Source organism: Balaenoptera ricei, chromosome 13 (assembly GCF_028023285.1).
Source record: "Balaenoptera ricei isolate mBalRic1 chromosome 13, mBalRic1.hap2, whole genome shotgun sequence".
NCBI classification, from domain to species: Eukaryota; Metazoa; Chordata; class Mammalia; order Artiodactyla; family Balaenopteridae; genus Balaenoptera; species Balaenoptera ricei.
Window position 1 is genome coordinate 12,610,671 of NC_082651.1, and position 120,384 is coordinate 12,731,054.

At 43.9% G+C, this 120,384-nt stretch overlaps 1 protein-coding gene and 1 non-coding gene across 3 annotated transcripts; one reads left to right on the forward strand and one right to left on the reverse strand.

Moving 5' to 3' along the window:
• Positions 1–5,164: 5,164 nt before the first annotated feature.
• Positions 5,165–120,097, forward strand: MERTK (MER proto-oncogene, tyrosine kinase). Of its 2 annotated transcripts, XM_059942216.1 has the most exons (19): positions 5,165–5,367; positions 28,867–29,287; positions 38,940–39,040; positions 42,132–42,305; positions 57,879–57,965; positions 61,354–61,469; positions 67,139–67,322; positions 74,732–74,883; positions 88,770–88,923; positions 92,509–92,662; positions 95,695–95,780; positions 97,513–97,608; positions 98,330–98,410; positions 103,027–103,119; positions 104,648–104,766; positions 109,154–109,263; positions 111,417–111,576; positions 112,252–112,388; positions 119,188–120,097. In XM_059942216.1, exons 1-19 carry the CDS (start codon positions 5,307–5,309, stop codon positions 119,699–119,701), a joined length of 3,000 nt encoding a protein of 999 aa, XP_059798199.1. In that variant the 5' UTR covers positions 5,165–5,306; the 3' UTR covers positions 119,702–120,097. The 2 variants fall into 2 exon arrangements, with proteins under 2 accessions (XP_059798199.1, XP_059798200.1); XM_059942217.1 differs by lacking the exons at positions 92,509–92,662; positions 95,695–95,780.
• On the reverse strand, positions 15,156–15,290 carry LOC132347180 (small nucleolar RNA SNORA70). Its single transcript, XR_009497133.1, has one exon. It is a non-coding gene; the product is annotated as a small nucleolar RNA SNORA70 (small nucleolar RNA).
• Positions 120,098–120,384: the final 287 nt, after the last annotated feature.

The following is a 120,384-nucleotide window of genomic DNA, read 5'->3' on the forward strand; positions in this document are numbered from 1 at the left end:
TCAAACTGTAGAATTTGGATCCCGTGAGTCTTCATTAGCAGTGGATTCCTGTTTAACTGCCCATTAGTTATACAAGTACAGCTGTTCACTTGTATTCAATTCAATATTCCTAATGGATTACCTTACCTGCAGCATGGTCCCCCAAGAGCTGTACACCTGTACTCCGAGCATCTTGTTCAGCACACTGAATGGAGAGTCTTCTGTGCACCACCTACAAGAAACTACAAGAGGCTTGTGCTTCCCTTAAGATTTGGGGTGTTCTGAGTTGACTCTCTTACAGGGCACCATCCCAGTTCCCCAGCAAACTTCAAGAACTTGGTACTTACATGGATTTCCAACACGTTGCTCAGCACACAACATGGGTGACAAGAGGTCAAGGGACTTGGACTCTGTGGTGTTGGCATGTCATTTATACAGGACTGAAACCACCAAGAATTATGACAGGGATTTTGTGAAAGGAGTAACAGTGATGCAAGTACTGAAATCTTCAAGGAATGAGAGGGAGAGACCGAGGGGTCTGTAGTGACCGCAGCAAACAGGTCTGATGATATGAGATTCAAAGTTGGAGACTTTGGAGAGAGGGACAGAGAATGATCTTTCAGGCAGCAAGGAGAACACCACCTCCGGGCGCAGGGGAAGGAGGGAATGTGGGTGCAGGAGGCATGGTTCAGCGAAGGGAAACCAGGGTGACACGGTGGGAGGACCATGGAATGGCTGCTGGGCGGGTGAGAACCAAAGTGGTCCTTGACTGGCATTTGGCCCATGAGATAGCAGCTCCCTGATGGAGGTGCTGTGCATTGGCTCAGTGACACATTCCAGGGGTTGGTCTTACACCTGGAATTGAGCACATGCTGTCAATTTCTGTGGAATCATAAATGAATGAATGGCTCTCTGGCACTGAAACCAGGATGAGATTGTTTGTTGGCAATCTGTCATTCATAGAATACCATGAGGCTAAGCCCGATCACTAAATTTTAGTCAGTCTGCACTATGTTAAAATGGATGGGAGGAGGCCAGCTCTGAATTGGGGGTCCACGTGCTGGACTGGATGCAGGAGAGGAAGTCAAGTACAGGCCCCCGCTGTAGACAAGGCTGAAAGGGGCGAGGGGAATGTGTATGTGGGTGGGTAGGACAACAAAGGGAGAGGATATGGGTTTAGAATAGGGTCATTGATCCAGCAATCCCACTCCTGGGCATATATCCAGACAAAACTGTAATTCATAATGATACATGCAGCCCTACGTTCATAGCAACACTATTCACAATAGCCAAGGCACAGAAACAAACTAAATGTCCATTGACAGATGCATGGATAAAGAAGATGTGGCATATATACAATGGAATATTACTCAGCCATTTAAAAGAATGAAATAATGCCATTTGCAGGAACAAGGAGGAATCTAGAGATTATCATACTAAGCGAAGTACGTCAGAAAGAGAAGGACAAATACCATATGATATCACTTATATGTGAAATCTAAACTATGACACAAATGAACATATCTATGAAACATAGAGAACAGACTTGTGGTTGCCAAGGGGGGATGGGGGGGGTGGGAGAGGGAAGGATTGGGAGTTTGGGATTAACAGATGCAAACTATTATATATAGGATGGATAAACAATAAGGTCCTACTGTATAGCACAGGGAACTATATTCAACATCCTGTGATAAACCATAATGGAAAAGAATATATATGTATGTATAACTGAGTCACTTTGCTGTACAGCAGAAATTAACACAACATTGTAAATCAACTATATTTTAATAAAATTAAAAAAAAATAGAATAGGGCCATTGAGAACTAACGCTTTACATCTCTCATGTGTAGTCTGGCATGCTCCTCTGGGGACTTCCGTTGTTAGTCTTAAATCCCGTCACTGATATGTTGAACATGCTTGAGGCATGGATTGTTACCACAATACCACTTGATTTGGGACACAGCCCTTCTACACTTGAGTCAGTGGGGGTCGACTTTCCCAGCCCCTGGATGAACACTGCTATAGCCCCTTGACTTTCCCTCTTTCTCTTACGTAATAAAAGTAGGGGCTCCCCCTTGCAACATGTGGCGTCTTAGCAGATATAGGAGACAGCGTGGGCACCGAAGTATGGGTTCTGGGTTGGTGTCGCCCTGCTAAAGTTGCACAAATGTAGCCTTTTGGGGCAGACATCCTATAAGGATGGAAATAGTTGTGTAATATGGGGTCTGATTTTTCTTTTAAACTCACATTTCCTGTCACATGTCTTGATGACTTGAATAATTAGGACATTAACTTGCAGTAACATTTAGATGCATGGCAAGTATGAAATTAATACAGTAGAGTTGATATCCCACATTTTAGCTAAGCTTTGTTCTTCCTGAAAGTTTTAAAATGATGCTGCAAATCCTTTGACCCTTCCATCATCAGGAGGTGGGAGCTACGGCTCTTCCCCATGAGAGTGGGGTTGTGACTGCGTCCACCAAGAGAGTCCGGTGTAGTGGAGTGGGGTGACCTCTGGGCTAGGTCATGAAAGGCCATGCAGCTTCTACCTTGTTCACTGGAACGAATGTTCACTCTTGGAGCCCTGAGCCTCCATGTAAGACTTCCAACTACACCAAGGCCACCATGGAGAAGCCTTGTTTAGGTGCTCTGGTCTGCAGCCCTGGGCTTTTGAGTCATCCCAGTGTTAAGTCCTAGCTATGTGAGGAAACAGGCCTTTAGATCAGGGGTTGGCCAACCTCTGCAAAGGGCCAGATCGTGTGGCTTCGTGGGCCCTCTGATCTCTGTCACAACTACTCAACTGCTATTACAGCACAGAAGCAGCCATAGACAACACACAGTGAATGGCTGTGTTCCAATAATGCTTATTTGCAAACACAGACGATAGGCCCACACGCTATAGTTTGCTGACCCCTGTTTCCAATCATTCTAGTCCCCAGTCATTGAGCCTAACATCCCAGCAGAGATGGAAGAGGAAAGACAAACCATCTTCCTTGTGCCCCATCTAAATCTCTGACCCACAGAATCTGTGAATCTAATACAGTGGCTGCTGTTTACCCCCACTGGGTTTGGGGTTGTAGATCACACAGGAATAAATAATTAGACAGTTTTATACTAGGTGGGCCTCATCAGGAACGTGAGACTTAGCAAAGACCTGAAGGAGGAGAATTAACCAAGAGGGGGCGAGCCTGGGGGAAGAGCATTCCAGGCAGAGGGAACAGTCGATGCAAAACCCCGCGGTGGGGGCTTCCCTGGTGGCGCAGTGGTTGAGAATCTGCCTGCTAATGCAGGGAACATGGGTTCGAGCCCTGGTCTGGGAAGATCCCACATGCCGCGGAGCAACTAGGCCCGTGAGCCACAATTACTGAGCCTGCGCGTCTGGAGCCTGTGCTCCGCAACAAGAGAGGCCGCGGTAGTGAGAGGCCCGCGCACCGCGATGAAGAGTGGCCCCCGCTTGCCGCAACTGGAGAAAGCCCTCGCGCAGAAACGAAGACCCAACACAGCCATAAATAATAAATAAATTAAAAAAAAAAAAAAAACCCGCGGTGGAAGAGAGCCTGGTGTATACGAGCAGCAGCAAGGACACTGCAGGAGAACAAGGGCTCTGCTGAGATGGCCTGGGGACCTTGCACATCTCCACATAGGCGTGCAGGCGAGCCTTGACTGCAGTCTTACCCAGGTCTTGCGGGACTGTCCCGTGATCCCTCCTGCCGCAGGGGGAGGTGAGCTTGGTGAGCAGCTGCTGCAGGCAGTTTCATATCTCGCTCTCAAGGCGTGCCTGTTTCTCTTCCTTCTCCAGGCTTTCAGTTGAGCAAGGTGTTTCCACGCCTTCCCTCCATGCCTCTCCCTGCCCCCAAGGACACAGCAGCAGCCACCTGTGAAAGTCCATGAAACTGCTCAGCTGTACTTTAGAGTCGGCTTCTCAGCAGCAAAGCCACCCACTCCTCACGTCTGTTCATCTGGCCCCTCGGGCTTGGTGTCATCCTATGGGACTAGGGACGCCAGGAGCTGACATCGTGCTGACTGCTTTTGCTGTCAGTGCAAGTGACAACTTAAATCCATGTGGGCTGGTTGCCTCCTTACAGCCAAATCTAGCCCAAATGACCAGCCTAGGGGTCAGGGACTGCTGGACCACAAAGCAGCATAAATGGAGGTGGAGTAAGGAGATGAGGTCAGAGAAGAAAAGGGACCAGGTCGTGTAGGACCTTGAAGGCCACAAGGCAGGACTGTGGGTCTTATGCAGAGAGAAAGCGGGAACCACTGTCGGGTTTTAAGCAGAGGAATGGCTCATGTTGTCAAAGGATCACATTAAAACACATAAATTATAAAAATGTTTCCTTAAAGAAAGTATATATATACATGTATATGTAAGTTATTGTTGCGATTATTAGTAAAAGTGGCTGACATTTCTTTCACGGTTAACTTTCTCTGCGTCTGCCTTCCTGGCTCCTCCACACTTTGTCGTTTGGGGGCTGCCTCTTTCCATTCACGCTCTGCACTTTTTTCGTTGACGTTCGTCTCCCTCCGTGAGCATCACCTCTCTTGGACTCGGGGGCACAGCGAAGAGTTCTTCCCCAGGAGGCGGTGAGCTCCTCGACGCCGAGGCTGGTCTCACCCCTTTGGCCGGGTACCCAGGGGGCGCTCGGCCGGGAGCGGATGGATGCGGCGCTCAGCAGGGAGCGCCGCCACGGTGGCCTTGGTCTCTGGGAGCGTTGCGGCCTGGGTTTTGTGTCCGCAGAGCCGAGACTGCGGGACCACCGCAGTCCCCAGGCTGCAGGCGCCTTGTCTTACGTCTGGTGGCCGCCTCGGGCGCCCGCCGCTCACCCCGCCCAACCCAATCTCCTCCCTCTGTCCCTCCCACCTGCACGTGTTGGACGTCGAGACAGCCCAGAGCCAGGGCCCCTTTCTCCTCCCCACCTCCGGCCGCCCCTCCCCTTTATGGTCCCCACCTCCCTCCCCTCTGTTCAGCCCCCGCCCCCCCATCCCGGTCTGCCCAGGCTCGACCCGAGGCCCGCCTCGGCCCGCCTCTCCCCGCCCCTCCGGTCCAGCCCCGTCCCTTCCTCCCCCTCCGCGGCTCTCCTCTCCCGGCCTCCTTCCCGCCCCCTCCCCTCCCCGACTGGCTCGGTCCGCTCGGACTCGGCCCGCGTCCCGCCCCCTCCAGCCCTCGGCGCCACCCGCAGCGGCTCGGCTCCGCCACTTCGGCGCTGGCTCCCGGGGCCGCCGGGACTGGGCTGCTTCGCGGGCGCGCTTGGCCGGCGACGCTGCAGGTTCTGGACGTCCATCTGTCCGTCGGTCCGCAGAGAATTTCCAGTTCCGCGGCCCCGGGATGGGGCGGGCCCTGCTGCCGCTCCTGCCGTGGCTCTTCCTCCCCGCGCTGTGGAGGGGAGGTGAGTGCAAGGGGCCGGGGGCCGGGGGCCGGGGGCCGGGCGCGGGGGGCCGGGAGCTCGCCGACTCGGGCGCACCCAGCAGCTGGCAAGTTTGCAGACACCTCCTCCCACCCGGCCGGGTGCTGAGGCGCAGGGGCTCCCACCCACGCACTGTCCCGGCACCCAGGCTGGGTCGTGGGCGCGCGTCGCAGGGGAGCCGGGGAGGGGTGGGCACCGAGGGCTCCCCTTAACCTCCAGGAGGGAAACAGAGCTCGGCCGGGCGCGCTGCAAGTCCTGAAATTTTCGGCAGAGGGGAATGCGCCGAAAACTCTTCCCTGGACATGGTTGCGTGGTTGGACTCTGGCTCTGGCGGGAGTTCTGGGAGCCGCAGACCCCATCACCCCACGAGTGACCGGAGACCAGCAGGCTGCGGGAGCTGGGGTCGCAGTCCCGGTGCTAAGATCCACCAAGGCCAGAGTGCGACCGGGAGGGACTGTCGTCCGGCTGCTCCCCCCGGGCCCTCATGGGCAACATTAGCAGGGACACCCTGGGAGCGTGGGGACCCCGGGAAAAGGGGGAGCATTCTTTTCACCCCTGTTACTGCTGAACAGAATCTGACGTGCTTGGTCAGCGTCTAGGTTTATCTCGACTCTGCCAGTCATTCCAGTGTAAGTACTTTTACCCATGCAGTACTGGATGGGTAAGTGGTGGCAAGGGAGGGCAGGTCCCATTCTGCATCAGCAGCTTGTTTGGAGGGTAAGTGATTAACGGGTTAGAAGTTTAGTCGCTGATGCATTGCTTAAGGAAGCTGGAAGAAATTTAACCAGGCTTTATACTGAATAAACACATCTCAGGCATGTTTCCTTAACTAAAAGGTTTAGCTTTCACCTATTATAGTCAAAGATGTTTTTTAAGAGTACCTGGAAAGTTCAATTTATAGTTAAACAGTTTACTTCAGATTTTTTCTCTGTGAAGTTTTCATTGGAAAGCTCAGTTGCTCAAATAAGAAATTCTTAAGCAGTGCACACATTAAATAACATACGCAATTTATAATTTGGGGCAACGTAGCAATTTGAAGCAAACATCCGAAACCTAAACCAAGCAAAGAATTAAAGCAACTCTGTTCTTTACCCCCAGCCCTCCACCAAACCCTCAAAAATTCCTCAGCATTTCTGCCAGATCCATTTTTCATAATCTGCTGCAAATCTGTTATATTTTGCTACTAGGGAAGGCTGGCCATTAACAGTAGTCTTGGACGTAGTGAATGTGGTGAAAATTATGGGAAAAGTAATAGAAACAGTAGTTCTGGTGGAAGACATTTTTTAAATGGAGTGTTTTTCTGATTTTTTTTAAAAAGCTGTAATAAAAAACCTTTTGTAGCCAGTAATCAGTTTAGGCAGATAATCATAAAAGGTCTGTTAAAATCCACCCAGCTGGAAGAATGAAAAGTTTCTCCAGTGTTTCTTTTCCTACCTTTTGCTTTTCATCTTGAATTTACCTGTGAGATGTCTGACAGTGTTACATTTTACTTTGTGAAAAGCTGGAAGAATGGGATTCTCCCTGGCCAAATTAGAGCAGAAGTAAGAGTGCTGTAGGAAGAGATTAGAAATGGAAATTGGACCCCTTGTCTAGTTTTACAATTTTTTAAAAAAATATTTTCTAATTTATTTATTTATGGCTGTGTTGGGTCTTTGTTTCTGTGCGAGGGCTTTCTCTAGTTGCGGCAAGTGGGGGCCACTCTTCATCGCGGTGCGCGGGCCTCTCACTATCACGGTCTCTCTTGTTGTGGAGCACAGGCTCCAGACGCGCAGGCTCAGTAGTTGTGGCTCACGGGCCTAGTTGCTCCGCGGCATGTGGGATCTTCCCAGACCAGGGCTCGAACCCGTGTCCCCTGCATTAGCAGGCAGATTCTCAACCACTGCACCACCAGGGAAGCCCTAGTTTTACGATTTTCATATTGCATGTTGTGGTTTCAAGTGGTTTGCTCACCAGGCAGCAGAGGGGAGAGAGAGACAGGGTGTGAATGTGTGTTTAGACTCTACACTGTAGAGGAATGGATAATTACGCATCACTTTAACCCTGGAATCCTCCCTACCCCTCACCCCCACCCCATACACACAAACACCCTCCCACAAAGACAAACACACACAGAACTGAAACTGCTGAACCAGGGGCGTTTCTGGGCTCACCAATCCTTCCTTTCTGTTCCATCTCTGATGGGGGTGCCAGTGAGCAACGAATCAGGCAAAGGGTAGCTCTAGAGGGCCCAGGAGAAGCTAGAGGTCAAGAAATACAGAAGTGGATAAAAGCGAAGGCATTGCAAGGACCTAGCCGTTGATGAAGCCATGCTTGCCCCTAAACTCAGCCCTTAGAACTAATTGGGCTTTTAAAACTCTTCAGTGTTAGCGTTTCTCTCCCAAACTGAAGCTGTCACCACATTACAATATATTGTCAACATTTTCCCAGAAAGAACTTTAAGATGTCTAGTTGCTTATGGGCTTTGTATCAATGGACTCAAATGCTTTGTGGAAGTAAGCAGGGCACATTTCAAAAATAAGTAATTTTTCAAAACTTACTCTGATCCACTTCCTTAAAGTTAGGGTTAGGGTTTTTCAAATTGAGAATAATTATTTTTTCAGTCTTATTTTTAGAAATAATTTCCAGGTTATTCTAGGAGCAGGGCCAGTGGGTTGCCAGTCAGAGCTGGTTACCAACAGGTTGCATCTTTAGGTGCCGGTGAATTGGGAACATGCCGCCAGGTAGAGAGGCTGAGGCCGGACCTTGGTTTAAATGGGTTCCCCGGCCTGGAAATGAACACATGCAGACCCTCCGCTTCCCACATAATGGCCAGAATGAGACTTTGAAGATGGATCGGGCTGGGTTGTCCCCTTGTCTGACATCCTCCAGTGGCCTCCCTTCTTTACCAGAGTTGGCAAGGACTCAGGGGCCTCCCTCTCCCTTTTTGACTCATTTCCAGTTACTCCCCCCTTGTGGCTGGAGCGGCACGTCTCCGGCGCTTTTGCTGTGGATGTTCCCTTTGGCTGGAATCTTTTCCCCAAGATCTCTGCACACTGGCTCTTTCTAGCCGTTTGGGTCTCAGCTCAGATGTTCTCCCAGAGAGGCCTTCCTTCACTGCCACTGCTGCCAAAGTTATACACACGCACTCCATGAAGTAACACTACTGCCACCTGATGGGTTCCTCTTTACTTTCCGAGCATGATGTTCATTTCAGGTGCTCAGTATCTGCGGATGGTATCAAAGACCCAGGCCTCTGCAGGTCTCACCGTGTGTTCCTCCCGCTTCTCTCTTCCTACTGGCTTTTCCAGAAACAAGTGCTGCAGCTCCCATGACCTTGTGCTTGGGGCTTGGTTGCTAGAAAACAATCTTTCATTTCACTGTGATGCCAAAGTGATTTCCTTACTAGAAATGTTAGGGTAGATTTTTGGACTATATTAAGGCCAATAGAGCAAGATTAAAGTGTTTTATAGTCTCTTAAGGATCCCAACTTTAAAAAAAAGTCAAAAGCTAATTTTTCATGTTAAAGACACAGTTTTAACAGCTCCTTGCCCAGGGCAAATTGCCCGATTCCCAGGTCATTGGGGTCCCGAGTGCCTTGACTCTGGCCTGTTGTTACTAGTTTAATCTTAAACCAAAGCACATGGCTCTGGTTGGGATGCATCTCAGCAGGAAGTTAATCATTATAAAACCTGAAAAAAGCGGGTTCACCCTGTGTGTTTCTAGGGCTTGGACTGAAAATTAACAGGGGCTGCAGCTCACGGGCTGAGTGGCCAGCGGGCTGGGCTTCCTGTCCTGCCTAGCTGGCCTCTGGGGAGCCCTGGGGCAGTGACTAACTCTCAGGACCTCAGTTTCCTCACCGGTCCTGTGGGACTCTTTGTTATTTATGGAAGGATGAATGAGCCAATGTCACATGGTAAATGCTTCAAAACTGTTAGCCATTATCACCCATGCTTCCTTTCCCTTCTCAACTCAAATTTTGCGGTAATTGTTTTTCTTAAACAAAAGGTATTGGGGGAAAAGTTTCTTCTTCTCTCACTGAAATATGCCCTAAATTGCAACTTGAAATATGAGGGCGGACCTGTGGGCCATCCCCCACTGTTCAGAGCACTCTGGTGGAGGGGCTGAGGGTGTCCATCCCGGAACGCTGAAGTCCTTGCTCTGTGGGACTGTCTCCTAGTAGTTCTGCTAGCAAAACCCACGCTTGTCGCCTCAGATGAGGCAGGGCCTGTCCTGACCACTCCCCTCCTCACCCCCCCATCACCCTCACTTGTTGAATTCAGACTTAACTTAGTCCAGGAATCGCTTCCTGTCATGTGCCTCTCAGGAAGGTATAAAAATGAAGTCCAATTCCCGCTCAGCTTTTCCCACATCACTCTACGCTAAAGTGGGTGTGGTTTTGTTTTGGTTTCGTAATTTTTTGGGGGGTTGTTTGAGTGTAAACATCCAGATAATTCCTTTCCTTTTTTCCAGCTAAAACTAGGTTCGCCAAATGCAGTCTTCCAGCTGCAATGGCTAGAGAATGAGGCTTTGTTTCTTCCATGACGTTCTGTGTCTGCGTGGGTGTGTGCAGGTAGTCTTGTAGCAGATAGACCAGACAGGGAGGCCCAGGTGCACTCCTGGCTTCCAGATGCTTCCTGTTTGGTAACAGGTGTAAGCGAGCCCCCAGGTACCCTGGGAAAGGCCCAGACTCCTCTGCATCCCACATTCTGGGCATTTGCTAACCCCTGACCCAGAGGTAACTTGTTCCCTATCTTGTTCCTTGTTCCAGCCCTGCTGCCTCCAGCTAAAATGCTGAAAATGCAGCCTGGCAGGAGGATCCTGCAGCCCGTCTTTGGAGAGCAAGAATACCGAGAGTACCTACCAACCCAGCACTTTCTCCTTCCTGGGCCTTGCTTTTCTTTGTCTGAAGCGTGGCTATTGAAGTGTATGGAAGATTTTTAACCACAGTGAGGGCCCAGGTCGTCCCCAGTTTTGTGAGGCCTGGAAGCCTGGCCCCTCCAGCACCTGGAGCAGCTGGGCAACCCTCCCTTCTTGGTTGCCTTGCCGTTCCCACTCTGTCTGGGCCTCTGCCAGCCAGCAGGATCCAGTAGGCCTGGCCTAGCTGCCACATCCAGGTCACCTCCTTAGGTCCTGGTGGTTTAAAGTGAGGGAAAGATAGTATGTCTTCAAGAGTTTGTTGAGAAACCTGCACTCCATTCTAAACCATTTTGTTTCATCCTTTTGTCCATTTCATCCACTGTTAGTGCTTCTCTCACTTAATGATAAAATGGATTTTCCACGAGTCTTGGGGGTGGCAGGGGTGGGGGAAGGAGCAGGGCAGAGGGGAGAGGGAGAAAAAGAGAGAGAGGAGACAGATGTTGACTTTATGTTTGGACCAATATCATATATGAGAAGTTTTACACCGAAAGCTAAGCATGTTTGAGAGACTTACGCTTGGAGAAAAACCATTGCATTTCATAATAGCAATGCATAGATATTTGTGGCACCAAATTTTATGCTTGTATGTTTCTGCTTGTCTGCAGTCATTAACTGTGTCTTCTGGATTTTTCCCAGTCGATCCCTTCGAAGGTGTTGTCTAGCTTATGGGAGCCAGCCAAGGGCCCAGCGGGATCTGATCATCATGGGGTTAGAGCTCTGCCCCAGCTCACTCGGGGAGGGGGCCCATCCTCACAATTTAGGTCTCAGGCTGGCGCTCGACAATCAGGCAAACACTGTCTGACAGATCCCTTTTCTTTGTAGTCTGCTTTTTGGGGCACGGGGTGGGGTTGGGTGCTCTAGCTACCACGGCATTCAGGGCCAGTAGACGCCTGAGCTCTGGTCCTGCCTCTCCTTGGACATACAAAGGAAAGCCTTGTTTACTTTGGAGACGAGATTGTTTTACTATTGTTAAGCCGTGGGGCTTTTTAAAGCTACTAATAGAAGACCGACTTCATTATCGTTTTAGAAAATGATCTTTTTACCAGTAAGGACAGGCTGTCTTCATGGAGGATATTAGAACATAGACTCAAACTTGCTGAAAGTACTTTTCTGTCCCTGCGCTACTTAGTGAATGCACAGCGAAGTGATGAATATTCATGGGCTCCCAAGGGTGGCCTCTCTTTGGAGGCCCGTTTTCCACTCGCCGCAGTTCAGGGCAGGCTGCCTCCACGCAGGAAGTGAAAGCAGCCTGTAAGCCTTTTTCCAACTCTGGCACGCGATTCGAAGATTGGTGGATGAAAACAACGTTCTTTGAAAGTTTGGGGACAAAGAAAAAAAGAAGCTCTTAGATTTAGCATGAGATCTAAAGCATTAGGTTAAAAAAAAAAATAACCACTTTGAGAGTCTGAAGATGTTAAGTCCTCATCCCAGTTTCAACGTGCAGGGGCAGCTGGGGTGTGATGCTTCGCCTTTCTGAAACTCCACATCTCCGTTGATTAAACCCGCGTGGGGGGCGGGTTGCAAATAGGTGCTTCTGGGGCCCCTGGTGGGCAAAAAATGGATTGCATCTGAAGGAGACAAGTGGGCTGGGATGTTTTCTCATCGTGAGGTTCAGACATGGTGCCTTCCATGAGTGTGACGCCACCAGACCCCAGCCCTGCGCCTGACGCTGGCAAAAGGAGTGCAGGCATCAGCCCAGAAGTGGGGCCAGTGGCAGCGCGGGGTATCTCTTAAAAATGAGTCATACCAGTGGCTTCTTTACTGTGGGAAGTTGCCCTTCCCTGCTGCCTGGGCTGTGTCCCCATGAAGGACCCCCTCCAGCTCTATCTGGAGCAATAGAATAGTCTGGAAACACTGAGGTGTATTTCTGAGGATACTGGACCTGCCCAAACAAATGACAATATGTTAGGTCACAAATTAAGTCTCAATACATTTAAAAGGACTTAAATCATATAAAGTGTGTTTTCTGAACACGTGGAATGAAGTTAAAAATTAACAATGGAAGAAATTTAAGAAATCACAAACGTAGAAATTGAACAACACTACTAAATAATGAATGGGTCAAAGAAGAAATCACAAAGAAAGTTAGAAAATATTCTGAGGTGAATGAAAATGAAAACACAGCAAAACTTATGGACTTATGGGATGCATCTAATGCAGTGCTAAGAGGGAAATTTATAGCTGTAAACACTGATATTGAAAAAGAAGATAGCTCTCAAATCAATAACCTAAACTTCCACCATAAGAAACTAGAAAAAGAAGAATCAACTAAACCCAAAGCAAGCAGAAGGAAGTAAATAATAAAAACTAGAGAGGAAATAAGTGAGATATCACTTTATACACATTAGGATGGGAATAACAACAACAACAACAGCAACAAAAGGCCAATAACATGTTGGCAAGGATTTGGAGAAATTGAAACGTTCATATACTGTCGTTGGGAATGTAAAAGGGAGCGGCCTCTTTGGAAACAGTTTGGCAGTTTCTTAAAAGGTTAAACATGAAGTTACTATATGGCCCAGCAATTCCACTCTTAGGTGGATATCCAAGACAAATAAAAAATGTATATTCACACATACAAAAACAAACAACAAAAAAAGTCTAATTATTCAATATTATGATATAATTTAATATTTAGTAATTTAGAACTATTTTATAAAATAAATTGTAGAATGTAAAGCTCCAAAGCATTTTGGCTGCAAGGACAAGGAGAAAGTCAACTAGGAAGCATTTTCAAAATACAGAAGCCCAGGTCCCACCCAGGACCTATGGACTCAATCTTTGGGGTGTGACCCTGTCCTGCGTGGGTCCAGGCCGTTGTGTGCCACATCTCTTGTTACACTCCATGGATCCAGTGTGTCTGATTCTTGAGGAGGGGTGCAGAGCCTCACACCACTCCCTGGACCCGTCCCCCCAGGGGCATGTATCAGAACCTGGCCACTGAGGGTAAGAATAAAATAGTTATGTTTATCCAGGGAAGACAGCAAGTCTTGGACTAGGGTGAGAACTGTGAGGCTGGATGATTCCTCAAGCCAAGTGCTCTTACTGAGACAGGAAGCGGGCAGGGCACACAACCTTTAAAAGAATGACATAGCCCTGGAGGACATGACATAAACTGGTTAGAACCAACCAGGTCCAAGATGGCAGGCAAGTCGACTTCCACTAGACTTTGAGCCTCATTATACACTCATGGTAATACATCAGCCAAATGACACACCCACAGGAACCATGACAGTTCCCAGGTCAACCATAAAAGGTCAAAAAATGGGCAGTGACCCAATTCCTGGAAATCTGCACCTTCCCCAAAATAGTTGCAATAATCCTCCCACTCATTAGCCTATGAAATTACCCACCCCTGTAAAAACCAGCAACCCCCATACCCTAGCACCTCTTGCCTTCTGAGATGGCCCACACTCTGTCTATGGAGTGCATTTCTCCCCGAATAAACCTTCTTTCACTTTACTATCGCTCACTCTTGAATTCTTTCCTGCGTGAAGCCAAGAACCCACACTTGGCGGCCCATCCCAGGGACTCGCCTGAGACCATCCTCTTGTGCCCCACTCTTTTTCCTGCAACATTATGATTTTGGGACCTACGGGTGGAAGAAGGATTCAGTGAGGGATCCCATCATTCTTATCAGGTGAAGAAAGGCCTATCTTTCTCTTTTTACCATTACATTTTTTTTTTCTTACCTACTCTTTTATTTACATACTCAAATCTTGTGATGAAATATTTAGGATACACAAAAGAATATACAGGAATAAAACTCACCTCTGTACTCACCACTCAGCATCAGAAATCAGACATGAGCAGTACAGTTGAAGCCCCCCACTGCTCCCCTCTCTAGTCTCATCCCCTTGCTCCCCTCCCCCTGGACAAAAGCACTACCCCCTCCCCGCCATTCGGTGTTTTAATTCCCACTCATCTCTCTATCCTTTGATCACGCATAATTATATTGGTAACACTGTAGTGTTACCATGTCCTTGGGGTTTACATTTGTTTGCACGTTACAGAAAACCTCGCTTCAGCAGCTCCACCAAAGGGGACATCAACTGGGAGTCCTACCATTCAGTTCAGTTTTGACACGAACTACCTAGAGTGAGCAGAGACTCCACAGGTTAAGGGCTCAATCCCGTAAGACTGCCTGCCCCCCCAGCGCCCACTTCAGACACCAGCTCAAATGGAGAGTCCAGGCTGCCCACACTTCTGCCCAGCTGGCTATAAATTCAGAATTCTCATGGCCTCCTCTCCCCCTCAGCTTTGATACTTCGCTAGAATGATTCACAGCACTTAGAAAAACGCTATACTTACGATTACTGTTTCATTATAAATGATACAACTCAGGAACAGCCAAATGGAAGAGACACATAGGGCAAGATAATGTGGGAAGGGGCTCAGGGCTTCCATGCCCCCTCCGGTGTACCGCCCTCCCAGCTCATCACCAACTCAGAAGCTCCTCAAACCTTGTTGTTTAAGCCTTTTATGTGGGATTTTATTACACAAGCATGATTGTTTAAATCATTAGCCATTGGTGATTAAACTCGATTTCCACTATTAGAGACGTATTTGACCCCACAGGCATCCGGGATGAGCCACTTTTCTGTCACCGTATTTTGAAATTCATCCTCATTAAACTTAATAAATCCCCACTTCTTGGGGATGTGGATTTTCTGGTGGCCAGGGAACTTGAACTTGGCCCTGCGCAGGGCATCAATCACGTGCTCCTTGTTCTGCAACTTGATGTGGATGGACATTATGACCTGGCCAGTGTGGACACTGGCCACTGTGCCCTGGGGCTTTCCAAAGGCACCGTGCATACCTGTCTGGAGCCTAGATTGGGTTTAGCATGCCAAACATGAATGTCCACAGCAAAGGGCTGTCTCCAGGGTCCCTTAGAGCAGCCCATACAGGCAACAGGCTGCATGTACTTCCGAGGAGGCTGCTGTTTGCAGCCACTGCACACTGGGCTCCCGTGGGGAAGAGAGCATGGTGGGCTTAGTTGGCTGCAAACATAGTATTTAATTATTATACTTTTGATGTCTTCAGAGTCTATAGTGATATTCCCTGTTTCATTCCTGATATTAGTAATTTTTGTCTTCTTTTTTTCTTTGTCAGTCTTGCTAGAGATTTATCAATTTTATTGATCTTTTCAAACAACCAGCTCTTTGTTTCATTGATTTGCTCTGTTGCTTTTCTTTTTTCAGTGCATTTCCTATATTTATTTTCTTCCTTCTGCTTGTTTTGGGTTTGCTTTGCTCTTCTTTCTCTATGTTATGAGATTAGACTACTAAATAAAATTTCCCCTCAAAACTGTGTCAACTGTGTGCCATATATTTTGATACATTGTAATTTCATTTTCATTCAGTTCAATGTATTTTTTTTTAAATTTCCCTTGAGACTTCACCTTTGATCCATAGATTATTTAGACATTTAGTTTGCAAGTATTTGGAAAATTTCTTGTTACCTTCTGTTATTAATTTATAATTATTTCCATTGTAATCAGAGAGTATAAACTGTATGATTTTTAGTTCTTTTAAATTCGTTGAGATTTGCTTTATGGCTCAAGATAATGGTTTTTCTTGGTTTATATCGTCATTTGGAAAGAATGTGTATTCTGCTGTTGTTGGGTGGAATGTTCTATAAATGTAGTCTAGATTCTTTTCATTGGCAATCTCATCAAGTTCTTCTTTATCCTTGCTTATTTTGTGCCTAGTCCTTTGATTGATTGTTGAAAGAGAGTTGTTGGAAGTCTCCAATTATAACTGTTGATTTGTTTATGTCTCCTTTCAGTTCTGTCGGTTTTTGCTTCACATATTTTGAAGCTCTTTGCTTTAGTGCATACTCATTTAAGACTGCTATGTCTTCTTGATAGATTGACTCTTATCATTACATAATGTGTCTTACTGTCTCTGATAATTTTCTTTGTTTCGAAATCTACTTTATCTGATGTTAATGTAGGCATCCTGGTTTTCTTTTGGTTAATGGTTGCATGATGTCTTTTTTCTTTTTGTTCAACTTGCCTATATCATTATATTTGGAGTGAATTTTTTATAAATGGCAGATAGTTGGGTCATGTTTTCTAATCTACTCTGCCATTATCTGTCTTTTAATGGAAATATTTATGTCATTTACATTTAATGTAATTTGTGGTCTATTAGGTGTTGATGTTTTACCAGTTCAAGTGAATTATAGAATCTCTACCTTCTTCTAAGTCCCTTTACCTCCCCCATTTAAAGCATAATTATCTTAAATATTTCCTCTTTATATATAAAGTCACATCAGACCATGTTACAGTTTTTCTTCAACCATCAGACATAGTTTAGAAAAATCAAGAGGAGAAAGAAATTCTATTGTATTGGCCAGTATTTTTGCTTTCTGTGTTTTTTCCTCCCTCCTGATGATTTAGGTTTTCTTTTTTTATTGTTTCCTTTCTGTTTAGAGAATTTCCTTTAGCTATTCTTTTAGAGTAGGTCTGCTGATGACAAAGTCTCTTAGTTTTCCTTAATATGAGAATATTTTGATTTCCCCTTCATTTCAGAAGAATTCTGAGTTCACATTCCTTTTCTCTCATCACCTAGGAAAATGGCCACTTCCTTCTATCCTCCATGGTTTTTAATGAGAAATTCACTGTCATATGAATTGGTTTCTCCCTATAGGTAAGGTGTCATCTCTCTCTCTCAGTGCTTTCAAAATGTTTTCTTTGTCTTTAGTATTCAGAAGTTTGATTATAATGTACCTTGCTGTGGATATTTTTTGGGTTTATCTTATTTTGGGTTCATTCAGATGTTTAATTTTGTAGATTTATATCTTTTGTCATATTTGGGGAGTTTTCAGCCATTATTTCTTCAAGTGCTTTTTCAGCCTTGCCATCTTTGTCTGCTCCTTCCAGGACTCTGATGACACAAATGTTAGCTCTTTAGTAATATAGTCCTACAGGTTGCAGAGGCTCTGTTCAGTTTTTTCTGTTGTTCAGATTGGATAATTTTCTATTGTTCTATCTTCTGGTTCACTGATTCTTTCCTCTGCCCCTTCATTCTGCTGTTGAGCACATCCACTGAGTTTTTTATTTTGGTTATTGTATTTTTTAGTTCAGAAATTCCCATTTGTTTCTCTTCTCAATCTTCTCTTTCTTTACTGAGACTTTGTATTTATTTGCTAAGGCTTCCTATTTTATTCATGTGTTTAATATTCGTAATTGCTCATTGAAGTATTTTTATGATTCCTTCTTTAAAAGCTTTTTCAGATAATTCTCTGTCATCTTGGTGTTTGTATTTCGTTCAGTTTCAGACAGAATTTTTTAATTGAAACCTAGACATTTGGGGTACTATGAGACTGACTTATTTGTCTTTTGTTTTACTTGGTTTTCTCTGAAACGCTGTGGTAGGGGGCCTCACTGCCTGGTGGGGGTAGAATCCTAGGTTCCCCACTCAGCCTCCATTGACATCGAAGTGTGGGATGGTCCTCGTCCTCATTACTGCTGGTCAGGGGTGGGGTGAGAGTTCTGGCTGAGGGAGGGGTAGGAGTGCCTGATTACCTTGCAGCTGTTCCCCACCTGACCTCCACTGACGCTAGGGAGTAGTGAAAGCCCTGAATCTCTACTAGGCTTCCTCTGATACCACCCTGCTGGGGATGAGGAGGGATGCCTTGTTAATGCCATGTGGGAATAAAAGTCGAGGCTCCCCACGTGGGCTTTACTAACACCAGCCAGTAGGGATGAAAGTGCCAGTTCCCTCCTTGGCCCTCTCTGATACCACCCAGTGGAACATTTGTGGCACCTCTTTACAGCCTGGTAAGGGTCCAAGTCTAGGCTCCCCACTTGACCTTTGCTGGCATGGGTGAGGATGGGGCCATGGTTTTTCCTGGGCTGTTCGCCTGGAGGAGAGCAGTTTACTGTTTAAAAGCCTTCTGTCTTGCTGAGGTGCCCTTTCCTAGTCCTTTGACTAGAGATAGCAGGCTTTTGTTGTTGTTTTTTGTCTTTGCCTGTTAGCATTTCCAAATCTGGGACACACAGGACAAAAGGAGACCCAGGGAATTCATCACCATGTTGTTCCTGGGTCCTGAGGTCCCTAGTCGGTTTACCATCTGTCCACTCTTCAGGGTTTTAAAAAATGTTCGTTTTATTTATCAATATAATGCCCAGTGTTTTTAGGTGTACTTAGTGGAAGAAATAGGGGAAAGTCCATCTACTCTGTTTTTGGAGGGAATTCTGTGCCCTCTGTCACTTAGGAAAGACTTGGACAAACTGTGCTTGCTAAGGTGTTTGGTCTTTAGCGATGGTCACGTTTTAAAAGGAAATATTTTTTCCTGAAAAGAAAGGCTAAAATTAATAGGATTTCAGGTAGTGGTGGGCTGGAGGATGTGTGTCAGGGGTGGCAGGACAGAGGAGTTAAACTTGGGGACAGAGTATCTCTCCTGGGTCTCGTGAAAACCATAGCTGTTTCTTGTGGAGAAGCAGCCCCAGACGACACGGGGACCAGGGGGGCAGCTGCTTCACAACCCTGGCCGGAAAGTGTCCCCTCAGCCTTTCTGTGACACTTGGCATGCTGCCAAAGGGGAAAGAGAAGGAAAGCCACCCTTGGTTGGGTAAACATATATTCCTGTTTCACTGCAAGAGGCTGAATGATCTAAGTCAGCATAATCGGTTCCATGTGTTGGCCTTTGATAGTCCAGACGTGACTAGTTGCACCTTTGAAACAAGGCAGATCAGATGTTTCATGTTATGAAAGCCATAACTGGCATAGATTGTGTGCCTGCGCAGTGTTCCGTGCGCAGTGTTCTGCTCTGATCTCTGAGAGAAGGAGGTGTTACCTGTCTTCCTTCACAGATGAGGAGACTGAGTCTCAGAAGGACAAGGGACTGGCATCTGGCCTCTGAGTGGCAGAGCTGGGACTGAACTCAGGCACCAGAGTTCTTGTTCTTCCCACGCTCCCAAGCCACATGGATTCTAAGCATCAGGGCTAAACCTTCAGGGGCCCCCCCACCCCCAAGATGATTTGAGCCACCGGATGGATCCATTCCCTAATTCTCTAGGAATTAGGTCTGACCCTAATTCCTCTAGAATCACTAGAGGAGATTTTTTAAAATCCCAATGCCTAAGCTGCAGTGCTGGCCAGTTAATTCAAGCTCTGGGTGAAACCTAGGCATCAGAACTTTAAAAGCTCCCCTAGAGATCCTGTTGTTCTGCTGGTTTTGAAAGCACGGTGGAGAGTTAGAAAATGATGGGGAAGAGTCAGTCAGTCGCAGTCTGCTGGGGAAGCTTCTTTTGCAAAGCACTTCTATCAAGAAACAGTCAAATGCTCAAGTCAGAAAGGGGGGTGCAGGCTGAAGGGGGTTATGGGGAGCTGCCTAAAGCCCTTGGAGTTCCTTGGAGCTTCTACTGCTAAAGTGTGTGCACAAGGCCAAGCAAGGGGGAGAGGCACCTGTGGGGCTCCAGTGTTTTTTTTGGGAGCCAATGCATTAGGGGGCCAGGGGAAGTGAGGAGTCACCCTGATAATCATGGGTTTGGCTTAGAGCCCCGAACCCCCACACATCCTCCAGGTGAGGGCACAGAGAGGTTGGGCAGCTTGCTTGGTGTGTTGGGGTCCCTGTTTGCCCCTCTACACCCCTCCCTCATCCTGCTCTACGCCCCAGGAGGCCAGCCTAGGGGGAGGGCGGCAATGAACTCCCTGGGCTCTGGCTCCAGCTGGTTTGTGCTAAAGGATACTAAGTTGCATTTACTTAACTAAGTATAACCCATGTAGGCATTGTTTATCTGAAATCCAAGTGTAACTGGGGCATCCCATTTTTTATCTGGCAACCCCGTGCCTGCCCCCCGGAACCTGTGTAGAAAATCTGACTCACCAACACCATGTTTTATACCAACCCCACTTTTTACCCTGTGCAGGCATCTCAGTGGTTCACTGTCACCTCTGCTTTTTTCTGCTGAGGTTGTGACCCCTCCAGGCACAAGCAACCCACCAATTACTCCCCCTTCTTTCCGGTAAAGCCCCTGCTGGGGCCCCTTCCCTCAGGTCAGCTCTCAGTTTCTGCCTGCACTTTTCCTGCACTAGGTGCATTTACCCCATGAATGGCCCTTCTTCTTTTTAATTCTCTCCAAGTGGCGGAGTGCTGTGCACTCAAGTTAATTTTTACCATTTACAATTTGGGGACAATCAGGTCAGGTGATTTCAGGTGGAAGGTTTTTTTTTAAATGTCCTCTCATTCAGTGTTGCTACGCTTTATCAACTGAGAATCCTTTGCATTTGCATAAAGTGAAATGATTCTAAGTAGACAGTTTCTGCTTGTTCTGGGTTTGGCCTCAGCCATCTTCGGGGGTGAGAGGAGGAGTGTTTAACCAAGTGACAGCGAAGCGCCCACGGACACGATTCAAACATCGGCCTGGGGGGCACACATGGAATTGGGAGGGGGGCTCTGGTCCACATAACAGCCCTTTCTCCTGGGGGGGCCGACACAGGGTGTGACAAGGGGGAGGGACGGGGAGTGGGCACAAACAGGATTCCAGATGCCAAAAAGCCTTTTCTGTAAACTGCAAACCCACCCCAGAATGGGGCCTTTCTCCTCCCAACTGCTAGGGCCTGCTCGATAGCAGATCCCACTGTGGGCAGCGCGGCTGAGGAACCCTTAGCGCCTGGGCAAAAGTGCATCCTCCTGCCCCGCGGTGGGGAGCAAAGAACCCCTAGGAGTTCAAGGATAAGTCCTTTCTCTTGCAGCCTCCTCTGGGTCTCCGGATTTTGAGGCTGAACTTCAGAGAGCTCGGCTCATGTCCCCACCTGTTCTGTTGTCTGAGAAGGAGTAGGAAGAGCCCGGGTGTGGGTCCCACTGGCTGGCACTTCAGCCCTGCCGTTATTTGACCCATCCGGCCAAGGTGCTTCCGGTCCCTTCCCAGGTCTTCGGGGTAGTAAAGCAGGCTGACGGCACATAACACCAGCCTGCGCTCCCTCCCGCGCAGCTGCCGCCCTGCCCAACCCTCCTCTTGCAGCTTGGAGGGACTCCAGGGTCAGGGAGGCGGCGTAAGGTTGCCACTCCACCTACTACCCCGGGACCTGCGATTTCAGCAGCCGCTGCCTCCTTTATCCACCTTGGGCTGTGATCCTGAAGCTTCAATAAAAATCTAAAGGAGCTCACGCTGGGAAAGAGTGGTGAAGACCAGCCCTGGAGAGATTCCTTAGAGCTCTCTTTTCTGATTGCATCAATGCCCACTTAACAGAAAGGACTGGGGGGTCGCAGTCTGCTGGTGAAGCTTCTTTTGCAAAGCACTTCTACCAAGAAAAACTCAAATGCTCAGGTCAAAAAGTGGGGTGCAGGCTGAAGGGGGTTACTTCACAGACCTGAAGTATGCTTTTTGCTCTCATTCATGGGTGGCAATTACGTTGCTCCAGCGTTGCCATTCTCTATGCATTGTCTAAGGCAGACCTTACCCATTAGTCCCAGCACCCATTCCCACAGGGCCCAGCAATTCCTCCTTCGTGTGGTCAACAGGCCGGGTTCAGATGCAGGCAAGTCACAGCAGCAGCTGGTGTCTGTGGAGGCGCTGATCATCTGATCTCGTCTTCTCCCACCCCGCCGGGTACTCCTATCCTTGCAGGGGGTCAGAGCGTGACGGAGCTTTCCTGAGGTCATGGGTCAGGCATCCAGGGACTGGGTGGGCCTTGGCTCTCTAACCACAGAGTTGCTGGCCAACCCCCAAGCATCACTGCCCACCAACCCGCCTGCCATCATGCACGCTCAGCAAGCGCTCAGCAAATATTCATGGATTTAAGGGTGGGATGCGCTACTTGATCACACAGAAAATAGCTTACTTTTAAAAATTTATTTTATTGAAGTATCGTTGATTTACAATGTTGTATTAATTTCTGCTGTACAGCAAAGTGACTCAGTTATACATATATATATACATTGTTCATATTCTTTTCCATTATGGTTTATCACAGGATATTGAATATAGTTCCCTGGGCTATACAGTAGGACCTTGTTGCTTATCCATTCTATATATAATAGTTTGCATCTGCTAATCCCAAACTCCCTCCCAATCCTTCCTCCCCCCACCCCCCGCCCCGTGGCAACCACAAGTCTGTTCTCTATGTCCTTGAGTCTGTTTCTGTTTTATAGATATGTTCATTTGTGTCATATTTTAGATTCCACATATAAGTGATATCATATATTTGTCTTTCTCTGACCTACTTCGCTTAGTATGATCATCTCCAGGTCCATCCATGTTGCTGCAAATAGCATTATTTCATTCTTTTTTATGGCTGAGTAATATTCCATTGTATATATGTACCACATCTTCTTTACCCATCGATCAGTCAGTGGACACTAAGGTTGCTTCCATGTCTTGGCTATCGTGAATAGTGCTGCTGTGAACATAGGGGTGCGTGTATCTTTTTGAATTAGAGTATTCTCCGGATATATGCCCAGGAGTGGGATCGTATGGGAACTCTGTTTTTAGTTTAGAAAATAGCTCCTTCCCTAGCATCCCCTCACTGACCAGTTTTGAGTCTAAGAGGCTGTGGTCCTCAGTATCTGCCCCACGGCAGCTGCAGGTGGTCGGGGGAGGAGATGCTGCTGCAGAGGCCTGGCTACAGTCCCACCGCAGTCCCACTCCCAGCCACAGCACTGTCCCTGCCTGGACCACCTCTCTTCCCTGCTCACCCTTCAGAATCCTCCCTGCCCGCATCACACCCATTTATTCTGTAGGTGTTCGCTGCATATCAGCTCCGTGCCGGGCATCAGGCTGGGCTCAGAGGATACCGCCTCCAGCCCTCAAGGAAGCTGTAGGCAAATTTGTTCAGAAAAACAAGGCAAACCTCAAACAATGGACAATAGGTCTAATCACTTTATTCGTTGGCTGAAGAAACATTTGCTAATCGTTTCCCATGGGCCTGTCCCCGTGCTGAGCACTGGAGGAAGATGATGGTAACACAGTCCTTGTCTTTATGAAGCTGGCCTTGGAATCTGGTCAAGGCCTGGGGGATCATTGGAAACACAGGGGCACACAGCAGGGGCGCTCCACAACCACCTCCAGGACTGGATGGGTGTGGCCCCCTGGGGTGGGCAAATGAACTGCTGGAACATGTAGACAGCTACCCTTGGACCTGAGTGGGAGGCCATTTATCCAAGTTGTTCAGCTGCATTTGCTTGTGAGGCCAAACTTCCCACTTTAGCTGCTGTCCCGTCCGCATGAGAAAATAACCGTGAAAGAAGATGGGAGTGGGGAAGGGAAGGGGAAGATTTCTCATGAATTCCAGTGGCAGCCTGCTTTTCCACGTGTGCCATGGAGAGAGGACCAAATTCTCATTAAGACTCTGGCTGTGGGCTTTTAATACACCTCTGACTCTGGCTAAAAACATTGTCTCTTGGGCTTCCCTGGTGGTGCGGTGGTTGAGAATCTGCCTGCCAATGCAGGGGACACGGGTTCGAGCCCTGGTCTGGGAAGATCCCACATGCCGCGGAGCAACTAGGCCCGTGAGCCACAATTACTGAGCCTGCGCGTCTGGAGCCTGTGCTCCGCAACAAGAGAGGCCGCGATGGTGAGAGGCCCGCGCACCGCGACGAAGAGTGGCCCCCGCTTGCCGCAACTAGAGAAAGCCCTCGCACAGAAACGAAGACCCAACACAGTCAAAAATAAATAAATAAACAAGTAAATTAAAAAAATAAAAAATAAATAAATAAAAACATTGTCTCCACAATGGGGATCATCAAACAGGCCCACCACGTTTGCTTTTGTCATCTTGAAAATGAATTGACAAGAACACGTTAATAAAAAGTAAAAGTTTAAAAAAGTTTTGGTCTGATTGCATCCTCCTACCGTCACTACCTCCCCCCGCCAACAAAATAATTTTAAAGTCTTCCCCTTCTGTGAGGAAAAACGGGGGGAGGGACATTATACAACTGAAGTAGTCAGAACGTTGAAAAATCAGCAGCTTAAAATGTAATTTCTAACTGATCATTGCCCTGACTTTGGGGTCCAAAACCTTGGAATGGTTTTCATCTTGCCTTTTTCCACATTATCCGTATTCAGTCAACGCCCCCATATACGGCTGGCGAGGTTATGCACTGCACAGCACATACTGTAAAGCACCGTTTACACTGAAGACTCTGCGGATGGCAGCACCCCATCCCAGCCCCACTCCTTGCCAAAGCTGTGCAGTGAGAACCTCACCAAGTGTGCGTTGTTGTTCAGCCCTCAGCGTCAACCCCTGTAGATCAGCAGTTCTCAAGTACTTGGGCCATGGCAGGTTTTACTGATACAAAGAGAAAGTAATGGAAGTAATAATAGCTGACGTTTACTGAGCGCTTACTATGAGCCAAACATAGTAATGACTCCTTTATTCCTAACTGCAACGCTGTGGGACACCATTATTACCATCCCCATTTTCCCTATGGGGGCCACAGTATCCAAGCAATGGCCAGGATAAAGCTGCCAGGTGTCCCCTCCTGAGAACTACCCTGTGTTACGCCCTTCCTAAACATTTGGTGTCAAACTGACGTATCTTTTTTTTTAAATATATATTTTTTAAAATTATTGAAGGATAGCTGATTTACAATGTTGTGTTAACTAATGCTGTACACCAGAGTGATTCAGTTATACCTATATATACATTCCTTTTCAGATTCTTTTCCATTATGGCTCATCACAAGATACTGAATACAGTTCCCTTTGCTACACAGTAGGACCTTACTGGTTATCCATTCCGTATGTAGTGGTTTGCAACTGAAACTGAGCTTTCTTTTTGGCATGATGGCGGTACTCGAGGACGCTGTGGGGATCAGCCCCTCTTCTCTTTTCTGCATCCTTCCTGCTACTTCCTGGCCCCTCCCGTAGTTAGGGCTCCGATACCTTCCTGCCGTGTTTCCCACTTCCTGGCCTCCTCCTTCCGGCTCCTCTTCCTCCCTCTCAGGCAGATGTCCACGGCCCGGTCAAGCACGGCTCTGATCTTCTCCCTCCCCTGCTCAGAAACCTTCCAGGAATCCCTATTCCCTCAGCGGGGATTCAGGGCTCTCCACGTTCAGCCTGATTTCACTGGATCTCTCATTTTTCTCCTAGCACAGAAGCACCACCCTGCAGCTAAACTGGTGTTCCCAAACTATTAGGGCCTCTTTCTTTCGCTCCAGTTTTCCACCACCTCTGCCCCTTGAAACCCTGTCCCTCCTCCCCTACCCCTCCTTTAATTCATGCCCTTACTTATTCATTCAACAAACCTATTCTGAGCACCTCCAAGGAACTGACTACAGTGTGGGGGGCTGTCAGTCAGCCCAGCAGGGGAGAAAGAATTGAATGAGTAATTACAGATGTTACAAAAGGGGAGGGTCCCAGCACCTGACCTGGAGGTTTAACTAGACAGGGTGGCGGTGGGGAGATCAGGGAAAGCCTCCCACCAGCACACAGTTAGCTGTGTCCCCTCCCCCCTTTAACTCCTGGGACCCTCTGCTGCCCCTCTCCTGGGGCAGGTGCCTTTCCATATCCCATTAGGCAGTCACAGCAAATCTTAGACCTGGAGGTGCTATTATGTAAATATCTGTTGGCAACTAAATCGTACTACCAGCTTCTGGCAAATGAAATTGTGGAGATCAGTTATCTTTTAAACCGTCCATAGTGATTACAGGGTTTTGGCTGCTCCCCAGTTTCAGTGATGTCATCTGACCGGGCGGCTTTGCCATTAGTTCGTTCAATGAGCAGCTCAGCTCATAGTAAACTAAAGCTTATACCCCAGACTATAACCAGAGGTTATCTTGCGCGGTTGGGATTACAAAACAGGTTTCCATTTTATACTTTCTGTGCTCCCATAAATAGTTGAATTTTTTACAACAGACTTGTGTTACCTTTATAATTAGAAATGCTCAATTTTTTTTTTTAATATTTATTTATTTGGCTGCATTGGGTCTTAGTTGCGGCGTGCAGGAACTTTCATTGCGGTGTGCGGGGCTTCTCTCTAGTTGTGGCAGGTGGGCTCCAGAGTGTGCGGGCTCAGTAGTTGCAACACGTGGGCTCTCTAGTTGTGGCTCACGGGCTCCAGAGCGCACAGGCTTAGTTGCCCCGCTGCATGTGGGATCTTAGTTCCCCAACCGGGGGTTGAACCTGCATCCCCTGCATTGGAAAGCAGAGTCTTAACCACTGGACCACCAGGGAAGTCCCAGGAATGTTCAGTGTTTTTAAGGAAATTAAACAAACCAAAGGAAGCATCATTTGCTTCTCCCACTCTACTTTTTTGCCTTATATTTAACACACAACGACAAAAAAGTTATTTGGACAAAACCCCTGACTCCCCACCTGAAGAAATAGGAAAGACTGCAGGTAAGTTTGCCTCCAAGAGGCAGAGGTGAATTGTAAGTGCTTTGAAGCCTGTAGAAAAAGAGTGTTCTGAGGAGGGTCTGCAGGCATAAGATAAATAGCCAGAGCAGCCATTACTGCAGAGGGATCCCCAAATCAGACAAGATGGGGAGCATCCATTATTGCAGAAGAGACCCCCAAATCAGAGAAGATGGGCTTCACCTCTTCCTGCCATTCCTGTACATAAAGTTTGCCTGGCATGGGGACGACAGGAGAGGCAGGGGCCCCTCTCTGCAGAATCACCCTGACCTCTACTCCTTGGAATAAATCACCACTCCCATCACAGCACACTAATCTGTCTGGACGACTGAGCTCAAGGCCAGCCAGCAGTCGACCCACAAAGCCCTCCCCCAGAGCCTGCAGAGAACCCCTGCACTCCCAGAGCCCCCGAAACCTCAGCCTCAAGGACAAGCAATGAGCTCTCCCTGGTTTCTTATAGTGAAACCTCTTGTCCTCCAACCTGGCATTCACCCCGGACGCAGTTCCCAAATGCAGCAACTGTGAGAGTTGACCTGGTCGGGGGGAGAGAGCCGGATGGAGAGGAGTTCCTGGCAGGAGCCCCGGCCCTCCACTGAGGGATAAGTGTGGTCCAGAGTGACCTACAGGGAGGAAGCCAGAGGTACAAATTCTCAGATCCCCGCTTTTGCCCCCAAATCTGCTTGTACCTCCATTCACCCAATAAGTACTTAACTGAATCCTTATACTCAAAAAATTTTTTTAAGATTTTTTTTTTTGATGTGGACCATTTTTCAAGTCTTTATTGAATTTGTTACAATATTGCTTCTGTTTTATGTTTTGGTTTTTTGGCCGCGAGGCATGTGGGATCTTAGCTCCCTGACCGGGGATCGAACCTGCAGCCCCTGCACTGGAAGGCAAAGTCTTAACCACTGGACCGCCAGGGAAGTCCCTATACTAAAAATTTCTTGTTGTTTATCTGAAATTCAAGTTTAACTGGGTGTCTTCTGTTCTTGTTTGCTAAGTCTGCACCCCCTGCACACACGCACTCAGGAGCGCAGGAGGGTGTGACATCCTGAGCGTGGCAGGAGGCAGGAGGCGCCTTGAGCAGGCATGGGGCGCCTCTGTGTACCCCCGGTCACTCACCCACAAGATGCCAGCCTGTGTCTCTCCTCCCTGCCTGTCTCACCACCCGTGGTCAAAGCATTTGAATAAATTACAACTAGTATAGAATGTACGTTCCAAAAATGCCTTTAAAACTAAAAGTACAACTGTTGTGAGCCTATATTTTTAGAAATTCTTGTGGGTCAAATGAAATCAAAGTATTTCCAGGTCTATTCCTGCAGGCAAGCATTTTGCTGGAAGCTCCAAGTCATTCTATAGCTGGTGACATAAGCACATGTTGATTTTTTTCCCCCCATGCCTAGGGTAGGTCATGCTGAGGCACAAGAATTGTAAACTCGCCCCTTTGTGACCAGTAGCAGCCTTTGCAAGACTGTTGGCCAAGCATAGTCTTCTGACTGAGCAGAGAGTAGGAAGGTGATCTCAGGCGCCATCACCTGCCTGCCGTGCTGGTGAGATGGGTATGAGGGATTTGGAATGAGTCACAAATTTCAAAAAATGGGTGAGGGTCTTCCCTGGTGGTCCAGTGGTTACAACTCCGTGCTTCCAATGCAAGGGACGCGGGTTCGATCCCTGGTTGGGGAGCTAAGATCCCACGTGCAATGCGGCGCGGTGGCCAAAAAAAAAAAAAATATGGGTGAAGTGCTCAAAAGATACAAACTTCCAGTTATAAAATAGGTAAGTCCTGGGGATGTAATGGAGTTAATGCTGACTGTAGTTAATAGTACTGTATCATATATTTGAAAGTTGCTAAGAGGGTAGATCTTAAAAGTTCTCATCACAAGAGAAAAAGTGTCTCACTATGTGTGGTGATGGATATTAACTAGACTTATTGCAGCGATCATTTGGCAAAATATACAAATATGGAATCACTGCATTGTACACCTGAAACAAATATGTAATATATATATCAATTATGTCTCAATTTAAAAAAAGAAAAAATTTTGATGGGGGCATTATATTTCTTACGTATTCTTTAGAAAGAAGGAAGTAAGCAAATGAATGAACTTGTGAAAGAGAATATTCACACTGTTCGTGTGTATTAAATAAATTCCACTCATCCTTTCTGAGGACATTCAGGATGCCTGTTACTCTCTCATCATGGCCTGTTAAGTTGGGGACCTACTTGGAAAACTCCATTATTTAAAAGGCTAAAAATCCAATCTTCTGTTTTGCAGCTGTCGCTGAGGTGAGCAAAGAAACCAAGCCCAACCCGCTGTTCCCCGGCTCTTTCCCGGGAAGCCTGCAGACTGACCACACACCATTTTCCTTTCCTCACACCAGTGGGTTCCAGCCCACCTCCGTGTTTCCACCCATCCAGCCTGGAAGACCGCACACCGGAAATGCAGCCCTTCCCGGAGTGACGTCCGCCAGGTCCACGTCCCTACCGCCTCTTGCATTTAATCACACGGTTGGCCACATCATACTTTCTGAACACAAAGATGTCAAGTTTAATTGCTCGATCAACATACCTAATATATACCAGGACAGTGCAGCTATTTCTTGGTGGAAAGATGGGAAGGAATTGCTGGGGGCCCATCATGCAATCACTCAGTTTTATCCAGATGATGAAGTTACAGCAATCATCGCTTCCTTCAGGTAAGTGTTCTTTCTTCCTTTCTTTTAAAATGTTTTTACGCTTTTGCTCATTCAAAAGCAAAAGGCTTGTAAAGAACTAACAGCCTTCTGATTTCTGTGTTAGCAACCCCACTGGTCCATTTAGAGTGTAGATTAATAGCTGATTGTATTGCCGATTTCTTTTCTACTGGCTTTTGGCCCTACTGGAACTCTTGGTGATCAGATGCTCCTCCCAGCTGGCCTGTAAGTCCTGTCAAGGCCTGCTGGACTCAAGAGCTCTCCCAGCGAGTGAGAACAGTGAGAACAGGAGACATCTAACTCACCAGGTGGGCGTGGAACTTGTGAAACAAGGTGGCCCTCCACCCCTTTCGTTCGCCCTATCTCCTCTCCCAGCACCCTCTGCGGCTGCAGATGCTGGTACTGATGCTGCCCTCATGTTGGGGTAGGAAGGAGGCGGAAAGTGTGAAGTCTGGGGAATTGAGACAGATCTTTGGCCACGTGGCTCACCATCTCAGCATTCCGCTTTGCGTTGGCAGGGGCAGGCCCAATGAGTTGCAGGGAGTGACAAGGATAAGCCAGGCCAGGACATAAATCTGGAATAATCCATCGTCCCAAGGGTTGAGCCCTCATACCGCAGATACTGGAGACAGCGAGACAGCTGCTTCTCTTCTCACCGTCCCTTTTCATTCTCTACTCTTTCCTCTTAGCCAGGAGGGGTTTTGTTTGTTTGTGTTTACATCAGGACTTCCTGGCATGTACAGTTTTAGAATTAGGTGGACTGTGGCCGCTAAAGGTTCAGAATGAATTCGGAGCCCGGCAGCATTGACTCAAGAGGCTTTTCTCTGGGATTCCTCCACGCCGAGTGGAACCCTCTTTGATCTGCTGTGTTTTCACTTTCTCCAACCTGATGTTTGGGCCTCTTCCAGACTGTGTCATGTCTTCTGGTGAATCATTGTGTGTTTCCTTTTCAGAAAACCACCTCGGAGTTACCATAGACCTGATGACTCCAGTTAGAGTTTAGTGTGTCAACACATTCATAAGATGACCCCCCTTTTTAGCATTTTCCCAGTTATCTTGGTCATCATCAAGGAAAAGAAAACAATTTCCGCATTTCCCGTTGGTCGATTTAAACTCTGGCTGGGTCTCTCGGGCTGCCATTCTCCGCCAGTGTCAAGACTCGGGTGTCTTGCTCAGGACTATATTTTTTTCTCCATCAACTACAAAACACAGACGTTTTTCCATTATATAGACACAGCTTCTGATGGGAGAACTAAAATCACCATTTCATAATGAATAAGGTTTAAATGCTTATGGAAACAAAAAGCTGGCACATTTGTCTCACCCAGGGTCATTTAGGAGGAAAGCGCAGCCCTGCTGTCTGAGCTGCAAGTCCCAGGTGGAGGTCCTGCCACCGGCCCCCATGAGACCATGGGTGAGCCGCTGCATCTTCCCTGGTCTTCTTGCCAAGGAGATGGGTTTGGACCGCCTGACTGGCAGCTCTAGGTGTGCTCTAAGGGGCCATTAGATATTCAAAAGATTTGGAGAGTTTTTAAACTTAGACAGTGTCTTATTCTGAACTGATGTTTTTAGAGTTCAGAAGGTGACTGGGTGATATTTTGAGAACTTTAGAGAAAAATGTATACTTTTGCATGTATTCGGCTGAACTCTCATAAACTCATTTGGAAGAGAAAAAAATCTTATGTGACCTCCCAACTAAGCAAATTTAGTGATCAGAATTCTTGCAAAGGATGGACACTCAGCTGAACTGAGTAATATCTGGAACAGCACTAAGTCCACCGTTAGAATATTCTTCAACTTTATTAAGCAGCACTGTAGCTGTGGGTGATTCAGTGAAGTAAATTATAGTGACTTGATCAAGATTATCAATATTTGTGTAATTTCTTCCCAAGAGAAAAGGATGTTGGAGACCCTAATTTGATGTCTTTTATATGAGGACCCTGAGGTCCTTAAGAGTAGGGTGTCTTGCCCAGGATCACTAGATAGTAAGCTGGTCATCCTTAACCAGGGAACCTGATATGCACACCTGCAGTATCCTCTCTTCTCAAATCTTCACGGGCCCTAAGGAAATCCACTCTGGTTCCCAGAAACAGTGAAGAGTTAAACACTAGTTCTAGGTTTTCAGTGGATGCCATTTTATCAGGAATTCGTTAGCCTACAATTTTGCTGGAGTTGCCACTAACAGGACCTGCATGGACCACGTTTATTTAAGGGAATGTGCAAAAGATAGATGTCTGTATATAGGCAGGGGTCAGAGGAACTATAAAGAAAAACACAAAGTATTTTCAGTTAGATCACGGAACCATTTTTCTATAAGGTGTTATTATAATAAAAAAAGGACAGAATGGACATGAATTTTGAGATGATTAGGTCTCCGGATTGGGGAGTCCACAGTTTGCACCTGCACTTGTGCTTTAAATACGAAGCAGCTGGGAGTTGCTGAAGCCTGGCAGGATTGTGGATGCTGCATTTAACTCTCTTAGCCTGATATTGGTTCATGTTTTCTCTTTCATATCATGCAGACCCTTGGCTCCTGCCCACCCCACACTTAAACTCCCAAACTCCTCATTCTAAAAATTAGGGTTAGTCAAGCTTCTGGTCTTTGATCCTAAAACAAAACCTGTCCTGGTTGAAGGTGTAGTTTAAGAGGCGTGCAGATTTAAAGCACTGGAACTTTCATCTCTCTTATACCTTCCACTCTTTCTCACAGTGGCCATCATAGCGCTCTCCTTTCCAAAGGAAGAAGAGAATGTGATAAGTAATTTACACTAAGGAAAGCTTTAACATTCACTGGTGACATCATTTTAGGCACAAGGAATAGAGATTTTTTTTTCAAATCACAACACAGGCAACTGCCCACTAGTTATAAAAACAGCCAGCCTTGCCCTGAACGTCTGGGCATTGAGACACGAAGGACAGACCTGGTCCTGTCCTGCTTGTGCTGTGAACAGAATGGAGGGGAAGGGAGGCTCAAATGTCAAGTGCAGAAGCGCTAAGGTGGCGTTGATGTGTTTAAGGTAGTGTTGCCATCAGATTTTAGATTTGGCCTTTAGGGGAGGAGGGCCCTGCGTCAGGACCAAGGGAAGGACACTTCTGCTGCTCAGGGGTGACCACATCTTGTAGTCAACCCTCAGTTTACTGAAACTAGGTGTGGGAGGGTAGGAATGATAGGAGGAACTCACAGGCATTTCAGTATGAATCCCATGTACCCTGGAAAGGTTAAAGGAGATTTGTTTTGGCATCATGCGTGAGAGTATCCCCAGCCCAGCAGATTTCTGAAACTACTTGGTCTTAGCTCCTATATATGTGCATTTTTAAGTTATTTTAATAGTTATGTATGTATTTTGTTTTCATAGTTATATATGTATTTTGTTAAATACTTGGAAGATATCAAACAAGTACAGAGAAGGAAACTATGGCCCACAACCCCGAGAAAACTTTTCCAAGCATATGGAACTCTAAGATGCTTGAAATCAAATTAGTATTTTATTACATAGATGTATGTCTTATTTCATGCACTTATCATTGTATGATGAACATTTACCTATATTACTAGAAGTCTTCAAAATATTTTAATGGCTGTGGTATGCCACTGTAACTTGCTATTGTAAAACAGATTCATTTATAGAGAGTGCAAATGGAATTATAAAGGGAAAACGTTAAAAATTATTTTCAAAATGCCAAGGTTGGTGGCATACACAAGGGAAGAAGTAACTGATGTGGGACTTCAAATCCAGATGCCCTCTTGAGCTGGGTCTATCCTATGCTAATAGTTCACGTTTCACTTAGATGTCTATTATTATTGATAGAGTCGAGTCATCTTTCATTAATGGGTGTAGGAAGCATTCAGTGTCTGCTAGTAGGTTGGAGTATTCTTAACTGATAGCCTGGTGATGAATACTGAAAATCCACACCACCATCCCTACTTACCCCCCCACCCCTTGCATAGTCCTGGATGGTACATCACTTGAAAGCAGTTGCTAGACTGTGGGACTTAGGTCACCAGGCTGAGCATCCCCCTTGACACTCCAACCAGTATCCCGCCCCATCTACACCTGTTATCAGCTCGTCCAGCCCCGGGACCCTGCTTAGCCAAGAGCTTCCCCTGAAGTCTCTAAAGGAGGGTGTAATTTGTGGGACATAGATCTAAAATCTGGTATGGGGTGTAAAAAGCTCTCTTGCTTAGGTGGAAACACTCCCTCATCAGGTAAAACACTCCCTCATCAGGAAGGCACCAGCCTTGAGATCAGAAGACTTGGGGAGACTCACCCGCAAGCAAAAACAAAAGCTGATGTTCCTGTAAACTGACAGGCCCTGCAGATTTAGTTATTGGGTGATTTATGGAGAAGGGAAAGTATTTGATGTTTGTTTTCTTTGTAGTCTAGGTATTCCCAGTACTCTTTAAATTCTGGCGTCCTTCCCAGTAGCTAAAGCTAGAAGGATTTTACTTTCTTCCTACATTTTCTTGGTAAACATGTTAAGTAGGTAGTTTGGGTCCCTGCGGGCTCCTGGCGCCTGAGACGCTTGTGTTGGCGGGGCCCCCGCAGGCGCTGCGTGCCGAGACCCTTGCCACAGGCGGGGCGGGGTGCGGGTGTGCATCTGCCTGATGCCATTGCTGGCTGTTCTTTATACTGTGACCCCAAAATGGAGTCGTGCATGAGAAATCAGCCAAACATCTAGAAAGTAAGAACCTAATTTGTTTAGCCAAACCATCAGCTGGAAAAGTTATTTTTAGCCATTGATCCCTGAGACTTTTGGACTTGCTTTATATTCAGACTTCCTTTCAGCTCAGGTTTTGTCCAAGATCCCTGAGCTCAGGTGATCCATGGAATCCTGTCAGCGCCATCTGAACGATGGCAGGATAAAACAGGATGCTTATCAGTGGGTCGTCTTTGTATTTCTTTTAAAAGTTTTTTTTCCATTTTTCATGGGTTTTTTTTTATTGTGGTAACATACACATAACATAAAACTTACCATTTTAACCCTTTTTGAATATCCAAGTCAGTGGCCTTGAGTACATTCACGTCGTTATGCCACTGTCACCACCATACATCTCCAGAGCTCTTTCATCATCTCAAACTGAAACCCCATAACCATGAAACACTAACTCCCCGCTCCCCTTCCCCTCCAGCCCTCGGTAACCTCTATTCCACATTCTTTCTCTGTGAATTTGACTACTCTAGGCATTCATCCAATATTGGTCCTTTTTTATACGTCTTTTAAGAAGGCTTGAGAGCTTAGGTACTCCTTGCGAGCCATTTCTGAGCAGACCAGCCTAGTTGTAATAGGTCTGAGGGCCAGAGAGATGCTGTGTGTCCTTGTAGGATGCCCTGGGGCTACGTCAGCTGAGGGGATGCTGGTGTGATGGGCTTTTGCAGCTGTTGTCCCACCGCCATGGCTCTCTCCAGGTGGTTCCTGTCTAGACGCTGTGGCAGAATCTGTGGTTTCTTTGGTCTTCCCCTGTTCAGATGTTTGACCAGAAGCTGATGGAATTCTTATACTTTTTTTTAAAGTGCCTACACATGGTAAAGTAGTCTAACTGTCCGAAGGTTAGCTCTTGCATTCCAGCCCCCTTGCTCTTTCCCAGTCGGGAGCTGAGGTGACCCATTTATTGGGTAACTTTCCAGAGATATTCAGTCCGTGAGTCGTGTGTGTGTGTGTGTGTGTGTGTGTGTGGTGTGTGTGTGCATGCCCGTGCCAGGCCCCAGCATGGTATGTTAATCTAATAGGGTACTACTCACAGCTGTGGTTAAATCAGTGCCCAGAGTTCACAATTTTTGTGGCTATGGAAATGCTATTTTCAGGCGAATCATGTGGTCAGCTGTAATGACATCGTACTTCTTGTAGAGCTTTTTGATTTTCCTGAATTTAATAGTTTCCTTGCCTGTTGGTTCGCTGAATTGTCTAAGTTTCAATCGCTCATTCTCCCCCCACGTTTTAAAGGAAAATATGCATCTCCTCTCAAAATGACCAAATTCTCAGGACTGGTGTTTTTCCTTGGAGGTGCCAGTCCTGGAGCTGTCCCTTTCCCTCCCGCCCAGACACGTTGCCCTCCAGGTCTGGGGTCTGGCTGAGTCAACTTTGCTGTCATTTTGGGGAGCCTCGTTCCTGCTGATTTCCAGCTTCTGTTCCCTGGAGCTCAGCTCCCCCTCTTCCTGGCTTTACTCTGTCACCTTGGCATGGGGCCCAGCCTCTACTCACTTGCTGGCCGCTCACGTGTCTGAAAATGCCATGTTTTTCCTACCACCACCTTGAGGTAGTTTGGCCAGATACAGAATTCAAAAGGAAAATAATTTCCTGCTGTCATCTTGAAATCATTGCTCTGTTTCCTTTTCGCTCTCAGAGTTGTTCTTGAGAAGCATGATACTTTTCTGAGTCAGTCGTAAATTACCTGCTTTTCTTTTCTCTGGAAGCTTTTGGGGGGTCTCCACTTTATCTTAGAGGTGTGACATTGCCTGGTGAAGCCCCTTGGTGGGTCTTTTCTCTCTTGCTGTGCTGCCCACCTAGGTGTCAGGTTAGGAAAGACCCGTATCTCCAGTTCCGGACATTTTCTTGAATTATGCCTCCCTCCTCCCCTTTCTGTGTTCTTTCTGGAACTCCTTACTCAGTCATCGTCCGAATGCCTAGGTTGCTATTCTGAGCTCAGAGCCTTTCCTGCTGTTTCTGCTGGGGAGAGGGAGGAGATTGGGGACCAGTCGCCCATCTCCAGTCCCACCCCCCACACTGCCTTCACCCTGGGAGCCTTTACGTGATGTCTAGAAAGCAACAAGAGAATTATTTGTGAAAAACATTTCCTGTGCTATAGGGAAGATGGAGCTGGACTTGCTAATTAACGCAGACACGTTGTCCTTTTCACCCAGTGATGCTAAACCCTGCCTGACGCGAATGAGAAAAGACCAAGCTTTGATCACGTTCCCTTTGCATTCTGCTGCTTTACTCCTAGTCTGAATTTTCCTTGCTGGTTAGTGGAAGGCACTCCTGGACTTTTTTGTGTGGTCTGATTTCTGCTGCCAAAGGTATACTGCCCCATGGTTATTTGTGCCTGCTGGTTTCTTGGGTTTCCGGCGTGCTGTGCATCCCTGGGCTGGGTGCGGTCCCCCTGGGGATGTACCCTGCCTCCCTCTCTGGCCTTCACTTCCTTTCTGGTCCCTGGCTCACTGAGTCATGCAGCAAGCCTGCTACAGCACCGGGGTCCCAGGCCGTGAGCCAGAGCCCAGTCTTCCGAGGGCGTAGGTGTCCTCAGCCTGTCAGATCTTATCGTCTGCTGCATCCAGCCCCTCCCCGAGTCTTGCCTCAAGAAAATGTTGCTTCTTGTAAAGTGAACTTGTGAAACGAGTAGAAAGGATCCTCTCTTCAGTAGCCGTAACCTTGGTTTCCCTTGGAACTGTTAAGACTAGACCGGTCAGCCGTGCAGAATCTGCAGGAGCTGCTGAAAGCCACGTTGTACCGTCCAGCCTCTAGGTGTTACCCACGATGGGCAGCGCATCATCCTAGACGCCTGCTCCCCTCCCTCTTTCTTCAGCCCCTTCCTGTCACCTTGATATCCTGGCAGATTCTAGGGGAAGCGTCAGCTAGCCCGTTATTTGGAGATATTTGTCCTGTGAGGTCTCTTTCCGTCTTCTCCTGGTGACCTCTAGGCATTGTGACATTCAGCTCCTGCCCTAAAGCATGGAGAGACCGGCCTTTCCTTGACCCCTGCATCCTCCCCAAGTCCAACAGTCATTCATCAGGTGCATTCCAGAATTATATCGCTCCTACGTAGGCACGAGGGGAGAGGGGAAGACAGAGTATTCCCAGTCAATGGGGCACTGCTTAGATTGGCACATCAGGAAATGCAGGGGACAGGGGACAGTCACACTGCTGGATCCTGAGACCATTAAGGAGGTGATGTTAACCCGAGCAGCTCTGGTCCTCCTAGTTGTGACTGATGCCGTTCTTGGTGTGTACTTTCATTACTCTGTTTATCATAGGCTAATGGGGGTCTGCAGAATGGTGTTGTTGGGAGAAGCAGTATTTACAGCGTCCAGTGCTTGTTTTGAAAACTGTGGCTTCTAGAGGCCAGGGACCCTTCACTGCCGCCTGTCAGCTCCTGATGGTGACTGTACTGTGTTAATAACCCTGGCAGCTGCCCCTGGACCGGGATGGGGCCCCTTGTGACCTTGCCAGCTTCCTGGTCTCTTTTAAGCCTTAAGCCTTAGCCCTTGACAGGTTGAGGACAGATTTTATTTTGCTTTGGGATAAACTAGTTATATCGGGGAACAAGCTGCTAGGAAGGCAGGTGGACCCCTCCACGTGTTTCTTCTTTTTTCTTTTTCCTTCATTCACAGTCTTCTTGGTTGTGTCTGATGTGCAGAGAAGAAATCAGTGCTTTGGGGCTAATAAAGGCATCCTCTCTAGGAGAGCATCTGAGAGCATTTCAAAGTGTTCCTCACTGTCTCACCCCTTCCCACCCCGGCTAAGAGCGGGTTTCACGTCTGTGGTGTAACTCCCTGTTTGTAAACACATTGGGAAATTGGCAAGCAGGACTCTGAACCTCTTAGAGCCAAGACTGCCTGTTTATAGAAGATATCTTATGTTCATCCTGTAATACGAGGGAAACGAAAGGAATGCAACTGATAATTAAATAATATGAATGTGAATATGTAAATGCCGGGTGTGACCACACCAGGAGAGATTATAATAAAGTCCACAGTGACGTGCACCCAGGCACATGGCAGCTGCAGACAGAGCTGTGCTGTCAGTGATCCGTCTTCCAGACGATGACCGAGTCACAGCCAAGTTCCAAACAGGACAAAGGGATACTGGCCCTCCATTTTCACAGTCCTGGGAAACGAGATGGATATTAACACCGGGCAAAATACTTTGTGTGTGTGTACAATGGGATTAGGTTCTAGTCTCAGAAGGTCATTCGGGATGCGGGAAAGTCGCCCCTGGCCCCTGAAAACCATGTCGCCCCCTAGTTATTGTCACTATCCAAAACAACCCCACAGATTTGCAAAATGCCTTGAGGGGTGGTACTCTGATATAGAGAACCCTGGTACAGAGCCTACCATGGAAATCCAGACAAGTGACAATATATGTGTTAGGCCGGGTTCTTCAGAGAAACAGAACCGGTAGAGGACACACACACACACACACACACACACACACACACACATACATACATACAAGGAGAGAGCGAGAGAGATTTATTTTAAGGATTGGCTAATGTAATTGTGGGTGCTGTCAACTCTGAAATCTGTGGGGTGTCAGCGGGAGGCCCAGGGAAGAGTTGATGTTGCAGCCTTGAGGCCCAAAGGCAGTTTGGAGGCAGAATTTCCTGGTCCTCGGAAGACCTCAGTCTATGCTCTAAGGCATTTAACTGACTACATGAGGCCCACCCAAGCCATGGAGGGTCATCTGCTTTACTTTGAGTCGACTGGTCTGAATGTTCATCACACCTGAAAAACACCTTCACAGAAAAATATCTTTACATCTAGAGTAACGTTTGACCAAATATCTGGGTACCGTGACCTAGCCGTGTTGACACACACGTGACACACGTTAGCCATGTTAATCATCACCGCGAAGAACAAAGAAGTTGAAGAATATTCCATTCCTATAGTAGGAACTCTAAAGGTCGTCACGATAAATATCTTTGTGTTTCTCCCGGAAGCATAACCAGTGTGCAGCGTTCAGACAATGGGTCGTATATCTGTAAGATGAAAATAAACAACGACGAGATCGTGTCTGACCCCATCTACGTCGAGGTGCAAGGTGAGTCCAGGGGCCACAGGGTGTCCAGTTGCCACAGGGCGGTTTGTTGTAGAGCCTGCACTAATTGCTTTGTGTATAATGCTCCAGAGTTTGGCATGCCCATTTGTTTGTTTGTTTTTTAATTGTTTTTATTGAAGTATAGTTGATTTACAATGTTGTGTTAGTTTCAGGTGTATGGCAAAGTGATTCAGTTTATTATATGTATGTGTATATATATATATATATTTTTTTTCTTTTTCAGATTCTTTTCCCATATAGGCTATTACAAAATATTGAGGATAGTTCCCCATGCTATACAGTAGGTCCTTGTTGTTTATCTATTTTATATATAGTAGCATATATATGTTACTCTCAAATTCCTAATTTATCCCATTTGTAACTCTGTATGCAAACCTTGCAAATCCATAAGCACTGAAATTTTACAAGGCCATCTTCTTTGTAGACTTTAGGTAGTTATGAAATTCACTTAATTCTTAGAGATTTAGCTCTATCCTACGCACTATGGCTGAGATAAAAAGAGATTGTGGACCTCCTTGTCCTAAGGTTATTTACAATTTAAAACAACTGAAGTCTTTTTATGTTAAGAAACAAAATGCAATCTATTATCCAGTTCTCAGTGCTGGCACCAGATGCCACTCACCTGGTCAAGTGCCAGTTTGTTTATTATTCAGTATCTTTTACTCTCTTGCTTATGCGGATGGTGAAATCAGGGAGAGTGAGCCATTTTCTTGATTGGGCCAGCAGCTCAGCCTGGGATTCCTTTTTAGGCCCTAGGATTTGTCAGGCGCGTGATTCAGTGCAGTTCCACGCCATGACATGAGATGGGCTTGGTGGGGGAGAGCTGGGGCAGCAGGCAAGGAGAAGGCAGTCTCTGCCCTCAAGGAACTTGAACTCTCGTGGGGAACGTGAGCTGATGCACAGGTGAGCCAGGCCAGGTGGGCCCGGGCCCTGCATCTCGGGGTTTGCACATCTGGTTCGGCAATGGCAGGGCCTGTCAAGAGAGGCTTTGAGGAGGAAGCATCTTCATTATCACCCCAAGTGGCCACTCCCCACTGTCCTAGGGGCTGCCCTCCAGGGTCTCTGCATCCCTGCTCGCTGAGGTGCCCCATCAGCAGAGCCTTCAGAACAACTTTTCTGCTTTCTCCTGACCCTCCTCATCACAGGCTTTAGAGCAGGTGATTAGCTTTTCAAGGAAGTTCAACGAGAAGCATCTCCCACAAAAAGGCTGCTGTGCTACCCATTCTTTTGCAGACCTGAACTTGACACCCTGTAATGCTGCAGGAGGCCTGAGGGAGGGGCCCCCCAGAGGAGTCTCTTTTGGAGCTCTGCTCTGAGCCCATCCCAGGCTGTACAGCCAGTGCCACAGCGATCTGTCCGCATCAGCCAGAGGGGAGGGTTCCTACATTTGCTGCTAATCTGGGAAAACTATTCAGAGGACATTTCACTTGTAAAATCCCAGAAAAAATGCCCAGGGCAGGAATGAGTTAGGTCCAAATGGAGTTTTGCAAAACTTTGAAACATGAAAAAAGAATCCCATTTTACCACTCCCACATCAGTCCTGCTGGGCCCAGATCTGTGAGCTCCCAGTCCCAAAAGAACACATTTGAAACGTCTGAGGCCAGTTAGCTTGATCTGTTAAATTTTTGTCACATGCCCCAAATAAGTACCAACTGGTTTTCTCTGAGCTATTCTTAACGTCCCTTCCCTATAACCCCGGTTCTGGAATCATACTGGGAAGTCTTGAGGTTGTAACTGTGTAACTCTGTCTATACTGTTTTCATGAGAATGTGCTTGGAAAAGTGTTCAGACCTGTACACGTGTACAGATTTTAAAATTTATTATCCCTCACCTGAAAGTCTCACACAAAATAGGTTGTCCTCAAAAACAGGCAGACCACACTGGTCAGAATGGCCATCATCCAAAAGTCTACAAATAATAAACACTGGAGAGGGTGTGGAGAAAAGGGAACCCTCGTATACTGTTGGTGGGAATGTAAATTGGTGCAGCCAATATGGAGGTTCCTTAAAAACTAAAAATAGAGTTACCATATGATCCAGCAATCTCACTCCTGGGCATATATCCGGAAAAGACAAAAACTTTAATTTGAAAAGATACATGCTCCCCAGTGTTCGCAGCAGTACTATTTACAATTGCCAAGACATGGAAGGAACCTAAGTGTCCATCAACAGATGAATGGATAAAGAAGATGTGGTGTATATACAATGGAATATTACTCAGCCATAAAAAGAATGAAATATTGCCATTTGTAGCCACATGGATGGACCTAGAGATTATCATACAAGTAAAGTAAGTCAGACCGAAAAAGACAAATATCATATGATATCACTTATGTGTGGAATCTAAAAAAACGATACAAAGGAACTTATTTACGAAACAGGACCAGACTCACAGACATAGAAAATAAACTTGTGGTTACCAAAGAGGAAAGAAGGGAAGGGATAAACTAGGAGTTTGGGATTAACATATACACACTACTATATATAAAATAGATAAACAACAAGGACCTCCTGTATAGCACAATATAGTTGATACTGAACTATATTCAATATCTTGTAATAACCTATAACGGAAAAGAATCTGAAAAACAATATATTTTCATATATGTATAACTGAATTACTCTGCCGTACCCCTGAAACTAATACAACATTGTAAATCAAGTATACTTAAATTTAAAAAAGAAAAAAAAAAATGGGTAGACTCTTACGTGGCTTTGTTTTCACTTTGTGTTTATTGGTAAGGAATCCTGAAAACCTGCCAGCCTTTCCCAGGAGTTTGAGCAACACCTAATTTCAGAACTGCCAGGCCTCCCTTCTGAAAAAAACAGTTCTGAATCACCATTACTCCTTTGGGAAAGTGTCCTAGAAAACCGGCTAGAGCTAGGCTGGCAGGAATTAGCCTCTTTGTTCTTTCCTACCCAACTTCAGGGAGGTAAAAACTGGCCGTTTCAGACCTGGGTGGTGGACAGAGAAAGCTCCTGCTGCCAAGCTCCGGTGTGGTTTCCATTCCCCTGGGGGCTGTGCCTTGGCCTGTGGATCTAAAACCTTCTTTCACTCACCTCTTCCTCTGCAGGACTTCCTCACTTTACGAGGCAGCCTGAGAGCATGAATGTCACCAGAAACACGGCCTTCAACCTCACCTGTCAGGCCGTGGGCCCCCCTGAGCCCGTCAACATTTTCTGGGTTCAAAACAGCAGCCGTGTTAATGAACTTCCAGAAAAATCCCCCTCCGTTCTGACTGTTCCTGGTGAGTCTGAGTTGTGGGATTTGCGTACTGTTTGCCCTGGAATGGTGGAAGGGAGCGGAAGTTTGATGAGAGCTGCTGTGCGTGGCAGCAGGTAGTCGAGGCGGATAGAACCGCAGGTGAGGCAGCTGAGGATAGGGGCCGGGGGAGGGGGGGGGCGGGAGGCAGGTGGGAATCTCGGGGGCAGGACTGGCGCGTGGGGATACGCCCACCACGGGTGTCTGTGGTTAAGTTGGCAGAAGTGGCCAGAGTCCTTGAGCCTGGGCAGCGGGAGCCCTGCTCACGTCTTCCGTGGCAGCTGTGGCCCTGCTGGCTGGCAGGGCTTGCATTTCAGGAACCACTGATGTGACGACCTCAGCGAGGTTTGGCGGCAAGGAAAGCGCATGGGTCACGGGGGTGGCTGTGGGAGGACTGAGTCACCGTGAGGCCGTGTCTGCCCTGATGGTCAGCGGTCATCTGATTTCCATCTGAACGGGCGTGCCCTGTCTCCCTTGCCGTGCTCCTCCAACGGTGCTCTCAGGGTCAGTGCCACTGGTGTTTCTGTGCTGCTGAATCCAAAGGGCTCCTCTCACTGCATCTTCCAGCAGCATCTGGCGAGGTTACCACCCCCGATCCTTCCTTTCTTCACACACTCAGCAAACGTTCTGAGGGATGCTGCAGGCCAGAGGTGACCTTCAGGAAACGCTGTCTTCCTGACTTCCTTCCTGCCTCCCGACTCCTCCTCTTCCCTTGACAGGAGTTCTGAATGTGGGAGGGCGCCCTAGGGCTCAGCCCTGGACCCACGTCTGAGAGTTCCTTTGGGCCCCTGGCTTAACGACCATCTGTGTGATGACAACCTTGAACTTCGTATCTCCAGCTCAGACCTCCCTCCTGAGCTTCAAGCTCCTTGCTTGGCATTTCCACTTACTGGATATGGAAGCGTCTTAAAATGAGACTCTTGATTTCCCCCCAAGACTTGCTCTGCCCCAGAGTTCCCCATCTTAGTAAGTGATATCACCATTTGCCCATCCTTCCTTCCTTCTCCTTTTCCACACAATGCATCAGCAGGTTGTCAGTTCTGCTCCTACAGTACATCTCAAATCTGTCTTTTCTCTGTCTCTGCTGCAGTGCCCTGGTCCACGTCACTGCCAGCTCTTGCCAACAGCACTGCAGTAACTTCCTAACTGGTCTCTTTGCTTCTAGCCTTGTCCCCACTCTCGTCCTCAATGGCAGTTTGTGTCCCCTGCCTGCTGGAACCCTTCAGGGGCTTCCCATTATCTTTGACTGTCACTCAGAGTCCTTCCTGCCCCCGCTCATAGGACCTGCGTGCTCTGGTCCCCGCTCAACTCTCCAGCCCAAACCCATCCCACTCTTTCCCTGCTTATTAAGCACCAGTCGCGCTGATTGTCTTTCATTTTCTCAGAAACATCACCCTTCTCCCTGCCTCAGGACCTTTGCACTTTCTTTCTGTCTGCTTGCGGTGTTGTTCCATCTGCCCTTCATCCCATGACACATCTCGAACATCACTTTTGCACAGAAGTCTTTCCTGGTCATTCTTTTAGTTCCTCCCCACTCCTTTATTGACTCCCAGGCATGTATTCTTGTGGACTTCCTTCATTGCACTGGTTACAGTCTGTAATTTCCCTGTTTATTAGTTTAGCTGCTTGTCTGTCTTCTTAGAGAATGTACACTCAGTAAGAACAAGGACTTTATCTCTCCCAAGGCAGTGCCTGACTCATGGTAATACTCACTGAATATTTATGCTGAGTGGACCAGCAAGTGAATGCCAGCCTGAGGTATTGTTTCTGAATCACTTTTCTTACTCCTGACTCCACGAGGAATATTATGATTGTCTCTGCCTTCATCTGAGTTTTCTTTGAGTTTCTCCAAGGAATTGATCATCAAGTAACTTATTTGTTCAAAATTAATTTTTAAAAAATACATTCCTCCCTCTCTAGGATGATTGCTTTGAAGTCCCATAAAGGAGGATTTATGGGGCATACAATGAAATATGTAGGTTAAATTGACATACAGTTAAATGCATAGCACTTAAGTGCACAACTCAGTGAGTCATGATAAATGTAGACACTCACGTAACCACCACTTCAATCAAGATATAGAACATTGCTGTCACCCCAGGAAGTTCCCTCTTGTTCCCTTCAGGTCAGCACCTACCTCCCATAGGTAACCTTGTTCTGATGTCTATTATCATAGATTAATTTTGCCTATTCTTGAAACTTAAATAAATGAAATCATAAGGTGTCTATTCTTTTGCGTCGGGCCTCTGCATCTTTTGAGATGATCTATGGTTTTTCTCCTTTCTTCTCTTCGTATGGCACATTACATTGATTTGATTTTCAAATGTTAAACCAATGTTGCATTCCTGGGCTAAACTCTGCTTGGTCATGATGTGTTGTGGTAGTTTCCATTTGCTAATATTTAGTTAAAGATTTTTGCATTTATGCTTATTCTGGGGTCACACCAACTGCGTGTACTGCAAGTCAGTTCTGATCTTAATTACTAGGAGTTAGTGCAGACCCCATGGGTTAAAGACAATGTCTGCCACAAGTCTGCCCTCACCTCAGCTGCCAGCCACAAGTCTCAAGGGGGTCCCTAATCCACCTGCACTTCTTACTGACTGGCTGTAAACTTAGAGGTTTCTATGACCCCCTTGGGTTCGATAATTTGCCAGAACAACTCACAGAATTCAGGAAAGTTCTATACTTATGACTATAGTTTTTTTTTAACAAAGGATACACATAGGATGAAGTCTGGGAGGGTCCCAAATGCAGAGCTTTCATGCCCTTCCCTGCCCTGATGTGTGGAATCAAGGTGTGTCACCTCCTGGCGCATCAGTGTGTTCACGGAACAAGAAACTACTAAGCTTTGGGGTCCAGAATTTTTATTGGGGTTTCATTGCGTGGGCATAACTGATTAAAGCATCAACCATGTGATGGAACATGATCTCCAGACCTCCCTCTCTTCCCTAGAGGTCAGGAGTTTGGGCTAATATCCGATGGATCAAAGTCCCAACCCTCCCATCACATAATTTAGTCATTCTGGTGACCAGTCCCCATCCTGAAGTTATCTAGGGGCCCATCCTGAGTCACCTTGTTAGCGTAACGAAGCCACTCCTCTTACTCAGGAACTAGCAAGGGACAAAAGCTAGTCAGTCTTTATCATACAACAATGTTCATGAAGGAAACTGTTCTATAATTTTGTTTTTGTTTTTGTTTTGTATTGGTAATGTCCGTTTTGGTATCTGGGTATTGTTGACCTAATAAAACATAGTTGGAAAGTGTTCCCATCTCTTTCCTGAAAGAGCTTGGTAGCATTGGTGTTATTTTGGAAAGATGTGTGTGAAGTCTAGTGGAGGCTGTAACCTCTTGTGTTTTGGATGCTATATTTTTGATAATGCAGTTTGCATTACCGTTTTTTTTTTTTTTTTGGCTGTGTTAGGTCTTCATTGCTGTGCACGGGCTTTATCTAGTTGTGTCGAGCAGTTGTGGCACGTGTGCTCAGTGGTTGTCGCTCACGGGCTCTAGAGCGCAGGCTCAGTGGTTGTGGCTCACCGGCTTAGTTGCTCTGCGGCATGTGGGATCTTCCTTGACCAGGGCTCGAACCCATGTCCTCTGCATTGGCAGGCGGATTCTTAACCACTGTGCCACCAGGGAAGCCCTGCATTACCTTTTAGATGAAGGTTAATGTATTGGTTAATGTTGAGTTTGAGGTTAACTGAAATCTCCAGATCTTTTTTCTCATGAATTGCTGCAAAATCAAAGCTTTCCTGCTTCTTGTTTAATTATTTTGGAATTTCAGCCTACCGTGTGACATTAATCCTCATAAAAACTTAACTCATTGTCCCAGCCTACTGAGGCCATTTTGAACCTTGATTCTCTCATTGGGTTAGCAAATTCTCTCCCTGCTTCCTGCCCCTGCCTTTTTGTCTCTTCCAAGTCATTGATGAAAATCTAGATTCTAATTTAACCAAGGGCAGAGCCCTGTGACCTGCTAATTAAGGCAGCCTCTGAGTTGACATCAGTTCATGAAATCAGCTCTCTTGGCCACTGTTCAACCAGTAGTAAATCTGCCTAATTTTATTTTTTCCACGGTTTATTTTTCCATCTTCTCTTCTGAGACGTTCCCTGCTATATTGGACTAGTAACTATCCTGGAAAGACTGGAAATCAATTTGAAATTCGTTTTGAAATCAGACCTGACTTCTCCTTGGTGAGCTGAACTCCATGACAGTTTTCCGTGTCCTAGGCACCAATTTGATAACCTCCTTTTAAGTTCTGCTGTGGATTTCTGTCTCTCTCTGATTCTGTACTTGCCAAAATCGGTATCACTTACTTTATGAAAATGGGGATAACTTCTGTCCATCTATGATCATCTAGAACTTTTCCTCTTCTGTCTCTTTTCTTAGAAAGTACAATAGAAGGATCTGCAAATTTTAATACCCAAGGCTATGTATAATTTGTCTCAGCTTGGTGATCTGATTTATTTGTAAATGGCCAGATATACCATTACAACTGCCACCTATTTGGGGTTTTAGATTCTTTACAATCTTCATTTTACTTTCTTTAATTTGAAGATTTTTTTCCTTTGGTAGAGAAGATAGAAGTAAAATAGAAATTGAGCAGTTTATAGCCTAATAGTGTGCTTTTTAAAATAAACTTTAGTGGGATGTGGTTACATGAAGCTACACATGTGATAAACTTACATAGAGCAACACACACACACAAATGAGTCCATGTATAATTGGCAAAATCTGAATACGCTCTATAGATGGTACCAATGTCAGTTTTCTGGTTTTGACACTGTAGTTATTTGAGACGTTAAGATTGGGGAGGTACGGTGAAGGATACATGGAACTCCCTTCTATTTCTTTATATCTTTCTGTAAATAAATAATTATTTCAGAATAAAACGTTTTTAAAAACTTTATCTTACATAATTACTAAGTGCTTTTATGTTAAAAATGTAGAAAATTCAGTATTTTTGCATCTTATTACACATTTACAATTACAGTGGAAACACTAATGTGATTCTCTCCCTGTAAGTATATACATGTTTGTGTGTGTGTGTGTGTGTGTGTGTGTGTACACACATACATACACATCTATACGTGATTTTCCTTCACGTTAGAATGATAACACGTGTGCAGATTAATTTCAGCCTTTTTATTACACAGATAATATGTGAACACATATTCACTGTAAAACATTCAAACAGTTGTGACATGCCAAAACAAAATGTGAAAATGTCCCTTTAGTCTCCATGCATTCATTCCCTCATACAGAGGAAACCACTGTCAACCATTCATTCCCTTCCTTCTAGACCCTTCCTAGTCCTTCAAATACACTCATATATGTGCAACTATGCATAGATCTCCAAGACACGTAGACCTTTCCATGTAGGTTGTCACGGGCCTGTCTCATTGTTTGTGACAATTGTGACGGTCCATGGACGGATCATAATTTATTTAACCACTCCCTTGTTGATGAACATTCAGGTGGTTTTAATTTTTGGGGGGGGGGTCACTGATGCAGACATCTTTGTACCCGTATGTATTCCTCTTCCATAACTGTCATCCCTTCCCACCACATGGAAGCACACCCATCTGCTTGTCTGCCTCCCCCGTGTTGTTTAATCAGTGTGATTATTACATATTAATCATTCATTAGTTTAACCCCACTACCCAGCACATTGCCCGGCACATCAGAACTGTGTGGGTGAATGAATGAACAAATGAATGAATTTCAAACAGTTCCTGAGTCTTACGTCCCTTCACTGGGACAGAGACATAGTGATGGTGAAGTAACTTGTATTCATGTCACTAGTTTTGCATTTAAACTCTTTCTTACCTCTTTTGTCATTTATACCTCTAGTGAGTTCTGTGAAATGGGTAGAACAGGATTTTTTTTACATCCATTTTGCAGCCTCAAAGGGCTTAACGAAGTCCAGGGAGAGAGGGCCTAGGGCGTAGGCTTCCTATGCAGACCTTGCTCTGGGCACATCAAGGCACACCAAATCAGCTACGGCGGACTGTCCCCAAACGCCAAACTTTGTAGCACTGTGAAAGAACTATATACAAACTTATTCTTTTTTTTTTTTTTAATTTTTTTCTTCCTGTTTTACTGAGGTATAACTGACATACAGCACTGTATAAGTTTAAGGTGTATAGCATAATGATTTGACTTACATACATTATGAGGTGATTACTACAATGTTTAGTCAACATCCATCATTTCGTATAGATACAAAATATTTCCTTGTAATGAGAACTCTTAGGATTTATTCTCTTAACAACTTTCATATATAACATACAGCAGTGGTAATTAATCATGTTGTACATCGCATACCTAATATTTATTTACCTTATAACTGGAAGTTTGTACCTTTTAATCACCTTCATCCAAATCCCCCCTCTCCTCCTCTGATCTATTTTTCTATGAATATGTTTGTTTTGAAGTATAATTGACCTACAACATTATGTTAGTTCCTGGTGCACAACATAGTAATTTGATATTTATGTACATTACAAAATGATCACCATGAAACTATGTCTAGTTGCCATCTGTCACCATACAAAGACATTACAGTATTATTGACTGTATTCCGCGTGCTGTATATTTCATCCCCATGACTCATTTATTTTGTAACTGGAAGTTTATACAAATTTATTCTTATTTGCATTTGTTTTTAATTTTGAGGACGCTTTAGTGTGATACCTGAGCCCCTCCCAGTAAGAGGAGGTCATGTTTAGGGAACTAGGTGCCAAGGCTGTTCTGACCCAAGATGCCTCTGGGGCCCTTTGTGCCCAGGCAGCACCTCCCATGCTGATGTAAATAAAACCTGAATGTTTGCAGGTAGGCACCCCGCTATCTTGGAATTAACCCTGAAGCAAACTTTTCCCATCCCTTCTACCAAGAGGATGCTGAGTAGGGAAGTGGTTTAAAGAGCCCTGATTGTTGAGACTGTTTGGAGCGGGCACATGTTTGAACAGGAAGGTCATACGCTTTTCCCTCTTGATACCAGTTGTTTGTTTTTTTTTTTCCTCTGTGATGTAAGCGCTGTCTTCAAGAACCATGAGCGAAGAAGTACTTTGTCTAAAGGGCATTATTCTGAGTCAACAAAGCCAGTCTCAAAGGTTACATGCAAAATGTACTTGGCAGCTATCCTTGGAAGGCTCTTCGAAGGGATCTCTGTTTGAAATGTTTTCCAGCTGTGATTTCCTTTCTGAACAATCTGAGCCTAATTCAATTTGTGGCACCTTTCTCCTCTCCATGTTTTTGTCAGAAGGCAAATTACCCGTATATTGCTCTCTACAATCATATAGATGGTTTTGCTGGTTTGGGCTGAGACTTTTACTGAATTGTAAATAAATGATCCCGTTGGTACAGGGAAAAAAAAAAAAAAGGTTACATGCTATGTAATTCCATTTAGATAACATTCTCTTTTTTTTTTGAATTTTTGAATTTTATTTTATTTATTTTTTTATCCAGCAGGTTCTTATTAGTTATCTATTTTATACATTTTAGTGTATATATGACAATCCCAATCTCCCAATTCATCCCACCACCACTTTCCCCCCTTGGTGTCCATACATAAATGACAAACTTATAGTGATGGTGTACACATCAGCTCCTGCCAGATGTTAGGTTGGGGGAAGGATGTTCTTAAAAAGGGTGGCACGGGGGAGCTTCTTTTTGGTGATGGAACAGTTCTCCATCTGTACACAAATCTGTACCTGTAATAAAATTTCATAGAAATCCCCCCCACACACACACACAAAATAAAACGACCCAAAACTGGTGAAATCCGAATAAGATCTGTATTGTAGTTAATAGTATTGTACCAGGGACTTCCTTGGCAGTCCAGTGGTTAAGACTCCGCACTTCCACTACGGGGGGGGCAGGTTCGATCCCTGGTGGGGGAACTAAGATCCCGCAGGCCGCGAGGTGCGGCCAAAAAAAAAAAAAAAAGTATTTATCATACCAAAGTCACTTTCCTAGTTTTGATGGTTGTACTATGATTATGTAAGATCTTACCATTTAGGGGAACCTGGGTGAAGGGTACTAGGAACTCTTTCCTCTTTCTGCAGTTTCTTGTGAATTGAAAACTATTTCAAAGCAAAGTTTTTTTTCCCCAAGGAAGTACTTTGTCATTGGCAAAATCAAGTCCCCAGATGAACAGCAGAACTGCAGAAAGCTTTTGCTGCATGGTGTTCAGTGGTGGGATGTGTTACAGGTTAGTGGTTAAGATCCCAAGCTTTGATACAGACTAATGCCAGTTCACCACTGTGTGTCCCTAGGCAACTTACTCACCTTCTTCATATAAAATAGGGGTAATAACAGTGTCTACTTCATAGAACATTTATGAGGGTTCAGTGAAATAGTGGATGTAAAGGCTTTGATACAGAAGCAGCCTACAGGAATGACTGAAATGTTACCTGTTACAAATTTTCACATGCAACAGTTACTAACTCATTGTCAATTTTGAGCTACCTTTCTACCAAGAGTGGGGGACTTAGGCTGATCTTTCTGGTTTTTACTTTTTTAAAAATACTCATTTTATATTTAAATCCACATTTAGAAAACAGCTAAGCTAGTTTTGGTTTTAGTTAATTGGCTATAATTCGTAATGTTCATTGTAATAACAACAGTAACAATAATAATTAGAATTTATATAAATCAGTTCGTAATTCTCACAGTGCTTTTGGTAAAGATTTACTTTGAGCCTCATTGCAACCTGTGATATAGTTAGGCATTTTTTAATTCCCATTTTGCAGATCAGGAAAAAATTTGGAGCAATTAAGGGACCTTATGGCCTAAGGGCTAGTCTTTGCGAGGCAGCTGGGACGATCCTCATAAAACACAGACTAGATCATATCAGTCTTCTGCTCAAAGCCCCAGGTTTCCTACCTCACTTGGAGGACAGAGGCCTGACCCACATGTTCCCTCTGCTTTGAACCTTCCCTCACCCTCCAGAATAAACTTGGCCCATTCCCTCACCCCGAGTCTTTCCTCAGAGGACATTTCTCAAGGAGCTCCCTCTGACCTGCATATTTAAAATCACAACCACTTCTCTACCCACCCTGACCCCCAATCCCTATTTTTCCATAGTACTAATCACCTTCTAATAGAACATGCAGCTTACTTATTTATTAAGTCTATTATTTCTCACCCACTTTTCTCCATGAGAATGTGAGTTCTCTAAGGGTAAGGATCTTTGTTTCATTCATGGATAGATCCCAAGTGCCTGGGGAAGCATCTGGCACGTAGTAGGTACTCTGTAAATGTTGAATGAGGGAACTCAGGGCAGATAGTGAATTCCAAGTTAATAAGTGTAAGTCCTTCATTTATGCAGCATATTCTTCTATTTCCTGCCTCTTTGGGTAGAAAGATGAACTCTAGGGAACAAGATTAAAGGGACAGGATTCCTTAACCTGGAACTCAAAGAACTGCCCTAACTGTGGTCTTAGAAGCTGATTCCTCAGCGATTCTGACTGTCCTTTCCTCAAGGGAACATCCTGTGGCTGAATGTTCCCTAAAATGTCTTTCAGACCTTGTGTCAGGGGCTATCTTTTTTTAAACCAGCAGAGGACCAAGCAAATGGGGCATGAACCATCATAATGGACTTAGGTGGGATATAATGGAGTAAGAGGGATGCCCACGAGAAGAGGACACAGTAACAGGAAAGGTGGAGATGCTGGTGCTGGGGGCGCTCGGGAGAGTGGGTGGTAGGGTGGAGACAGAGCGGGGGTGTGGATGAATTTCTCCCTGGAAAGCCACAAGTGTTTGGGCTCTAAAACTTCAAGGTCTATTCCAGTCTGCTGGTTATTGTTGATCCAGAGGAAGAACAGAAAAGTGAGGTGGGGAGCTGTCTTTCTTAGTACATCTGGGTTGCTGTGTTCAACCCAGGCTTATAAATGAGTCTCCAGTTGGGAAGCTTGTGCCATTAAGCAAAAAAAAAAAAAAAAAAGGTCACTGACTACATTAAGCCAAGAAGCCTATGTTTGGCCTTAAGTTTTGGCCCATCCAGTTCTGGAGAAAGTTAACCTGGGCTGGAAGCCGTTTCCACTTCTCTCTGCTGGCATCCTTTTGGCCTGTGGACATTCACCACCTCGGCCCCCAGACAGATCTGCTGTCCTAGATGGTTTGACTACTTGTGGGCAGTTCTGAATCGGAGTGGGTGCCCTGTACCAGGGAATTAGCTGCAGATTGTCTTCCTGACTTTGTGTGTCCTCTGAAGAGAAACACGAAGAGGAAAAGTGACTTCCCGCTTAACCTAAAATCATGTTCCCCAAGGAGCGGTTTCACTCTCAGTATTGATCAACCTTGCAGGACCGAAGAACTGTGGGCTTAACTCATCTTTGGGATCTATAACTAGATGGTGGATCTCAAGGAAATAAATCCATCCTCTTGTTTTCTAACAGGGCTGCTCTTGCCCTCACAACCAGTTGGGAATGTCACTTGTAGTTTGTACTCAAGTGTTTCCCAAGAGTTTGGACAAGAGCGATTGAAATCAAATGACTGGTTTTAGCCTGCAGATGTCTGCTCAAGTATGTACAAAATACAAGTTGCATAGCCAAAGCAACTTACATTTTGATTGAGTGTCTTCTGATTGAGCCAAAGCTGATTTTTCTAAATATAAGCCAAGTTTTGCGAGTTCACGTAGCCTGGCAAAACGGGCATCTCATTTGGGAGCTGATGACCTGGAAGGTAAGGTGAAAAGCCAGGTGTCACAGGCCTGCCTGGGAAGTAGTGACTGGCAGCAGGGGCCCCAGGTGATGGCTTAGAGGGTTCAGTGGATCATCATCCAGTATGTGTCCTCTTTCCGAAAGTCAGTGCCTGACAAAATGCCCAAAGTCCTGACTCTATGCCAGTTCTTCTTTCTCACTTTCTACTTCCCTGTCATCTCTCTCTCACTTTACAAAAGAAAAAAGACCTCTCTCTGCCTTACCTGGAGTCACAACGGGACATCAGTTCTCCAATGCTTTGGTCTCCTCTTTACTGTCTTAAAAGTGATTGAAAACCTACAAGTTTTTGTTTATGTGAGATACATCTATTGCCATTTACTGAATTAGAAATTAATACACAAGCACGTTCCATTAGCTCATAGAGCTATGACATCATCACACATCATACACCTTATGGAAAATTCCATCATACATTCCCGAGAGCATGAAAGTGAAAAGGGCAAATAACATATTATTGCTATTCTCACAAAAATAGTTTTCAACTTGAGGCCCCCCAAAGTATCTCTGGGATGCCCAGGAACCTCTCTCTAGACCACACTCTGAGAACAGCTGCTGTAGTGCATTGGCTCAAGGTTAACAAAATTCCAGACTATCACATAGAAAATTCCAAATGTTGTCCAGCAAAGGAGTTGTGCTTCCCATAAAATTTTGCTTTGCATGTTTAAAAATTACATGTATATTGTTTTGATCAGTTGTGCCCTAAATAATACTTGTAAAGATCATCAATCTAGAAGGAAGTTTGTTTTCCAATTTCAGTATGTAAGTGTAATTTTATCACCAAGAAGTATCGTAGGGCGATTAATCAGCAACTTTCAAACACACACATGTATGCCATTAGGATAAAATTCTGCAAGGGAAGTAGAAAAGTCATGATTGAAAACTTCTGATTTCTGGGGAGAATTATTTCAGCAGGTGATGCTGGGTCTCCCATCCCAGTAATATGTATATTGCATGGGACTCTAAAGGAGTTTTACTTTAAATTATCAGCATATTCAGGGTACCTGAAATTACATTTTTTGCAGCTGTTTAAATGATGAACAGTTTAAGATGCAAACCTCAAAATGTGTTAAGAGGCTACATATATTTTTCAAAATTCTTTGGGAGGAATACAAGTAGAAGATTCAAAGACTCCTTGAGGCAGTGTATTTGCAGATGTTCTTTTATAGATGTGGCTAATGGGTTTGAAATATTCCTCTTCAGTGAAATAAATATTTTCTAAACCATCACACAATCTATTAGTTTCATCTCTCATTCGAGAGGAGGTGACCCAATGTGAAAAAGCTGGCTCCTACCTGGAATTTTAGTTTCTTAGCACTTGGATTTAGAGAATCTAATTAAGCAATCTGATTTAGGATTTTCCTCCAGTCTGAGGGAAATACTCATCTGGAAAATTAAAATACCTGAAGTAGCTATCATATTCTGATCTAAAATTATTTAGGAGAAGTCAAAGGTCACCACAGAACTGTAGGACAGAGAGTCTAGTCAAGAGAACTCAGATGCTGGGACAGACTTCCATCTGGATGGAAAAGAACAAACACCCACCAACACTGATTTTTTTGTGCACAACTGATCCCTCAGGAGAGGCACTGACTTGAAGGGATCAGATTTGCATTTCTTCCTAGAACTTCTCCCAGGCCATGTGGCCCAGCCTCGGTGCAGCGTTCACTGTGCGGGCATCCAACGTGGACGGTCTTTCCTGGCTGATGCCCGGCTGGGTTTCCCTCGGCAGCTTGTTTCAAATATTTAATGACTTCATTAGTGACGAGCTTTGGATTTTAAAATCATCCGATGGAAAATATCCTACACAAGTAGATAGAAACAAACAAAAAAAATACAAGCCTTTCAGGCAAGAAGAGAATGATGGCGTATTTTCAAGAATTTTATCTGTCTTTCTCCAGTTTATGATATAAACTCTGTGCCAGGCACCTTGTGTGTCAGAGAGAAAGTTTTCCAGATTCAACTAGATGGTATATATATGGCTGTGCTTTTTAAAAATAATCTTTTAAAACTTTAGAATAGTTTCAGATTTATAGAAAAATTGTGTGCTATCTCATACAGAGTATTCCCATAAACCTCACGCCCACACTCCCCTGTTATGAACATCTTACATTAATTAGTGTGGTACATTTGTTACATTTCATAAACCAATACTGATAACATCATTATTGAACAACTATATTTAATGTGACACAGTATAGTGTACCATAAAAAGTTATTTCACTTCCTTAGACCCATTGCATTATTTTTAGAACTTAGCATAATGAATCAGGAAAGAAACATTCCCTAACAGGTTTGTAGATTCAGCTTCTCCAGAGAGATTTTCACAGGTGTTTTTGAGACTTTGGGAGGTAGTGGACCTCAGGGTGTCCTTTTGAGCAGCCCTTCCAAGCATGCCTCTTTTTTAAAATTTTTTAAAAATGTTTTGGCCACACTACACAACATGTGGGATCTTAGCTCCCCAACCAGGGATCGAACCCGCGCTCGCTGCTTTAGAAGCACAGAGTCTTAACCACTGGACCACTAGGGAAGTCCCAAAGCATACCTCTTTATCTCACTGAAATGTCCCTTCAGTAAATGTAAGCCTGAAACTAACACATAGCTGATTATTCTGTTATCTCTGAAAATTCCTGATACATCATTATTAACTAAAGTCCATAGTTTATTCAGATTTCCTTAGTTTTTACCTAATGTCCTTTTACTGTTCCAGGATTTAGTTGTTATGTCTCCTTAAGGCTCCTCTTGGTTGTGGCAATTTCTCAAACTTCCCTTGTTTTTAATGACCTGGACAGCTTTGAGGAGTACTGGTCAGGTTTTTTGTAGAATGTCCCACAGTTTGGACCTGTCTGATGTTTTTGGTCGTTTTTCCCATGATTAGATTTGGGTTATATGTTTTGGAGGAGGAAGACCATAGAGGAGAAGTGCCATTCTCATCACATCGTATCAAGGGCACATTCTGTCAACACGACCTACCATTGTTGGTCTTGACCTTGACCATCTGGCTGAGCGAGTGTTTGTCAGTTTCTCACTCAAAAGTTTTCCTTTCATTCCCCTTTCCATACTGTCCTCTTTGGAAGGAAGTCACTTTGTGCAGCCCATGCTTAAGGAGTCAGGAGTGATGCCCCTCTTTGGGGGCAGAGCATCTATATAAAAATCATTTGGAATTCCTCTGCGTGGGAGATTTGTCTATTCTCCCCCTTTTATTTAATCATTTGTTTATATCAATATAGACTCATGGATATTTGTTTTATACTTTGGGTTACAATTTAATGCTACTTTATTTTCTTTCTCAAATTGTCCCAGCTTTGGCCATTGGGAGTTCTTTCAGCTGGATCCTGTGTCTCTTTGCCGTACCCCCATCCGTGTGTGTGTGTGTGTGTGTGTGTGTGTGTGGTGTATGCTGTTTGTGTTATATTTTGCTCCAGGCTTATCTTATATGTTTTCTGCTCCAACCTGACAATCAGCCATTTCTCTGAGGAGCTCTGGTTCTTTTCACTGGAGAATAGTATTATAAGAAACCAAGATCTGGATTACCTCTCTTCCTTTCTCCTTAAAATTAATGTCAACTAATTTTTTTCATTTCCAAGATGTCTTCAGACCTCTGAAATGATAGAATTTTCTTCATTCAGCACCAGTGTCTTTTCTTCAAGTAATTAATAATGATGCCTTGTGTTTATATGAATACATTGATTTTTACTATTAAAAAAGGATTCATTACAACAGATCACCTGAAATTTTTTAAACTGTAACTTTCATCCTGCTGTTTCTGGTACCCTGACATGTCCATACTGTGTCGTGGAGTGTATGGGGTGCTAAGCAGGAGATTGTCTGGGTGAGCCTCAGAAATCACTTTTCTTGATTTGGGGGCCAGTGATTCCCATACCTCCTTGCAGACATTTTAAAACTAAATGTTACTGCTTTGTTACCTAATGTCTCATCATCGGGGAAAAATAAAGGCTTTTAATGAATTACAGCTGCCTTTTTTTTAAAATTTTTTTTAACATCTTTATTGGAGTATAATTGCTTTACAATGGTGTGTTAGTTTCTGCTTTATAACAAAGTGAATCAGCTATACATATACATATATCCCCATATCTCTTCCCTCTTGCGTCTCCCTCCCTCCCACCCTCCCTATCCCACCCCTCTAGGTGGTCACAGAGCACCGAGTTGATCTCCCTGTGCTATGAGGCTGCTTCCCACTAGCTATCAGTTTTACATTTGGTAGTATATATATGTCCATGCCACTCTCTCACAGCTGCCTTTTAAGCCCATGGTTGCCTTGCTCCTGGTACATAGGGTTTAATCCTAGGTTTGTTTTTCAAACACCAACACATATTTTTAATTAACTTTGCATTTATGGCTTGAAGCAGTGAACCAAGAAGTAAAAGGATGCTGAAACCCCCATAGGATTCTTTTTTTTTTTTTTTTTAATATTTATTTATTTTTGGCTGTGTTGGGTCTTCATTGCTGTGCGCAGGCTTTCTCTAGTTGCTGAGAGCGGGGGCTACTCTTCATTGCGGTGCGTGGGCTTCTCATTGCGGTGGCTTCTCTTGTTGCGGAGCACGGGCTCCAGGCGCTTGGGCTCAGTAGTTGCGGCACACGGGCTCAGCAGTTGTGGCTCACAGTCTGTAGAGCACAGGCTCAGTAGTTGTGGCACACGGGCTTAGTTGCTCCGCGGCATGTGGGATCTTCCTGGACCAGGGCTTGAACCCGTGTCCGCTGCATTGGCAAGCGGATTCTTAACCACTACGCCACCAGGGAAGTCCCCCCCATAGGATTCTGATAGACAGAAGCCTGTCTCTCTGCAGCTCTTCTCATGGCTCTCCTTCCCCTCCAGGTCTGACTGAGACTGCGATCTTCAGTTGTGAGGCCCACAATGACAAAGGACTGACCGTGTCCAAGGGCGTGCAGATCAACATCAAAGGTAAGCGGCAGCGTGGAGTCCCCCCTGCGTGTTCCGGGGGTTGGGGGGTGCAGTGTGAGCCCTGCAGCCAGCCACCTGGGATCGAGTCCTGGCTTCCCTTTGTGACCTTGGACAAGTCACTTCACCTTTCTGCCTTCAGTGTTCCCCTGCGTAAAATGGGGATAATTACAGAACCTACCTCCTCTTGAGGGTTCAATGAGATAATGCAAGTAAAAGTACTCATAACAGGGCCTGACACTTGTCTTTGATCAACATTAGCTAGTTTAGTTCTGCTCAGACGGAGAAGAAAATTGTCTGAAATGCTGACCCTGGATCATCTTAGCTCCTATTTTCACTTTTTCCTTTTCTACCCTGAACTAGTCCCCGTTACTCCTTGAAGAGCCCCCAGGGTGGGCGCAGCTTGGGGCACTGATCTGAGGATGCCCTGAGGATGGGCTCTGTCCTTCCTTGGGCATCTGGGGCTTGAAGCAAGTCTCCACCAGCAGCTGTCCTGAGGGAGGAGAAGGTCAGAGTCACTCTTCTTCTGGAGGCACAGGACTCCTGTCCCTCTTTCTCCTAACCTCCTCCACCCAGCTTGCTTCCTCTGAGCTGGGATATAACAGAATGAAAGGCACATGTTTGAAACCTCCCCCAGGCTGGTGGAGACATTCCAATCCAATCATCTGCCAATCATCGTCCCATCCAATCCAGTCTGATTGGATTGATTCCAATCCAGTCATCTGCCATTGGATTGGACATTCCAAACCAATCATCATATTCTTCCTCCTTTTGTGGGATCAAAGGTATTTAAACCTGAAACTTGAAAGGAAAGGAAAACCTACTGTCTTTTTATCCCTTTCATATCATCTCCCTTAACCTTTCTCATAGAAATTCAAGCAAATGGTATGTTTTAGTATTTGTTTTTAATTTATTTTTAATTAATTACTTTATTTTTATTGAAGTATAATTGATTCATAATGTTGTGTTAATTACTGCTGTACAGCAGTGATTCAGTTATACATATATATATATATATATATATTCTGTTTTTAATATTCTTTTCCATTGTGGTTTATCATAGGATATTGAATATAGTTCCCTGTGCTGTACAGTAGGACCTTGTTGTTTATCCATCCTATATATAAGAGCTTACATCTGCTAACCCCAGCCTCCCATTCTTTCCCTCCCCCAACCCCCTCCCCCTTGGTGACCACCAGTCTATTCTCTATATTATTTGTTCTTAATTTAAATATTGAGAAGGCGATATTGAGTTCATACTCCTTTTGGTCTTATCCTTGGGGAAATAATAGAGGGGAAAAAGCAGAATGTGTTTAATAATGAGTTAAAGGGTGGGCAATGCACAGCAGGAGACTCAAAATTACAAAAGACATACTTTTTAAAGGTGCTGATGTTTAGTTTCAGCAAATCAACTAGAAGAGGCTATGAGAGGGGATTTTCGAAAAGTTCATTGGAAGAAAAAAAATGAGCAAACTGAAAGTTACTAGGAGAGGAACTGTATAACTTCCTTCCTTCATTACGAATTCCATTATTACAATTTTCAAAAGAAATGTTGAGAATTTCAGGAATTCACGCGTGGGCATAAATTTATAAAGACATTTTCATAAAATATCAACATCTTAAAGTTTAAAAATCCATAAAATGAGAAGCACTTCCTGAATTTTATGCTTCAGACAGAATCTCAACTAGGACTTTATTTTAATGAAGCCTATTTCCAAACCTTATGTTTTGGGCTTTCATGGATTTAAGCATGTATATCAAAGCAACCAAAATTCCCTGCTCGTCTATTATCAACTGAGGTGTACGTGGCCAAACTTTGAACTGGAAAGGCAGATACTCTATTTAGGGAAGTGAGTCAAACGAAACACTGACTCTTTCCCATTCATCAGTCTGTGTGTCTCCTGGTAAAACTGAAACTCCTGAATGCGGTACCCAGTGAGCACTTAACACGGTCCCAGGCTTCCTGCCCTCTCACCCCCTGAGCATCCTGTCCTCGCCTTTACCACCAGCGCACCTCCCCCAGACCTCGTACATGCGTTACAGCATTTCATCCTCACCCCAGCCCCGTGGGGCAGTGCGGTCACTCCCCACCTTAATAGAAGTGGGAACTGAGTTGAGAGAGGGCATTGAACTGTGCCATGGGCCATGCAGCTGGCTAAGTGGTGACCACACTCCCCAGCCCCTGCTGGTACCCACGCTGGTCTGCTTGCTGCCCCTGCAACCAGCTTCCAGTGTCCTGTTGAGGGACGCTAGTGCTGGAGTCAGGCAGACCCGAGTTCAAGGCCCCATTCTGCTGCGTATGAGCTCTGTGAGCTTTGGCAAGTTTTTAACTTCTCTGGTCCTCAGTTTCCTCATCCGTCAATGGGGATCGTAAGACTGCTTCTCTGATAGGGTTCCTCCTATCAGATTAGTCGTGTTTCATGAAGTCCATAGGTTCCTGGCACAGAGTAAGCACTCAAAAACATTAGTCATCATTTTGGATTATAAGTGCGGTTATTACCATTAATTAAGAGTTAAATGTATGGGAATTTTCTGGTGGTCCAGCGGTTAGAACTTCGCGCTTTCACTGCTGAGGGTGAGGGTTCCATCCCTGGTCCGGGAACAAAGATCCCGTGGGGCACGGCCAAAATAAATAAATAAAAATAATATTGATTCACAGATTTTAATATATATTCTTTTTTTAAAAAGAGTTAAATATAGCACAAGAAACTAAAACCCTCAAACTTCAGATCCTTGTTGGATTCTAATTTAAATATCTATCCATGTCCCACCTGTGGCTGAGGTCATTGCACGTTCATTACGGTATGCCCTCCCCTCCCCGCAAGCAGATGCACTCGGGTCTTGTGCTTGAGCTGACTCTCGCCCATTTCCTCGGCCTGGAAAGCTTCCTTCCTCCATCACACATGCGCATATGCACGCACGCATGCACACACATGCCTGTTCCCATGGTACCCCTCTTTTCTCAGCACAAGGCACATCCTCAATTAATGTGGGTCTCCCCAGTGCAGCCTTTAGCTCCACAAGGGCAGCGCCATGGCTCTTCACCCCCACGGAGAGCGCCAGCGCCCAGTGACGCCCCTGCATACAGCAGCAGGAAATGGATGTCTCCCCATCCTTGTCCGGCTAAAAGTTCTCACTTCATCAGGGGGCAGGAAAGCAGGTCTACATCCCACTTCTCTGGCCCTGGCCGAGCCGTCCTATCACTGCAAGACTTCTCCGTAGGCTAATACCATTACCCTTAGGCGTATGATGGCTTCTCTTTAAAACTTGTGTTTAATTTTCCCAGTCTCAAGAAAACAGAAGTAGGCTTGGTATTAATGCATCTGTTTGGTAGCTGTGGCCTCCTGTGGTTTATAACTGTGTCTGTGGTGTGTCTTTGTTTTTTACACAGCAATTCCGTCCCCGCCAACTGAAGTCAGGGTCCGCAACAGCACCGCTCACAGCATCCTGATCTCCTGGGTCCCCGGTTTCGATGGATACTCCCCGTTCAGTGACTGCAGCATTCAGGTGAACTTCCGTAATGAAAAGAAGTAGCTGTTTGGTGCTCCGTGGGTCTGCCTCATTTTTCTTCCTCCTGAGGATGGGCGCTGAGATCATTTCAACACACCGGTTCCGAATCCCTTGACCTTCCCCCGGGTCAGCGTCCACTGGGCACGCACCATTTTGTGATGTTCTGCCCCCGCCCCTCCCCGCGCCCCCGTGATGCTGCCTCTTTCCCGTGCATGGTCCAGGGCCAACTGGAAGAGAAACATGTTTCCAAGATAGAATGTCATGAGACCGGGGAGAATTCATTTTTAAGATACAAAAACCCGTCTGGCTTATAACCAGGAGTCCAAGAAGCCAGGTCCTCTGCAGCCTGGCTTCTCCTGGGTTGGTGGCCGTGAAGGACAGAAGGGCAGGCACAAGATGGGTCATCTTCACTATTGAATGTAGCATCTCAGCCTGTGGCTGCCAGGGAAACCTGGGGATTACAGGCCTTACAGAGTCATCACCCACTTTTAACCACTACCTAAAATTGCTATAAAATAGAGCTGTAAGAAATATAGGTTAGCCATCCTAAAATGACACCTTGCCGTGAGATAGGCTCTGCTCTGAGTATTCATTTCATAAAAAAGGGAAGGGTAGCAGTAACACTACCTTTTACTGAGCGCCCACGATGGCCCAGGGACTTTGCAGACATTATCTTACTTGGAACCCACACCAGCACTGCAGGGCCACAGTGCACACAGAGCCTGTGAGTGGCAAAACCGGAATTCAAGCCCAGGAAACTCTGATACCCAAAGCAATGCTCAGGACCACCTGCTCCTCCGTGTCTCAGGAGAGACGTTGCAGGTGGGAGCACATAGTTGAACACATGTGGATTATCCGCTGAAAACATGAATGCATTCTGCCTTGTACTTGATCATACAGTAAGGTCAGGGATTATTCTTAGTTTTATAAATGTCTGGTCTTATTAGGTAAAAACATAGTAACCTGACATGGGCCAGTCATGCCAACTCAGCCTGAGAGAAGTGACTTTCAAAGAATTTTATGTGTTGACAACTAGATGTTTTTAGTACCAAGTGGAACTCGTTTCTCTGCTCTTGCTGCCTCCCACCCTTGCCTAACAGCTGTTCCTTCTCAGAAGAGTAAAAACATGTCATCCCCAAAATAGCCTCCACCCTCACCCTGCTACCCACAGCCTTGCTTAATCTTGTCCAACATTATTTGCAAACCTCCCAAGTACTGGTAAGTGTTAGGAGTTCTCCTTGTGCCTACAGAGTCTCACCAGGGATATCCTTTTTTTTGAATAGCTTTTTTGAAATATATTTTACATACCATAATATTCACCCATTTAAAGTGTACAATTCAGTGGTTTTTAGTATAGTCAGAGTTCTGCCGTCATCACCGTTATCTAATTGGGGCTGTATTCATTCATAAGAGATATTGGCCTGTAGTTTTCTTGTGTTAGCTTTTTCTGGTTTTGGTATCAGGGTGATACTGGCCTTATAGAAAGAGTTGGGAAGCGTTCCCACTTCTTCTGTTTCTTGGAAGAATTTGAGAAAGGTTGATGTGAAATTGTCTTCAATATTTAGTAGAAATCACCAGCAAAGCCATCTGGTCCTAAGCCTTTGTTTGTGGAAAGTTTTTTGAGTAATACCAGCTCAATCTTTTTACTTGTTATAGATCTATTCAGATTTTCTATTTCTTCATGAGTCAGTTTTGGTAATTTGTGTGTTTCTAGGAATTTGTGCATTTCTTTTAGGTTATCTAGTTTGTTGGTATACAGTTGTTCATAATGTTTCATTAGAAGTTTTTTTTTCTTTGAGGTTAGAAGTAATGTCCCCTCTTTCATTCCTGATTTTAATAATTTGAGTTGTCTCTTATTTTTCTTGGTCAGTCTGACTAAAGGTTGGTCAGTTTTATTGATTTTTTTGAAGAACCAACTTTTGGTTTCATTAATTTTTTCTATTTTTTACAATTCTCTGTTTCATTCATTTCGGCCCTAATCTTTATTTCCTTTCTTTTGTTTACTTTAGCTTAATTTTTTTCCCCTTTTTGTGTCTTAAAGTGAAAGGTTAGGTAATTGATTTGAAATTTCTTCTTTTTTAATATAGGCAATTATACTGTACATTTCCCTGTAAGCACTGCATTGGCTGTATACCATAAGATTTGGTATTTGGGGGTTTTTCCATTCATAATCAAGTTTTTGATCACTTTTCTTGTGATTTCTTCTTTGTTCTATTGGTCATTTAGGAGTGTGTCATTTAATTTTCACTTAGTTGTGAATTTCTTAAGTTTTCTTCCTTTGTTGGTTGTGTTTAGAGGATATACTTAGTATGACTTCCATCTTTTTTTTTTTTGGCCATACTGTGAGGCATGCAGAACTTCCCTGACCAGGGATTGAACCCATGCCCCCTGCAGTAGAAGTGTGGAGTCTTAACCACTGGACCACCCTGGAAGTCCTCATCCTTTTAAATTTATTAAGGCTTGTTGTATGGCCTTGCATATGTTCTATCCTGGAGAATGTTCCATGTGCAGTTGAGGAGAAGGTGTATTCAGCTGTGGTTGGGTGGAACGTTTATGTGTCTCTTAGGTCTAGGTGGTTTATAGTCCTGTTCACTTATTCTGTTTCCTTGTTAAACTTCTGCCTCATGGTTTTATCTATTATTGAAAATAGGAAATTGAGGTCTCAACTATTATTTTTGAATTGTGTATTTCTCCCTTCAGTTCTATCAGTTTTTTTGCTTCATATATTTCAGGACTCTGTTGTTTTGGGAACAACCAGGGCCTGTTTCGCTGTATATGGACATAACTGAACCTACATATGGACACAAATAAAGCATGGAGCAGCCCTTTTTTTAAGAAAAAATGAGGTATAGTTTTAGGTGCACAACATAGTGATTCAAAATTTTTAGAGATTATGCTCCATTTATAGTTATTATAAAATATTGGCTATATTCTCTGTGTGGACCAGCCTTTTTAAAAATTGTTTCCAGTTACTGAACTGTTTGAAGAGTCCAAGAGGACATGAGACTCCTTCCCATAGGAGGGTGTTACCTTCAGGGAGACTGAGGAAGAGTACTGCCCCCACTTTGAGAAGAGTGTGTCTCAAGGTAGACGTGAGGTAGAGGGGAGGTAGAGTAGGGTGGTTGAGTGGTCTGAAAACACCAGGTCACCCCTACAGGTGGAAGATGATCACACAAGCTTCACTTGCACTCTCTTTGCCTTGGCTTTGGGTGGCCAGGGCGTGAAAAAATCATCCTGAGACTGCCAAATTGCAGCCCCTCTTGCCCGCCTTGGATCCTGTTGTTCAGGACAAGGTTATCCTGTCTTTGCCCCACCAGCTAGCTCAGGCTTCCTTCACCCATTCTCCATTCCATCTCTCCTAGGGTTACCGGATTTAGCAAATAAGAATCCAGTTACTTTACAAGTTCATTGCACTGTTGATTTTGTGTCATACCTATACCCATAATTATTGGTGGTCTATCTGAACTTTAAATATAAACGGGTGTCCTTTATTTTCTCTGGCAGTCCTAGTGCGGTTGATCAGAACTAGCTCCACAAGTTATATACTTTCATATTCTGTTGATTAACAGTGTATTCCCATTTCTGAAGGGACCAAGTATCATTTTGTAGCAGATTCCCAGTTTGTTACAATTTTAAACTCTGACTTGGTAACAAATGAATGTTTTGGACAAGATTCACGTCCACCCACTAGCAGGACACACCCTCTCACTTCCCTTGGTCTTGGCATTAGTTCCTTTCTTCACCCATTTTTGGGCTACGGACTCCGTTTCTATTTTTAACTCTCCCACGTATATCTTGCCGGTTTCATGCCCTCCTTTCCCCTAGAACCCACTGAGCACTGTTATAGAAACCCGTCTTCTTCTAGGAACATGCCCTCCAAGAGTGTCCCTGTGCCTGGAAATGGTCCAGGGCGTTGTTCCGGAAATGGGGCAGGGGTGGGGAGCCAAGGTTTCCTCCACCTTAGTTCCAGCGCTTGGTCACCAGGAAGTAGGTGCAGACTCTAAAGTGAAGAAACAAAGAGTGATTTCTGCCAACAGCCACCACCGAGATAAGCACACAGCTCCTGGTTTCTCCTCTGGTGGCTCCTCAGGCCAACTGGTACCCTCTTGTCACCCCGCAGAGTCTGCGGGTCTGAGTCAGAGGTGAGGCTCGGCCCCAGCGCCACCCTCATGGTATCCACTAGGGGATTTGGAATTCCAAAATGTTGATTTGTGGCCCCTTGACCTAAATTGCAAACATACATATCCTGAAATAACAGCATTGTGTTTCCACACCCCATAATTGCAAGCCCATTATTATCAGAAATATTATTTTGTGGGTTTAAGATTTTTTCCCCCAAATTGTTTTTGGTGGCTTCTGTTTTGTCCAATACTATTTTTGTCTTTCTGATTTTATAAGTACAACATATTTTAGAAGTTGTGGGCTTTCCTGGTGGCACAGTGGTTGAGAATCTGCCTGCCAATGCAGGGGACACGGGTTCGAGCCCTGGTCTGGGAGGATCCCACATGCCGTGGAGCAACTGGGCCCATGAGCCACAATTACTGATCCTGTGCGTCTGGAGCCTGTGCTCCGCAACAGGAGAGGCCGCGATAGTGAGAGGCCCGCGCACCGCGATGAAGAGTGGCCCCCACTTGCCGCAACTAGAGAAAGCCCTCGCACAGAAACGAAGACCCAACACAGCCATAAATTAATTAATTAATTAATTAATTTTTTAAAAAAAGTTGTGAAAAATATACAGTGAGAGAAAACTCTGCATGATCCCCATTCCCAGATAAGAGGTTTCCTTAAGGGAAAAGCTGGAAGTTTAGCATAAGACTGAATTTTGCTGGGAATCCCTCTCTCTTGCCTGTGCATACAGAAGACATCTGGAGAGGGATGTGGAGAAACTGGTGGAGTTTATGGAGAGAAAGATGAGGTACAAGGACTCAGGGGAAAGAGCTGATGGGTTTTTAAAAGATTTGGAGAAAAGCTTGTTGGGTGAGGTGCACATGACCCTCTCCTATATCTCCCCACCAAAAAATGCCATAAAATCTACACTATCTATGTTTGCTTTTGGAGTTGAATCTATATGGGAGTGGGAATTGGAGGGTAAGAATAAAGGACATGCTAAAATTAGCCTCAAGGCAAGAGCAGAATTCCTCAGGAGACATAATGAAAAGAAATACAGATTTTTTTAAAAAAAATTAAGTATCTCGTCTTCTAAAGTAGGATTTGGGAAATATTTTCTCTAAAGGGTCAGACAGTAAATATTTCAGGTTTTGCCCCACATACGATGTCCCTTGTCTTTACTGCATATTCTGTGAAACAGCTGAAAAAAAAGATCAAGAACTGAAGTGATTCTGAGAGAGGAAGAGCTACTTTTATTATGTTATATTATAATGTAGAATAATTATAATGTTATGATGACGATTATTTGCTCTGTGACCTGCCGGAGTGAGAACACTTATTTTAGGCATTTTTCATCAGGTCCTCAATTGTTGCACAAGTGAGTAGCATGAGTAATACACAGTGATCCTGGTGGGAAATTTAAGGTGTGGCCCGAAAGGAAGCAGGTACTTCCCCTCAGTGGAGAGGAAGGGCCATGTACACCGAATGCATGAATGCCCCAAGTCTGACATTCCTACCCCCTTACTAACGCCTGGTCCACAATTTTACTCTTCATTTAGGTCGAGGAAGTTGAGCCACTGAGTCATGGCTCAGTCATGATTTTTAACACATCTGCTTCACCACATCTGTATCAAATCGAGCAGCTGCAGGCTCTGGCAAATTACAGCATCGGTGTGTCCTGCATGAATGAAGTCGGCTGGTCTGCAGTGAGCCCTTGGATTCTGGCCAGCACAACCGAAAGAGGTAATTCCTGGGGTTCAGAATGCATATTGTGCCCGATGGCATGTGATGAAACAAATCCTTCCCAGTGGCCTGATTCAGAGTTTAACTTTTTCTTTTTCTTTGTGTGGCCTTTGTCTCTGGAGGATAATTTTATGGAGGTGACCAGTGAAAATGGGAAAGATGTTTCCTTCTATAATTGAAAAGGGTTTAGTGACAAACCTTATACTTGCTATGTATAGGGAATATTTTCTTTTACATAGGAAGATATTAATAGTAGCACACTCTTTATAGCATATATTATTTTAATTAAAATATAAATATGTGAAAGTTATTACTCATAGCATCAAACTTAAGAAAGCTAATAAATGTGAAAGTGGCTAATGTTCAATAAGCACCTACTACATGCCAGGGACCATCTTAGGTACTTTACATGCATTATTTCATTAGCTCCTCATAGCAATCATATGAAGTAGGTACTGTTGTCTCTACATTATTTTCTTATAGCAAATTTTATTTACATCTGTAAACTTTCATTTCTGTGTGCTGCTTTTGATTTCCAAGAGTTTGTATTTTTTTATGAATATTGGAGTCAATATTGTAGTTATGTTAGATTTGAATTGTCCGGTTTCCATTATTTCCCAATTTAGAGCTCTGGATTACTCAGAACCTCTTTCCTGCCCTTAACTCCAGCCTTACATAATCAGTGCTCCAATTTTAATACAGACGGTGGGACAGGTCTAGGTCATAAATTGTTAGGGCTTAATCCTTGAACAAATGAAACTAGTGCCAAGATTGTAAAATATCTTAAATGAGGAAGAAAAGCCTCTGAGAACAATTTTTATATGGTGTTTCATTTTCATTCAGTTCAAAAAACTTTCTGGTTTCTGTTTTGATTTCTTCTTTAACCCATTAGTTACTTAGGTGTCTAACGTAGTTTCCAAATATTTGTATTAGTGATTTCTAATTTCATTCTGTTGGGGCCAAAGAACATAATTCATATCACTTGAATCCTTTGAAATGTATCGAGACTCATTTTACAGCCCAGAACATGGTCTATCTTGATAAATGTTCCATGTGTACTTGAGAATGTGTATTCTGCTCTTATTAGATGGAGTGTTCTATAAATGTCAACTTGGTCAAGTTAGTTGACAGTGTTTTTCAAATTGCATACTTATTGATTTTATGCCTCCTTTTTCTATCAGTTATTTAGACGGGTGCATTGAAATCTGTAGTTATAACTGTGAACTTATCTATTTCTATTTGTAGTTCTAGCTGTTCACATATTTTGAAGTTCTGTTATTTTGTGCATAACTGTGTAATATTACTATGCTCTCCTAATAAATTGGCCACTTTATCATTATGAAATTATTTTCTTTATCTTTGGTAATATTATATTCTGTGAAATCTATTTTATCAATATTAATATAGCCATTTTACTCTTTCTTTTGATTACATGGTGTATCTTTTATTCATACTTATTTTTAACTTACTTGTATCTTTATATTCAATGGGTATTTCATGTAGGCAGTACTTTACTTCACAATCCTTGCCTTTAAATTGGGGTATTTAATCCATTAAAATGTAATGATATCATTCATATGGGTAGATTTACATCTGTCTTCTATTTGTTCTGTCTGTAATTTGTTCCCCTTCTTTTGGATTAATTGAATGTTTTTATTCTATTTTATCTCCTTTGTGACTTATTAGCCATAACTCTTTTTTTCTGTTCTTTCAATGGTTGCTTTAGGGTTTATAGTATACAGGTTTAACTTATTACTATATACCTTCAAGTGATGTTATACCACTTCAGGTATAGTATAGGAACCTTAAAATAGTATACTTTCATTTTTCTTCTCCAGATATTTATGCTATTGTTGTCACTCATTTTACTTTTACATATGTTATAAACCCACACTAGATTGTTATTATTTTTGTTCAAATAGTCATAATCTTTTAGAGTGATTTATATAATTATAAAAAACCTATGTTTACTCAGTTCGTATTTACCCAAATGGTAGTTACCATTTCTAATGTTATTCATTTTTTTGGTGTAAATCTGTACATATTACCATGTGGTATTATTTTCCTTCTTCCTAAAGGATTCTTCATTACTTCTTGTAGTGTGAATCTCGGTGAGAAATTCAGCTTCTGTATGTCTGAAAGAAATCTTTATTTTACTTTTGAGGGGTTTCTTTGACCTTCATTTTGTAAGATATTTTTATTAGGTATAGAGTTCTAGGTTACTCCACTGTCTTCTTGCTTGCATTGTTTCTGATAACAAATCTGTGGTATTTCTTAATTTATTCCTCTGTGTATAATGTGTCTTATGTCTCTGGTTTTCCTTTTGTATTTGATTTTGAGCAATTTAATTATGATGTGCCTTGGTGTAATTTTCTTTATATCCATTGGGCTTGGGGTTCATTGAACTTCTGAGGTCTGCATGTCTATAGTTTGCATCACATTTGGAAAATGTTGGCCATTGCTTCTTCAAATATTTTTTCTGTTCCCACCTCTCCTCTCCTTTGAGGACTCCAGTTACCCATGTATCATATCACTTGAAGTTATCCCTAATTCACTGATGCTATTACTTTTTTCCCTGCTTTTCTCCTTGTGTTTAATTTTGGGTAGTTTCTATTACTATGTCCTCAAATTCACTAATCTTTTCTTGTGCAGTATCTAATCTGCCATTAATTCTATCTAGTGTATATTTCAACTCTCACATTGTAATTTTTGTCTTTTTTTGTATCTTTCCTGTCTCTACTTAACTTTTGGACCATATGGAATACAGTTATAATAACTGTTTTAATGTCCTTGTCTGCTAATTCTAACATCAGTCTTATTTCTGGAGTGGTTTTGATTGATTCATTTATATTCCTATTGTGGAGAGTACTTTCCAATTTTTCTACATGTCTGGTAATCTTTGGTTGGATTCCTGACATTGTGAATTTTACCTTGTTGAGTGCTAGATATTTTTGTATTCTTATGAATATTGAGCTTTGTTTGGGGTCACAGTTAAGCTAATGGGAAAAGACTGATCCTTTTGGACATTGCTTTTAGTATTTGTTAGGCTGGACCAGAGAAGTGCTTCATCTAGGGTCAACTATTACCCACAATTGAGACAAAACAATTATGTGTACTCTACCCAGTGCTCCTTGAATCATTAGATTTTCCAGGCTGATTGATGGGAACAGACACTATTCCTGGCCCTGAGTGAGGCCCAGACACTCTTATCTTAAATTTTTTCATGTGGTTCTTTTCCTGTCTTCCTCCAGAGTCATCCTAGTGACTCCTTTGCCGTCTCCTGGGCGTTTGTCTTTCTTGGTTTACTGTCTCTCATTCTCATGGAGCACCTTCTCAGTTAGCTCTAGAGAGAATATATATATATAAATAAAAACTATGGGACCTTGCATGTCTGTTTGTCATACTGGATTGGTAATTTTTCCTAATAGAGAATTTTAGGTTGGAAATGATTTTCCCTCAAAATTTTAAAAGTATTTCTGCATTGTTTTTTAGCTTCATGTGTCATTGTAGAGAATTTTGATAACTTGAGTTTTCTAGGTGAACTGTTTTTTAGTTTTAATTTTTTTTTAAACTTATTTTAAATTTATTTATTTATGGCTGTGTTGGGTCTTCGTTTCTGTGCGAGGGCTTTCTCTAGTTGTGGCAAGTGGGGGCCACTCTTCATTGCGGTGCACGGGCCTTTCACTACTGCGGCCTCTCTTGTTACGGAGCACAGGCTCCAGACGCGCAGGCTCAGTAATTGTGGCTCATGGGCCCAGTTGCTCCGCGGCATGTGGGATCCTCCCAGACCAGGGCTCGAACCCGTGTCCCCTGCATTAGCAGGCAGATTCTCAACCACTGCGCCACCAGGGAAGCCCCCTTTAATTTTTTTTAATATCTTTTCTCTTTAATCATGGCGCTGTAATGAGCTGTGATGTGGGATTTGTTTCATTCATCATCATAGGCATTCGATCTAGGAATGCAAATGCTTTGGTTTTGAGACTTTTTCTTATACATTTTTTCCTTTAAAAATGTTCTTCTATTTTTCTTTCCAGATAACTGTATTAGACATTTGTTGAAACTCTTTAATTGCTTACTCAATTTTTTTTCCCTCAAATTGGCCTCTTTTTTAAAATTTTTATTCTACTTTTCTTTTGGAGATTTACTTGATTTATCTTCTAATTCTTCTATTGAATACTTTATTGAAATTGGCAATATAATATATAAGAATAATTTTATTTTTCATTGACAGTTTTTTCCAGTTCTCAATTATGAGAGCCTTTTCTTATCTTTGGGTATGTTAATTATTGGTTTTGTTTGTTTGTTTGTGTTTTAGTTTTCTCTAGTTCCCTACATTGTCTCTGCCTCCTCTGAGTGCTCTGTCCTGTGTTTTGTTCTGGTCCCTGACATTCATGAAGGAGGCCTCCCCAGCCTCTTCTGATCTTCCACCGTCTCTCCTATTGAAGAGTGAAGAACCAGCGATTGATGGGAAGCTCTGTGAGCGTGGGTGAGGCTTGTAGGCTTCACTGTCAGGTGATTGGGCAGCGACCTAAGTGTTTTAGTTTGGATACCCCCAAGTGTCAATATTGGCTTTCTTTCCCCTGGAGCCACTTACTTCCTCTAGAATTGAGTCTCCTGTCTGCTGCCTCAGGAATATGAACACGGCTGCTGATGCTCTAAGATCAGGTGGGGAGGAGCCAGAGGCGGAGTCCCCCTCAGTCAGTGTACGAACTTCCACTTATTTCCCTAGTTGTCAGCCCCTCATCGTGCCTCCATTCTACTGGTGCCCCAAGTCCAGTAGCTTTTCAGTTCAGAGAATAAAGCATCCTGTCTCCTGTGGGAATTTGAGGGATACCTGCCAGCTGTGTGTGGGAATAGGTTAGAAGGATCTCGAGGGCTACTTCCTGATCAAACTTTCAATCTTCCAGTTTTAGTCCCCACTCTGGTCCCTGGGCCCTCCGCTTCTGAGCCTCTCTGTGGTTCTTTGGGGAGAATCAGCTTACTGAGTTAATTACACCTTCTTACTCTGCTTTTCAGCTTTCATATGTATGTTGGCATTTCTCTTCCACTGTTGGCTCCTCTGTACCCTGTGAGTTCATACTGTTTTAAATTTCTTATTGTCATCATAGAGGGGTTTTAGGAGGGAGCAGACATAAAGACATGTTGAGTCAGCTGTGTTTCCCTCTAAATTCTACTGTGTGACTCATTTCATAGGTACAGCTTTAGCTATATATTTCCTAAGCTGAAATTTGCTCTAACTTCATGATTACTGCTCCTGGAATCAGCAGAGACAAAGAGGTTACAGTGCCCTTTTTGTTTCCCTTTCAGATATATCAGAAATATACAATTTAATCTCCCCTAAACACTAATACAACAACAGTTTGGTGTATATTATTGCATATTTACTCTTCCTATATGTAAAATACTTATTTTTTAATTTCTAAAATGGATCATTGATACGTACTTTTTTGCAGTTTTATTCCCCCCCGCACCATTAGATATTCTTTCATATCAATTTACATGGTCTCGCAAATTCTTTTCAGTATGGGGTAGTGAGTATTCCATTGGAAAATTATCAGAATTTATTATATCGTAATTATTGACTGAACATTACATTTATTCCTTTCTGTCACTATTATGCTTCAATGAATATAACACTACCTACAGGAGAATTTTTCTAGATTAAATTCATGGAAAGAAAATATTGGTCAAGAGGCATATTTTTTTCAGCTTTAATAGCTACAGTCAAGTTCTTCCCTCCCAAAAAAGAATGTAGTTGTGATCTTAACTTGTTTCCCAAATTATTTTGTACACATACTGTACCCACATACATACTTTTTCTAAAAAGTGCTTTAACTCTTATTATCCTTGTATATAGACATTTTGACATAAAGTGAATATGTGGCTTGTGTAGAATTTACTATAAACCAGAGAGTGAAAACCAGTGCTAAATTCTACACTTTGTCACCTAACCCAGCAAATAGTATTTGACCCTCTGATCTTCATTCATGAGGTATCTTACACACACACACACACGCACACATGCACACACGCACACATACACATACATGTTTAAACTTATTCACTGATTAGCTCTGTTCAGATCATTAGTAACCTGGCTCTGGACTTTAAAACGTGGCTTCCTTCTGAGATCAGCAGTGTTCCCTGCCTTGTACAGCTCAAATGACATAGAACTGATCCCCAGCTGGCCTTCTTGACCTTCTGCTGCACAGGTGTCTACTGGAGAATCCTCTTGGAGTTGTGTGTGTTTTGCTCCCCCAAGAGGAGTCCGTGAGCTCTACCTACCTCCTTCCCTGTCTTCCACTTCTTTGTTGTTTTAGTTTGGAAAGGGCGTACTTTTTTAAAAAACTTTTATTGAAGTAGAGTTGATTTACAATGTTGTGTTAGTTTCAGGTGTACAGCAAAGTGATTCAGTTATACATTCTTCTTCAGATTCTTTTCCATTATAGTTTATTACAAGATATTGAATATAGTTCCCTGTGCTATACAGTAGGTCCTTGTTGTTTATCTATATTATATATAGTAGTTTGTATCTGTTAATCCCAAACTCCTAATTTATCCCTCCCCCTCCTTTCCCCTTTGGTAACCATAAGTTTGTTTTCTGTCTGTGAGTCTGTTTCTGTTTTATAAATAAGTTCATTTGTATCATTTTTAAAGATTCCACATATAAGTGATATCATATTATATTTGTCTTTGTCTGACTTCGCTTAGTATGATCATCTCTAGGTCCATAGTGCTTACTTTTTGTGTGTATGTGTGGCCTTTTTAAGAGAATTTTATTTGAGTGGTTCTTACAAAGATTGTTGCAATATGAAAGTCATTTGTTTGATAGAAATATCAAGCTGTCTTGTCAAACACACTAAAGTAGCCCAAAAATATATTTCAGAGCTCACAGAGCCTAAAAAGAGCAAAGATTATATGCAACCAGACAAAACCTATTTCTGCATTTCCTATTTCTTGCTCAGACTGCTTTGCTTACCAGCCTGTCACTAAACATCTTGAGGAAACGCAGGGATCATTTTGTTTGGAATCTTAGACACGAAGCTTACTTTTTTAAACTCATGATATCTTAATGGTCCTCGATTGAAAAGAAGGTGGAAGTCCACTATTTTTTTTTTTTAAACAAAAGTGACATCGAAGAGATTTTATCATGAAGGAAGTGTTGGAAAATGAGAAGAACTAACATTTTCTGAGTGCCTACGATGAACTAGACGCTGTGCTAAGCACTTACATACCATATCTTAATAAATCTTCATAGAACTGTATGAAAGTCCACTATTAATCTCAGTCTCATTTGAGTGCTTTGCATAGAAAACTAAAAAACCAAACGTACAAAAACCAAGAAGAGAATGACTGTCTATGTGCCTTTCTTCGTACTTCCTCATCCTTCTCTCCTTTCTCTTTTGTAGCCCCGTCCGTAGCACCTGTGAATGTCACTATGTTTCTGAATGAGTCTAGCAACAAGGTGGATGTCAAATGGATCAAGCCTCCAATTAAGCGGCAGGATGGGGAACTGGTGGGCTACCGGATCTCTCACATGTGGCAGAATGCAGAGACGTCCGTAAGTCTGAACTTTAACAGAGTGCACTTGTCTTCTTGGATTTGCTGATTTAATACTGCTTTAGGAGCTTTCCTTTTGTCGTGAAAAGGCCTGATATTATTGGGTTAGGCAAGGCACCTTTCAATGGGAGATAAACAATGTAGTAAACATTAGAAGTGCCTGAAAATTTAACAAAATTCCAAGAAATCTTTGGGGCTTTCCTCACTCACTCTTCATCCATTCATTTATTTCATTAGTCAATGTGAATAGAACTCATCCTCTGTTGTCACCTGATTCTTGCCTTCAGGGAACTTAGACTCTTTGAGGAAGACAGTGTGAACTACTCAGAGGGGTTACCGGGCTTAGCGGTCCTGCAATTCATAACCTCTTGGAAATTCCAGAAGATGATTGTCAGGGAAGACCCCCAGCCTCATAGCGGATGGCAAGAGTAACTAGAGCCCGAAGGAGAGGGCTGAGCAGGCAAGCAGGTGGATTGGCACAGCTCTGTAGGACTTACTGCATATAGCACAGCTTTCTTAGACGTGACTCCAGTCAAGCCCAGAGGGCCTTCTGATTTTGATTGCTGAGAGGTCTAAAGATGGCGGGAACATCTGACCCAAGACAGAAGTGGTGAGGGGGACAGCTGACTGTGGTTAGGTGGGCAGCTCCCAGACAGGCCCCTTTCCCACTTGCGAAAGGAAGAGGGTTGAGGTGACACTAACTTCTCATGACACAGAGTATCTGTAGAAGAGCAGACGCACTGGCTTTATCCTCAGGACTGTCTCTTCTTTACCACCACTGCGGAAAGCATGCTTCTTTTGTGCTATTACAGTCCTCATTGATCTAACCCTGGTAACAGCTCAGACTTCAGCACCCTCGTGGCATCTGTAGGGCGCATCACAGGAAAGTTACAGTTTCTTGGCACGAGAGAGGAACGGGGTGAACAGCTGCACTGACTGATGATGTCCAGGCTTTGTGTCGGTCACCTTTAACCTCATACCACCCAGCTTTTACCAAAACTGCTGTCTTCCAAAAGAACAATTTGAATTTATTTTTTTTCTTTTCCTGCCTCAGTTTACCTATCAGGAAGCAGACTGTCAGAAGCAGTAGTGATGGAAAAGGAAGAGAGCTTAGAAATCCATGGTTTGTTCGGCCTCATAGTAGATGATAAAAGGATGCTATTTGTACCAGTCAAAACCCTGCTTAAGAGAGTTGCAGCTATGAGATAAGAAGTCTCTCATTTCCTGGTCTTTTGTCTCAGAGCATTTGTGCAAGGTGCCTATTGATCACATTTGCACACTGTCCGAGTCAGAGGAATCAAATGCCTCTCTTAGAGGATGGCTCCTGCTTACAATACTACATTCTTAGTAGAGATACATGAAGGTCCAGTGATTGCATTCTGATTCAGTAGGAACTTTGGTTGGCGGAAAATAGCGATTCTCAGCAGACACTTGAGTGATGTGGAAACAAACCGGTTTCTTTAAAGAGCTGCAGGTCATCCTTTCTCCTTCTCCCCTGGTGTGGGTGAAAGATACTTCTTTAGGGGGGGACCCCTGAAGCTGAGGCGTGCTGAAGGGCAGGAGTGATGAAAGCCTTACAAATGACATGACGTGGCCAAGGAGCCTAACACACAAGTGCCAATAACACCCAGCCTTGCATTCTCTCTGCCCTTTGTTCAGAATGCTCCCCTCTGTAGTGAGAACGATACCGCCACAGTTAGGGCTGTGACCTTTCCAGTCATTACCTCCTTGGAGATGCTAGATCATCCCAGCAGGAAGGTCATTTGCGTTGTACTCATGCTCTACTCTGCGCATCACGACAGTCTTGTGACAACAGAAGACTTAGTGGCTCACTTTACTTTGGGTAACATTCTCTGAGGCCGCTAAGCTCCCAGCTCACCAGGCGCAGCTGGAGACAAATAAGAACACTGAAGAGAAGCTCAGCCCGGGAGGAGCCTAAAACCCCCTTCCAAAGTGAAGCTTGAAATGACCTCTGTACCCATCACTTCGCTTCCCTAAACTCCCTTCTTTTCCAATGGGCAAGAGTTAGACACAACTTCCTCTCGAAATCGTCCTTTCATTTTCATTTTAAAACTGTTACTGGGGACTTCCCTGGTGGTCCAGCAGTTAAGACTCCACGCTCCCAATGCAGGGGGCCTGGGTTTGATCCCTGGTCAGGGAACTAGATCCCGCACACAGTAACTAAGACCCAGTGCAGCCAAATAAATAAAAATAAAATAAATATTTTTTAAAAAAGAAAGAAAACTGTTACTAAAACTACATCTTCTTTATGTAAGGTGATGAAATTGGATATTTTTGGAAGATATTCTTATTTATTACTCTAATAAGGGAGGGTTTTTTTGTATGGAATTTCAGAACTTTCTTGAAGTCGTCTTTGGGTGGGTTATTACAGTTTGCTGGAAATTTAGTTTTCAAAATTTGTACCTTCAGTATCCTACAACTGTGTGTCACTCTCAGACTAAGAAACTCCTGGTATTTACTGTATGGACATTTACTGTATCTTGATGAAGTCATCAATGTGTTTTCACTCTCTTTTTCTTGCTATCCCTTGCCTTCCAAATCAAAGCTTAAAATACAAAGGTCAGGATCAAGTAAAATCTGTTCTCCTTGAAGTTGGAGCTGTGCCTTGCTCATCTTTGTACCATCTGAACACAGGACCTTAAACTTGCTCTGTAGGCATTTATGGCACTATGAACTTGATGTATGGACCTGGCTGACATCTGAACCAGCAGGAGAATTTCTCTCTCTGAATGGGACAGTCTTTTGATGAGTGTGGACCGGTATTTCTTGTCCCATTCCCATAAAGTGTCAGTAGACCTGTGAGAATTCAGTGAGCAGATAAGTTTATAAAATACTGCGTACTATACCCCCTTCTGGAAGACCCGCAGTGTATACTGGCAAGTTCAAGGTTCTCCAGTGTTCTGCAATAAATAAATCTGTTTACCTTTGACCGAGATTTGCCCGAACCTTAGACAGAGACTCATTTTTATACGTGTCATTCTTGTAGAGCTCATTGTTTTGGGATTGGGGCTCTAATGCTGGTTTAACTGTGTTTGGAAAGGGTGGAGATCTTTGATCAGAAGGAAGTTTCATAGCCAATTATGATGGGCCAAGAGACATGACATGTAGAACCAGCTTCTTTAAAGACACAGGGAAGCCACAGTGCACTCAAGGCTTCCTTCCTTGGGCCCAGACCCCTGCCTCCTAGCAAGCTGCATGCCTGGAGGGTAGATGTGCCCACTGCCTCTTCCCTTTCCTCATTTCTCCCTCTCACTCACTGTCACAGGAGGGCAGAGCATGCGAACTAGTGTCATTTTAAGGTAAAAAGAACAGGTGGGGTTCTTGTGAGACAGGCCAGACAGGGGTCTGAAACATTTCTGAAACCCAAGGATCCATCAAGAATGGTACCTTTTGCCTGGAAGAGAAAGCTACGATGAAGAGCAACTCCATGAATGGGTCAAATAAAATTCTTGGTTTGGGAACTAGACAGCCTTGGTTATTTTCTCTAGTGCACCAAGACTTGAAAGATACTACTCGCTCAGTTCTATCCTAGAGCTTTTCAGTTATAGGGAAAGAAGATCAAAATACAGCACCTTACAGGTGCTATAGGAATGTAGGAATAATAATAACCATCATCAGTTACTTACAGTGTTGATTACTTACAGACCCTGTGCCAAGTGTTTTACATAAAAGGCCTCATTTAACCCTTACAAAAACGCTGTGAGAAAGGTACTATTTTCTCCTTTTTCATTTGAGGAAACTGAAACTCAGAGACATTGAGTAACTTACCCAGAGTCACACAGCTTAGAATTGCAGCACTGAAATAAGAACCCAAGTCTGACTGACTCCAAAGCCAGTGCTTTTCAGAGCCCCACTACTCTTCTCCAGATGCCCTTGGCTTTCTCCACAGTACAGTGTCTCTTGTTCAAATTCCACAGCGTGGCCTCTTAGCAGAAAGAAGTGAAAACAGGACAGGTTTCAAGAGTAAGATGTGAGGGTTTTACACTGATGATTGTGCATTTGAAGCCCTTTTGAACAAGTTTGTTGTCACATGGGGTAGTTCTTTCCCTACTGAAGGTTACTGTTATTTGAGGCAATAAAATGGGCCATATTCTTTTTTTTTTTTTTTTTTTTTAGCCTAAGTAGTTTTATTTATTTATTTTTGAATTTTATTTTTTTAATACAGCAGATTCTTATTAGCTATCTATTTTATACATATTAGTGTAAATGTCAATCCCAATCTCCCAATTCATCGCACCACCAGCACCACCCCCGCTTTCCCCCCTTGGTGTCCATACGTTTGTTCTCTACATCTGTGCCTCTATTTCTGCCTTGCAGTCCAGTTCATCTGTACCGTTTTTCTCGATTCCACATATATGTGTTAATATATGATATTTGTTTTTCTCTTTCTGACTTACTTCACTCTGTATGACACTCTCTAGGTCCAACCACATCTCTACAAATGACCCAATTTCGTTCCTTTTTACGGCTGAGTAATATTCCATTGTATATATGTACCGCATCTTCTTTATCCATTCGTCTGTCAGTGGGCATTTAGGTTGCTTCCATGACCTGGCTATTGTAAATAGTGCTGCAGTGAACATTGGGGTGCATGTGTCTTTTTGATTTATGGTTTTCTCTGGGTATATGCCCAGTAGGGGAATTGCTGGGTCATATGGTAATTCTATTTTTAGTTTTTTAAGGAACCTCCATACTGTTCTCCATAGTGGCTGTATCAATTTCCATTCCCACCAACAGTGCAAGAGGGTTCCCTTTCCTCCACACCCTCTCCAGCATTTATTGTTTGTAGATTTTCTGAAGACGCCCATTCTAACCAGTGTGAGGTGATACCTCATTGTAGTTTTGATTTGCATTTCTCTAGTAATTAGTGATGTTGAGCAGCTTTTCATGTGCCTCTTGTCCATCTGTATGTTCTGTATGTCTTCTTTGGAGAAATGTCTATTTAGCTCTTCTGCCCATTTTTAGATTGAGTTGTTTGTTTTTTTAATTTTGAGCTGCATGAGCTGTTATATTTTGGAGATTAATCCTTTGTCCCTTGATTCGTTTGAAAATATTTTCTCCCATTCGGAGGGTTATCTTTTCGTCTTGTTTATAGTTTCCTTTGCTGTGCAAAAGATTTTAAGTTTCATTAGGTCCCATTTGTTTATTTTTGTTTTTATTTCCATTACTCTGGGAGGTGGGTCAAAAAAGATCTTGCTGTGATTTATGTCAAAGAGTGATCTTCCTATGTTTTCCTCTAAGAGTTTTGTAGTGTCCGGTCTTACATTTAGGTCTTTAATCTACTTTGAGTTTATTTTTGTGTATGGTGTTAGGGAGTGTTCTAATTTCATTCTTTTACATGTAGCTGTCCAGTTTTCCCAGCATCACTTATTGAAGAGACTGTCTTTTCTCCATTGTATATCCTTGCCACCTTTGTCATAGATTAGTTGACCAGAGGTGCGTGGGTTTATCTCTGGGCTTTCTATCCTGTTCCATTGATCTATATTTCTGTTTTTGTGCCAGTACCATAGTGTCTTGATTACTATAACTTTGTAGTATAGTCTGAAGTCAGGGAGTCTGATTCCTCCGGCTCCGTTTTTTTCCCTCAAGATTGCTTTGGCTATTCAGGGTCTTTTGTGTCTCCATACAGATTTTAAGATCTTTTGTTCTAGTTCTGTAAAAAATGCCATTGGTAATATAATAGGGATTGCATTGAATCTGTAGATTGCTTTGGGTAGTATAGTCATTGTCACAATATTGTTTCTTCCAATCCAAGAACATGGTATATCTCTCCATCTGTTTGTGTCATCTCTGATTTCTTTCATCAGTGTCTTATAGTTTCCTGAGTACAGGTCTTTTACCTCCTTAGGTAGGTTTATTCCTAGGTATTTTATTCTTTTTGTTGCAATGGTGAAGGAGATTGTTTCCTTAATTTCTCTTTCTGATCTTTTGTTGTTAGTGTAGAGGAATACAAGAGATTTCTGTGCATTAATTTTGTATCCTGCAACTTTATGAAATTCATTGATTAGCTCTAGTAGTTTTCTGGTGGCATCTTTAGGATTATCTATGTATAGTATCGTGTCATCTGCAAACAGTGACAGTTTTACTTCTTCTTTTCCAATTTGGATTCCTTTTATTTCTTTTTCTTCTCTGATTGCCATGGCTAGGACTTCCAAAACTATGTTGAATAATAGTGGTGAGAGTGGACATCCTTGTCTTGATCTTAGAGGAAATGCTTTCAGTTTTTCACCATTGAGAATTTTTGCTGTGGGTTTGTTGTATATGGCCTTTATTATGTTGAGGTAGGTTCCCTCGATGCCCACTTTCTGGAGAGTTTTTATGATAAATGGGTGTTGAATTTTGTCAAAAGCTTTTTCTGCATCTATTGAGATGATCATATGGTTTTTATTCTTCAATTTGTTAATATGGTGTATCACATTGATTGATTTGTGTATATTGAAGAATCCTTGAATCCCTGTGATAAATCCCACTTGATCATGGTGTATGATCCTTTTAATGTGTTGTTGGATTCTGTTTGCTAGTATTTTGTTGAGGATTTTTGCATCTATATTCATCAGTGATATTGGTCTGTAATTTTCTTTTTTTTGTGGTATCTTTGTCTGGTTTTGGTATCAGGGTGATGGTGGCCTCGTAGAATGAGTTTGGGAGTGTTCCTTCCTCTGCAACTTTTTGGAAGAGCTTGAGAAGGATGTGTGTTAGCTCTTCTCTAAATGTTTGATAGAATTCACCTGTGAAGCCATCTGGTCCTGGACTTTTGTTTGTTGGGAGATTTTTAATCACAGTTTCAATTTAATTACTTGTTTTTGGTCTGTTCTGTTCATATGTTCTATTTCTTCTTGGTTCAGTCTTGGAAAGTTATACCTTTCTAAGAATTTGTCCATTTCTTCCAGGTTGTCCATTTTATTGTCAGAGTGTTGCTTGTAGTAGTCTCTTATGATGCTTTGTATTTCTGCGGTGTCTGTTGTAACTTATCCTTTTTCATTTCTAATTTTATTGATTTGAGTCCTCTCCCTCTTTTTCTTGATGAGTCTGGCGAAAGGTTTATCAATTTTGTTTATCTCCTCAAAGAACCAGCTTTTAGTTTTATTGATCTTTGCTATTGTTTTCTTTGTTTCTATTTCATTTATTTCTCCTCTGATCTTTATGATTTCTTACCTTCTACTAACTTTGGGTTTTGTTTGTTCTTCTTTCTCTAGTTCCTTTAGGTGTAAGGTTAGATTGTTTGAGATTTTTCTTGTTTCTTGAGGTAGGATTGTATTGCTATAAGCTTCCCTGTTAGAACTGCTTTTGCTGCATCCAATAGGTTTTGGATCATCGTGTTTTCATTGTCATTTGTCTCTTAGTATTTTTTTATTTCCTCTTTGATTTCTTCAGTGATCTTTTGGTTAGTTAGTAACGTATTGTTTAGCCTCCATGTGTTTGTTTTTTACATTTTTTTCCCCTGTAATTGATTTCTAATATCATAGCGTTGTGGTCAGAAAAGATGCTTGATGTGATTTCAATTTTCTTAAATTTACCAAGGCTTGATTTGTGACCCAGGATGTGATCTATCCTGGAGAATGTTCCATGTGCACTTGAGAAGAAAGTGTAATCTGCTGTTTTCGGAATGTCCTATAAATATCAATTAAATCTATCTGGTCTTTTGTGTCATTTAAAGCTTGTGTTTCTTTATTAATTTTCTGTCTGGATGATCTGTCCATTGGTGTAAATGAGGTGTTAAAGTCCCCCACTATTACTGTGTTACTGTTGATTTCCTCTTTTATAGCTGTTGGCATTTGCCTTATGTATTGAGGTGCTCCTATGTTGGGTACATATATATTTATAATTGTTATATCTTCTTGGATTGATCCCTTGATCTTTATGTAGTGTCCTTCCTTGTCTTTTTTTTTAAATTTATTTATTTTATTTTTGGCTGCATTGGGTCTTCGTTGCTGTGCACGGGCTTTCTCTAGTTGTGGCAAGTGGGGTCTACTCTTCGTTGCGGTGCACGGGTTTCTCATTGCAGTGGCTTCTCTTGTTGCAGAGCAAAGGCTCTAATTGTGCAGGCTTCAGTAGTTGTGGTGCACAGGCTCAGTAGTTGTGGCTCACGGACTCTAGAGCGCAGGCTCAGTAGTTGTGGCGCACGGGCTTAGTTGCTCCGTGGCATGTGGGATCTTCCCGGACCAGAGCTCGAACCCGTATCCCCTGCATTGGCAGGCGGATCCTTAACCACTGCACCACCAGGGAAACCCCTTCCTTGTCTCTTGTAACATTCTTTATTTTAAAGTCTATTTTATTTGATATGAGTATTGCTACTCCAGCTTTATTTTGATTTCCATTTGCATGGAATATCTTTTTCCATCCCCTCACTTTCAGTCTGTATGTGTCCCTAGGTCTGAAGTGGGTCTTGTGTAGACAGCATACATATGGGTCTTGTTTTTGTATCCATTCAGCGAGCCTGTATGTTTTGGTTGGAGTATTTAATCCATTCACGTTTAAGGTAATTATCGATATGTATGTTCCTATTACTATTTTCTTAATTGTTTTGGGTTTGCTTTTGTAGGTCCTTTTCTACTCTTGTGTTTCCCACTTAGAGAACTTCCTTTAGCATTTGTTGTAGAGCTGGTTTGGTGGTGCTGAATTCTCTTAGCTTTTGCTTGTCTGTAAAGCTTTTGATTTCTCTGTCAAATCTGAATGATATGCTTGCCTGGTAGAGTAATCTTGGTTGTAGGTTCTTCCCTTTCATCACTTTAAATATATCGTGCCACTCCCTTCTGGCTTGTAGAGTTTCTGCTGAGAAATCAGCTGTTAACATTATGGGAGTTTCCTTGTATGTTATTTGTCCTTTTTCCCTTGCTGCTTTTAATATTTTTTCTTTGTCTTTAATTTTTGTCAGTTTGATTACTGTGTGTCTTGGTGTGTTTCTGTTTGGGTTTATCCTGCCTGGGACTCTCTGTGCTTCCTGGACTTGGGTGGCTATTTCCTTTCCCATGTTAAGGAAGTTTTCGACTATAATCTCTTCAAATATTTTCTCTGTCTCTTCTCCTTCTGGGACCCCTATAATGTGAATGTTGGTGTGTTTAATGTTGTCCCAGAGGTCTCTTAGGCTGTCTTCATTTCTTTTCATTCTTTTTTCTTTATTTTGTTCCACGGCAGTGAATTCCACCATTCTCTCTTCCAGGTCACTTATCCGTCCTTCTGCCTCAGTTATTCTGCTATTGATTCCTTCTAGTGTATTTTTCATTTTAGTTATTGTATTGTTCATCTCTGTTTGTTCTTTAATTCTTCTAGGTGTTTGTTCTTTAATTCTTCTAGGTCTTTGTTAAACATTTCTTGCATCTTCTCGATTTTTGCCTCCATCCTTTGTCCGAGGTCCTGGATCATCTTCACTATCATTATTTTGAATTCTTTTTCTGGAAGGTTGACTTCATTTAGTTGTTTTTCTGGGGTTTTATCTTGTTCCTTCATCCGGTACATAGTCCTCCGCCTTTTCATTTTGTCTATCTTTCTGTGAATGTGGTTTTCATTCTACAGGCTGCAGGATTGTAGTTCTTCTTGCTTTTGCTGTCTGCCCTCTGGTGGGTGAGGCTATCCAAGAGGCTTGTGCAAGCTTCCTGATGGGAGGGACTGGTGGTGGGTATAGCTGGGTGTTGCTCTGGTGGGAAGAGCTCAGTAAAACTTTAATCTTCTTGTCTTCTGATGGGTGGGGCTGAGTTCCCTCCCTGTTGGTTGTTTGGCCTGAGGTGACCCAGCACTGGAGGCTACAGGTTCTTTGGTGGGGCTAATGGCGGACTCTGGGAGGGCTCATGCCAAGGAGTACTTCCCAGAACTTCTGCTGCCAGTGTCCTTGTCCCCGTGGTGAGCCACAGCCACCCCCTGCCTCTGCAGGAGACCCTCCAACACTAGCAGGTAGGTCTGGTTCAGTCTCCTATGGGGTCACTGCTCCTTCCCCCTCGGTCCTGATGCACACTTTTGTGTGCCCTCCAAGAGTGGAGTCTCTGTTTCCCCTAGTCCTGTCTAAGTCCTGCAGTCAAATTCCACTAGCCTTCAAAGTCTGATTCTCTGGAAATTCCCCCTCTGTTGCCGGACCCCCATGTTGGGAAGCCTGACATGGGGCTCAGAACCTTCACTCCAGTGGGTGGACTTCTGTGGTATAAGTGTTCTCCAGTTTGTGAGTCACCCACCCAGCAGTTATGGGATTTGATTTTATTGTGATTGCACCCCTCCTACCATCTCATTATGGCTTCTCCTTTGTCTTTGGATGTGAGGTATCTTTTTTGGTGAGTTCCAGTGTCTTCCTGTCGATGATTGTCCAGCAGTTAGTTGTGATTCCGGTGCTCTCGCAAGAGGGAGTGAGCGCACCTCCTTCTACTCTGCCATCTTGAACCAGTCTCCCCCTGAGTAATTTTGAAATGGACCATATTCTTTTTTCTTCTTTGGCTGTGCTGCATGGCTTGCAGGATCTTAGTTCCCCAACCAGGGATTGAACCCAGGCCCTCGGCAGTGAAAGCGCGGAGTCCCAACCACTGGACCGCCAGGGAATTACCTGTATTCTTAATTACAGTTACAAATTATGGGGTTGTGAATTCTTACAGAGTTGGAGATATTAAGGTCTTTTTGATAAGTGAAAACAAATATCCAGTTGCCCTGACCAACACTGAAGCCACACGATGAGAAAAAGAAACTGTGTTTCCAAAGATGTGCTATTACTTTCCCCAACCGGCAAGGTCCATATGTTTTCTATGTAAGTAAAGTTGTAGTCAAACTGATTTCATTACCTGACAATGCCTTTAGGTTTTAAGTTCTTAGAGATATGGGCCTGTGTTGGTGAAACTGAAAGCTCACTAAATGAGAAATGTGCAGCTGACCCATGACCTGTGTCCTGTGGCCAGACCACATTGTGCCCATGAGATGACCCCTCCTTCGGCAGTCTGCACCCTGACAGCAAGAGACATAACACATCGGGGGTGAGCCGGGGGCTCCTACAGCTGTCTGAAATTAGATGGATCTCTGCCAACTTTCAAAATCAAGACTAAAATACTTGGGGATATGGATGTGGTCACACCTTTCTTTACGTATTTGGCATCAAAACGGTATGAATAAATTACATCAACTTTTAACATTGGGAATCATGTTTAAATTATATTTGAGGTTACTATTTAAAGACATTTTTGGAGAAAATTGGACACCTCCACTAAGTGTTTATCATTTATCTTTCTAATCACTACTTCAACATTGATTACAATTCCACCCCTAAAGTGGGATGATTTTTTATGTATTTCCAAAATGGGTTCCCAGTGAGCGGTGGCTGGCATCATTTCCATGCTTCAAGATTCAGAATAGGACTTCCCTGGTGGTGCAGTGGTTAAGAATCCACCTTAACCAGGAGACACGGGTTTGATCCCTGGTCTGGGAAGATCCCACGTGCCACGAAGCAGCTAAGCCCATGCGCCACAACTACTGAGCCTGTGTTCTAGAGCCCGTGAGCCACAACTACTGAGCCCGTGTGCCACAACTACTGAAACCAGTGTGCCTAGAGCCCATGCTCCATAACAAGAGAAGCCACCGCAATGAGAAGCCCGTGCACTGTAACGAGGAGTAGCCCCCGCTCACTGCAACTAGAGAAAGCCCACGCACAGCAACGAAGACCCAACGCAGTCAAAAATAAGTAAATAATTTTGTAAAATTAATTAGTTAATTAAATTTTAAAAAGATTAAAAAAAAGATTCAGGATAATGCCAACTGTGATGGTGGCCATTGTGACTCTTGGGTAACCTTTGCTCTGGGTCAGGCACTGTTTCAAGTACTTCACACAGATTAACTCCTTACATTTATTAACTCAAAGAGTAGGAGGTGGAAATTAAAAAGTAACTCCTCTGGGGTTTCATAGGGAGTTATAGGCCCTATGGGGATAGGTGTTATCAACTGCTTTTATGTTCATTTCCAAAAGGATAATTTTGGTTTTGTTGGGATTTCTCTTCTTCTTGGGATTGAATTCTTCCAAAACTGTGTGTGTCCCCTTATTTTAAGATAGTTTTTCTCATAAACAAGGTATTACGTTTGAATCTTTGCAGACAAAATGTGTGACACCAGGAGCAGGCCCCATGTTCCTTGTCAGGCATGAAGTCTTTTGTACTTTGAAGAGCTGTTAGGTTTTTTGTGTGTTTTTTTTTTGTTTTTATTTATTTATTTATTTTTGGGTGTGTTGGGTCTTCGTTTCTGTGCGAGGGCTTTCTCTAGTTGTGCCAAGCAAGGGCCACTCTTCATCGTGGTGTGCGGGCCTCTCACTATTGCGGCCTCTCCCGTTGCGGAGCACAGGCTTCAGACGCTCAGGCTCAGTAGTTGTGGCGCACGGGCCCAGTTGCTCCGCGGCATGTGGGATCTTCCCAGACCAGGGCTTGAACCCACGTCCCCTGCATTGGCAGGCAGACTCTCAACCACTGCGCCACCAGGGAAGCCCAAGCTGTTAGGTTTGTTTTTTTTTTTAAGCTGTTAGGTTTTAAACTGTGGGGTATATGCACCATTTCTCAGCTGCCAGTCAAGGTTCCGTGACTGTGAGGGCTTTGACAATGAAGTTACTCTACTTGATGATTTTCTGTCCTCCCCAAATTATATAGAGAATGACCAACTAACACATAATCAAAACTGGGTTAGCCATACAGAAAATGCCTTTTGATATATCAAAAAAAAAGACTAATTTGTCTACCTAATTAACAAAAAATTTATGGCAAATCTTTTAGGCACTGAGTCCAATAGGGTTAAAAAACCAAAAACAACAACAACAAAAAATTAAGACCATAGTTTTCCCTTTCATCCCTTGCCTGGGGACGTTTCTAGGTCCTCATGGTCACTGCCTGTTTAGATTATAAACAGTCTCCAGGTAGCTGACCCAGGTGTCCCCATTGGTCATGAGTGATGGGACTGCCCTCTCCATAAGGGCCGAGCTGGTTCCACCCAGCACCATTGGGAGAAGTGACCAGCATGAGTGACCAGGGAAGGAAGTTACCACCCAGACCAGGCCCCTGCTATCCATTGCTGATCCATGCTGTCTGTGCTCCATGTGCGATATCTCTCTGTGAAAACAAATCTCCATAATTTAGAATTAAAGACATGTTCCTAGTGTTACATTTCAGCCTTCACCAGCCCTATGGTTCCTATTTGAAAAGCCAATCCCAAATGCAAAATTAGTTTCCCGCGCCAGAGAACACCATGATAGTCAAGGTTTGGAAACAAAGGGGAAAGTATTTTTTTCCCCTGGTTATTTTTTAAAAAATCTCCCCCATCCACCATGTTTTAATGGGTCAAGTTGCACAGCAATGTCTTTAAAACAAAATAAGTAAAGCCAGATTTTTGAAAATGGAGCACGTTGTGTGTTTGTTGCTGGAAGAATAAGTGTCAGTGCCCTTCTAAATGTAGACTGTAGTCACAACTCTTAGAATTGCAAGGAACACAAGCCCACTTGTGCTGGTTCAAGGAAGCTGGCAGGTCGTCAATGTCAAGGTTCAGTGCAGCTCCTGGGCAGTGTTCTCTGGGGGTTCTGAGGGCGGGAGTGTCGAGGAGACAGTCTTGCTCTTGCCTTCGGGTGCGTCTGCCACATTGTTCCCTTTCTTCCAGAGGTTTCTTCACTGACCCCTCTAAGTACCATGTTCGCACGACCCTAGTAGGCCCAGATCCCCAGGACCTGAGGATGCTGCCAGCCTGTCCTGCATCACTGCCCGCCTATTGGCTCCCTTGGCTGTGGCCTGAGTGAGGAAGGGACGCTGTGGAAACACAGCCGCTGCCCCTGGGATGTGGGTGGGGCAGCTTCCCTCGCAAGAACTTCCCTCGGGCGACGAGGCCCCTGGTGCCTCAGTATTTCCTTTCCTTTCCTTTCCTCTCTGTCCCCAGAAAGAGCTCTCGGAAGACGTCGGCCAGAACGACAGTCTTGCTCAGCTTTCTGTTCAAGTCCACAACGCCTCGTGCACCGTGAGGATTGCAGCCATCACCAAAGGGGGAGTCGGGCCCTTCAGTGACCCAGTGAAAATATTTGTCCCTGCACACGGTGAGAGCTGGTGCCCGATTGACTGACGGAACATCAGTCCGGGCAACACACAGGTGGCCGGAGAGTAGCCTGTGGCATGGACGGCTTGTTTAAGAATGAAACATAAAGACCAAAAGGAAATTTCGCAGTGATGAGGATAGTTGATAGTTGATCACAGAGCTGTCGATACCCTTGAGTCTTCCCACTACTATTACTATCCAGTGTAATAACTTCCTAGGAAGATTCATCCTTTCAGAACCCAGAATTTGACTGGACTTAATGAATTTAGGTTTCTTGTTTTTGTTTTTAACTTTTATTAGAGTATAATTGATTTACAAAGTTATGTTAGCTACAGGTGTACAGCAAGGTCAGTCAGTTATACATGTACATATATCCACTCTTTTTTAGATTCTTTTCCCACATAGGTCATTACAGAGTATTGAGTAGAGTTCCCTGTGCTATATGGTAGGTCCTTATTAGCTATTTTATATATAGTATTGAATTTAGTTTAAATGTATCCAAACTACATGACTGAATTTTGGATAGGCAGTGTGGCTAATCCTCAGCTCTCTATAATTGGCACTGTTGGTTTATTTGCTAGTGTTTGCTTTAAGCGGTGCAGCTTGCTCTGTTAGCAGTCATTCAAACCTTAGGTAACATGCTTTGTGATTGATTGGTACAGAACAAGAAGCGTTTCCTATAGAAGCCATCTTTACACGGCGCTGGGCTCGCTCAGCTAAATGCCCATCCCTGCGTGCTGGCTTCTGCTTGTTGTTGGAGTGGCCTTAAGCAAGGTGACGCCGTGGTGCCCCAAGTGGCCCAAATGCTGTGTTTGCTTCTGTAGACCAGGGCAGCCGCCTTTGTTCTGACTCTGACCTGCCCTAGGTTGTTTGGTAATGAACTGCTACCATAAACTCTACGCAGACATCTATATGGGTATGATTTGTGCATCTACAAGTTCTTGCCAAATATATAGCCTTTGTAGCCATAGCAGACAGGACTTGGGAACAGACGGTTGAGTCCCCGTATGTCTGTCCCAGTGACCCTCAAATATGTTCTCCTTTTTAGTGCCAAATTGGATCCATATTACAGCTCCTACAGCCCATAAGCTGAGTCCCAAGGGAACATTAGTAACTGGTGTTGGGGACACAAGGCGTGCCTACCTGGCAGAAATTCAGGAACAATGAGATTCTGATTCTAGAGGCACAGGTTAAAAATCAGAGTTTAACACAGACATAGAAAACAAACTTATGGTTACCAAAGGGGAAAGGGGGTGGGGGAGGGATAAATTAGGAGTTTGGGATTAGCAAATACAAACTAGTACATATAAAATAGATAAACAATTAGGTCCTACTGTGTAGCACAGGGAACTATATTCAATTTATTGTAACAAACCATAATGGAAAAGAATATGAAAAAGAATATATATATTATATATATATATACACACACACACACATACACACACATACATATAACTGAATCACTTTGCTGTACACCAGAAACTAACACAACATTGTAAATCAACTATACTTCTTTTTTTTTTTTTTTCCCCACACCTTGTGGCATGTGGGATCTAGGATCTTAGCTCCCTGACCAGGGATCGAACCCACGGCCTCTGCAGTGGAAGCACAGAGTCTTAACCACTGAACTGCCAGGGAACTCCTATTCTTCAATTTTTTAAAAAAAGTCAGAGTTTAAGATGACAGAGCTTTCATCTTCATTCATAATAAACTGTCCAAAACTGTAAAAAGCTTTGCTGTTCTGGCAGTCCTGGCTTTGCATGGTTCCCGTCTGCATACATTTCAGTTACCACAGTTTAGTTACATCACACCTGTTCCCCAACAATATGGTTCAAATTTAAGGTGCCAGCATATATGAACTGTGAGTAATTGTATAAACTTCACCGCCAGCTCTTCAGTGCACAAATCACTCCATAAATAACAGGGGCATCTTGGTTGTGACCAGTTGGGTCACTTCTTTCAAAGTCTGTCTGTGGTTGATCACCGTGCTTTCCTTATTCAGTTCACATGCATCTAACAGGCATAGAGCTGTGTTACTTCCTTGTCTCGCAGGGGCGAACCCACATGACATTTCACAAAAGCAGATAATTGAAAGACGGAGCTGGTGAACAAAGATGAAAATGTAGAGAAGAAAGAAAAAGTGATAGTGTTGGAAGTGGAATTTGAATTGAATGTGTGTGGAATTCCGAAAGAGCTAGTTGACTGTGGGCATGTTGTTGCTGCTGCCATTTGGTCCATGAGATGTGCAGCCAGGGAACTCGGTGAAGGTGGACTTACCCACGTGAGTGAACTGGTTGTGCTGAAAAGGAGAAAGATGTCCCAGAGGAAATTACACTGGCCACAGTCTTCACATGTGTGTCAGGGGCCCCGAAGCTGGTGTACTGAATTGAGAATATGCAGATTATGGCCCACTGAATGAGCAGCACACACCACCCACATGGGGTGGGCAGATAGTTCCCTCGGCATCTGAGCTGCCACTTTGGGGAAGTGAAAACCCTGGGGTCATTTTGATTGTGCAGTTTCAATACACCCACACAAAGGAAGCAGAGTCACAAGATCTATTACAGATCCCAGACGCGGGTGTGGGGGGAGGAGGTGGGAGAGCCAGGGCAAGGGTGGTCCTTCATCCCATGTCGGAGCAGGCGGAAGAGAGAGGGTAGAAAACGCCTGTACTTAACTTTTCAGGGGCTCAACTCTAAATGGTTATTTTTAAAGGTGCCCCCGGAAAAGCAAAGCGGGAACTTGCAGCAGGACTCCTAAGCTCAGATCCTTATCGAAATGCCCAGACTCTGAATTGTCATACTGGGCTGTAAGCAGGGTTGTCATACTGTACAGTGCCTCAGCAGGGACTTCCCTGGTGGTCCAGTGGTTAAGAATCCGCCTTCCAATACCGGGGACACGGGTTCGATCCCTGGTTGGGGAACTAAGATCCCACATGCCGAGGGGGGAAAGTGAGCCTGCGCGCCACAGCTAGAGAGCCCGCGCACTGCAACTACTAAGGCCGCGCACTCTGGACCGTGCACGCCACAACTAGAGAGGAGCCTGCACGCCGCAACAAAGAGCCCGTGCGCCACAACAAAAGATCCCACATGCCACAACTAAGACCTGACACAGCCAAATAAGTAAATAGATAAATAAATATTTTTTTAAAAGAAAATGCCTCAGCAGCAACTCAAAATCTCTGCCTTCTCATCACAACATTAAAGGAACTCACAGAGGTATTTTACAACACTGAAAACGCAAAGGATAAAACATGGGAAGCTGATCCAAACTTGGAAAGGAGTATGACATTTGTCAGGGCATGGAAAATACATTCTGTCTATATCCTAAGCTATATGGCTAGAAGCTGGCAAGGAGTGTTCAAACTACTCTTGTTACTTTTTTTTACAAAGAAATAAAGCATTTTGATTCTCAGTATTTCTGGTGTTTTAAATTAGAGTGTACCAGTTAAATATTAGTTTTACTATTTTTTCAATTGCTTATACATTTATAACTGACATGAAGAGAGTTCCCCAATATTGTAAATCAACTACCCCAAATCCCAAAGAGATGTTTTGAATTGATTCTATTGGTATTTTACCAGGTTGGGTAGATTTTGCCCCCTCGTCAACCCCAGCACCTGGCAACAAAGATCCTGTGCTCATCGTCCTTGGCTGCTTTTGTGGATTTGTTTTGATTGGGTTGACTTTATATATATCTCTGGCCATTAGGAAAAGATTCCAGGAGACAAAGTTTGGGTAAGTTTCTCAGTTTAAAATGTTTTGCTCAGTGGTATCGATGAAGTTGCTATGCCAAGCGTTAATGCCTCTTCTGCTGGCCCAGCTCCGGTACCCAGCTGGGTCCCTGTATTATGCACACCCCGGGGGAGGCAGCTTCCTTACTTAGGCCAGTGCCACAAAGGCAGGCAATAGTGAAAGCTTTTTACTTCTTCTAAAGTCTCTTCTTGCTTTCCTCCTTTCTTGTTTTCCTTTAAGAGGAAACTTAATATTTTTTAGGATATTAAATGTTGTGAAAATATTTTGATTCTGGTTTTAAAATACATTAAAGTCAAAGTGCTAGAATGACATCCCATCCACAATAGCGCGAAAAATATAATGTTCCTAAGAAGAAACCCAATGTATGTACAAGAGCTTTGTGGAAAAACTTATTAAACTTTACTGACATTGCAGAAGACAACTCAAATAAATGGAAAGATGTGTACCATGTTCATAGATGGGAAGGCTCAGTTTTGTCAAGAGATCATTTTTCCCCAAGTTAACCATAAATTCAATATAATCACCATCTAAATTGCTGCAGGATTGTTGATAAAAGCTGATTTGAAAATTTACCTGAGGGACTTCCCTGGCAGTCTGGTGGTTGAGACTTTGCCTTCCAATGCAGGGGGTGTGGGTTTAATGCAGGGGGTGCAGGTTAGATCCCTGGTCAGGGAGCTAGGATCCCATATGCCTCGTGGCCAAAAAGCCAAAACATAAAACAGAAGCAATGTTGTAACAAATTCAATAAAGACTTAAAAAGGTCCACCTCAAAAAAAATCTTAAAAAAAAAAAAAAAGAAAGAAAATTTACCTTGAAGAGTAAATAAGCAGAGACAGCCAAGATAGTTTTGAAAAGCACAAAAGTTTGGGTGGAGAGGGCTAATCCTACTAGGTATAAAAACATGTTAAATGATTAGAACAGTGAGTTATTGGTGAGAACTCAGTGTATGGACATCACAGGGTACCCATATGTGTGTGGGAATAGAATATACAATGAAGATTGCATTTGAAATCTGTAGAGAAAGGAAGGAATATTCAAAAAACAGAACCTGTTCTAGGGGTTGGATGGAGAGAGATGAACAAGACAAACATGGGGCTGCCCCCATGGGGCTGTAGCTTATAGTCTAGCAGTTAAGAAGTGCAGAAGAAAATACTCCATGTGAAAACATTCTTATCAGCTAGTCCTCCACTAACTCATAGTTCCACAGAACCCAAAAGCTTACCACCAAAATAGATCTTAGATATTATCTGATTCAACCCTAGCTGTAATAATTTGGAGAAGTTTAAGGCTGAATGTTTTAAAACTTACCAAAAAGTGGGGCTGCAAAGTACAGCAGATATATTAATAAGATTCCAGTACTGTTTCAAATATTTAGAAATAAAATTATCTCCAAGAACCATTAAGCTGAGCAGAAGCTGAAAACAAGTGAAAAGTTGATCACAGGTTATTTTATACATTATTTTATACTGAAGTCAGTTTCCTTGGGTCTTCACTGCAACACCCTATCCATTTGTTCATTTTGTACAAGCACCTTTCATTTGTTCATTTTTTAATGAAAATACCTTTATTTTCTACTTATAAAAGTAACTTTCTTATAGTTTTTAAAAAAATCAAATTATATAGAATAGTTGAAAGTAGAAAGTGAAACCCACCTGTAACTCCAGGGTTTATACCTGGTCTCAGTTGCTATTTTGGCATAAATCCTTCCAAATTCTTTACTTTGCATACAAATATATTATTTTTTAAATGTGTTCTCTCTTTTAAAATAATCTATATATGCAAGATAATGTGAGGTTAAGTCTATAATTTAGACTCATGAATTCATAGTACTTTCCACCAATTAGTCTAACACAGTGACTAAATGGATTTTTTAAAATAGGTTTTATTTCTTAGAAAAGTTTTAAATTTACAGAAAAAATTGAGAAGGTAGTACAGAGACTTTCCATATACATCACATCCAGGGTCCCCTGTTATTAACATTTTATGTTAGGACAGTATATTTGCTACAATCAGTCAAATAATATCAATACATTATCATTAACGAAGTCCATACTTTATTCAGATTTCCTTTGTTTTTGCCTAATATCCCTTTTCTTTCCCAGAGTCCTATCCAGGACACCCCATTACATTTTGTTGTCATGTCTCCTTTGGCTCCTCTTGGCCATGGCAGTTTCCCAGCCTTTCCTTGTTTTTGTTGAACTTGATAGTTTTGGGGAGTACTGGTCAGGTATTTTGTAGGATGCCCTCTCTTGGGATTTGTGTGATGTTCTGCTCATGATTAGACTGGGGTTACAGGTTATTGAGTGGAAGACTACAGAGGTAGAGTGCCATCTTCATCCCATTACATCAAGGATACACGCTGTCAACACGATTTATCACTGTTCGTGTTGATCCTGATCACGTGGCTGAGGTGGTGTCTGCCTTGTTTCTCTACCATAGTTATTTTTTCCTCCCTTTTTATACTGGACTCTTAGGAAGCAAGTCAGTATATGCAGCTCACATGTACAGGGTAAGGAGTTAACGCTACCCCCATCTCTTAAAGACAGAGTATCTATATAAAATATTTGGAATTCTTCTGCACAGGAGACTTCTCCCTTTCCCCCAATTTATTTATTTATTTATACACATATACACACACACACACATGCATGTGTGTGTGTGTGTGTGTGTGTGTGTGTGTGTATATTATCAGTCTGGACTCATGGATATTAATTTTATACTTTGGGTTATAATCCAATACGACTTTATCGTGTTGCACAAATTGTCACAGCTTTGGCTGTTGGGAGCTTATCAGTTGTTCTCAGCTCTTGATGGTTCCTAGACATGGTTGTTTGATATTGCCAGGTAAGCCTAAAATGGATCTAAGGAAAGAAGCCTATTTCTCCCAGTGAGAAAGGGTTTTGTACTAGAAGAGCCCTTTTAACAGGCAGCAGCTTAGTAGCGTCTTGTGGAACCAGCCCCAGCCTGGGTGGCCTTCTGCTTCTTGTGTGAGATGTCTGTCCTCATTCACCCAGGAGCGCCTTCACAGAGGAGGATTCAGAATTGGTTGTCAGTTACATAGCAAAGAAGTCCTTCTGTCGGCGAGCCCTTGAACTCACCTGTAAGTTGACTCTCATTTCTCTTTTTTGGCAAAAGTTAAAATAGTTGAGAGCAAAGAAAACCACAAATTAATTGATAGATTTCTAACAAAAGCCAAAGGAGTTGAAGAATGTCTATCTTTAATGTGCAAAATGTGTCTGGAAACCAACAAGTAGAGAGTCAGACATGGCCCTGGGCTTCCCTACTGGCCGGTTTCCTGGAAGTCTGGAGCTGGACCCACGGTGAAGTGACCTGGTTTAAGGACTCCTGATGCCATGAAACATGGAGGGAAGAAGGAACTCTCAGGGTGAGAGGAGAAGATGTGGGCAGAGGGATTTAAAGGAAACAGCAAAGCAGCTGTCAAAATCTTGAGCTCATTTCCTGTTTTTTCCTGGCAACCAAGTCAGGGAACAATTTGCTAGCATATTTTGTGACAGTTCTGGTTTGAGCTTTGCTGAATCAGAGTGGGAACTCTTTTAGTTTCAAAGAATGGGAATAGACAGATAGCTGTGTTCTTGAATAATTTCAGAAACAGTGTTGGAAGTGTGTGAATATTATCAAATTCAAGCTTCTGGATGTTTGCAAAAAACAAAACAAACAACAACAAATAAATACAAGGATGATGGAAGGCAGGTTACTATGAAACAAAAACTCATTTGATGTAGGATGTTATTACTTCCCTAATCTAGAAGTTTTGCCTGTTAGATGTCTATTCTTGCATTTTAAAAAAATCTGTCATTTAGACCAATTTCTTTCCTTGATTGAAGCACTATTTGGGGAAAATTTTTCCACTAAGAGCTAATGTGTCCTTTCTAATTACCACATTTTTTTTTTCTTTCAAAGTCATTCCCTAACTATGGCACAAACTGAATCATTTGCCAAATGGCTATTGAATTGGTCTCCCTCTCCTGGTTAACACCTTTTATTGATAACACTGATTGTCTGTGCTGCATATCTACACCTCATAGAAAATCTTAATCTTCAGTCCCCCACCAAGTATTCAATTTAGCACTTTCTATGTCATTATAATGAGGTTCTATATACCATATGTAAAACAAACTGTACCTTGTTCTCTACATGTTTCCTGTGGATTCTGTGTCACCTTCCCTGGCACGGGAGGGCAGGCGAGGTGTCCTGATGACTTTTTTGTATCCCACAGTTAGGGGTATACTAGTAAATGCTCCACTAGAAAGAATATTGACTTGGGACTGCCCTGGTGGTCCAGTGGTTAAGACTCCGAGCTCCCAATGCAGGGGGCCCGGGTTTGATCCCCGGTCAGGGAACTAGATCCCACGTGACGCAACGAAGATCCCTCACGCGGCAACTAAGATCCCGCGTAGTGCAACTAAGACCCGGCGCAGCCAAATAAATTTATAAATAAATATTTAAAAATTAAAAAAAAGAAAAGGAAAAATATTGACTTACCTTCCTCACTCCTTTGGGTCAAGGGCAAAGGTTCCCTGCATGAATCTGATTGCCAGCTGCTGCTACCACCCAATGGGAAGAGAAATATGGTTCTGATTTTTATAATCCTTCAGGATTAATTTTGCCCTGAAAGATTCATTTTACTCAGTTTAATCATTAAGTAGGATTAAGTGTGATATTTTACTACTGGCATTTTGGGGGGAGAGCTGTGGATATAAAATGAGAAAAATGTTTAACTTTTTTATAGGACTTTGTATACAATTTTAATTATATTCATATGAAAGGAAGCATACTGACAGGTCATGTATGTTCTGTGACTCCTTTTATAGTACACAGCTTGGGAGTCAGTGAGGAACTGCAAAATAAACTAGAGGATGTCGTGATTGACAGGAACCTTCTAATTCTTGGAAAAATTCTGGGTGAAGGTAAGCAGTTTAATTCTTTTAAAATATGAGTAAGAAGGTAAGCAGTTCACAGTCATTTTAAAAAATATATATTTATTAAATAAAATACCATTTTTGTGACTTTAAGTTATAATACAAATAGTTCTATCTTATAGCTTTTAAAATGAAAAAGTAAATAGTGATTTTTGAAACTCAGATTTGGCCTATGAAAAGGGCCTCTGCAGAGCCTAACAAACACAGTAGGCTCTTGAAAAATATTAATTTCCTTTCTTCATTAAAATGCATGCAATTCATTGGTCGGCTTCCTATATACTTTCAATTTATTCCTCTAGTTCTTAAGTTTACTATTCTTGTCACCTTCCTAATTAAATAGGAACAGAGGTGAAACTACATATTTGTCAAAATGGTCTTAGGATAAATGATAATGGTATTAACAGTTTGTACTTGATGCATGTCAGTAACAATTTCCATGTTGTCTTGTAAGTTTCTTGAATCAGTTACGATGCTTAATAAAGTGATGAGCTGAGCTAAGTCTGAGCCAACCAAGCTTGTGACAAGCAGGAGGCTAGGGCATGGCCTGTGCCCTGGGTTTACCAGTGTGTGTGACCTGGCCAGCTCTGCCCGGCTGCTGTGTTGGGGTCACAATGGAGCCACGTGAAAACAGCAGCTACGGTGCTATTGCATTTCTGTGGGCAAGAGAGATTTTGCACAAGGTCAATATAGATGTTGTTTTACTTCACAGGAGAGTTTGGGTCTGTCATGGAAGGAAATCTTAATCAGCAGGATGGGACCTCTCAGAAGGTGGCCGTGAAAACCATGAAGTGTGAGTTAACCCTGATGAAACCCATTCTTCTAGGCGTGGGCAGCTGCTTCAGTATCCGGTGCTTCATCAGGCCAGTGATGAATGATGGAGTTCCTATGTCATGGTCTCGGTCACCAATGTGTCAGAAGGCCATCCAGAGCACTGTTAAGGTCACAGATGGAAAGTTACTGTAATGAGCTCTTCATACCTGCATCATATATTCTTTTTTTTTTTAATGTTTGGTTTTATTTATTTATGTATTTATTTATTATTGAAGTATAGTTGGTTTACAGTGTTTCAGATGTACAGCAAAGTGATTCAGAATATTATATATTCTTTACACTTGTCAGGGAGGGGGAAATTTCCCCCTCCACCCCTTTTAAGTTCTTGTGGCTGGCCTAATAAAATTGACACAAGACAGATTAACAGGAGAAAAAAAAATAAGCTTTCATTCATGTGCAGGAAATGTCATAGAAATGGGACCTACGAAGTGGCCAAAGAGGCAGCTTTTATACGTTTTAGACAAAGAAACAGTAAATTTGTGAGGAATTGACAGGACAAAGAAACTAAGATCCCGCGTACTGGGTTTTAGGTGCTCAATAAGTGAAGAATCAAAGCAAAGCTCAAAGTTTGGGCTTGGGGTAGTCAATTTAAAGAACTAACAAGGGAGAGGGTGTGGAGAAAAGGGAACCCTCTCGCACTGTTGGTGGGAATGTAAATTGATACAGCCACTATGGAGAACAGTATGGAGGTTCCTTAAAAAACTGAAAATAGAACTACCATACGACCCAGCAATCCCACTACTGGGCATATACCCTGAGAAGACCATAATTCAAAAAGAGTCATGTACCACGTGTTCATTGCAGCTCTGTTTACAATAGCCAGGACATGGAAGCAACCTAAGTGTCCATCGACAGGTGAATGGATAAAGAAGATGCGGCACATGTATACAATGGAATATTACTCAGCCATAAAAAGAAACGAAATTGAGTTATTTGTAGTGAGAAGGATGGACCTAGAGTCTGTCATATAGAGTGAAGTAAGTCAGAAAGAGAAAAACAAATACATATGCTAACACATATATATGGAATCTAAAAAAAAAAAAAAATGGTTCTGAAGAACCTAGGGGCAGGACAGGAATAAAGATGCAGATGTAGAGAATGGACTTGAGGACACGGGGACGGGGAAGGGTAAGCTGGGACGAAGTGAGAGAGTGGCATGGACTTATAAATACTACCAAATGTAAAATAGCTAGTGGGAAGCAACTGCATAGCACAGGGAGATCAGCTCGGTGCTTTGTGACCACCTAGAGGGGTGGGATAGGGAGGGTGGGAGGGAGATGCAAGAGGGAGGAGATATGGTGATATATGTATACGTATAGCTGATTCACTTTGTTATACAGCAGCAACTAACACACCATTGTAAAGCAATTATACTCCAATAAAGATGTTAAAAAAGAAAGAACTAACAAGGTTTGTTTATACAGGCTTCTTCAGCCAGAATTCCCTATCTCTGGAGATAAGGGTATCCTTCATCTTTCGCATGAGAGAGTTATTTCCTGCTTTCAGGAAGACAGAAAGGAGTGTCAGAGTGTCCCTCTTGCACTGGCCGTTTCCTAAGTAACTGTAATTCAAAATAATCAATATGCCATTGTGACATATTTTGGGGTGGCCCACCCTGAGCCCCAGCACACTCAAGGCAATAACATTTGTTATTTTTACTCTCTCCCTCCCCCTCTCTTATCATTTAGTAGAGATAATGATTCCAAAGTAAAGCATGAATTTCCAAGGCAGGGCTGAGCTGGTAGCAGCATCTGACCCCAGGGATTGGTCTGGCTTAGCTTGGTGGGTTCAATTCCTTACTTGAGGGTGGTTGTGTGGTGTGCAGGAAGCTGTGGACTGCCTGGAAGGTAAGATTCCCAGAGAGAGGAGAAATATTCTTTGGTTAAAGGCATATCAAGAGCTATGATCATAAACTGCAGTCTCCAAGGGAGCTGGGAAGAGTGCTTACATCTGGGTCAGGAAGGGCCTGATAAGTCATCACACAGAATCTGTTTTCATCCCACAAGTAGTAAAGCGCTATTAAGAGTCTTAAGCAAATGAGGACAAGAGCATATTATTACATTCTAGAAAGTTCACTTTGGTTGCAGCATGGAGGAGAAAAAATTACAGTGTTGACAAAAATAGTGGCAGATGCCAGTTAGAGCCCTTCAGAGTCTGTGCCCATGTCCATCTAGACAAGGAAACTAAGGCTCAGAAAGGTGGTGACTTGTCCAAGTCAAACAGCTAGAAAGGAGGAGGGTCGGGCCGGAGTTTTCCTCACCATAGATTGACCAGACTGCAATGGCGGAACATGATAACAGGTCCCCCCATGCCCTTCTCCAGGAAGCATCTCCAGGGCCTGGAGACACGTGATTGTCTAAGTTTGGTTCTTCAGGTGTCCAGCTGGGCACCCATGAAATTGACCATGATCGTACACCATTCACCTGCAGTTGTCTTCACAATTCATACAGAGGAAAATTATTCGGTGCTGTGTTTGTTAATGCTGTTAATATTGCTTCCTCATTTACCCCTTGTATATATTCAATATTATTTTTGATCAAGGGGTAAAGTAAAATTGGTTTCTTCCTAAAATTTAAATCCACCGTTTATTGGGCATTAAGGCATCAGTTAGATTATAAGCATGTACTGAGACTTTTTAACCAGAATTGGAGGCTGAAGTTTTAATTTAAATATAAAAAGTAACCATAATAACCAATAAGTCAGACGGGCTGGTGCTTTTTGCTTTTTCAAGCTTTTTGTATACATAATAATGGCCAGTACTTATGTAATTCTTACTGTGTGCCAAAGGGCACTGCAGTTATTCCCACATTTCATCAGTACAGCAGGAGCAGGAAGTCAGTACAACTCGGAAGTAGGTGTGGGTAATCTCCTCCATAGACTGAGAAAACCCGAAGTTAGAGTACTTACTGGAGCTGAACCCGGTGTGGAGCCGAGTCTGGGTATCAAGCCACAGTCAGCATCCTTCCTGCCTCTCTCGTTTTTCTGTTAACCTCTCAGTGTGTCCCTGGGAAGGCTCCTTCCATCAGTTATCCCAATTCACCAAGTAGAAAGTTTAGGGGCCCTAGTGAAAGGAGCTGGGCCTGGAACCTGTTTCCTCTCTGGCCTTGGCTCTGCTATCCTTTCACTTAATTAGAATAACTAGTATGTGAATTGCATCCATGCTAATTATCAAAGATTAAAAGCCCAGTCTCTGGCCTCTGAATCCCAGGGTCATCTACATTTGCCTGGAGGGGTTAGACCCTGGGGAAGGGGTTTGCCCACTTCACCTGGTTGTTTGGGGCAAAGTTGGCAGACATTTTGCAGGTCTATAGAATTTTTTTTCTTAAATTTGCTTTGATAGGAAGATTAATATATCTTAAGCCCATAGGAGGTACAGACCCCATACTACATGCTCTTACATGTAATTTCAATCAACATTTCCCCCCTGTTAAAGCAGATTCCCTAAGGCATGCTTGGCTTTGTGTTTGACTTTAACTGTGGTAAAATACACATAACATAAAATATACCATCCTAACCATTTATAAGTGTACAGTTCAGGGACATTCAGTACATTCACACTGTTGTGCAACCATCACCACCATCCATCTCCAGAACTTGTTCGCCTTGCAAAACCATAACTCCGTACCCATTAAACAACAACCCTCCATCCCCCGTGCCCCCTCCTGCTTCTGGCAGCCACCATTCTACTTTGTGTCTCTGTGAATTTGACTTCTCTAAATACCTCATAAAAGTGGAATCATACGGGATTTGTCCTCATGTGACTGGCTTATTTCACTTACCATAATATAGAATTTTAAATGTTTCTCTTAAATTGCCTTAATTCCAAAAACTTGGTATGAAAGTGCATCTAGTTCACAAGGCATGATTGGGCAACCAGACTTGCAAGAAACGTGGTGAGAGAGAGAAGCATGTGTTCTTTCTTTTTTGAAGGCAAAAATCCTTGCAACAGATCAGTTGGATTTGATTTTAGTTTTTTTAAACTAATATGCTTTCATTTTTAGAGCAGTTTTAGGTTTATAGAAAAATTGGGCAGGGACTTCCCTGGCAGTCCAGTAATTAAGACTCGGGGCTTCCACTGCAGGGGCCATGGGTTTGACCCCTGGCCAAGGAACTAAGATCCCGTATGCCTTGCAGCTCAGCTGAAAAAAAAAAAAATTGGGCAGAAAGTAGAGGGTTCCCATATGCCCCCTCCCCTCACACAGTCTCCCCTATTAACATCTTGCATGGGTGTGGTACATTTTTTATAATTGATGAACCCGTAGTGATACATTATTAACTGAAACTCATAGGTTACATTAGGGTTCACCTTGTGTTGTATGTTCTGTGGGTTTTGACAAATGCATAATGCCCTGTGTCCACCATTCCAGGGTCATACAGAAGTTTCACCTTCCTAAAATCCCCATATGCCATCTATTCATCCCTCCCCCCACCAGTCTCTGACAACCACTCATCTGTTTACTGTTGCTATCATTTTGCCTTTTCCTGATTTTACTTTCAAAGAACAAAATTGCTATTGCCCTCTCCCCTTCTCTGAGTAAATAACTCGTGCCTGACATTTTCTGTCTTTTCTTTTAGTGGACAACTTTTCGCAGCGAGAGATTGAGGAGTTTCTCAGTGAGGCTGCGTGCATGAAAGACTTCAACCACCCAAACGTCCTCCGACTCCTAGGTACTCAGAGAAACATAGCACCACTGGGTGGCCGGAGGGGCTCGGCTGATCCACTCTGGGCCACAGGAGAAATCTCTGGGGCAGATAAATTTTACACTTTGTATAACTCCAAAGCAATTTATAACATCGGGTTTTTCGGGAATTCCCTGGCGGTCCAGTGGTTAGGACTCGGCACTTCCACTGCAGGGGGCCCAAATTCGATCCCTGGTCGGGGAACTAAGATCCTGCAAGCCGCACAGTGCGGCAAAAAATAAAATAAAAATAAGGGAGTTTTCACCCAAAAAACTTATTATGGTTATATTTTCTGAGGCTGGTCGTAAAAATAAGCCTGCATTTTCCTGGACATCAGTGGGCTCAGGAATGTTTAGTGTCCACAGAGTTCTAGGTGATTGTGGATTAAAACAGCCCCCGGTTACCCCAGTTACAAGACATGAAAGCTGGTTATGCTATAATTTGTATTGATTTAGTTTATCCGTGAATCAAAAGCTAGCGGAGTAAAGCTGTAAAAGTAGACAAATTCCATAGATCATCTTTGAGAAACAATTTATTGACATATTTCAAGTACTGATTTCTTGGGATCTCCACTGACAATTTCATGGGACTTGATTTAAGTGATTTGAGTCAGTGATTTAATAGGCAGAATTTGGTTTTGTGGCACTGTTTGCTAAAAAATACAAAATGGAGAGCCTGTATCAAGTGGTTGCTGTGTGATACTATTCCAGGAGGGAAGAGTGACCTAAAAATAATTGAATATTCTGCTGACTTTTTGCTTTTTTTTTTTTTTTGCTGTCCTGTGACTTGATAAATGCTAAATTCTTTGGGGAACTTTCAAAGTTTTATTATGATGGACACTGCAGAGAGATGGGAAAACTAATGTTTGGAGACAATGTTATGTCAAAGAAACTACTGTTGGTCATTTGTAACTATTGACTTCAGCAGACTCTGAGAACAATGGCGCTTTGTAATTGTACCAGCATTTGCAAGAGCTTTGTAAGCTTGATCTCAGGTGACAGACAGGCTCTGATTCTAGCATCCATGACAAATGATGTTTTTTCCCCCCGTGTATGTGTTAACATTTAGAGATGTGAATTTCACCTATTGGCCCTCAGAATTCTTCCAATAGTTTTAAGCATTTGGTTGCAGGGGACTTCTTCATACGATTAAGTATTTAACCATCACATGAAACTAGTTTGCCCTTGAATTCTGCTGCAGTCGCTACCCCTCACTTAGACTCAGTATAACAAAAACGCCACGGGTTTATAGATGGCTGTACTTGATTAATTTTTGAGAGCTTTCACGCAAAGATTGGCACTAGTCTGAAAGAAAAAGAAATACCAAGAAGTGGACCCAGGGTGTGTTCCATATTCTAGAATACAGCGTGTGAGTTGTGAGGGTTTTGTTTTCTTTTGTTTTTTTAACCGCTAACTTGAGAGCACATGTTTTCAATTTGGCCAGTGCTTCTGCAGTGCTTTTTCTGGTCACTGGTAACAAGGGCTCTTTGTAACTTACTCTCTGTTTTTAATTCCAGGTGTGTGTATAGAAATTAGCCCTCAAGGCATCCCCAGGCCCATGGTGATTTTACCCTTCATGAAATACGGGGATCTGCACACCTATTTACTCTATTCCCGATTGGAGACAGGACCAAAGGTAATTAATCACCCAGTTGCATGGCCTCTGAACAGTGCTTGGGGCTCCCGTGACAGGGCCTGAACAATACCAGCGTCTAACCTAGAAAATGAAGGAGGGAAGGAGGGGACGTTGGCCTCTGTTCAGTGCCCACTCTGCACCCTGGGGGTTGAAATGTGGTCCTCATAGCCGGCCTGCCCATAGATTTCATTATTCCTGTTGTATGTGAGGGAGAAGCCGGCTGGGAGTGGAGCAGAGTGGGCCCCTCTTGCTGTCAGAGTGGTCTCTTTCCTTGAAAGTCTCCTCTTTTTAGATTGTTCCCTCTGAAATTACTGAGTGCCGGAGCCATCTCAGTTTCAGAAAGTGTATAAATTTTAATGCATGTATAGATTCATATACTACCATTACAATCAGGATACAGAACAGTTCCGTCACCCAAAACTCCTCCTCCTGCTACCCGTTTATAGTTACACCTTGCCCACATGGCTAACCCCTGGTAACCACTGATCTGTTCTCCATCACTATAGTTTTGTCTTTTAGAGAATGCCATATACATGGAATTATATAGTTTGTAATTCTTTGAGACTGGCTTCCTTCACTCAGCATTATGCCTTTGGGAGCCATCCAAGTTGCATGTATCAGTAGTTCATTGCTTTTTTTATTGCTGTGTAGGCTTCTATTGTATGGCTGTATCAGTTTGCTTTTTCCATTTGCCTATTGAAGGACCTATGACAGTTTTGAGTTGCTATAAAAATTCACATACAGGTTTTTGAGTGAACATAACTTTTCATTTCTCTAGGCTAAATACCCACGAATGGGATGCTAGGTCATATGGAAAATGTATGTTTGTCTTTATAGTAAATTGCTAAACTACTTTCCAGAATGGCTATACCATTTTACATTTCCACCAGGAATGTATGAGAAATTCAGTTGTTCTGCATTCTTGTTAGCACTTGGTATTATCTGTAGTTTTTTGTTTTGTTTTGTTTTTAGCTGCTCTGATAGGTGTATAGTGATAGCTTATCATGAAATTTATTTGCATTTCTCTGATGATTAATGATGTTGAGCATCTTGTGTTTATTTACCATCTTTATATCCTCTTCGGTGAGTGTCTGTTAAAGTCTTTTGTTTATTTTTTAATTGGGTGGTTGGTTTTCTTGTTGAGTTTTGAGAGTTCTTTAGCTACAGTTCCTCTGTTGGATATGTGATTTGCAAAGACTTTTCTCCCAGTTTGTAGCTTGTCTTTGTATTCTCTTAACATGAGCAAAAAAATTTAAATTTTGATGAAGTATAGTTCATCAGTTTTTTCTTTTAATGGATCATACTTTCACTGTCATTTCTAAGAACTCTTTGCCTAACTCCAGATAAAAAAGATTTTCTTCTGTGTTTTCTTCTAAAAATTTGTGGGTTTACATGTTACGTTTAAGTCTGTGACCCATTTTGAATTAATTTTTGTATAAGGTGTGAAATTTAGTTTGTTGCTTTTTTTGCATATAGATGACCAGCATCATTTGTGAAAAGACTATCCTTAATCCACTAATTGCTTTTGCACCTTTGTGAAAAATCAGTTGTACACGTGTGGGTCTATTTCTGAGTTCTCTGTTCTGTTCTGTTAAGCTATGTGCCATCCTTCGCCCCTATCACACAATTGAGATTACTGTAGCTTTATTGTCTTAAAATCGGGTAACGTGATTCCTCCAAATTTATCCTACTTTTTCAGATTTGTTTTTGCTATTCTAGTTTTGTTGCCCTTCTGTATAAATTATAGAATCAGGTTGTGTCTGCCAAAAGTACTGCTGTCATCTTATGTTCTTTTGAACAAAATAACAAGGAAACAAGTACACAGCATTTTACTGACTAATGAATAGTTTCAATTTGCAAAAATATAAAGTATATCTCCAATGATGGAAACTCCCAGGTTTTATAAAAGTTTAAAAGGAATGTTTTTAAAAGGAATGTATTTTCATATTTTGACACTTTGTAGCCACATGTAAAGCTGAAAGTCACAAAATATATCATAGACAAACTAGAAAATCAAGCTTTTATTCAAATCTCTACTGCCTTATCAGTCCGTTCCTTGGCAATAAATACCTTCTGGTCCTGCTAGAGTGGCCCAAGACTAGGTCTCGGTCATATAAATGTGCTTCTTCAGCAGGACCTGGGTGCCATTCTGTCCTCTGTGTGAATAGCACACCTGCTCTTCCAATCCATGAACACTGGATACCTTTCCATTTATTTAGAAACTAATTTAATTCTTTCCTTTTGTAGTTCTCAGAGTATAAGTTTTGCACTTCTTCTGTTAAATTTATTCCTAAGTATTTTGTTGTTGATTCTTTTGTAGATGTTGTTTTCTTAATTTCATTTTCAGACAGTTCATTGTTAGTGTGTAGAAATGCAGTTGAGTTTTGTATGTCAATCTAGTATCCTGCAACCTTATTGACCTCATTTATTAGCTTTACCACACAATGATCTTTTAAATGACCTTTGGTCACAGTCTGCAAGATTAACATAGTTCTGCTTGGAAACAAATAACACAAATGAATAGCACCGGATATTCATTATACTTTCATGAATATCAGCAGATTTGATATTTCTTAGCACCCAAATCCTTTCCTGGAAATTAACATCCAGAAAATCAAATGCCCCAGATATATAGAACAGAGGCATAAGGCTTTCATGCCTGATTTACTTACATTTTTTTTAACAACTCCATTATGTAAGGGTAAAGGATAAAGCATTTTTGTTATATATACAGTCTGTGATTGACATGTGTCTTAGTTGAGAAATATAAATCATTAAAAATTCAGTGTCGGGACTTCCCTAGTGGTCCAGTCATTAAGACTCCATGCTCCCAACTCAGGGGGCCTGGCTTCGATCCTTGGTCGGGGAACTAGATCCCGCATGCCTCAGCTAAGAGCCTGCATGCTGCAGCTAAGACCCAGCACAGCCCAATTAAAAAAAAAAAAGAAAAATTCAGTGTCTTCACGTGGACCACTTTAGAAGACTCATGTGCCATATAGAATAAACCATAAATCCAATGCTTTGGGGAAGAATATATCATGGGTGGACCCATTTATGATTTCTAGGGACTTTGTGAACCCTTTTCTTTAGGGCTCTGACTGCCCTAAAACATTGAATTACTACACAGAAGTCTTCATGAGTCATCATCCTCGTAATCAGTCCCAACACGGCAGGTTTTCTAACACGCGGTCTGGTTTGATTTTTACAACATAGAAAAAAAACATTAGGCTGTTAAAACTTACAGGAAGGCCGTAGAGAAACAAAAATGAAAATTCCCGAATACTTAACTTGTGGTACTTTGGTCCCATGATAAGGGGTAAAGACCATGCTACTTTCTGTCCAGAAGAAAAAAAGTCTCTTTTGAAACATTTCAAAATAAAATGATACCAGATGTGGGTGCATAATTGGGAACAGCTCCTTCTCCATGGGCTTTTTGCTGTCAAAACATTAGATCCTCCCCCACTGAAGCCAGACCCCCCTTCTTTTCCTCTCTTTGTCCCACTGCCACTCAGAAGGACACAAGGATCGCATTTGAGCTCATAACTTGTGAAAAGAATGTTATTAACTGGCCACACACACAAAAAAAATTGTTGGTGGTATCTTTGGAATTGCATTAAATTTATAAATTGATTTTTTAAAATACCTTTAAACACAAGGAGAAGAAAACGTGATACTTGCCAAGAAGTTTTAGGGTTTGTTGGTTTTTGTTTGTTTTTCATTCCTTTTTAAAACCTTATTTGTGACATTAGTGATATGGAAATTTCCTTGTTTCATGGCCACGCTTCTAAGTCATAAAGCCATCATTTCACCCCCTCAAATGGAAGTAACTTGGTTTCCTTTTAAAAAATAATCCTGGACTTCCCTGGTGGCGCAGTGGTTAGGAATCTGCCTACCCACGCAGGGGACACAGGTTCGGGCCCTGGTCTGGGAAGATGCCACATGCTGCAGAGCAGCTAAGCCCGTGAGCCACAAATACTGAGCCTGCGCTCTAGAGCCCGCGAGTCACAACTACTGAAGCCTGCGTGCCACAACTACTGAAGCCTGTGTGCCTAGAGCCTGTGCTCCACAACAAGAGAAGCCACCGCAATGAGAAGCCCACGCACCGCAACAAAGAGTAGCCCCTGCTCGCTGCAACTAGAGAAAGCCCGGGCGCAGCAACCAAGACCCAACGCAGCCATAAATAAATAAATAAATAAATAAAGTTATAAAAAAATAATAATAGTCTCTCAGGAATTCCCTGGTGGTCCAGTGGTTAGGACTCTGCGCTTTCACTGCCAGGGCCTGGGTTCATTCCCTGGTCAGGGAACTAAGATCCTGCAAGCCACACGGTGTGGCCAGAAAAATAATAATAATAATAATCTGTCTCCTTGTGTCTTCCACCCCCTAGCATATTCCTCTGCAGACACTGTTGAAGTTCATGGTGGACATTGCCCAGGGAATGGAGTATCTGAGCAACAGGAACTTTCTTCATCGAGATTTAGCTGCTCGAAACTGCATGTAAGAGTCCTGGCCCATCCTGGAGTGGGTTGGACCTCATGGTGGTAGATATTTGTGGGCATGTGGGGTGGCCTGTTGATGTTAAAGTATGGAGGAGGACTAAGCTTGGGAGGCGACAGTGTGGCAGGCTCCGGAGATGGGGTTTCTACCGCCCTGACACATGACTGGGTGTTTGCTTGCGGGTTTTCACTACCTCTGCCTCTAAGAGTCTGGCTGGCCTCCAAAACTCCCCTGTGACTTCTTTTTTTTTTAATTTTTATTGGCGTATAGTTGATTTACAATGTTGTGTTAGTTTCAGGTGTACAGCAAAGTGATCAGTTATACATATACATATATCCACTCCTTTCTAGATTCTTTTCCCATATAGACCATTACAGAGTAATGAGTAGAGTTCCCTGTGCTATATAGTAGGTCCTTATTAGTTATCTATTTTCTGTATAGTAGTGTGTTTATGTGTGACTACATTTTTATTTTCACATTCTCACTCAGCTAGGAGTACTAGGTGTGAACTTTGGGATCCTCCCCAACTGCCATCAGCTTATTTGGATCCAGAGTTACATATAAGTCAGCTGATCGTGAAGACAGTAATGAAAATCATAATGGTTTCGTCCCTGAGTTTCCATGATGCTGCCTTGTGAAGTAGTTTGGTCCTGACTACACCAGAGCTTTCCTTTTGCAGCAGGGAGACGAGGGCTTATACAAGAACTTCGAACTTCCCCTTCCCCATCTCTTCAGTCTGCTTCAACAGCCATTATCTGCTGTAAATGTTCAAAAACAATAACTATTTCTTGATTTGAAATTTACTATTGGGGCTTCCCTGGTGGCGCAGTGGTTAAGAATCCGCCTGCTAATGCAGGGGACACGGGTTCGAGCCCTGCTCTGGGAAGATCCCACATGCCGTGGAGCAACTAAGCCCGTGCGCCACAACTACTGAGCCTGTGCTGTAGAGCCCGTGAGCCACAACTACTGAGCCCACGTGCCACAACTACTGAAGCCCACACGCCTAGAGCCCGTGCTCCACAACAAGAGAAGCCACCGCAATGAGAAGCCCGCGCAACACAACGAAGAGTAGCCCCCGCTCACCGCAACTAGAGAAAGCCAGCGCGCAGCAACAAAAGACCCAACTCAGCCAAAAATAAATAAATAAATAGATAAATAAATAAAATTAAAAAAAAAAAAAAGAAATTTACTATTGCAAGAAGAGAGAGTGTTCCTTAAATGTATTGCTGTCGTTCGTTTTTCTTCATTGGAGATGTGACAGTGGAGCCTGTCCCCTCCCTCCTCTTAACCAACCCTGCCCCCCGGCCCTCTATCACTTTCACCTCATTTTTGAAAACCCAGAAGGGTCTTGGTTTTGTTTTTCGTTTAAATAACTTGTCTACCATGGAGGGAGAATCATGAAAACCTTTTCTTCCCCTTAACATTTCCTTCATGTTTTTCCCACGAGGTAGGGTGACCAGCTGTCCAGTTTGTCCAGAATTGAGGGATTTCCCAGGATGTGGGACTTTTAGTTTTAAATATCAGTGTCAGGCAAACAGGGACAAGGTAGTCGCCCTACCGCCAGACCACTCATTCCTCCTCCTCCTCCTCTCCTTCTTGTCTAAGATCAATTTTAACTGCTTGGGCTGTAAATGCAATTGTATTCCTTTAATTTTCCAGTTAATTCCTCAGGTACCACCTGGCACCGTCTTAGCAGGAAGTCCGGTGTCCCCCGCTTACAGCACGTGCTTCCCCACCTCCCCCAAGCTGTCTAAGTGGCTTACTTAATCTATAGAGCCAGTGCTGCTTCCAAACGTCAGGCAGGAAGGCTACTGGACTCTAGATGAGTCCACCAGGGGGCCCTGGCTTGGAGCTGCTACTCTTTCTACTCCCGTGCACCTCTGTGCCCGCAGGTGGCTCCATCCTCTGTGCCCAGGTGCCCTGGTTGGTCCAGATTGCCACACAGACCAGCAGGGTAGAAAGGTATAACTCATCTGGTTCCCCCTCACTTGCTCTGCCATTGGTCCCAAAGCAGGACCCTCACCGGCTGTGGGGTCTCTCTCTTTTGGTTACTCATCGTGAATGTTTTCAGCTGCATCGGGTAGAGACCTGTGATTTAAGGCTTTGCCTCTGAGGTCGCTGAGGACATGAACTCACTCTGACTCTCTCTGCAGGTTGCGAGATGACATGACTGTCTGCGTCGCGGACTTTGGCCTCTCTAAGAAGATTTACAGTGGCGACTACTACCGCCAGGGCCGCATCGCTAAGATGCCTGTGAAATGGATCGCCATAGAGAGTCTCGCGGACCGAGTGTACACCAGTAAAAGTGACGTGGTACGTACGTACAGAGTTTTGATTCGGGGCCCCGCATTGCAAAGATGAAGGCATGCTGAAAGAGATGACTTAAGCTGGTGCTGCAGGACATCTTACTCTTTGATCAACTGAGGATTGGGGCATGCTCACACTTCTCTTTATTTATCGCTAGATGCTTTAATTCAGGCAGAACATTAGATTCTGGTGAAGTAGCCTGACCTTCAGAGGATGGCAAAGGCCCTTAATTTATTTCCACTTTCCTCTGCTACAGTACAGTGACTCATTGCCCGCAACTAAGATATTTCACATTCACAGTAAATTAAATGAATTCATCCCATGGCTGTTTGGAACTAAGATGCTGTATAAAAGGTGCTGTGTATTGATACCCTTAACCAGAGATTGGGAATAGAAAACACTTGCCGACAACAGTAGGAACAGAACGTTAAACAGAGCACTGATGTGACACAGGGCTAGATCTGCCTTTGTCTCATTTCCCAAACAGCTTTAGTAAAAATGGGGAACTGTGACGTTCTGGCCCCACGTTGTTGCCGTTTTGGGAGAGCGGCGTATCTCAAACATAATTGTCAGCTTTGTGCACGACCGCCGGGGCTCTAAGGAAATGACCTTTCCCAATGAAAAAGTCCATTCAGCCTTTCTGGAAAGACTTGCATCCTGACGTTGTCGCTTTGTCCTCAGTGGGCATTTGGCGTGACCATGTGGGAAATAGCCACACGAGGAATGACCCCCTATCCCGGCGTCCAGAACCACGAAATATATGACTATCTTCTCCACGGCCACAGGCTCAAACAGCCAGAGGACTGCTTGGATGAACTGTGAGTCAGCTGCTCTCCATCTCGGGGCGCCCTGCAAAGACCTGGGGACACACAGCCATAGTGGGTGGGGACACTCAGCCGGGCGGGTGTGGGCAGAAGATGACACACGCAGATGGCCGGGCCAGAAGCCTCTCCTGGTGTGGGAAGTGGTGTGTGCACGTCTCCAGTGAGCCCGCACGTGTTCTGAAGTTCTGTAAGCCCCTCTAGGAAATACAGTCGGCCCTCTGTATGGGTGGATGCAGAACCCACAGATACGGGGGGCCAACTGACTGTAAGGGACTTGAGCATCTGCAGATTTTGGTATCCGCTGGGGCTTTTGGAACCAATCTGTCATGGATACCGAGGGATGACTATATATCCTGTAGGTAAATAGGTCTGCTTTACAATGCATGAGGTACTTGGATGATTCTCTGCCCTCTTTTGCTGCAGTCATGCTTCTCTTTCCATTCAGCATCTTAAACAAACCAATCAACAGGAATATCTTGAATCAGGAAATTTAGAAATCTAAGCCAGTGACTTTGCTTTCAAGCTGGTCATCAGAATTGCTTAGGGGATATTCTAAGAACGTGATTCCTCAGCCCTGTGCCTGGAGATTGTGATTCTCTTGGTACAGAGCAGGCCCAGAAATGTATGTTTTAAAACTATCCCAGGGATGGACTTCCCTGGTGGTGCAGTGGTTAAGAATCCGCCTGCCAACACAGGGGACACGGGTTCGAGCCCTGGTCCGGGAAGATCCCACATGCTGTGGAGCAACTAAGCCCGTGCACCACAACTACTGAGCCTGCGCTCTAGAGCTCGCGAGCCACAACTACTGAGGCTGCGTGCCACAGCTACTGAAGCCCGCGTGCCTAGAGCCTGTGCTCCACAGCAAGAGAAGCCACCACAATGAGAAGCCTGCGCACCGCAACGAAGACCCAACGCAGCCAAAAATAACTAAATGAATAAATAAATTTATAAAAGTAATAATAATAATATTGTTAAAAAAAAAAAACTATCCCAGGGAGACTGTACACTCAGCCGGGCGTGAGACCCCCCCAGCTCCCAGCGTGCAGGACCACAGTGCCCTTCCCATCCCAACAGGCCCCTCTCTCTTCGGGGTGGACAGTACAGGGAGAGGCCTGGGACTTGGAGTCAGAGAGGCCAGGCTCTGCCTCCTAACTAGCCACGTGTGTGGCCACTGCAGCTGACTTGACTGCTCCGTGCCACGTGATCAGCCACCAAAAAAGGATAGTCACGTATTCTGCAGAGGTATTTGGAGGGTTAACAAAGAAGTGTGTGGAGAGCTCAGCCTGCAGGAAGCACGCACGCTAAGTGTCACATATGGTGCCCGTGATAACATCTTTACAAGTCGATCCTCTCCCAAACACCTTGCCGACTTTTTAAAAATCATTTCTTAAGGCACTGCCTCTAGCTCGGTGATCTGAACCTTCCTAATGATGAGTCTCTCCCCAGCGTAACAGGGGTCACGGGCTCGGAGAGGGGCATTCGCACCATGTTTAGCAAGAACATTTCAGGACCGTGGGCCTGCGTGGGCTCCGCCGTGGAACGCCGGGCCGCGCTGCTCGGGCAGGTGGGCCTGTGCAGGACTCCACACACGCACACCCACACTCACACTCTGGCCCTGCTTCCTCGCGCCGGTGAGAAGGCCCCGGTCAGTTTGCACATGGGCCTCCCAGATCCACCGCGGCCAAACAGAAGGAAAGTTTTTTTTGACCAGAGCCTCACACTGCTTGGGGGGGGGTGGTAGTGGTGGTGGTGATTGTGGTTGTAAATCCGTAACATATAGAACAGAAACAGAAATCATAAGCCCTTTAAAAGAAACATCATGAAATCCTAATTCAATTAGATCTGGGGCTTCACGGTCGTTTCTGAAAGGGCCACATGAATGAAATGTTTGCTTCTGCAAATGAGGAAGCCATTTCCATCAAACAAATTGAATGGAGACTTTTGTGGCTGTTTCTTTCTTGGCTTCTTTGGTGCTCCAGGAGAAGTTGATTATCTGGGGTCTTAGCAGGGGCTAAGCTGTGTCACGTTGTGGTTTTAGACGTTGCGGGCAGAGCCGTGCCGAGGGAATGCTGACTCGGTGTTTGAGACGTGGTTTTTTAGGTGAAAGCGCTGCAGCGTCAGCAGTGCCCTGCGGCTGGGGGAGGGAGGCTGGGGGACAGCCGCCGGAGGAAGCAGCGGCTCTGCGGTCCCCACCCCCCGGCTGGCTGCTCACACCGCGGGCTCGCAGAGGCTCTGGTGAGCCAGGCCCGCTTCCCAGGTCCCCTCTCCAGTCTGGATGCTGGCCAACGACAGCATCCCCCAGAGGGCTCTCTGCATTTCCATATCTGGGGTCTTTTCTTTTAAAACTGAGGCAGATACTTTTGAGCATCTCTGTTTGCTGTCTCACCTTAGTGGAGTTGACTCCGGTGTCTGGTTGCCCCTCGGTCATTTTACAGTCAACCCTGAGAAATACAGCAATGGAAATAACAGGGTGTGCTTGGAGCCCCGCTCCCCGGTCCTGCCCGCTGAGGGCCACCTCTTCTTACAGCATCACCCCCACCTCTGAATGACCAGGTCCCCATCACCCTAGAGGCCGCTCTGGGTGGTGCCCCCATCACCTCCGGGGGACCTTTCCTCGGCCGAACTCACAGGCTCCCAGCTGCAGCCACTGTGGTTCGTGGCACCGGCACTCGGTCCCCTCGTCTCCAGGGTGACAGGCGGGAGCCACCTTGTTCTTTCTTATCCCACTGGGTCCCCTCAGCCAGCAGATGTCTTTCAGGGTCCCCCTCCCCTCCATTCCTTCCCCCAGTACACGCGCGCCTCCCCGGTATTGCGGGTTCAGCTCCAGAGCACTGCAGTAGAGTGAGTCACAGGAATTTTTTGGTTTCCCAGTGCATATAAAAGTTATGATTACTATACTGTAGTCTGTTAAGTGTGCAATAGCATTACGTCTAGAAAATGGTGTACGTACCTTAATTTTAAAAACACTTTGTGGGGACTTCCCTGGTGGTCCAGTGGCTGAGGCTCCGTGCTCCCAAGGCAGGAGGCCCGGGTTCGATCCCTGGTCAGGGAACTAGATCCCACATGCCACAGCTAAGAGTTCGCGTGCCACAACTAAGACCTGGTGCAGCCAAATAAATAAATAAATAAATTTTTTTTTAAAGAAACACTTTATCGCTAAAAAATGCTAACCATCATCGGAGGCTTCAGCAAGTCATAATCCTTTTGCTGGTGGAGGGTCTTGCCTCGATGTTGGGGGCTGCTGACTGATCAGGCGGGTGGCTACTGAAGGCTGGGGTCGCCGTGGCAGTTTCTTAAAACAAGACAACAGTGAAGTTTGCCGCATCGATCTACTCTTCCTTTCATGAACTATTTCTCTGTAGCATGCAGTGCTGTCTGATAGCATTTTACCCCCAGGAGAACTTCGTTCAGACTTGGAGTCAGTCCTCTCAAACCCTGCTGCTGCTTTATCAGCTCAGTTTATGTAATATTCTAAGTCCTTTATTGTCATTTCAACAATCTTCACAGCATCTGCACCAGGAGTAGATTCCATCTCAGGAAACCACTTTCTTTGCTCATCCATGAGAAGCAACTCCTTATCCATTAAAATATCATCATAGGGCTTCCCTGGTGGCACAGTGGTTGAGAATCTGCCTGCCAATGCAGGAGACACGGGTTCGAGCCCTGGTCTGGGAAGATCCCACATGCCGCGGAGCAACTGGGCCCGTGAGCCACAACTACTGAGCCTGCGCATCTGGAGCCTGTGCTCCCAACAAGAGAGGCCGCGATAGTGAGAGGCCTGCGCACCGCGACGAAGAGTGGCCCCCACTTGCCGCAACTAGAGAAAGCCCTCGCACAGAAATGAAGACCCAACACAGCCATAAATAATAAATAAATTAATTAATAAAAAAATTTTTTTAATATCTATATCATCATAAAATTGCAGCAATTCAGGGGATTCCCTGGCAGTCCAGTAGTTAGGACTCCACACTTTCACTGCCGAGGGCCCAGGTTGATCCCTGGTTGGGAAACGGAGATCCCACAAGCTGCTCCGTGCAGCCAAAAAAAAAAAAAAAACAGGTTAAAATTGCAGCAGTTCAGTCTCATCTTCAGGCTCCACTTCTAATTCTAGTTCCCTTGCTCTTCCCCCCACATCTGCAGTTACTTCTTCTAGTGAAGCCTTGAACCCCTCGAAGTCATCCATGAGGGTTGGAATCAACTTCTTTCAGACTCCTGTGTATGTTGATATTTTGACCTCTTGCCATGAATCACAGATGTTCTTAATGGCATCTAGAAGGGTGAATCTTTTCAAGAAGGCTTTCAATTTACTTTGTTCAGATTCATCAGAGGAATCTCTTATCCATGGCAACTCTAGCTTTACAAAATATATTTCTTAAATAATAAGATGTGAACATCTAAATGACTCCTTGATCCCTGGGCTGCAGTATGATGTCGTGTTAGCAGTCATGAAAACAACATTCATCTCATTGTACATCTCCATCAGAGCTCTTGGGTGACCAGGTACGTTGTCAATGAGCAGGAATATTTTGAAAGGAATCCATTCTTGTGAGCAGTAGGTCTCAACAGTGGGCTGAAGATATTCATTAAACCGTGTTGTAAACAGACGTGCTGTCATCCAGGCTTTGTTGTTCCATTTATAGAGCACAGGCGGAGTAGGTTTAGCATAATTCTCAAGGACCCTGGGACTTTTGGAATGGTAAATGAGCATTGGCTTCAACTTAAAGTCACCTGCTAACTGCGTTAGTCCCAAACAAGAGAGTCAGCCTGTCCTTTGAAGCTTTGAAACCAGGCGTTGATTTCTCCTCTCTGGCTGTGAAAGTCCTAGGTGGCATCTTCTTCCAATGTAAGGCCGTTTTGTCAGCATTGGAAATCTGTTGTTTAGTGTAGCCACTTTCATTAATGATCGTAACTAGATCTTCTGGATAACTTGCTTCTACACCAGCACCTTGCACTTTTGTTATGGAGACGGCTTCTTTCCCGAAACCTCATGGACCAACCTCCGCTAGCTTCACACTTTTCTTCTGCAGCTCCCTCACCTCTCTCAGCCTTCATAGAACTGAAGAGAGTTAGGGCCTTGCTTTGGATTGGGCTTTGGCTTAAGGGAATGTTGTGGCTGGTTTGATCTTCTATCCAGACCACTCAGACTCTCCACATCAGCAGTAAGGCCGTTTTGCTTTCTCATCATTCGTGTGTTCACTGGAGTAGCGCCTTTAATTTCCTTCAAGAACTTTTCCTTTGCATCCACAACTGGGCTGTTTGGCACTAGAGGCCTAGCTTTCGGGCTGTCTCAGCTTTTGACATGCCTTCCTCGCTAAGCTTAATCATTTCTAGCTTACTTAAAGTGAGAGACCTGTGACTCTTCGTTTCAGTTGAACGCTTAGAAACCATTGTAGGGTTATTAATTGGCATAATTTCACTATTGTTGTGTCTCAGGGAATAGAAAGGCCCAAGCAGAAGGAGAGAGACAGAGGAATGGCCGGTTGGTGGAGCAGTCAGAACACGCAAAACGTCCGTTGATTGAATCTGCTGTCTTACGTGGACACAGTTTGTGGCACCTCAAAAATATTATCATAGTAACATCAGAGATCACTGATCACAGGTCACCCTAACAAACATAACAATAATGGAAAAAGTTTGAAATATTGTCAGAATTACCAAACTGTGACACAGAGACACCAGGTGAGCAAATGCTCCTGGAAAAATGGCACCAATAGACTTGCTCGATGCAGAGTTGCCACAAACCTTCAACTGGTAAAAAAAAACACAGTATCTTTGGAGTGTGATAAAACGAAGTGCAATAAAACGGGGTCTGCTAGTACTGTCAGACCATAGAGGTCCAGGGCTTGGCAGGGCCTGGGTGTGGTGACACTTGTGGGAACGTTGGCGCAGTGACGTCCACAGTATATGTACGTGAACGAGCGGGTCCCTGTTTCCTCCAGGGGAGTGCGGGCTCCTCTGTCTCCTGTCTTGTTCTTCTCATCACCCCCAGGATCCTAATACATCCTTTGGGTGACATCCAAAGCAACTTTCCTAAAATTATCATCTGGTCATGGGAATGCATCGAAGCACAATCTTTCTGTGGTTCCCCCTTGCCCACAGGGTAGAACCTAAACCCGTCAGGGTCTGACCCATGGCAAGCAGGGCTGCTCAGTGGTTAAGAACATGGGCTCTGGCGTCAGACACTCTTTGATGTGGGTCACAGCTTCAGCCTCGTCCTGGGGCCAAGCATCGCGCTCTGAGGGTCCTCCTCTGTAAAACGGGGATCACAGTACCTGTGTGTGGGCTCGTGCTGCTAGCTCGTGCTAGTATCTCTAAAAGTACCTTACACGATGGCTGTCAGATGGTAAATGCCGATGACAGGTCGGCGGTTATTGTTTTTACTGGAGGAGGTCGAAGTCACGGAGAAGAGCAGGGACCCCAGAGCGTTTCTCCTTCACGGAGCAACATCAGGTGGCCGAGGTTCAGCAGCCCCACACGTGCCACGAAGCTGCGGCCGCCTCAAATCAGGGGCTGTCCCAGCCCAGGGCTCACCCGCCGCTGTCACAGCACTGCCCTTACTCTTCACACACCTGCCCACGCCAGCCCCCCTCTCGATTTCATTCCTCAAACCTCCCAAGGCCTGGAACGATGGTGAGTGTGGAGCTGGTGCTGACACCTGTCTGCTCTCAGGACCCCCGCTCCCTCCCCCTCCCCCCAGCCCCTCCACTCCCACCTGAGTGGGAGAAGTAGGGGCGCATTGCACTTGGGCTGTGCGTGCTGCGCCAGGAGATAACACCCCCTTCTTTGCTTCTAGGTATGAAGTCATGCACTCTTGCTGGAGAGCTGAGCCCTTGGACCGCCCCACCTTTTCAGTGCTGAGGCTGCAGCTAGAAAAGCTCTTGGAAAGCCTGCCTGAAGTTCAGGACGAAGCGGACATCATTTACGTCAACACACAGTTTCCGGAGAGCCGCGAGGGCCCGGCCGAGGGCTCGGCACTTGCTCAGCTGGACATGAATACCCATCCCGACTTGGTCATTGCTTCTTGCACACCCGGCGCCACCGTCAGCGTGGTCACCGCAGAAGTCCATGACAACAGACCTCACGAGGGAAGGTACATCCTGAACGGGGTCAGCGAGGGCTGGGAAGAGCAGGCTCCCGCCGCCCCGGCGACAGGGACGGCGGGAAGGAACGGTGTTTTACTGGAGGATAGGCTGGTAAGGAATGCGGTCTCCTGGTCCCAGTGCAGCACGCTGCCCTTGGGGAGCCCAGCGTCAGATGAACTCCTATTTGCCGACGACTCCTCAGAAGACTCAGAAGTCCTCATGTGAGGAGAGCTGAGACACATTCCCAAGTCCTGGAAATTCCGCCTTACGAGAACCCACGTACACTCGATGTTTTTGGTATTTGTCTTCCTTACCAAGTCAGTGCCCTGGCCCGAAAGCACCACGTGAATGTTGTCAAGTAAGTCATCGTTTAGAATACGTAACATATATTTATTTAAAGAGAAAATATATGTATATGGTGGAAAGAGACAAAGATATTCTATTTTAATAAAAGATGACTCATGTCACTTTTCTGGATGATCTTAACATTTAAGCTCTAACAGCCCCACCTCCACAGCAGTTCCTGGATGTTCACATTGGCACAAAGTTGTTTTTTTAAAGTTCTTTTCGTTTTTCATGACTCTTAAATATTTGTAAAATAAAATGCCATATTTGCCTTTGCTTCTGCTCTTAAGAAAAATCTGGTATTCCCACCTGAATCATCTCTTTGATAAGAGTGATTCATTTCATATTTAAAGTTTTATAACTGATGAATTCTCCGATCTGGCTTCCTAATAAAATATGAATGAGGAAAGATGCGTGGTACTTACTTGAGACTTGGAAAGACATGGCCACTGGCTGCCTCAGTGCCTTTGCAAAGGAATTCCCTTGATGTCTGGCCCTCGATGCAATTGCTCTGACCACTCTTGACATTGCTTTTTTAAAGATATGGAAAAACCACTCCAGAG

What these genes read in the sequence shown, in the direction of transcription:
- MERTK (XM_059942216.1), top strand. Translation starts at nt 5,307, where the DNA reads ATGGGGCGGGCCCTGCTGCCGCTCCTGCCGTGGCTCTTCCTCCCCGCG. An exon ending in TGGAAAAATTCTGGGTGAAG is followed by an intron (nt 97,609 to 98,329) that starts GTAAGCAGTTTA and finishes TTTACTTCACAG; the next exon opens with GAGAGTTTGGGTCTGTCATG. An exon ending in TTAGCTGCTCGAAACTGCAT is followed by an intron (nt 109,264 to 111,416) that starts GTAAGAGTCCTG and finishes CTCTCTCTGCAG; the next exon opens with GTTGCGAGATGACATGACTG.